This window comes from Sorex fumeus, unplaced genomic scaffold, assembly GCF_029834395.1.
Source record: "Sorex fumeus unplaced genomic scaffold, SorFum_2.1 ptg000122l, whole genome shotgun sequence".
Lineage (NCBI taxonomy): Eukaryota > Metazoa > Chordata > Mammalia > Eulipotyphla > Soricidae > Sorex > Sorex fumeus.
Window position 1 is genome coordinate 7389967 of NW_026606179.1, and position 130650 is coordinate 7520616.

General features: G+C 44.4%; 4 protein-coding genes and 2 pseudogenes across 4 annotated transcripts; 4 read left to right on the forward strand and 2 right to left on the reverse strand.

Moving 5' to 3' along the window:
• Window positions 1–1250: 1250 nt before the first annotated feature.
• LOC130043896 (zinc finger protein 418-like) lies at window positions 1251–36519 on the reverse strand. The gene is made up of 3 exons (XM_056136396.1): window positions 36414–36519; window positions 4851–4980; window positions 1251–3636 (listed from the first exon to the last, which is right to left on the reverse strand). Exons 1-3 carry the CDS (start codon window positions 36444–36446, stop codon window positions 1592–1594), a joined length of 2208 nt encoding a protein of 735 aa, XP_055992371.1. The 5' UTR covers window positions 36447–36519; the 3' UTR covers window positions 1251–1591.
• Window positions 36520–43292: 6773 nt separating this feature from the next.
• LOC130043871 (zinc finger protein 420-like) lies at window positions 43293–55445 on the forward strand. Its single transcript, XM_056136358.1, has 3 exons — window positions 43293–43536; window positions 47459–47585; window positions 52602–55445. Exons 1-3 carry the CDS (start codon window positions 43408–43410, stop codon window positions 55415–55417), a joined length of 3072 nt encoding a protein of 1023 aa, XP_055992333.1. The 5' UTR covers window positions 43293–43407; the 3' UTR covers window positions 55418–55445.
• Window positions 55446–55783: 338 nt separating this feature from the next.
• LOC130043883 (zinc finger protein 154-like) lies at window positions 55784–69883 on the forward strand. The gene is made up of 3 exons (XM_056136378.1): window positions 55784–55964; window positions 65454–65575; window positions 68407–69883. The coding sequence occupies exons 1-3, from the start codon at window positions 55909–55911 to the stop codon at window positions 69795–69797; spliced, it is 1569 nt and encodes a 522-aa protein (XP_055992353.1). The 5' UTR covers window positions 55784–55908; the 3' UTR covers window positions 69798–69883.
• Window positions 69884–80676: 10793 nt separating this feature from the next.
• Window positions 80677–81725, forward strand: LOC130043894 (zinc finger protein 211-like; annotated as a pseudogene).
• A 5385-nt stretch (window positions 81726–87110) lies between these two features.
• Window positions 87111–87270, reverse strand: LOC130044614 (uncharacterized; annotated as a pseudogene).
• A 1766-nt stretch (window positions 87271–89036) lies between these two features.
• LOC130043879 (zinc finger protein OZF-like) lies at window positions 89037–98353 on the forward strand. The gene is made up of 3 exons (XM_056136371.1): window positions 89037–89711; window positions 93986–94112; window positions 95280–98353. Exons 1-3 carry the CDS (start codon window positions 89451–89453, stop codon window positions 96545–96547), a joined length of 1656 nt encoding a protein of 551 aa, XP_055992346.1. The 5' UTR covers window positions 89037–89450; the 3' UTR covers window positions 96548–98353.
• The last annotated feature ends 32297 nt before the right edge of the window (window positions 98354–130650 follow it).

Genomic DNA, 130650 nt, shown 5'->3' on the forward strand with positions numbered 1-130650 from the left:
TTTTATTTACAACTCACAATTATGCATAAACAGAAATGAATAAACAATATTGTTACAACCACAGAACATCTCAGCTATATAAAAAAGAATAAACTACTCATACAACTACCATTATTGGATCTCAAAATGAATGAGGCAACTCTGGACAAAAGTGTAAACTCTTTAATATATTAGAAAAGCAAATCAATGCTTACCTGAAGGCAGAAAGTACAGAGGAGGTATTCCTCCAACAGCAAAAGAGAAACCATATGTATTTTCATTATGTGACGATGGTTTTAGAGATTATACGAATGTCAAAACTTACCAAATGAAACTGTTTAAGTACAATTAGCTGACTGCATGTCACTTCATATTAAAGCTTTAAGAATGTGGTTCAGGACTGGCGAGATGGCTCAACAGGCTCAGCACCTGCTCTGTATGAGGGGAGCCTCGGTGCTATTCCCAGTACTGCACAGTTAGTCTCCCAGCACCATGGCTGTGGCCCCCAAACAAAAAATAAATCTAAGAGGTACAAAACAATTCTTATTTCGTATTCTATGGAAATCAGCTCTATGGACCTGACCCTACCATCTTTTCCCGATAACAGCAAATATTCACAAGCAATTAACCCTTTTTCATCTGATTTAACAAAACACTGACAGCCCACTCTGGTCACTTCCTCCCTGCTGCATTCCTAAGGAAAAAACTTTTCCTTCCACTTCTCTTCATGTAAGCAGAACCCAACAGTTCACAGAGTGAAAAGAATCCAAGTTTAAAGGTGACTTACAAGGTAAGGATTTCAGGAGCCAGAGCAACTGTACAACTGTACAACTGTACTTGCCTTGCACGTGACTAACCTGTATTTGATCCCTGGCACCCCATATGATCCCTCAAGCCTGCCAGGAGTGTACCCTGAGTGCAGAGCCTGGAGTAAACCCTGAGCATTGCTGGGTGTAGCCGCAAAAGAAAACAAAAAAGGACTTCAGTTTCTCAAAAACTATAGGCAAGTGCCAAGGCCAGAGAACTTAACAACAGAAAGTTCTCTAAGGAGACCTCTGGGATATAAACAGGAGCTCTTAAAAAGCTAGTCCATATTTTCTTCGTATAAGATAAGCATAGTTCTTTGGGCCATAAATAAGTCTAGACACCTAACTTAAAAAAAAGAAAAGAAAAAGGAATGAATACTCAGGGTTGTTCCTGTAAGTAATAGCACACCGCGATATGCTTCCCTCAACACTCTGGGTCCAATGTTGTATGTCATCATGGACACTTTCCAAGTGGCAGAGGTGAAATGGCTTTTGCTACAGATCAGACAATTATTCAACCTGGTAAGGGCCCTGCTACACGGCAGTACAATAGAGCAATCTCAAACACATGGGATTTAATGTTAATGGGGGCATGAAGTTCAATACTGAAGGATGGCATCAACACAAGTACTGTTGTATTAAACACACAGTTACCATTCACTGCAGTTTTTCTGAAGTGAACTTTAGGATATCCAGTAAGAGTGAAGCCTTTCTCAAATTTACTGCAATTCTAAGGCCTTTCCTGATGATGAATTATCAAGTGTGTAATGAGGAAAGAGTTTTGACTAAATGATTTTCCATATTTATCACAATGATTTCTCTGTGAACACTATAGGGGCTGGGGTTGTAGGTAGAAGTTTTCCCACACTTGAGACACCATAGGCGCTTTCTACTGTGTGGACACTCCTGTGTTTAATGAGACTGGAGTTCTTAGCAAAGGATTTCCCACACTTACTACACTTGTAAGGCCTTTCTCCACTGTGAACTCTCTGATGTTGAAGTAGGGCTGAACTTTGGCTAAATGCTTTCCCACATTCCTTGCATTCGTAAGGCCTCTCTCCAGTATGGACACGCCGATGGAGAATAAAGTTAGAGTTGTCAGCAAAGGACTTCCCACATTCACTGCACTCATAAGGCTTTTCTCCCGTGTGGACACGCCTATGTTTGATAAGTCTGGAGTTTTCAGCAAATGATTTCCCACACTCAGTACATTTGTAAGGTCTGGATCCAGTGTGAAGTCTCTGGTGCTGACGGAGAGCAGAACTTTGGTTAAAAGTCTTCCCACATTCACTGCATTCATATGGCCTTTCCCCAGTATGAATTCTCCGATGTTTGACAAGTGTAGAGTTCTGGCTGAATGACTTACCACATTCGTTGCATTCATATGGTCTTTCCCTAGTGTGAACTATCTGGTGTATATTGAGATTGGACTTCTGGCTAAATGATTTTCCACATTCTCTGCATGAATATGGTTTCTCTCCAGTGTGCACTTTCCTGTGTTCAATAAGTTCAGATTTCCGCCTGAAAGATTTCCCACACTCCTCACACTTGAAAGGTCTTTCTGTACTGTGAACACTCCAATGCTGAATGAGATTGGGCTTCTGCCCGAAGGCTTTCCCACATACTTCACACTTAAAAGGTCTTTCTCCAGTGTGAACCGTCTGATGGCGAAGAAGAGAAGACCTCTGACAGAAACTTCTGCTACATTCACTGCACTTATAAGGTCTTTCTCCAGTGTGAATTCGCCTGTGCTTAATGAGTCTAGAGTTTTCAGCGAACGATTTCTCACATTCAGTACACTTGTAAGGTCTGGATCCAGTGTGAATTCTCTGATGCTGACGGAGTGCAGAGAATCGTGTAAAGGACTTGCCACATTCTCTGCACTCATAAGGCCTTTCTCCAGTATGGATTCTGCGATGCTGAAGGAGAGTTGAGCTCTGGCAAAATGCTTTTCCACATTCATTGCATTCATATGGTCTTTCTTTGGTATGAACTCTATGATGGACAATGAGGTTGGACTTTCGACTAAAAGATTTTCCACACTCCACACAATCATAAGGCCGTTCACCAGTGTGCACCCTCTGATGAGTGATCAGGTTGGAGCTTCGTGTAAACGATTTCCCACATTCCTCACACTCATAGGGTCTGTCTCTAGTGTGATCTCTCTGGGGGGCCTTTGTAAGTAACAGTTCGCATTGCTCCGATGAGAAAGTTCTTTCTTTCGTACGGACCCTCTGATGCGGGTTGAGGCTAGCACTTCTGCTAAAGGAGCTTCCACATTCATTGCACATAAAACAACTTTCTTTCAGGAATCTCTGAAAGTAACCAAATGCTTTTTTGCAACTGAAGGCTTTTGTGTACTCTTCCCATTTGTGAAAAGACTTTTTCTTCTGAAAGGACACCCTACACTCATTTCTACCATTTGACTCTCCCCTTATATTAGTGGTCTGTTCCTGGAGAAATTCAGAATTGGCCAAGAAGGCCTGTGCAACCAGTCTACAGTAAAACGGCTTCTCTGATAAATGGCACCTGCAGTTCCTCATGAACACAGCCCCGTCCACATCGCTTCTAACAGGCCTTTCAGCACCACACTGCCTCCAATGCTGGTGAAGACTAGAGCACAAGAACAACTGTTCCCCACATGTCCCACAGCTGTGTAGCTGCTGCTTGTGATATGTACCCTGGGGCTCCTCCAAGTGCAAAATATCTCTCAGTATCAGGCCACACATTTCACAGGGATGGGTTTTCCTAGGAGACAAAGGTACCTTAAGAGTCCTGATAGGTGAGACTCCTCGATCAGAAACACTTTGGTCAAAATCAACCTCCTCACTCTCCACTTTCTGGCAACAACCTGAAAGCAAGAAGGAAAAACTGGGTAAGAGCATACTGCGGCTGGTGGGAGGAGACTGTCTATATACACACGCATGCCTGAGGAACCTAAGAATGAGACCACATGATAACCTGCAGGAACAGGGAGCTAGGTTCAGATTGGTAATGGGAATGTGTAGCAGGCCTCAACTCTTATAATGATGGCGGAGGCCACATGAGGTGAAAAGTCTCATGTGGTGTCACACAGAAGCAGGGTGTGGTGACAGGACAGGTTCACACAGTATAGATAGGAAACTCCATCCCAGAGAAACAGCGGCATTGATCAGGACACTGTCAGACTGAACATTCTTACCACAAAACACAGTGGTCAGTATTGGAGCCCACTTCACTGAGCATGGATTTCTGCCCATCTGGGGAGGACTGAGGAATGTCAAACCCACTTCCTCACTGAGTGTAGGTGCTAGGTGACACAGGGACTGAGAGAGGCACAACATATGCACAGCCAATGTTTGTTCACCCTATTTTAATCAGAGAAAATGTATTGTAGAGGAAATGTTACGGGCACTCTCTGAGGTGGCCTTGCGAGAACACACAGGGAACACTTCAGAGACTAATTCCTGGTGTGGAAATGAAACCTAAAGCAGCGTTTCTCAACCGGTGACCACATGGCCCCCTGAAGCCCTCTGCACTACTCCAAGGCGGAAACTGCACAAATTAGATCCAGAGTACAAAACTAGAGGCCAATCGGTATGGAAACACAGGAAGAAAATGATGGCTGAAAAACAGTGATGATGAGGGAGGGAGGAAGCTGACCCAGAGTGCAGAAGACTCAGGTCTGGACACTGTCGACCAGCCGGAAGAGGACAAGTGAGGGGACTGAGGGCAAGACCCCACAACCAAGAGTCTTCCATAGGACCCCAGGAAAGCAGCTCTGGGTATGTTCAAGACAAGAATGGATACCCCTGGCCATTGAAATGGTCCTAATAGGAGAATAGAGAAGAGCTTCTGGAGAGAAGCAAAGGGTGTAGAAGAATTCAGGAAACCAGGAAGTGGGGGCTAGAGAGAGACTGGGTAGAGTGCCTGCCTTGCAGTATTATTCCCTTTATTCTCTATGATCCTCTAAACATTGCCAGTAATAATTCCGGAGTGCAGAGCCAGGAGTAACCCCTGAGCATGCCCCCCACCCCCCTAAAAAAAACCAAAAGCAGCAAACAGGAAGATCTGGGAGGCACTTACCCAGAGATGTTACAATAGCCAAGTTCTCCAGCATGACGTCACAATACAGGCGCCTCTGAGACTCATCAAGCAGGTCCCACTCGTCCCAGGAAAAGTATATGGCCACATCATCAAAGGTCATAGTGCCCAGCTAGGATGGTGACAGAGAAACCAGGAATAATTCAGTGCCAAGAGTCACAATGCATTTACTCACACATCAATGTTATGGCACTCAGATCCAAAGATTCTCCAACCAGTGAGCAAACAACCCTGCTGGCAGAGAGGTGCCACATTCTTACAGTTCTGACCACCAGCTACACAAAGCTGAGCCACAGACTCCCAGACCAACAGCCGGTGCCAGCTCTAACCAGTGCTCCATCCTCTTCCTGAAAGATCTCCTTGGCACAGCCATTCAATTTCCTCATAGCAATGCTGGGCCAGAGAGCACCTGCGTGGACCACAGAATCTGCTGGCTGCAGCCTCGATCTAGTGCCCTTCGGCTAAGATGGTGTCTAGGCCACACCTCATGGTCTTCAATAGACCAGGCAATGCGCAAGGCTGCACCTGGGTTCCCACAGGCTGCGCAGACACTCCTGGCCCAACTACATGGCCATGCTCACCCCCGCTGTCCCCAAGGGCCCATGGACTGAAGTTTCTTTCTCCTAATCTTGCTCCTGTAACACCTGAGGTCCCATAGCTGAGCAAATGAACATGCTGACACCAGCAGTGCTGCTGTGGTTCATTAAACATTCAGTGCAAAAAAACTCCATGTGCTAAAAATCATGTCAATCCCTGCTCTGAGGCGCACACAAGACAGGAGAGAGGAATGCCCTGCCACAGAGGCAGGGTGGGATGGGGCGGATGGGGGGTGGGATGGATACTGGGACCCATGGTGGTGGAAAATGGGCACTGGTGGAGGGATGGGTACTTGATCACTGTATAACTGAAACCCAAGCACAAAAATTTGTAAGTCTACAACTGTACCTCATGGTTTCACTAATAAAAATTAAAAAAAAAAAAGACAGGAGAGAAAAACTCTGTGAGAACAAGAGAGAGGGGACCCTCAAATTCCAGAGGAGGGAGTGGTGGGCTATCCGAATTAAATGAGCTGAAATGGGTGTCCCCACGCCATCCTGTGGAGACTGTGTCGGGAGGGCATGGGGTCCACAAAGGGTCACTAAGGCCTCTGCATCCACCACGTACAGAAGTAGCTCGCTCGGCCAACACATGCCAAACCTAGTATACAATAGTAGATTTAGCATCAAAAGAGAGCTAGCAAGGAGCCTAGCAATAAAGCAAACACAACCCCCAATGATCTGTCATCGCCTGACCAGTTCCTACCCAAATGTATACAGCCCCCCTCCCAGTCCCATACTACTTCTACAATGTACTTGCTGTCACCTCAGAAAATAGATGCCCCCAGAATTCTCAAAGCTCAGCCCATGAGTCAACCAACCCAGACCCGGGAGCAATCACCATAACTATCCTTGACCCACTCAGCTGAATGAAATTCCTCCACTGGTCATCTAAAATCATGGGGAGTCTATAATGTGAACAGTAACTGCCTCCAGTCAGGTGTGGGGTGCATGCCTGATGGGGCTCAGGACCATGTGGAACCCCAGCTGCAGCAACTCTCCAGTCCCTCAAATTGACATTTGTATCCAGGAGACTTCTGCTTTTCTGCATTTCACTCATATCTGTTCCTCCCTCTCAGGACTGGTGGCCCTGAGATCCTCAGTCCACATACCTGCCTCTGACCCCCCCATTTATGAAGCCATGTAATGTGTTCTCACTGTGTTTAATCAGCCAAGCAGACCCAAATAAGAGATCAGCAGATGGTCCACTTCCCTCCAGGCCTCAGGACACTTTGCTGTCTGAGGTAAGCAACATTAAGTTCTCTATAATCTGAAATAGACTCTGGGCAGGTCTCTGGGTATGGGTTTCTCCAGGGAACTGGAAGAACACCACGGAGAGTCCCAGAAGGTGCTAGGACACCCACAGCTGTGTGAGTTCCAGGAATGCTCCTGGGCAGGGAAGCTGAGAGGCCTGAGAGATGGAGGGACAGGTGTGGGTAGAGCTCCCTGGTTCTGGATGAGATGAACAGGTGTTGGTGGGGCTCCCAGGTCCTGGGTCAGATAGAGGAAAAGATGTGGGTAGGGTTCCCTGGTCCCCTGGTTCCCTGGTCCCGAGTGATGGAGAACAAGTGTGTTATCAGGTGCCACTGGGCTAGATGACGTCTAACCTCAGTCCTAGAACCATGTGATCTTGACACTCCTCAATGGCCTCATCACTCCTCTCCAGTCTATTCTTTGAAGAGATTTTCAGAGGCTGGGGGTGGGGGCTGAGATAGTACAATGGGCAGCACACTTGCCCTGTATGTGGCTGACCTGGATTTGATCCCCAACAGTCTGTATGACCCCTAACCCTGCCAGGAGTGATCTGTGAGCGTAGAGCCAGTAGTAGGCCCTAAACCCCACCAGGAGTGGCCTAAAAGAAAAAATAAAGCAATAAAAATAGAAAACAAGCATGTCAGAGACTGGAGGGATAGTGCAGGGTTATTGCTGACCCCAAGTTATTCCCGAACACCACTCAGCACCCCAAACATTGCTGGTGTAGTCCTCAGGCCTGAGCACCACCTCTGGGCTCTACATGCTCTGCCCTGTGCTGAACCATCAGCCTGGCTAGCTGAAAAAGGCCCCAGGGCACTAAGGGAGACTCCCAAGGTGAAAAGTGTGCTGTCAGAAATGTGAAAAACAACCACTGTGGATGCGATCTAGTTCAGCCTCTATGGAGTCTTCTGAAAAATAATGGAGGGCTGGAGAGACAGGCTGCCAAAGCCTCCTCAGGGTTCCCTTTACTGCGTGGAACTGGCTGCCAAAGAAGGGTCCACGATGTAGAAATCAATTAAGGCCTTAGGTCAACCCCCCCCCCCACACACACACACCCAGTCAGTGACTTCCTGGGTGCTAGGCAGCCCTGTTGATAAACCAGGACCATCTCACCTGACCCTCTGATCAAAGCCCTTGGAGTCTGCGGAACTAGCGAGAAGAGATAGGAGAAAAGGGTTCAAATATCTGTAGAAATTTGATTTACAAAAACTAGAAAAAAACTACAACATTTATAGAGACATGAGCAAATCAACAGTGATACATCAACCATTTACTTCTCACAATATAAACAAGATGAACTGTTCATATTAGCACCATTAATTAATCTCAAAAAAGTCAAACATTACTGAGGAAGATGTGTAACACTTTATAAAAAGGGGACAGAATGACAAGACAGTGGGGAGGGTGTTTGCCTTGCACATGGATGACCCAGGTTCAATCCCAGCATCCCTTATGTTCCCCCAAACAAACAGGAGTAATTCATAAATGCAGAAACAGGAGTAACCCCTGCACATCGCTGGTATGACTCAAAATGCCAGGAGAAACAAAAAACACCTCACTTTAATGAAAAGCAAATAAATGGTGACTTGGCATGCTCATTACGGTGACTGCTTACAACCAAATGGTATACACAAAACAAAAATGTAGCAAGCAGATCATCACTTTATGACAAATTTTGAAACATAGTTCAAAACAAAATCTGCATTTCCTACACTTTATGGAAAACAAGCTTGGCAAATCTGTACAAATTCCATCTCTTACCTTGTGGTGCAGAAGGCTGCCTGGCCTCAATGGCAGGCATGAAGGTCGCACTAGAGATGAAGACTTATGGCGAGGACTCTCCTCCATCTGCGTGTTCCACCCACACAGTAACAGCTTTAACACAAACAGCTGTGCGGCTAAATAATACCTACCAAATACTATTTCATCCACCTCAGCTACACAAGACCACGATGTGGAGGTGCTGAGAATTTGTGATTTTGTGTATCCCTTAATGTCTGAGTGACATGGCTGGCCCTTTAAGAGACCATTCCATAGCAGTCTCCTCTAACAAACTCAGTGTTCCTGCAAAATTAGACCCTGCACCCATAAAAACAAAAGAATTGCTGATGCCACTCTCGTTCCGTGAGAACAGATGTGTCTCCACTAGAAAACCTGGGGAATAATCGCACTCATGGGCCTAAGCACGGGACAGTATACCCTGTGAATGAAGGTGAATGTCTAGTTGTTCCCAGAAACAAAGCTGGTGATGTGTCATGGTTCTTCACATGGCCAGCCATGAATTTCTATATGTAACCATGGGGGGATATGAGCTACATTCACTGGAAAATAATTTCACAATCTACATGTGTACTGAGTTATACTGTATACTAGAACTGAGTATGTTGTTATTCAATAGAAAAAAAAAAAACCATCATCCCCAAGCCCCAACTGGTTCTCACACTGCTCCCTCCAGATTTACATTTGAATGCTGAGAATGCCACAGCATCTGGGATAGAAATAAGGAACACAAATCCCTGCAAACTTCCTTGAGGCCATGCACATTCTAAGATTTTAGGAGATATTGGAGATATAGGTCTGTTATGCCACTTAACCATTCCTCAGGCACACAAAGCCTGAGCAAAATTTGTCACTGTTTTCAAATCATCCCACCCAGTGACAGAAACTGAAAAACTTTAAAAGTGCCTTACTGGAGAATGGGCACTGGTGGAGGGATGGGTACTCAATCCTTGTATAATTGAAACCCAAGCATGAAAGTCTGTAAGTCTACAACTGTACCTCACGGTGTTTCACTAATAAAAAAAATAAGTAATAAATAAAAAATAAAAGTGCCTTACTGAGACAGGCCTTCACTTGCTCACAAAAATGAGAAGCAGTAGATGGGTAGAAGAGAGTCAGTCTCTGAGCTGAGACTTAAAGGATGGGAAATGCCACTATAAGACTTATGTGAGAATTGCTCTGAAGAAAGCCATCTATGCTTGTAAATCACAAGGAGAGTCCTTTGGACCCCAGATTTTCTCCCCTCTTTTTTTGGGGTCACACTGGGCAATGCTCAAGGATTACTCCTAGCTCTGCACTCAGGAATTACTCCTGGTGGTTTTCAGGGGACCATATGGGATGCCCCCCTTTTTTTTTTTGCTTTTTGGGTCCCAGATTCTTAAACCAATCACAATCCATATGGAGTCACAGAAGTGAATGTGGGATTCATGAACATTCTGGTGACAAAACATTTCTGCATGTGGACAATGACTGAAAATAAAGGGCCAAAGCAACAGTACAGCAGGTAGGGCACTTGCCTTGCATGCAGCTGACCTGGGTTTGATCCCCAGCACCACATATAGCCCCCCTGAGCAACACTGGGTGTAGTCCCCCAAAAAAGCAAATAAATGGGGGTTGGAGCAATAGTACAGCAGGTAGGATGCTTGTCTTGTATGTGACTGATCTGGGTTTAATTTGTGGTCCTCAAGCCCCAACAGAAATGATCACTGAGTGCAGAGCCAGGAGTAAGCCTTGAGCACAGCCAGGTGTGGCCCAAATCATGTTCCCACTCCCCCCAAAAAAGGAGGGGGGAGTAATTCAAAAACTAAACGTGTCAAGAAATCTGACATATTTCTGGCAGCACTCAACCATGTTATATTTTCAGGCAAAAAAGGGTCATGAGTAGGAAAAATTATAAGACCCGCTAAACTGATTGGTCAGTTAGTTGTTTTGTATTGCTGCAACCCATGTAAAAATCTAAAAGTACTGCAGAGGGGCCAGAATGACAGTACAGAGATGTAGGGTGCTTGGCTTACATGTGGCAAAATCAGATTTGATCCCCAGAACCACATAAGGTCCCACTAGCTAGCACAGAGTGATCCCTAAGCACTGCTGGGTGTGACCCAAAAAGTTAATTAATGGGGGTTGGAGATAGTACAGCAGGTAGGGTACTTGTACTTGTCTTGCACAAAACTAACTTAGATTTGTTCCCCAGCAACCCATATGATCCCAAGCACTGCCAAGAGTAACCTCTGAGCACTGCAGGGTGTCGCCCAGACTCTCCTAAAAAAAACAGTAGAAACAAACTGAACAAGAACTAACACATTCTGGGTCCATAAACTAACTGCTTCTCTGTTATGATATAGTATTCAAAGATAAGACCAAAAGTTTTGTTACTTTTACTGCATTAATAAGGCCTTTTCTATGAATTATCAGGTAATGAGCTAGAATTTTGATGAAAAAATTACCAACCATTAATTACTCTTAGGTCCATCAGCCACCGTGAACATTATTGTGTATGATTAGCTCAAGAGCTGCCATAGGAGCGATAGCACAGCGGTAGGGCATTTGCCTTGCACGCGGCCAGCCCGGTCAACCGAAGTTCGATTCCTCCTCCCCTCTAGGAGAGCCTGGCAAGCTACCTAGAGTATCTCGCCTGCACGGCAAAGCCTGGCAAGCTACCCGTGACATATTTGATATGCCAAATACAGTAACAACAAAGTCTCACAAAGGAGGCGTTACTGGGCCCGCTCGAGCAAATCAAGGAATAACGGGAAGACAGTGCAGCGCAGTCCTATACACTTTCTGCAACGCAAACACTTCTGTGCTTAGTCAGACCAGAGTCTGTAACAAAGGGTTCCCATACTCACTACATTAAGGCCATTCTGCAGTGGGAGGTCTCTGAGGCTGTGAGCAGACCTGTAGCAGTCACTTCTCACAGTCACTACAGTCCTACAGCCTTTCACTAGTGCATTTTTCTTGGTGTTTGTGCTTATGTGATTTCCCACATTCCCCACACTCTTAAGGTCTTTCTCCAGTGTGAATGCTGCAATGTCAAAGGAGTGAGGAAACTTGGCAAAATGCTTTCCCACGCTGGCTGCACTCATAAGGTCTTCTCCAGTGTGAACTCTCCTGTCCTAAATGAAGGAGGTTTTATCAATGAAGGATTTCCCACATTCAACAGCACTCATAAGGCCGTAATCCAGTGTGAAGTCTTCGATCTGACAGAGTCCAAAAATTTTACAGCAGAAGATTTCTCACACTCACTGCACTCATAAGGCCTTTGTCTAGTGTGAATTCTGCAATGCTGGAGCGAAGAACACTGACTAAACACTATCCATAATCACTGCATTTATATAGCCTTTCTCCAGTGTGAACACTCTGCTATTGTAGGAAAACAGAAACGTTGTTAGATGTCTTCCCATGTCTGTTGCATTCAAATGGCCTTCTCCAGCATGAATGCTCTGGGGTTCAACGAGCTGGGTCTCTTTGTTAAATAATTTCCCACACTCCCCCTCCCCCCCCATTATAAGAGCTTTCTCTAGAGTGAATTTTCAAGTGTTCAATAAGGTGAGACTTCTGCCTGAACATTTTTCCACATTTCCCACATCTATCAGGGCCTTTCCCCAGTGTGCACTCTCTGACGCTAAAGAACTGGAGTTTTGGCTAAATGCTCTCCAGCACTCAATGCATTTTTAAGACCTTTCTCCAATGTGAACTGTTATGCCTGAAGAGTGAAGATTTCTGGCTAAACGCTTTCCCACATTGACTGCACCTATAAGCCTTTCACCAGTTTGAAACCTCTGGTGCCCAACAAGAAGGAAGTGACTGCCAAGTAATCGCCTGTAAACATCACAATTCAAAGGACTTAATACAATGCAAACTTTCCGATATTGACTGAGGTTGGGTTTTTTCCCCTAAATGATACTCCCTAAGGCCTTTTATTGTGAAAAGTCTTGTGTCCAAGGAGTAAATAATTCATGCAAAATATTTTTTTCACATTTGCTGCACTAATAAGGCCTTTCCCATGTGAACTGTTTACTGAGTCTTGACTTTCCAGTGAATGATTTCCCAGGGCCACTCCATCACATGGCCTTTGTTTAGTGCAAACTTTCACATGTATAATGTGGCTGGAGCTTATGGTAAGTGATTTCGTATATAGCACGTGTCCATAAGTCCTTTCTCTGGCATTACCTGCCTGTGTTCAATGGTGTCATGTTCAATACTACTCCACAACCTCCAGATTCAAAAGTTGTTGTTTTACCAGGATGAACTTTCTGACTCTGATTAAGGTTGCAGCTTCTACTAAATAAAGGATTTCTCATATTCGCTGCACATGAAACATTTTTTTCCAGTAAGGATTTTCTGGTGCTTAACAAGTGTAGGATTCTAGCTGCAAACTTTCATCCATTTTCCTATGGCTTTCATGAGTTTCTTCTCTCAGAAATTTTGACCTATACTCAGTTCCATGATTTAACCCTTTCTCTGGGCTAAGTGGCCTGTTGTTGAAAAATTCAGCGCTGGCCTAGAAGTCCTGTACAATAAGGCTGTTGTGAAGTGGCTTCCTGTACACATGGCATTTACAATTAACCATAAAAAAGGCTCCACTCACATGGCTTTCAAGGATTCTTTTCTTCCCTTACCGTACTACTTCTAATGCTGGAGAAAGTGTCCATTTACGTGACTGTTTCCCACATACCCCACAGCTAAGTAGTTTCTGCTTTGACTGCGTTCCCTGGTTCTCAAGCAAACATAACATAACTTATAGGGCCACACATTTCACTGGAGTGGGGCTTCCTGGATGACAAATATGCCTCGGGAGTCCTGACCCTGAACAGAAATACTCTGCTCAAAAGGAGCCTCCTCATTCTCCACTTCTTGGCAAAAGTGTAAAAGCAAGAAATGTTGGAGAAATATATGTTGACTCTGGGGGAGGGAGCAGTCCATATGCAGGTGTGTGCCTGAACCATTAGGAGATAGTCCACTGATGACTCCTAAGAAAAGGGGTTGAGGACTAGAACAATCATAAAGTGGGTAAGGATTTGCCTTACACAGCTGACCCAGGTCTGATCCCCAGTACACCATATGGTCCTCTGAACACTGTCAGGAATGATCCCTAAGTGCAGACCCAGGACTAAGGCCTGAGCAACACTAAGTATAATCCCAAAATAAAACAAAAGAACAAAAAAAAATAGATGTTTGGGGGCCAGAATGACTGTAGAGCAGGTAAGGTTTTTGCCTTGCACAAGGTCGACTATGTTTCAGTCCCCAGCACCCCATTTGGTGCCGTGAGCCCTTTTAGGATTAATCCCTGAGCACTGTTGGGTGTGGCCCAAAAACAAAGAACAGGAGACTGGGTTCAGGGTGACAATGGGATTGTTTAGTAGGACTGCTCCATGACAGGGAACACTGCAAATGGTCCCAAGTGGTATACTTCTTTCCCTGAAAATAACTTTGCCAGTGACAGATGACTGCAAGTTAGATGAGTAACTCCAACATGAGGACAGAGAAGCTGCTGATCCAAGATACTTAAAGGGCCAGGGGCTGGAGCAATAGTACAGTGAGTAGGGTGTTTGCCTTGAACGCAGCTGACCCGGGTTCGATCCCCAGCATCCCATAAGTTCCCCCGAGCACCGCCAGGAGTAATCCCTGAGTGCAGATCCAGGAGTAACCACTGTGCATTGCCGGGTGTGACTCAAAAAGCAAAATAAAATTAAAAAATAACTCGATCATTGTATAACTGAAACCCAAGCACAAAACTTTGTAAGTCTACAACTGTATCTCATGGTGTATCACTAATAAAAAATTTTTTTAAAAAATTAAAAAATTAAATTTAAAAAAAAGTTCCTTAAAAAAAAAAAAAGAAAGGGCCAATGTTTTGAGACCACAGCATAAGGAGCAAAAAGAAAAACTGATTTAAAGTAGAAGGGGACGTAAGGAAAAGCCACAGTCTAAATTTGGAGATGTCACAGTGGAGGATTCCAACATATTTTAACACATTGAGAATGTGTTAAAAATGGGGCAGACGGGTGACTCCCAAGAACAGAGCTAAAAATACCTGAGCACTGCTAGGTGTGGTCCTAAAATAAAACAAACAACAAAAAGGGCTGAAGAAGAAAAACAGAAATGGGATTTGGTCACTAACATTAAGGATTAGGTTTCTAGTATCATTAAGAACAGTACTTATGCAGGTCCCACACAAGCTCATTTTGCTGAGTCTAGATTAGCATCATCCGTGGACAACTCAGGATGGTTCACACCACTCCAAGATGAACAAGTGCAGGGATGATGCAAAGACTAGAGGACAGACTATCACAGGAGCTGCCAGTACTAATTCATCACACCAAAGAGGAAAGAAAAGAAGCAATATAGAGAATCATGGAGGGGCCAGAGAGAAAGTATAATGGCTAGGGCATTTGCTTTGATTGCAGCAAAACTTAGTTCGATCCTCAGTATCCCCTATGGTCCCCTGTCACTTAGGAGCAATTCCTAAGTGCAGAGCAAGGAGAAATCCCTGAGCACCGCCAGGAATGGCCCCCAAATAAAAAATAATAATAATAAAAAAAAAATAAGGGGCCAGAGCAATAGCACAGCAGGCAGGATGAGGACCAGATAGTACGATACATAAGGTTGAATTGAATGCATGACTCTGACCATAGATTCTTCTACAGGATGGTGCATGCAAACAGGTTTGCAGCTTGCTGAAGCTAAAGAGCCAGGAGAAGTCCATGGTCCCAATGTGCCAACATACTTGCTTCTGGGGATGATGAAAGGACAGGGATTGGTTCAGAAAACTGGAAGATTCTGAGGTCTTACCCAGGGAAGTAATAAGTGCCAACTTCACCGCATGACGTCACAGTACAAGCGTCTCTGAGCCTCACCAAGCAGATCCCATTCCTCCCAGGAGAAGTCTATGGTCACATCTTCAAAGGTCACACTGCTCTGCTATGATGGTGACAGATGAAACCAAAATTCAAATCTGAAATTTCAAATTCAGTCTACCATAACCATCCACCTTCTAATGTCCCCCATTCAGTGGACAAGTAAGTGCCTATACAACCAAGGTCCTTCACACCTGTATCAACTGTTCAAAGGACCCACCCCCCAAAACACAATTCAGTTGGACAATCAGGTATTTGACCTGTTGGCCTGGTACACAGGCCCATCCTGAAGGCCATTTGTCCAGTGCGGCTCCTGTGTCTAGTGATCAGTGCAGTACTCTGGACCAGGAGATGCCCCTTTGAATCTACATCCTCCTCAGGAGAGCATCATTCTCAACTATACATAGGCCAGCATCACAGCCACCAACACTTCACTGTAGGCATCTCCCCTCCTTACATGCTTCGTGCATCTAAATCACTTTCTCTTAATCCCATTCTTACTCAGGTGGCACCCAAATGCAGGACACCTAAGAGTAGACAGGTGACACTGAAAGAAATTTAGTACCAAGTAAATTCGAAGTCCCTACAGTAAGACTGCAGATGATATAGCACACTCATCTCTTCAGTTTCAAGAAACCCACAGGTCTATACAACTGTGTTCTCTGTCTGAAGATTAGCAGGCAAGAGAAGTAGTTTCAAAGGGTGGGGGTGGAGGGTGAGATGCCAGAGAGGGTAATATCAACAGTAACATCATTTTGTCAGCTATTCCAACAGAGCACCAAGGTGTGGCCTGGACGTGCACAGGCTCAGGTCCTTGCAGGAGATACTGATACTGGTGAGGGTGTCAGGAAGCCAAGTTGACACAGCACAGAAAACAGAAGCTTCCATGCACAGAGCAGAAAATGCAGCCACCTTCATGCACAGAGCAGAAAATACAGCCACTATCATGAGCAGAGCAGAAAATACAGAAGCTTTCAGGAAAAAAGCAGGAAACACAGAAGCTTTCACGAACAGAAGAAAATGCAGAGGCTTTCACACAGCGCAGAAAACACTGAGGCTCTCATGACCAGAGCAATGGAACAATACAATCAGGAAGCAAACCAAGAGCCTGGACTGAAAGCTGGGATAAACCCACAGACGTTTTGCCATTCAGGCACCGGAAGTCAGTGGTCATGAAATGTACCACTGGTTCAGAGTCCTGACTGACAAATGGTTCCGTGAACCTGACATAAACAGCTAGAACTTAAACCTTGGATCTTGTGGCCCAAGGAGCCTAATGAGAGCCAATGTCTGCCTCATAGAGGAAGTCCTCTCTGCAAAAGGACTTTCAGATGCATGTAGTACTTAATGTCTAGACATGGGGTCATTACCAGGCAGCATTTCCCTGTGCTTGGTCCATGCTTGAAACCTAGAAACCCTGGCCACAAAAGTTCCACCCTAAGTCACTGGAAACAGATCTATGTTACACCTCCTCATTATCAACAACTCTCTCCTGGAAGCACAAACCCAGACAGAGGTTTGAGAGTGATGTGAGAAAGGCAGTCCCAGGCCAGGGATGGTTCAAAGGAACAGTGATGCTCTGAATATGGGAACCCTGGGGTCTGGCCCCCACACCACATGCCCCCCGAGCACTGTGCTGGTCCCCAAACACCACTAGTGTTCCCCCCAGAAAATAAAAAGAGAGGAAAAATCTTATACAAAGAGCAAGCAAGCATTAAACTAAAAACTAAAGATAGAAGTATTGAGCCAGAGCAAAGTAGAGGGTAAGGAATTGCCTTGCACACAACCACCCTGGGGGTCAATCCCTGGCATCCCACAGGATCCCCCGAGCGCACCAGGAGTAATTCCTGAGTGCAGAGTCAGGAGTTATCCCTGTATATCACTGGGCGTGATCCAAAAATAAAAATAAAATAAAATAAAGACAGACTCTTGGGCCAGAGAGACAGATCCGCAGACTGAGCATGCACAAGGTCTAGATTCCGTCCCTGGCAACACACAGTCCCCAAGAACCACCAGGAGCAATCCTTAGCAATGAAACAGGAGTAGATATCCGGTAGGGTACAAACCAACCAAGCAGGACACCCTAGAGCCCAGCATATCTCGGGAGAACCCAAGCTCAACGGGGTGTGATCCAAAACGAAAGAGAGAGAATGTACAGAGTAGAGCAGGAACATACGAGCATGCTCACAAAGAAACAGGAAAAGGAAGCCGAAGTCAAGCACAGCTGCAGAGCATAAACATCCAGGCACCACATGGTCCCAAAACCCACCACGAAAACCTGCGGGCACTGAGTCAAACAAGAAAAGAGCCAGGCATGTGGCTCAGAGGTACACCACATGCCTTGTGAGACCTGGGTCCCATCACAGGCACAACATGCGCCCTCTCTGGCACTATTGGGAGGGGCCCAGGTCCCAAGGACGGCCAGGGGAGACTTTGTTCAAAAACAGAAAGGAAACAAAACAGAAACCCAAGAAAAATAAAAATACAAATATTTTAATCTAAAGGAACTGCAAAAAGAAAACAAATACAAAACTTAATAGAAAAAAATAGGGGTTAGAGATAATGAATACAAAGGGTAGGACAAGCACTTGCCTTGCATGAAGCTGACTAGGATTCAATCCTCAGCATATTATGTCCAGAATCACTCTGGCAGTGTTGGGAAACATCTGAGTGCAGAGCATTGCCAGGTGTGGCCCAAAATTGAAAAACAAAGTGAAAAAAAGGAGAGAGAGAGAGAGAGAGAGAGAAGTGACAAGGATGTTGCAAAAAAAAGTTTGAAGAAAAGACTTGTGGGGGGCAGAGTGCCCAGCTATCAGAACCTGGGACCCTGAAAAGCCCTCATCTCGGCCGAGCTGCCCTTGGAGCACCTGGCCAAAGGGGAACCTGAAGCCTTAGGAGGGCATCTGAAGTGAACTCCAAGCCTCAAGCAGGCACCAAAGCAACCCCTCCCTGAACAGTACAGCAGTGTGGGGTGGGGTGGGGGGCAGCCTTTGGGGAGGTGGCTGCTCACAGCCAAAATTATTATTCCCGTTTCCTAGCACTTTGGACTCATAGCCCAGCTTCCATTACCTAATTCTGAAGAGGACAACCTGGCTATCCAAAACACATTAGGCCAATAGTCCACTAGCCTATTCCAATCTAAATACTCCCAAAACTCACCAAAATAACAGTGAACACAAGAACCCGACTAACCCTAATGTAAAAGAACACATCCCCTGAAGTTGCACTAGTGGCCCCACATAAGGCAGAGAAGAAACAAAGAGGTAGTATTCTTAAAGGGGAAAAAGAATACCACCATCGACCAAGCCATCTAGAATCCTCCCTTGCAGCGAGAGGGGGATCACTGATACTGAACTAGAGGGGCCCACCTCCATACTACCACAACAACATGAAGAAACAGCACAGATCTCCACCACAAGGAGTGGATGAAGAGCCCTGAAGCCTCAAATACAATCTCCCTGATAAAGAATTCAGAGATGAAATGTTAAGGATGTTCAATGAGTTCAATGATAGAATAGACATCCAGTAAATTAAAGGAAGACATGAAAGAAACAATGGAACAGATAGCCAACAAAATACAGAAGGAAATGAGAGCAGAAATAAGAAAGCTACAAACAGAAGTGTCACAAATAAAGGATTCAGTAGATGAACTTAAAAAAATTAAAAGCCAGTGGGTGCCCTCAACAGTAGAATGACAACAGCCGAAGACAGAATCAGTGAGCTTGAAGATGAACTGCAGAAAGCATACAGGAAACAAGATATAATGGAAAAAGACCTCAAAATAGTGCTTGGGCGAATAAGAGACTTAGGGGATGAACTCAAGACGAACAACATAAGAATCATCAGAGTACCAGAAGGACAGGAAGGCAACCCCAATGAAGTAGCAATAGTTAAAGATATCATTGCTGAGAAATTCCCAGAGCTGAAGAATGCAGGCATCCAGATCCAAGGAGCCTAAAGGGTACCAGCTGAAAGAGACCCTAACAAAAAGACTCCAAGACATATCATAATCAGACTGATGGATACCACAGATAGAGACACAATACTGCAAGCAGCAAGGTCAAAGAAGAAAATCACAAAGAAGCACCTCTTAGATTTACAGCAGACTTCTCAGAGGAAACTGTCAGAGCCTGAAGACAATGGTGGAATATAATTTAAAAAAAAAAAAACTCAATGAAATAAATGCCTCACCAATAATACTTTATCTGGCTAAACTCTCACTCAAACTCAAAGGAACAATACACCATTTCATGGATAAGCAACAGCTCTGGAACTTCATAGACTCAAAACCAACCTGAAAAGAAGGACTGAAGGAGCTACTGTAAGATAAGAAAAACCCTACAAGAGGGCTGGAGCAACAGCACAGGGGGTAGGGCGTTTGCCTTGCACGTGGCTGACCCAGGTTCGATTCCCAGCATCCCATATGGTCCCCTGAGCGCCGCCAGGAGTGATTCCTGACTGCATGAACCAGGAGTAACTCCTGTGCATTGCTGGGTCTAACCCAAAAAAGCAAAAAAATAAAAATAAAATAAAAATAAAAACCCTACAAGCAGAGCAAACCTCTACAGAAAGATGGCACAAAACCCCATGACAATAATCTCTCTCAATGTCAATGGTCTAAATGCACCAATTAAGAGACACAGAATAGCAAACTGAATTAAAAACCTAAACCCAACATTCTGCTCCCTACAAGAAACACATTGAAACAGTCAGAGCAAACACAGACTCAAAGTCAAAGGATAGAAAACAATCCTTCAAGCAAACAGCTCCCTCAAAAAAGCTAGGATGGCCATACTATTATCTGACAACATAGATTTCAGACTGAAAAAGATCAGAAGGCTATTTTTTAATAATCAAGGAATCTGTACATCAGAAGAAGTCACACTTCTAAACATATATACACCCAATGAGGGGCCAGCAAAAACAACTGCTAACAGACTTTAAGAGGACGACATTAGTAGCAACACAATAGTAGTCCGAGACTTCAACACCACCCTATCAGTTCTTGATAGATCAACAAGACTAAAACTCAGCAAGGAAGTAATGGCTTTGAGGGAAGTCATGGGAGAAAAAGGACTAATAAATGTATACAGGACTTTTCACCCCCAGAAAACCGAATTTCCCAATGTACATGGAACATTTTCCAAGACAGACCATGTGCTGGGCCACGAAACATACCTAGATAGAATCAGGAAGATAGAAATTGTATCAACTCTCTTTTCAGACCATGATGCACTGAAGATAGAAGTTAATCACACACAGAAACTAAAAATCAAATCAAACACCTGGAAATTAAACAATTCAGTGTTGAACAACAAATGGCTCAGGAAGAAAATCAAGGAAGAAATCAAAAGATACCTGGAAGCAAATGAGAATAAAAGAACTTGTGGGACACAGTTAAAGCATTGTTAAGGGGAAAATTTATAGTTGTGCAAGCATTTCTCAGAAAGAAAGAAAGGGCCCACATAAATAACCTGACTTCACTGCTCAAAATCTTAGAAAAGAACCAACAAAAGGGGCCCAAACGAGGCAGGAGGAAGGAAATAATAAAACTTAGAGCAGAAATTATGACATGGAAACCAAGAAAACAATCCAAAAGATCAATGAAACTAAGAGCTGGTTCTTTAAGAAAATAAACAAGACCGATAAACCGCTAGCAAGACTCACAAGAAAAGAGAGATAATAAACTAACTGAATCAGAAGTGCAAAGGGGGAAATATAACGAAACCAAAGAAATTAAAAAGATTGTCAGATATTACTTTGAAAGTGTGTATGCCACAAAACAAGAAGACCTTGAGGAAATGGATAAATTCCTGGGTTCCTATAACCTCCCAAGGCTGAGCCAAGAGTTGGAACACCTGAATAAATCTATCAACCATTAAGGAAATTGAAACAGTAATAAAACTCTTCCCAAAAACAAAAGCCCAGGTCCAGATGGACTCACTAGCGAATTCTTCCAAACATTTAAAGAGGATCTACTACCAGTCCTTTTCAAGCTTTTCCAGGAAATTGAAGAAACAGAAACTCTCCCCAAAGAGTTTCTATGAGCCACATATCACCCTAATACCAAAGGCAAACAAAGACACCACAAAAAAAAAGAAAGACACCACAAAAAAAAGTCCTATATCCCTGATGAACAAGGATGCGAAGATTCTCAATAAAATATTAGCAAATAGAATCAATCCAACAACTCATCAAAAAGATCATACACCACGACCAAGTGGGAGTCATCCCAGGGATGCAAGGATGGTTTAATATTTGCAAGTCAATGAATATAATCCACCATATCAATAAAAGAAAAGATAAAACCATATCAATATCAATAGATGCAGAGATAGCATTTGACAAGATCCAGCACCAATTTATGATGAAAACTCGAAGCAAAATGGGAATTAAAGGAACTTTCCTCAATATATTGAAAGCCATCTACCACAAGCTTAGGGCAAGCATTAATCCTCAATGGGGAAAAAATAAGGGCCTTCCCTCTAAGATCAGGGACAAGACAAGGATGCCCACTCTCAATACTTCTACTCAATAGAGTACTGGAAGTACTTCCCATAGCAGTTAAGCAAGAAAAGGACACTAAGGACATCCAAGTAGGAAAGGAAGAAATCAAACTCTCACTATTTGAAGTTGACATACTATATTTAGAGAACCCTAAAGCCTCTACCAAGAAGCTCCTATAAACAATAGACTTGTATAGTAAAGTTGCAGGCTATAAAACCAATACCCAAAAGTCCATGGCTTTCCTAACGCAAATAACGAGAGAAGAAGTGATGTGAAAAAGGCAATCCCTCTCACAATTACCCCTCAGAAAATCAAGTATCTCAGAATCAGCTTTATTAAGGAGGTCAAGGACCTGTTCAAAGAAAACTACAAAACGCTACTTCAAGAAATAAAAGAGGACACGAGGAAATGGAAACACATCCCCTGCTCATGGATTGGGAGAATTAACATTATCAAAATGGCAATACTCCCCAAAGCATTATACAGATTCAAAGCAATCCCTAAGGGTACCCATGACATTCTTCAAAGAAATTGATCAAACACTCCTGAAATTCATATGGAACAACAAGCCCCCACAAATAGCTAAAGCAATTCTTGGAGGGAAAAATATGAGAGGCATCACCTTGCCCAACCTCCAATTGTACTACAAAGCAGTAGTGATTAAAACAGCACAGTATTGGAACCAAAGCAGACCCACAGACCAGTGGAATAGGGTTGAACGTCCTTACACACACCCACAAATATATTATCATATAGTCTTTGATAAGGGAGCAAGAAATGTGAAGTGGAGCGAGGAAAGCCTCTTTAACAAATGGTGCTAGCAAAACTGGACAGCTACATGCAAAAAAAAAAAAAAAGGGGCTCACACCTCTACCTAACACCATGCACAAAATGGATTAAAGACCTCAACATCAGACCAGAATCCATAAGGTACACTGAAGAAAAGGTCGGCAAAAGCCTCTATGACATTGAAGTTAAAGTTATCTTCAAAGATGAAACGCCACTGACCAAACAAGTGGAAACAGAGAAAAACAAATGGGACTGTCTTACCAGGAGGTTCACTCCGTGGCTTGGAAGCCAGCCGCACATGCTATGGGAAAAGGTACCTCAGATAGAGAAGGGAGCACCAAATAAAGGGTGTTAAAAGGATCCTCCCAGGATAGGAGATGCATGCTGAAAGTAGACTACAGGCTGAACATGATTGCCACTCGATTCCTCTTTTGCAAACCACAGCACCCCAAAGGAGAGAGAGAACAAAAGGGAATACCCTGCCACAGAGGCGGGGTAGAATGGGGGGTTAGGGGAGTGGGAGGGATACTGGGACCCGTCGTGGTGGAGAATGGGCACTGGGGGAGGGATGGGTACTCAATCATTGTATAACTGAAACCTAAGCACAAAATTTATAAGTCTACAACTGTACCTCATGGTCACTGTCACTGTCCTCCCGTTGTTCATCAATTTGCTCGAGCAGGCCCAGTAACGTCTCTACTGTGAGACTTTGTTGTTACTGTGTTTGGCATATCGAATACATCACAGGTAGTCTGCCAGGCTTTGCCGTGCGGGCGAGATACTCTCGGTAGCTTGCTGGGCTCTCCAAGAGGGGCGAAAGAATCGAACTCGGGTCGGTCATGTTGGCTGCGTGCAAGGCAAACGCCCTACCCGCTGTGCTATTGCTCCAGCCCACAAATAAAGGTAGTATTTTTAAAAATTTATCTTACTGGATAGTCATCACCAGAATAAAATTGTTATACCCTGATTAAATAATATGGCAAGCTTTTAAAAAGCTTCACATAATGGTCAAACCCACTGTACAGTCAACCAACCTTCCAAAAAAACTGACATAAAATTGATGACTGTGCAATATATTGTCACCATGGAATATTTTTAGTATCCAGTTATTACACATTATGGTCATATTACCAGATAAGTGCATTACTAAAACTTAGGTTAAAAATAGTCAACTTATGCAAATTATGAGTGTATCAGGGTAATTTGCATTAGGTTTCTAGCAAAACTGAAAAAGAGTTCAAAAGAGCGGATCTAGATCTATTCACAAAGTCTAGAAAGTCAGTTACAGATGGTCCTGCACTAGAGCACTGTTCTCCCATTGTTCATCAATTTGCTCGAGCAGGCACCAGTAACGTCTCATTGTGAGACTTGTTACTGTTTTTGGCATATCGAATATGCCACAGGGAGCTTGCCAGACTCTACCGTGCGGGCAACACTCTCGGTAGCTTGCTGGGTTCTCCGAGAGGGACGGAGGAATCAAACCTGGGTCAGCCGCGTGCAAGGCAAACGCCCGCGTGCAAGGCAAACCTGCTATTACCCCAGCCAGATGGTCCTGAATTTACTGTAAATCCAACCCTTTCTATTCCCACTGGGTGTCTTCAAACAACCTCCTGCTTGTCATTGACTTCAATGATACTGACAGTTTTCCTTGTCTCCATGAAATACTGTCAAAGGATTTTCAAGAGTGTTTCACTAATAAAAATTAAAATAAAATAAAATAAAATAAAATGTAACTTACCAAGGGGAAAAAAATTCACAAAAATATCTCAGGTTTTTAAAATAAACTAAATTTGCATATTAACAAAAAAAAGGGGACTGTCTTAAACTAAGAAGCTTCTGCCCCTCAAAAGAAAGTGACCAGAGGGGCTAGAGTGATAGCACAGGGGGTAGGGTCTTGCACACAACCGACTCAGGTTTGATTCCCAGCATCCCATATGGTCCTCCAAGCACTACCAAGAGTAATTCCTGAGTGCATGAGCCAAGATTAACCCCTGTGCTGTGCATCGCTGGGTGTGATACCAACTCCCCTCAAAAAAGAAACAGTAACCAGAATACAAAGACAGTCTGTAGAAAGGGAAAGGATATTCACCCAATGCCCCTCCAACAAGGGGTTAATATCAAGGATATACAAGGCACTGGTTGAACTCTACAAGAAAACTACATCCATTCCTTTTAGAAAATGGGGCGACAAAATGAACAAAATCTTTCTCAAAGAAGAAATTCGAATAGCCAAAGGCACATGAAAAATGCTCTCATCACTAATCATCAGGGAGATACAGATCAAAACAACTATGAGATGCCATCTCACACCACAGAGACTGGCCCACATCCAAAGAAACAAAATAAACCGGTGTTGGCATGGATGTGGGGAGAAGGGGACTCTCTCTCACTGCTGGTGGGAATGCCAACTGGTTCAGCCTTTTTGGAAAACAATATGGAAGTTTCTCAAAAACTAGAAATTGTGCTCCCATATAACCCAGCAATACTACTTCTGGGAATATATCCCGGAGATGCAAAAAAGTACAGTAGAAATGACATCTGCACTTGTATGTTTATTGCAGCACTGTTTACAATAGCCAGAATCTGGAAAAAACCCGAGTGCCCGAGAACAGATGACTGGTTAAAGAAACTTTGGTATATCTACACAATGGACTACTATGCAGCTGTCAGAAAAGATGAAATAATGAAATCTGCATACAAGTGAATAGACATGAAGAGTATCATGCTAAGAGAAATGAGTCAGAAAGAGAGGGACAGACAGAGAATGACTGCATTCATTTGTGGAATATAAGGTAATATAATAGGAGACTAACACCTAAGGTAGTAGAGACAAGGGCCAGGAGAATCACTCCACGGCTTGGAAGCCCATCTCATATGCTGGGGGAAAAGGCAGCTGGGATAGAGTCGGGACCACTAAGTAAATGATGGTTGGAAGTCTTGCTCGGGATGGGAGATGTGTGCTGAAAGTAGACTATGGACCAAACATGATGGCCGCTTAGTACTGCAAACCCTAATACCCAGAAGGAAAGAGAGAGTAAGAGAGAATGTACCTGCCACAAAGGCAGGGGGTGGGGGTGGCAGGAAGGATAATGGAAACATTGGTGATGGTGAATGGGCACAGATGGAGGGATGGGTACTTGAACATTGTATGACCAAAACATAATCATGCAAGTTTGTAAGTCTGTAACTGTTATCTCACAGTGATTCATTAAAATCGAAAGAAATAAAGAAAGAAAAAGAAAGAAAGAAGAAAAAAGAAAAAAGAAAAGAAAAGAAAAGAAAAGACTTGTAAAAGATCCGTAAAACTGTGGCCAGAGGAACAGTGCAGCAGGTTGGGCGCTTTCAGCTGTACATGACCAACCTGCACACAAGGCAAGCACCCTATCCTCTGTACTACCTCTCCAGTTCTAAGAATAATTTAGAATAAAATTTAGGTAAGTATACCTTCTGGTCTTGCACACAACCAACCAGGGTTCGGTCACAGCATCCCAGATGGTCCCCTGAGCACCTCCAGGAGTGATCCCTGAACATAGAGCTGAAGTAAACCCTGCACCACTAGGTGTGACACTCAAAACACAGAAGAAAACAACAAAAAGAACTGCACCTGGCTCCCTCTGTAAAAAGGCTACAGGGCCGGGAATACAGTACAGAAATAAGACACTTATTTTGCACTTGACAGACCCCAGTTCAGTGCGAATCCCCAACTCCACATAGTCCCTGAGCACTGCTGGGGTAGCACAGGTAGCCCCTAGCTCTGAACTGACAGCTCAGTGTGGTTCACAGAAGCATAGGGCGGGGCTTCAGCCTCCTGAGCATCACTCAGGATGCTGCCAAAAAAAAAAAAAAAAAAAAGAAGGGTGGATAGCAACAGTCTGCACTCAGTGTGGAAGGGTCAAATCCACTGGCCTTCAGCCTTAGCTAAACTGCCAGCTTGTGGGACAGGGTGGCGGTTGGCAGGTAGAGAGGCTGAAGGCTGCTGACCAGGGTCCCTGATCCACCTGGAAGTGTGCACACCCTGCATAAGGCAGCTGGGGGGAAGCGGGTATTAAAGCACACAGTGCTGGGCTAGCCTCCCCACAGCTTAGTAGACAGCCCCCAAAGTATGCTTGGTGATCACAGCCATCCCCAATCTCAATAGTAATGTCAACCTCAGTCACTGTGTCAGGCCTAACTACCTGACTCTGTCCATCCCTCAAGTGTGGACACAGAACCAGAGAGCTCCAACATACCCTCGGCTCCATACTGTCTACAACTAATCACCATCACCTCAGCAGACACTAAACTTGCCTCCCAACTTTCAAAGCATAACCCCAGGAATCACCCTGCACCAGTGTGTTTCTCCCAGAAAACGTGATCATCCCTGGCCATCCACCAACAGGCTGTACCCAACACCCCAATCCCCACTGCAAGTTCACAGGACAGACAACTTGGTCCACTGAGTTCTTCTACACAGCACTTCTGTGCTCATCTTGAATAGCTTATGCAGTTTCAGCTTTTAATTTGCAGCCCTTCTGGAATCCATTAGGGTCCACCTGGTCACATTAGATTTCTCACACATCAAATCTTCCCCTCAAGTAATAATTAAAACAGCTTGGTACTGGAACAAAGACAGACCCGCACACTAATGGAATAGGGTTGAATATCCTTACTCACACCCTCAAATAAATGATCACCTAATTTTTGGTAAGGAAGCAAGAAATATAAACTGGAGGAAGGAAATCCTCTTTAACAAATGGTGCTAGCAAAACTGGATAGCTACATGCAAAATAATGGGCTCAGACCTCTACCTAACACCATGCACAAAAGTCAGATCAAAATGGATTAAAGACCGCAACATCAGACCAGAATTCATAAGGTACACTGAAGAAAAGGTCGGCAAAACCCTCCACGATATTGAAGCTAAAGATATCTTTAAAGATGAAACACCACTGACCAAGCAAGTAAAAGCAAAGATAAACAAATGGAACTATCTTAAACTAAGAAGCTTCTGCACCTCAAAAGAAACAGTGACGATGATACAAAAACAGCCTATGGAATGAGAAAGAATATTCACCAAATACACTTCTGATAATGGGTTAATATCAAAGATATACAAGGCACTGGTTGAATTCTACAAGAAAAACCATGCAATCCCTTACGAAAATGGGGTTATGAAATGAACAGAAACTTTCTCAAAGAAGAAATTCAAATGACCAAAAGGCACATGAAAAAAATGCTCTTCACCAGCGAGATACAAATCAAAACAATTAGATATCATCTCACACCACAGAGACTGGCACACATCCAAAATGATAAAAGCAACCAGTGTTATAGATTTGGGGAGAAAGGAACTCTCCTTCACTGTTGGTGGGAATGCCGACTGGTCAAGTCCAACAATATGGACTTTTCTAAAAACAATCTAGAAATTGAGCTCCCATTTGACCCAGAAATACCATCTTCTGGGAATATACCCTGGGGGTCCAAAAACACACAGCAGAAACACTATCTGCACCCCTATGTTCATTGCACACTATCCACCATAGCCAGAAACTGGAAACAACTTGAGTGCCCAAGAACAGACAAATGAATAAAGAAGCTATGGCATATCTACACAATGGAATACTATGCAGCTGTCAGGAAAAAATGAAGTCATGAAATTTGCCTATAAAGGGATGAATTTGAAGAGTATCATGTTAAGTCAGAAGGAAAGGGAGAGATAATAGAATGGCTGCATGTGTTATATTACATATATATACAGTAGATAGGATATATTCCCATCACAAAATGGAGAGATGAACAGACTTCCTCAAAAAAAGAAATATAAATGGTCAAAAGGCATATGAAAAAATGCTCTACAACACTAATTATCAGTGAGATGCAAATCAAAACAATGATTTATCATCTCATGCAACAGAGACTGGCACACATCAAAAAGATCAAGAACATCCAGTGCTATGGCAGATGCAGGGAGAAAGGGACTCTCATTCATTGTTGGTGGGAATGCTTACTGGTACAGCCTTTTTGAAAAAGAATATGGGCATTCTTCAAAAAATTAGAAATTGAATTTCGATATGATCCAGCAATCTTGCTCCTAAAAATATACCCTTCTGGACCCAAAACAATGCAGAAAAGCCACCTGCATTTCTATGTTCATTGCAGCAATATTCACAATAGCTAGAACACAGAAATAATTCAAAGGGTCCAGAATAGATGCCAGAATAAAGAAACTAAAGTACAGCTACACGATGTAATACTATGCAGATGCCAGGAAAAATGAAATCATGAAATTTGCTTATAAATGGATGGACATGGAGAGTATCATGCTCCGTGAAATGATTCAGAAGGAAAGGGACAAACAGAATGATTGCACTCATTTGTAGAATATAAAACAAACAACAGTATGTGAATAATATCCAAAGATAGTTGAAAGAAGCACCAGGAGAACTGGTTTATGGTAGAAAGCTTGTCAGAAATGGAAAATTAGAACAGAGAAGGGACCATCATGACAATGACATTTAGAAATAACTCAGGACAAAAAGAGTTCTGTGAAAAGGAAGTAAGGTGATTTGCATGATACCCAGTCAGTAACAATATTGCACACCAGAGAGAGAGAGAGAGAGACAGACAGAGAGAGAGACAGAGACAGAGACAGAGACAGAGACAGAGAGAGAGAAGAAAAGTATCTGCCATAGAGCATGGAGGCAGGCTGTAGAGGCAGAGTGGGGTAGTGGCGAGCGGGAGTGAATCTGGGGTCATTGGTGACAGAAAATGTGCACTAGTGAAAGGATCATTGGAACATTGTATGACCAATACTCAACCATGAACAACTGTGTATCTCACAGTGATTCAATTTTAAAAAATTAAAAAGAAAATAGATTTTAGTCTTACAGTGTTCAATATGATACAGATGAAGGTTCAAAAAGAGAGATGGGTGGAAAATAGATTTGGGACTAGCACTGTAGCACTGTCCTCCCGTTGTTCACCAATTTGCTCGAGCAGGCACCAGTAATGTCTCACAACAAATTGTGAGACTTGTTGTTAAGGTTTTTGGCATATCAAATACGTCACAGGAAGCTTGCCGGGCTTTACCGTGTGGGCAAGATACTCCCGGTAGTTTGCCGGGCTCTCCGAGAGGGGCGGAGGACTCGAACCCGGGTCATCCACGTGCCAGGTAAATGTCTTACCCGCTGTGCTATCACTCCAGCCTTACACTAACCAATCAATAAGTGATAAAGTCAGAAAGAAGCTAAGATGACTAAAAGAGCAGATAGCAAGAAAGGAACTTAGAATGGAACACTAAGTCACTGTCACTGTCACTGACCTCCCGTTGTTCATCGGTTTGCTCGAGTGGGCCCAGTAACATTGTGAGACTTATTACTGTGTTTGGCATATCGAATACGTCAAGGGGAGCTTGCCAGGCTTTGGCACGAGGGCAAGATACTCTCAGTAGCTGGGCTCTCTGAGAGGGGCAGAAGAATCGAATTCGGGTCGGCCATGTCAGCCGCGTGCAAAGCAAAAGCCCTACCTGCTCTGCTATTGGAATACTAAGTAACACAAATTAAAGGATATTAAAGTCTACAGAGGTAGCTGAAGGAGAGTCAATAGTAGCAGAACCAAAACCATGAAAAAATACGTGAGAGGAGCTGGAGCAATAGCACAGCAGGTAGGGCGTTTGCCTTGCAAGCAGCTGACCCGAGTTCGATTCCCAGCATCCCATATGGTCCCCTGAGCACCGCCAGGAGTAACTCCTGAGTGCAAAACCAGGAGTAACCCCTGTGCATCGCTGGTGTGACTGAAAAAGGAAAAAAAAAAAAAAAAAGTAAGAGAAACCCAAGAAAGAAAATGTTCCTAGGAGAGGTCTGCAGTATTAAATACAGTTAATTGGCCATGAGGAAATCACAATAGCATAAGGATATGGAATTGGGAATTGGAAAGATCCAATTTTAAGAAGTCTCGCTGCAAAGAAAGAGTAGAGCATGAGCGGTTTTGAAAAATACATGTATCTGCATATGAAGATGAAATCTGGGCAGTCTTTTTCTAGCTTAGTTTAGATCACCTAGTTTCAATAATGGTAAAATGTTTATGGTTTTGATGTACACAGCTACTATACCTCACCACCACTTGAGTGATGGTCTGGGTACTGCTGTAAGAAAGGCACCAACAAAGAACTGAAAGTGAATACAAAGACCAAACAAAATAATATACTGTACCTTATGGTGGTGGCTGGAGCGATAGCACAGCGGGTAAGGCGTTTGCCTTGCACGCAGCCAACATGGCCAACCCAAGTTCGATTCCTCCGCCCCTCTCGGAGAGCCCGGCAAGCTACCGAGAGTATTCGATATGCCAGACACAGTAACAACAAAGTCTCCAATGGAGACGTTACTGGGCCCGCTCGAGCAAATCGATGATCAACGGGAGGGCCTTTACCTTTCTTACCTTATGGTGGTTAAAAGTAATAAATAAGTGATGGTTGACGTACGTTATCCAAACATACAACAGTGTGCTGGTATGGGTCAAAAGTCTTATGATTTTAAAAATGAAAGAGAAACAAGAGTGAAAGGGCTGGCAAAAGGGTTGTGGGCAGAAAACTGGATGGATTGTACTGAAATCTCAGAAGCTGTTAAGGACAATTAGGTATAGACAATACTTGAAAAGCTAAGTTAAAAAGACACCACCGACAAAGAAAACTATAGGCCAATATCCCTGATGTACATGGATGCAAAGATCCTCAACAAAATATTAGCAAATAGAATCCAACAACTCATCAAAAAGATCATACAATTTGATCATTGTATAATTGAAACCCAAGCACAAAAATGTATAAGTCTGCAACTGTACCTCATGATGTCTCACTATTAAAAAATTTTTTATTAAAAAAAAATCATACACCACGACCAAGTGGGATTCATCCCAGGGATGCAAGGATGGTTTAACATTCAGAAATCAATCAACATAATCCATCATATCAGCAAAAGTAAAGATAAAAACCATATAATCATATCAACAGATGCAGAGAAAGCATTTGACAAGATCCAACACCTGTTTATGATGAAAACTCCCATCAAAATGGGTTGAGAAGGAACCTTCCCCAAGATAGTCAAAACCATTTACAACAAACCTACGGCAAGCATTAACCTCAATGGGGAAAAACTAAGGGCCTTCCCTCTAAGATCAGGGACAAGAAAAGGATGCCCACTCTCACCACTTCTGTTCAATATAGTACTAGATGTACTTGCAATAGCAGTTAGGCAAAAAAAGATATTAAGGGCATCCAGATGGGAAAGGAAGAAATCAAGTTCTCACTATTCGCAGATGATATGATACTATATCTAGAGAATCGTAAAGCCACCACCAAGAAATTCCTAGAAACAATATACTTGTAAAGTCGCAGGCTATAAAAATTAATACACAAAAATCCATGGCCTTCCTATACGCAAATAATGACAGAGGAAAGTGACATGAAAAAACAATCCCATTCACAATCACGCCCCAGAAAATCAAGTACCTCGGAATCATTCTAACTAAAAAGGTAAAGGACCTCTACAACAAAAACTATAAAACACTACTCCATGAAATAAAAGGACACGAAGAAATGGAAACATATCCTCTGCTCATGGATAGGAAGAATTAACACTGTCAAAATGGCAATTTCCCAAAGCATTATACAGATTCAATGCAATCCCCATAAGGATACCCATGAAATTCTTCAAAGAAATGGATCAAGCACTCCTAAAATTCATATGGAACAACAATCGCTCACGAATAGCTAAAGCAACTCTTCGGAAAAAGATGTTGGGAGGCATTACCCTACCCAACCTCATACTCTACTACAAAGCGGTAATAATTAAAACAGCATGGTATTGGAACAAAGGCAGAGCCACAGACCAATGAAACAGGGTGGAATATCCTTACACACAACCCCAAATGTATGAACATCTAATCTTTGATAAGGGAGCAAGAAATGTGAAGTGGAGCAAGAAAAGCCTCTTTAACAAATGATGCTGGCATAACTGGATAACCACATGCAAAAAAATGGGCTTAGACCTCAACCTAACACCATGCACAAAAGTCAGATCAAAATGGATTAAAGATCTTAACTTCAGGCCAGAATCCATAAGGTACTTTGAAGACAAGGTCGGCAAAACCCTCCACCATATTGAGGCTAACAGTGAGGCTAACAGTATCTTTAAAGACAACACTCCACTGACCAACCAAGTGGAAATAGAGATAAACAAATGGGACTATCTTTTTTTTTTTTTATTAGTGAAACACCATGAGGTACAGTTGTAGAATTACAAATTTTTGTGCTTGGGTTTCAGTTATACAATGATCAAGTATTCATCCCTCCACCAGTACCCATTTTCCACTACCACTAATCCCAGTATCCCTCCCATCCTGCCTCTGTGGCAGGGCATTCTCTCTCTCCTTTGGGGTGCTGTGGTTTGCAAAAGAGGAATTGAGTGGCAATCATGTTCAGTCTATAATCTACTTTCAGTAAGCATCTCCCATCCTGGGCAGATCCTCCCAAAACCCTTTATTTGGTGCTCCCTTCTCTATCTGAGCTGCCTTTTCCCCTAGTGTGTGCAGCTGGCCTCCAAGCCATGGAGTAAACCTCCTGGTACTTATCTTGACTATTCTTGGGTGTTAGTCTCCTATTTTGTTACTTTATGTTCCCCAGATGAATGCAGTCTTTGTATGTCTGTCCCTCTCTTTCTGACTCATTTCGCTTAGCATGATACATTCAAATGGAACTATCTTAAACGAAGAAGCTTCTGCACCGCAAAAGATACAGTGACGAAAATACAAAGACAATCTACAGAATGGGAAAGGATATTCACCCAATACCCATCGGACAAGGGGTGGATATCAAGATATAAAAGGCACTGGTTGAACTCTGCAAGAAGAAAACATCCAACCCCATCAGAAAATGGGGTGATGAAATGAATAGAAACTTTTCTCAAGGAAGAAATACGAATGGCAAAAAGGCACATGAAAAAATGCTCTTCACCACCAATCATCAGGGAAATGCAGATCAAAACAACTATGAGATACCACCTCACACCACAGATACTAGCACACATCCAAAAGAACAAAAGCAACGGTGTTGGCGTGGATGTGGGGATAAAGGGACCCTCCTACACTGCTAGTGGAAATGCAAACTGGTTCAGCCCTTCTGAAAAACAGTATGGACGCTTCTCAAAAAATTAGAAATTAAGGGCTAGAGTGATAGCACAGCGGGTAGGGCGTTTGCCTTGCACGCAGCCGACCTGGATTCAATCCCCGGCATCCCATATGGTCCCCCAAGCACCGCCAAGAATAATTCCTGAGTGCAGAGCCAGGAATAACCCCTGAGCATCGCTGGGTGTGACCCAAAAAGCAAAAAAAAAAAAAGTATAGTCGAAGTGGCATCTGCACTTGTTTGTTCATTACAGCACTGTTTACAATAGTCAGAATCTGGAAAAAAACCCAAGTTCCCAAGAACAGAAGACTGGTTAGAGAAATTTTGGGAGGGCTGGAGTGATAGCACAGTGGGTAGAGCATTTGCCTTGCACGCAGCAAGTTCGATTCCCAGCATCCCATATTGTCCCCCGAGCACCGCCAGGAGTAATTCCTGAGTGCAGAGCCAGGAGTAACCCCTGTGCATCACCGGTGTGACTCAAAAAGAGAAAAAAAAAAAGAAATTTTGGTACATTTACATAATGGAATGCTATGCAGCTGTTAGAAAAGATGAAGTCATGAAATTTACATACAAGTGGCTCTACATGGAAAGTATCATGCTAAGTGAAATGAGTCAGAAAGAGAGGGACAGACATAGAAAGATTGCATTCATCTGTGGAATATAAAGGAACAGAATAGGTGACTAACGCCCAAGAATAGTTGAGATATGTATCAGGAGGTTTGTTCCATGGCTTGGAGGCCAGTCACACATGAAAAGGCAGCTCAGATAGAGAAGGAAACACCAAGTAAAGGGCATTGGGAGGATCCGCCCAGGATGGGAGAGGCATGCTGAAAGTAGACTATAGACTGACCATGATTGCCACTCAATACCTCTATTGCAAACCACAATACCCAAAAGGAGAGAGAGAACAAAAGAGAATGCCCTGCCACAGAGGCAGGGTGGTATAGGGGGAATGGGAGGGTGGGAGGGATACTGGGATCACTGGTGGTGGAGAATGGGCATTGGTGGAAGGATGGGTACTCGATCATTGTATAACTGAAACCCAAGCACAAAAATTTATAAGTCTACAACTGTGCCTTATGGTGTTTCACTAATAAAAATTTTTAAAAAAAGCTAAGTTAATATTTAGACTGATTAGTCACATCTATCAAGAGTATCCTGCCCACATGGCAAAGCCTGACAAGCTCCTCATGGCATATTCTATATGCCAAAAACAGTAACAAGTCTCACAATGGAGACATTACTAGTGCCCACTCAAGCAAATCGATGAACAACGGGAGGACAGTGCTACAGTGCTATATATAGTAGAAGAATAATAACCATGGCCAGGGAAAACAGTTAGGAAGACTGGTCAACAGCTGAAACTAACCACAAGTGTGTGTGGAGCTGAGGGTAGGTAAGACTGAGAAGAGATCAGTATGACAATAATAGCTTGGAATGATCAAGCTGGACAAGATTTGAGGATTAAAAGTAGGTAAGGGATTCTTGATAACCTTTCAGTATTAAAATTGCAATTCATAATACCCAAAAAGGGAGAGAGAGAGAATGTGTGAGAGTGAGAGAGAGTGAGAGAGTGAGTGTGTGTGTGTGTGTGTGTGTGTGAAAGACAGAGAGAGAGAGAGAGAGAGAGAGAGACAGAAGCACCTGCCATAGAGGGAAGCAGGGGTTGGGGGATGGGGGATGATGGGAAGGACCCTGGGGACGCTAGTGCTGGGAAATGTACACTGGTGGAGGAATGGGTGTTGGAACACTGTATGACTGAAATCTAATCATGAACAGCTTTGTAATAGTCTATCTCACAGAGGTTCAATAAAAAAATTAAAAAAATAAAAATTTTCAATTACAAAAATAAATAATAATAAAAATATCTTCCCCGCATTCGCCCTGTCCACAAAGCCCAATATACTAGTGCCACACCCAGACAAGAGATGAATGCCTTTTCAGGGGCCCTAGAAATAGTACAGCAGGTAAGACGCTTGCTATGCATGCAGATGACCCAGGTTCCATTGAGGCATGGCTTGGGGTCCCCCGCCACCCGCAGGAGTGAGCCCTGAGCACCGCCGAGTGCGGCCCAAACACCAAAAGAAAATCAAGAAGAGCAGGAGCGGCGGTCCGTGGTGGAAGGACAGCCGCCGAGAGAGGCCCACCGAGCTGCAGGGTTCCGAAGTCGCCTCTGCAAGTATAGCCGGCGCATGCGGGATCCGTGCAGCTCACGCGCCCTGGCCCTGCCCAAGTCCTGCAGCGCGGCTATCCGCGTGGGTCTCGCCGCTGCCTCGGCTCACGCTGCGCAGCGGCCCAGGGGGCGAACGGACGCCTTCCGGTGCCCGAGCTGACACCCCGCTGAACCGGCTCTCAGGGCTGTCTCTGGGGCTTCACGCCCCGCGCGCTGCGGGTTCCCGTCCCACCTCCACCGCCCCCTCCCCGCCCCCCCTGCCTCGCTCAGCAACCGGGGACACTCGACTCGCGAACGTCCCCGTCCCGCAGCGGGTGGGCCCTTCCCGGCGGCGATCCCCGGTCACCACCCGGGCCCGCCCCCGGCCCGCACCCCGCCTTCAGTCTCCGTGGCCAAAAGTACGCAGGGCCTGGAAGAGGCGCCGTTTACCTGAGCCGGGGCCCTCAGCTGGGCCGCCGCCATGAGAGTAAGGAACAGAGGGGCTGGGATCCGAACGAGCAAGGGATCCAAGAAAAGCGTGCTCCACCACGGCCTGAGACCGTCTCTCCGCCACGTAAATAACTTATCTCGCGCTGGCTCGGCCCCGCCCCAGGTTTTCGGAGGTTCTGAGAAGGTAAAGAAGCCGGGAAACGGCAATAAAACTGACCACGAGGAGACACCGGAAACCCGCCTAGATTCTAGGGCCTCACGGAACCGACTTTGTTCTGTGACCTTATTGGCTCAACGAGTGAGTCCTCCGCACAATGACTACTGGGAAGTGTAGTTCTTATAGGTCCTAGGCCTAAGTGAGGGGGAAAGGTTCTAGGAAAGAAGCTAACTGTCCACAACCAGGGAAGCTGGAAAAGGACAGGGCAGAGCCCTTAGGCCGTTACCTGACATCTGTGTTATGCATCTACTTACCTGATCTCCAGACCAATTGAGACAACAGATCTACCAACAGACCCAAGCCAGGAGGGCAAATTTGCCCTAAGTGTGTAGGATAACATTGGTTTATCCTTTCTCCCTTGCCCCAGGGAGCTTAAGTTTATTGAGTTATACCAATCACAGTGCTCCTGAGGCACTCTCATTCCTCTGTGTTTATCTTTAACCTCTTCTCTGTACTCTGTTTCCCCAACCAGTTTATCGATTACCCATATGTCCAAATCAGACTTGTGATTTGTAAGGTCAGATCTTTCTAAGGACTCTAGATTTTGTATTTGTAAGTGAAATATTACTTTCCTCCCTCCCTTATGTCCTTTGCACAGTTTACTTTTGAGCAACTTTTTTATACACACAGGAAGACAGATAATACTGTGCTTTGTAACTTGGGAGTTGACACCAAATAATATTTACTCCTGAGCATCTCTCATATTTACTCCACTTAAGCCTCAGTTGCCCTTAGTTCCTAGCACCCCAGAAGCAGGGTCCCGATGAAGGGATTGGATGGACCCAGTACAAGCTACCCTGGCATCAAATGGGACAGGTTACGTGGCATAAGACTTATAATAAGCTAGGAGAAGGGTCATAGACAAATTCTGTCATGACCCAAAGAAAAGTGATTGGACTAGGACCCTGCTAGGGATTAGGAAGGACTAATCTGGTCTAAAAACTATGGTCTGGAATCTATAGCGAGATGTCCCCAGGAGAGCCACCCTATAAAATTAATATATCTCTTACTGTGTCCATAAAAAATGACTAGAAAGATTATTAAAATAAAGTAAATCTGGGGCTGGAGAGGTAGCACAGAGGGTAGGGTGTTTGCCTTGCACGCGGCTGACCCAGGTTCGATTCCCAGCATCCCATATGGTCCCCTGAGCACCGCCAGGAGTAACTCCTGAGTGCAGAGCCAGGAGTAACCCCTATGCATCGCCGGGTGTGACCCAAAAAAGCAAAAAAAAAAAATTAAATAAAAAGTAAGTAAATTGGGGGTATGGTGCCGCCAGCAGGTCAATCTGTACCTGTGAGGCAAGTGCATCAGCAGCCTCATGGCGCCATCAGACTTCCAGATACCCCAAAATTGCTGCTGTGCCTTTGGCCAGACCCCAAAAACTTGGGGCAAAGTTTACCAAGAAAGTAAACGGCCAAAAGTTTGATATGTGGGAAACACACCCACAAACCACCTCCGGCTCAGCTATATAATTGGAGGCAAGGCCTCTTTGGTTCCTGATTGAACTGCTTAATGGACATGATCCCAGAGACTCAGAAACGAATCTTGGAAACCAACGGCCTTAGGTAGAAATGCGTCTGGTCCCTGCAGTAGGTTACCGGTGCTGGGCCAACCCAGGTGGGAATAGGTTTCGTGCCTTGGCCTGTTCCCCCTGGCGGCCCAGTGGCCGCCATCCTTCAGAGGCCACTGGACAGTCAGGTTTGGGCCCCCAGTGACGAGACACACAGGGCCTTACGGGTTGGGGTGGAGCCGGGCTTGTCCTCCCCACCCTAACGAGACCCCAAGTCATCGCACACAAATGGCCTCTCTGGCTCCTGATCCAGCTGCTTAACGGCCATGATCCCAGAGACTCAGAAACAAATCTCAAAACCCAGTGGCTTTTGGCAGAAATGCATCCGGACTCCACAGTACGTTACTATCGCCGGGCCACCCCAGGGAGGAAAGGGTGTTGTCCCTCCGCCTGCTCCCTCTTGGCGACTTGGTGGCTGTCATCCTCCAGAGGCCATTGGACAGTCAGGCTTGGGCCTGCAGTGATGATACTTGTTGGGCCTCACGGGATTGGGGGGGGGGGGAAGCCGTGCCTGTGCTCCCCACCCAACGAGACCCCAAGTCATGGCCCACGAACGGCCTCTCTGGCTCCTCATCAAGCTGCTCAACGGCCATGATCCCAGAGACTCAGGAGCAGATCTCTAAACCCTGTGGCTTTTGGCAGAAATCCCTCCAGATTTAAGTGTTAAAATTTCGGAATTTCAAAACCACACAGCCCTACTGAAGCCACACGACATCATATGTTATTCATAACCAGCAATAGAACACAAATTGTCTATTGTTGCCTTTTCAGCAGATCTGAGTGTTGGGGTAAAAATCTCAAATATGGTGGGTCTGGTGTCGAAATAGTGAATGTGATCAAAGTAGAGAGAGAGTAATGTAGAAATCATCTGCCCCACAGGCAGGGGGAGGGTGTGGGATGGGGTATACTGGGAGTTTTGGTGGTGGAGAATGGGCACTGGTGAAGGTACGGGTGTTTCATTGTATGACTGAGACTTAGACCCAAAAGCTTTGTAACTGCTCTCACGGTGATTCAATAAATAAAATTATAAAAAATGGAAAAAAAAAGTAAGGTGGAGTTCATGCACAATTCAATCAGCTAATCAATGGCTGAATAAATAGCAGTACTCCTAGCTCCTACAAAAAAATAAAAAAATAAAAAGTAAGTAAATCTAAGATGATTGTTTATGGACTAAGGAAAGGAGAAGTATGTCCTTAGATGAAATTCCACCCTTCTGCAAATTTCCGAGATTTTTGTCTTAGAAGAGCTTCCCCTGAAGGTCTTTACATACATCAATTGTGCTATCTGACCTAGGTGGGGTAGTTGCTACCCTGAATGCTGGGAGGTTGTATTCTAGACTAAGGCTGCAAGACGGAGCATGAAGAGACTAGCATGGTGGACAGTAGGAATACACAAGTGGATGAGACTGGAAGGAGGCAAAGGAAGACAAGATTGGAATAAACTACAACTGATCACCAACCAATATGGTGACCCTGTTCCTTCCTTCATGTGCTGTGTATTTAAAAAATAAATACGAAAGTCCACAGCGCTCTCTCTCTCTCTCTCTCTGTCTCTCTCTCTCTCTCTCTCCCTGTGTTTGATGGTCTCAGGCCACTTCACCCACATGGGGATGGCCGATGGTAATGGGCAGACAAAGGAGGGAATGAAGACTAGGCTGGTTGATATCAATTGCAGTTTATTCCAATCTCGTCTCTACTCTTCTTCCTTTATCCCTTCCCTGACCCCCTTCATTTTTTTCTCCGGATTTTTCTCATTCATTCTTCTCCATCCTCCTTCTGGATCCCCCAACCCAGTCTTACAGCCTTAGTTGTATCCTAAAGCATGAGGGGTTGGGGATTACACATAGGTGTGGTCATACAATCAACAGAGGTAAAGTTCTTCCCTCAGGGGAAGATTCTTCTAGGACAAACTCTCTTTCAGCAGGATGACCCACCCAAGGGCAAGATACCATCTATGGGGGGCTGGAGCAATAGCACAGCAGGTATGGCATTTGCCTTGCATACGGCCAACCCAGGTTTGATTCCCCAGAATTCCATATGGTCCCCTGAGCACTGCCAGGAGTAATTCCTGAGTGCAGAGCCAGGAGTAACCCCTTTGCATTGCCAGGTGTTACCCCAAAAGCAAAAGAGATACTATCTTGGGTGAATTTCTCCTTTCCTTAGTCCAACAAACATAAACATTCATAATATTAGTCATTTCGTATGGACACAATAAGAGATACATTAAGCTTATAGGATTGCTCTTCCTGGGGGCATCTCGCTATAGATCTCAGACTACATGTTCAGGCCAGATTAGTCTTTTCTAACCCTAGCAGGGTTCTAATATAGTTGTTACAATTTGGATCATGACAGAATCTGCCTATGATCATGCTCTTAACTATAGTTAAATATTATGGCGCTTTGGCCAGGCCCATTTCAATGCCAGGTAGCTCACAGATTGCCCTGGGTCTATCCAGTCCTTTTTTTGAACCCTGATTTTGGGATGCTAGGAAATAAGGGTAGCTGAGGTATAAGTCAAGAAAACAGATGCCCAGGAGTGAAGATTATTCAGAGTCAACTAACTCCCAAGTTACAAAAGCATAGTATTAACTGCTCTGAAGTAAAAGGGCATAAGGAGAAGGAAAGGCAATATTTCACTTATGAATACAAGTCCAGTATCCTTAGAAAGATCTGACCTTACAAGTTAACAAAGTCTAATTAGGAGAAAAAGGTGATTGACAGGTTGGGGAAGCAGAGCACAAAGAAAGAGGTTACAGATAAACAAAGAAATGAGAATGTCTCAGATAACTGTGATGGGATCTAACTCAATAAACCTAAGCTCCTTGTGGCAATACTCTATATGTTGGTTATTCTCTATATATTATGTAGAGAAAGGACAAACCAATGTTATTCTACACATGCTACCTCAGATTTTGAAATGAACAGGATTTATTCCAAGTTATCTGTTATTGAAATAAGCATATTTCAGGCTACCTGATTCTGAAATGGGCCTGATAGTTCAAGCAGCAATGAGCATTATGTATTGTTCTTCCTTTGAGTATAAAATGAGTACACCTCATTCATGATATTTTATGCTGATTTTAGTGTTTCTATGTCTGATACTGTGAGTCAACTAATTTAGTTTTGTTTTAGTCACAATAATCTCTGTTCAGGAAACTAATGTAATGTAATATAGGCCTCCCATTTGCAAAGCATGCCAACTTTTATTTTATTTTATTTTAAATTTTTTTATTGAATATTCATGACATAAACCATTACAAAGGTGTTCATGATTGGGTTTCAGTCATACATTGATCCAACACCCATCCCTCGACCAGTGTACATTTCCCACCACCAATATCCTCCATTTTCCTTCCACCATCCCCCAACAACTCCCTCCCCTCAGTCTGCCTCTATGGCAGGCACTTTTCTTCTTTCTCTCGCTCCTTTTGTGGCATGCCTAACTTTTAAACTACCTCTCAGAAGTATTGTGATTTACAGTAAGAATATTTATTTGGGGAATCTGAAGCAGTGGTAGAGAGGATAGGGATCTTGTCTTGCATGCAGTTGATTCAGGTTCCATCCCTAGTACCACGGATCCCCATCCTTCCAGGAGTGATCTCTGAGTTCAAATTCAGCCCTGAGCAGTATGTACATGTCCCCCCTCTCATAATAATAAAATAAGAATTTTTTTAGACTTAGAGGTAGGAGAGTAGTGGAATTTGTTTGATACCCCTTAGCCTGGAGCAGCCCCAAAGCCAGGGGTAGCTCCCAAGCAGCACCTGATGTGACCCCAAAGCAAAACAAAAAGTAATTTTTATTTGATCTTTGTTTCTGATAGATTTGATAACCCTGTCCAGTGCAGACAGAGGGACAGAGATGAATACAGTGAAGGAAATAGGAGAAGAGGAATGCTCTCCTGTACGGAACTTTACAAACCTCTGATGAGGCTCGAGTAGAGGCTTCTGATGACCTTGGGGGAGACTAAGCGAGCTTTTAAATTGTCTTGGCTATAGACCAAACATGATTGCAACTCAATGCGTCTTTTGCAAACCACAACACCCAAAAGGAGAGAAAGAACATAAGGGAATGCCCTGCCACAGAGGCAGGGTATGATGGGGGGTGGGGGATGGGAGGGATACTGGGATCCGTGGTGGTGGGAAATGGGCACTGGTGGAGGGATGGGTATTTGATCATTGTATAATTGAAACCTGAACACAAAATTTGTAAGTCCACAACTGTACCTCATGGTGTCTCACTAATAAAAAAATAAAATAAAAAATAAAAGCTTACTGAATCAAATAAATAAATACATAAATAAAGAAAAAAATTGTCTTGGGCAGGAAAAGTGGAGAAGGGAACAAAGACCAGTGGAACCAACTGGTGTGGTTGGCCGGCCTGTTATCTGTAGGGGATGGATGTGAGAAAGCATGGAATGCAACCTGGTTGCCAGGTGGGCCATGAGTCCTTTCTTCCATGTTGGGATCAGGGTGACCTTTGATTCTGGAAACGTCACTATTTCATCTGCCAGTTGCCATTCGGTTTTATTATAGACCACCCACTCGGCATAGAGTTCCGAAAAGCTTTATAAATTCGTAAGTAATAAAATAAACTAATGTGGGGCTGGAGCACAGTAGGTTGGGCTTTGCCTTGTATGCGGCCAATCAGGGTTCAGTTTTCAGCATCCCATATGGGTCCCTCAAGCACATCCGCGAGTCATTCCTGAGTGAATGAGGCAGGAGTAACCACTTTGCATCACCAGGTGTGACCCAAAAAGTAAACAAGTAAGAATAAAAATAAACTAATATGTTCCGAAAAGTAAACGAGTAAGAATAAAAATAAACTAATGTGTTCCGACTATACTAATTCATGACAAAGCCCTATTTCATCCACCGAAGACTGCTTTCAGGAGATGAACTCTGGCCTGTTCTAGCACTTGCTAGGGTCCTCGGACTACATTACCCAGACAGCGGGGCGAGATCAAGTCTTTGGGACTACATTGCCCAGAAGGCGGCGCGCGAGGACCTCGCTGCACCAATGAGGCTCCGGATGGGGCATTTCAGTTCCTGCGCTGGAGGCGGGCTAGGACTTCCGGCCGTCTCTTGGCAGCCATTTTTGCCTCCTCCTTTCCGGCTCTAGATCTTTCAGTAGGGTCGGTGGTGATCAGGCCTGCGGTGGGCCTTAGTGGAGACTCGATCTCCCCCGCACGAACCGGACTGAGGCCCAGCAATGTCGCCCGGAGCCTCGAGCCAACTCCGGGATAGGGACCGTCATGCCTGGAGTCCGTCGACTTCATCAGCCCCAGGCCTCGCTCCTCGTCAGACTCGGATGGCCGTGGCACCGCGGGCCCCGGCTCAGGTAAAGGCTGTCCCGTCGTCTCCGCGCCTCCACCCCGCCAGATCCCGCTCCCCGCGGGCACCGAGGCTCCTGTGCGGCCGGGTCTGGGGCTCAGGAGCGAGTCCCGGCTGGCGGGGACCCTGGACCGTACTCGCGGTGAGCCGGCTAGTCCGAACGACTGACCGAGGCGGGCCGCAGGGTGGTAGCGCCCCGTTAGGAGCGAGGAGCACGTGGGCTAGAGCAAGGCTCAAGCGTCGGTGGCGGAAGGCAGCGGCTGTTGGGGCAGACGCGTTCCTGGTCGCTTAGGTTCGCGCCGGTCAGCCCGGACAGGAGCCTCCGCTGGACTGACGGATCCGTCCCAGGCACTGCACAGAATCACTTGAGCCTCACCAGATGGAGTCCCGGGCACAGAGTCAGGGATGAGCCGGGAGCACAGAGGTAGCAGGCGCGGGTTGAAAATGGAGAGAGGCTGCATTGAGTCCAATTTTTCGTGTCCTTAACAGCCGGTGGGATCTGTTCTGGGGGCGGGGGGGGTGGGGGGAGGGTCGTTGGGGAGCTCATGGGGGATTCCGTTTTCCTTATGAATTACACACATTTGTCATTGGCCCTGTTAAAGTATTTTGTAGAACTGTGGGTGTAGACAGGGTGGATAGCTTGGGCAGTGTAGGTCTGGAAATTGGGACAAGGAGTGTGAGGACGGAGACAACCCAGGCTGGGGTGCACAGTGGAACACACTGAGATGGGATCCTGCTGTGCAATTTTCCTTTCTCCTTTTTTTTCCATTTTCCTTTCTCCTTCTCACAGTTTTACTAGCAGGAGGGGAAAAAAAGCAAAAGTTCAGTAATACCATGTGTGTCTCCTGAGACTAAGGGAAACACCAGTGAATGTGTAATTTTTCCCTTCTCCCTGGTGATTGGGGCCTGCTCTTGTTTATACTCTATATATTATGTGGTATCAAAAAGTAACCTTAGGCCTCCCATCTACCCATAAAGCCTGTGCCCTAACCTTGGGGGGGGGGGGGTGGAAACTTGATTAGGGACCTGAGCAATAGTATAGCAGGTAGGGCATTTGACTTGCTTGCAGCCGACCCCAGTTGGATCTCTGTCATCCCATATTTTCCCCAACCACCACCAGGATACAGAGACCCCAAATATACTCCTACAGAGCCAGGAATAACCAACCCCTGAGCATTGCAAGTTATAACCCAGAAAGCCAAAAAAACAAACAAACAAAAATAAAACCCACATCAAACCAAATCACACACAAAAAACAAGACCACCTTGGCTAGTTACTCTAACCTTTTTGTGCCTCCAGCCTGTAAGTTACTACCCCCCGCCCCCCCTTACTGTGTTTGGATCCCACCTTGCCTTGCTCCAGGGCTATTATTCCTGCATCTGCTCAGGAGTGACCTTTGCTGGTGCTCTGAGGGACCGGATGTGTTGCCTAGGAGTCAGACTGAAGTAGGTCACGTACAAGGCAATTCCTTACCTCTTGTACTATGTGTCTTATCTCTTAAATGACTTTATTGTTTTGGGGTTACACGTGGAATTACTTGGGATTTACTCCTGCCTCAGTTCTCAGGTATGACTCCTAGCTCTGCTGGAGACTGATCATATGGGATGGTAAGGAACTGAACCGTGGTTGACTGTTTAATCTCTGGGCAGCTGGGGAAAGCCCCGGCGGCTCTCGCTCTTGCCGCCTGCCTTCAGTGGGCCCGGGCTGCTCACCCAGCCTGGATGGCCTTTGCCATGGGGCAGACGGAGGAGGAAAGGAGGGCCAAGGTGGTTGGTGGTCAGTTGCCGTTTATTTCATTCTCCCCACGCACCTGTTCCAGTCTCTCTGAGCCCCCCATTCTAGTCTCACACTGCCCCTCATTCCCGTCTCCACCTATCTCTCCCGATCATCTTTCTGCACTCTATCTTGCCACCCTGCTCTCTCTCTCTTTTCCAACTCTCTCCTCTCTCTACCCCCAGCACTCTGAACTACACCCAGTCTGGTATCAAAATTAACATAAGGAAGCCTTGCTGACTGCCCATCAGGCTCAAGGGTAGAAACACCACCTAGGGATGTTCCTCTTCTCCTTAGTCCAATAACTTAATTGACATCTTAATTCTGCTTCTTAGTATTAGTTATTTTTGTATGACACTGTAAGAGACAGATTGAGGCTTGTAGGGAGGCTCTCCTGGGAACATCATGCCACAGACTCAGACTACAGTTCTCAGACCAGATTAATCATTCCTAACCCTAGCAGGGTCCGAATCTAGTTACTACTTTTTGGACGTGACAGAATTTGTCCGTGACCATGCTCTTAACTTATAGTTAAGCATTATGGCACTTTGGCCAGACCCATTTCAATGCCAGGGTAGCATCATAGCTCACCGGCTCCCTGGATCCATCCAGTCCCTCATCGGGACTCTACTTTTGGGGTGCTAGGAAGTGAGGGCAACTGAGGCTTAAGTTGAGAGGACAGATGTCCTGGAGGAAAATATCATTCAGAGTCAATTGACTCCCGTTACAAAAGCATAGCATTAACTGTCTTGTATCCATACAAAGAGGACATTGCCCTGAATTAACTATGCAAAGGACTTAAGAAGAAGGGAAAAACAATATTTACAAGTCAACAGAGCACAAAGAAAGAAGTTACAAATAAAATTGGAGGAATGGGAGCAAGGTGATGGGAGTAACCCAGTAAACCTAAGCTCCCTGTGGCTAGGCAGAAAGGATGAACCAGTGTTGTCCTACAATTGACTAAGCACAAGGCCTGCTATCTCTCTTGCCTAGCCGTATGATTCAGTGTAGATTTAACTCATTGCCTATTCCATTGATCAGAGACAGATCTCGGGGCTGGAGTGATAGCACTGTGGGTAGGGCGTTTGCCTTGCATGTGACCAACTGGATTTCCAGCATCCCATGTGGTCCTTTAAGCACCACCAGGAGTAATTCTTTTTTTTTTTTTTTTTTTTTTTTTTTTTGCTTTTTGGGTCACACCCGGCGATGCACAGGGATTACTCCTGGCTCTGCACTCAGGAGTTACTCCTGGCAGTGCTCAGGGGACCATATGGGATGCTGGGAATCAAACTCGGGTCAACTGCTTGCAAGGCAAATGCCCTACCTGCTGTGCTCCAGCCCCTCTAAGATACTTTTTCATGGTTTTGTTTCTGCTACTATTGGACCATATGGGATGCTGGGATTCGAACCCAGGTTGGCCACATGCAAGGCAAACGCCCTACCTGCTGTGCTATTGCTCCAGCCCCACCAGGAGTAATTCTTGAGTGCATGAACCAGGAGTAACCCGTGTGCACCGCCGGGTGTGATCCAAAAAGCAAAAATAAAGAGACAGATCTGGGGCAGATGTCATATGTGAGTTCCTGTGCCTGTCAGGAGACCATCAAGGCTCAGGGAGTGAAAGAGGGGTGTTATGGCTGCTGATGGGTAAGTACAGCACAGAAACGGAAAAGCGTTGGTTATCTGCAGTTCAGTGTGCTTCAGGGTCACTAATACTGAAGTAGAAATGGATACCTTCTAGGTCCTCAAAGCAGCATTTGAGCATTTTCCCCAAATCATAACTGTGGGAGTATAACTGGTGGCCTCAGGATGTGAGAGAGGCACATCCTACAAATTTAGTGCACATTAAGAGCAAGTATGACCACACAGTTGCCAATGCATTGGGATTACCATCAAGGAGACCCCAGCAAAACTGAGTGGCAGGATGGGTGATACCCATTAGGGCAGTGCCAGAATTTGGATTATATCTGTGTGTGCCCCTGTCCTTGCCTGCTGTTTCTAAGAGCTGAAAGAGACCCTGAGAATTTCATAGCATCATTGGCACTAGGACTTGTACTTCCTTTGAGGTCTGGAGGAGGATAAGCCTGCAGTAAATATTGGCAAGATAAATTGTGTTTGCTAAGAGTGTTGATAATGTCATCTGTTTCCATCTGAACAGGACAGCGTGACCTTTGAGGACATTGCTGTATACTTCTCTCGGGAGGAATGGAGACTCCTTGATGAGAATCAAAGACACTTATACATCGATGTGATGCTGGAAAATTTTGCTCTCGTATCTTCACTGGGTAAGATTTTGACAGCCTCCCCAGAGACCTGGATGAGGCTCAGCTCATTGCTTTAGCAATTCTTTCTTGTATGTGATTCTTTGAAAGTGCTTACTTCCCCGGTTTTTAGGGGTACTTGTTTGTGTTGTTAGAACTAGTTTCTTTGCTTAGCTCCTACAAACCTGCATTTTGTAAGCATTCAGACAAGGATTGACTGTGTTTGCAGTGATCCATCAGTGTTTACTCTGAGTCACTGTGTTCTGATCCAGATTACTTTTATAGAACAGGCTTTAAATTAAAAAACTTTAAACTAAAAAAATTTTTTAGTTAATACTTTTTTTCTGATCTATATTTTTATGTTACAGGAATATAGATTATGTAATAGTCACTGCTTTCCTGAACCATGAACTACTTTATTACCCTTCTGCACAATTTAAAGTGCTTAGATTTCTTTTATTTCAGGCTTCTGTATTGCTAAGCTTTAAGATTGTATATATTTGGGGGGCCGGAACAATAGTACAGTGGGTAGGGTGTTTGCCTGGCATGCTACCGACCCAAGTTTAATTCCCAGCATTCCATATGGTCCCAAGCACTGCTAGAGGTGTCTTCTGAGTATAGGGCCAGGAGTAACCACTGAACTCTGTTGGGTGTGGTTCAAAAACACAAAATGTTGTATGAATTTGTTACGAAGAGATGGTACAGGGGTAAGGTGCTAGCCTTGCATGGGACTGATCCAAATTTGATCCCCAGCACTCCATATGGTCCTACAAGCCCTGCCAGGAGTTACCCCAGAGTTTAGAGCAAGTTGTAAGCTTTGAGCACTACCTTGTGTGACCCAAAAGCAATGTGGATATTTAAGGTGTATATTAGGTCAGAGTGATAGTACAGTGAGGAGGATACCTGCCTTGCATGAGGCTGACCAGCACCTCATATGCTTTATGGTGAACCTCCGTGCTCCACTAGGAGTGATCCCTGGGTACCATTTTATGTGGTACAAAAGAAAAACCAAAAAATAAAAAGTAGTGTATAGTGTGATGATTTGATATTTGTGTGCATTGTGAATCAATTACTACAGTGAAATTAATTGAATATTTGTCACCTTTTTTTTTGGGGGGGTCACACCCAGCGATGCACAGGGGTTACTCCTGACTCTGCACTCAGGAATTACTCCTGGCAGTACTCGGGGAATTGAACCCAGGTTGGCCGTGTGCAACGCAAACGCCCTACGCACTGTGTTATTGCTCCAGCCCCTTGTCACCTCTTAAAGGTCTCTTATACCTGGCTCTTCACTTGTGGGCCACTTCTGGCAGTGCTTAGGGACTCTGTGGGGTGCCTGGGATTCAACCCATGTCAGCTGTATGCAAGGCAAGTGTCCTACCTGCAGTATTATCATTCCAGCCCCATCCTAGTTACTCTTTTAACAATTTTGTTTAGAGGGGCCTTGAAAGATAATATAGTAGGTGAGGTATATACAACCTAGGTTTCATCTCCAACATCCCATATGGTTCACTGAACACCTCCAGGAATAATTCCTGAATACAGATCCAGGAGCAACCCCTGAGCATCACTGGGGTTGTGGGCCCATCCCCCCACAAAAGAAAAATTGATAAATATGCTTAAGAGCAGTATGGAGAAGGACTCAGTGGGCTGCGTACATGCTTTCCATATGGGAGTTCTGGATTCAATACCTGCTATAACGTGGTTCTCTAATCACCTCCAGAATCCTCTAACCCTCCAAAAAAAAAAAAAAAACATTTTCAGTAAATTTCAGTGTAAGATGCATCATTAATTAGGGACACCATGTTATACTTTACATCTTTGAGACTTATTCATCTTAATGTATAGATAACATTTTTGTGGGGTTTTTTTTGTGTGTGTGTGTGTGGTTTTTTTTTTCTTGCTTTTTAGGTCACACCTGGCAATACACAGGGGTTACTCCTGGCTCTGCACGCAGGAATTACTCCTGGCGGTGCTCAGGGGACCATATGAGATTCTGGGAATCGAACCTGGATCGGCCGCGTGCAAGGCAAACGCCCTACCCGCTGTGCTGTCACTCCAGCCCCAAGGGCTAGCACTTTTAAAAAGCTTTTTTATTTTTTAGTTTTTGGTCCACAGTTGACAGTGCTCGGGGCTTACTCTTGGCTCTGCGCTCAGGGGTCAAGGGGTCACTCCTGTGGCATTGAACCAGGGTCAGCCATATGCAAAGCAAGTGCTATACCCCCTGTATTATTTCTGGCCTGGGAAGGGGTGCCTTAACATGCTCTCTGGTAAGTCCACGTACTGATGATTGTTGATGACTTTATTCATTTACACATTCCCGGTGGTGCTCAGGGCTTACTCTTGACTATACACTCAGGGATCAGTCCTGGTCCTGTCGGGATTTGGGGGATTTGATAGGATCCGGGGATTGAACCTGGATATGCCACATGCAAGGCAAGTATCATATGTGCTGTATTATGGCTCTAACCCAATTGTTGATGAGTTAGTGTAGTGGGAAGGTTTTCTTTCTTGTGAAAACATCCAGGTGTGCATACGCTGTAAACATTACATCCTCTGCTATACACACTGCAGGTATCTGCTGTAGCAGGTTCTCCTGAGGGCCTCATGAGGTCATGTCTGCTAGGATCCTTTGGAGAGTGCACAGAGTATTTGCCAATGCCGCGGTATGTGCCCTTGGAATATTTTGTAGAGCCATTGGCTTTATTTCATAGCTATTACCAAGAATCTTTTATTGTTTGGGGCAACACCCAGCGGTACTCAGGCAGTTCCTGGTTCTCTGCTAGGGTGATCCTGGTTGGTGTTGGATCCGGGGTCTCTATCCCAGTATCCATAATGCGAAGCGAGAGCTTCACTTTACACACTTTCTCTGGTTCATCCATGTTTTTATTTATTTATTTTAATTTTTGGCTTATGCTTAACTGTGCCCGGGGTTCGCTCCTGACAGGGCATGACCCAGTAAAGCTGGGGGTCTCTAGTACTGCATCCTGTAGCCATTTGGTTTGAAGATTATACTGAGTCCTTCTACTATTTCCTATCCCCTATACTGAGTATGATCTTGTCTGTTTGTGATTTTGCTTTTGTATTTTTGGGTCACAATTTGACTGTGCTCCAGGCTTACTCCTGACACTGAGCTCAGTATCACTCCTTTTGGGCTTGGGGGACCATATGAGCTTCTAAGGACCAAACCCAAGTGCCCTTACCCACTGAACTGTCTCTGATCCCCTTGTGCTTTTTTAAAAAAAAATTATTTTCACGTTCCACTGTGTTGTGACAACAGGGTTCAATTGGGGTGGTTATTGAGAAACTACCACCTAAAATATTCATGGGACCTTGAGGTGCCATGGTTTTAACCCAGGACATGTGCTCCACCACTTTGAGCCATCTCTCTGCTCCTTCCCTGGTTTCTTAAGCCTTCTAGGAACCACTTTTCTTTGTTACAAATTGGTTTCTGTTGCTAGTAAAGGTTGCTTTGATCTATGTTACCTAAATCTCTTCTCTGTATCTGTTTTGTGGGACTTGCTCTGGACATTGGTTCTTCACTTAATCCTGTTTTTCCTTATACTTCTGTAACTATGTCTCAGATTTAGGCTTAGGTGAAGACTTGGATCAGAGGATGGCTGTTATGCAGCCATCACAAGGTGGGCACAGGCAGGATGCACTCCTGTGAATAACTGATAACATCAATGTCAAGGCTATGTTTTTAGCAGGAACTTTTTTTTGACCAGTTTAAGGGGGCTGGAGTGTGTATGGCGCCTGCTTTGCATGCTTCCTGCCTGATTTGATCCCAGACATCTATTTGGTCTCTGATACTGAAGTAAGCTCTGAGCAAAGCCAGGTGTGACCCAAACACTGCACTGTACTGCACTGTCCTCCCGTTGTTCATCGATTAGCTCGTGCAGGCAAGATACTCTCGGTAGCTTTCCAGGCTCTCCGAGAGAGGCGGAGGACTCGAACTCGGATTGGCCAGGTTGGCTAGGTCAGCCACATGCAAGGCAAACACCCTACCCGCTGTGCTATCCCTCCAGCCCAGGCCCAAACACAAAGAAACAAAAATATTACACCTCAACCAGTTTATGTTGCTATTTCCCACATTTAATTTCTACAATTCCTTTCTGTGATTGCGATATTTTTTCCCTTTTGTTAATAACTGTGTTAACACTCATCATTTTATCCTTTCCATGTATGTGGGGGGGGAGGTGCAGGAGCATGGTGATAGGTGGCAGTGCTCAGGGTTTACTCCTGTTTCTGTGCTCAGGGATCACTTCTGGTGGTCCATGTGCCAAGGTTCATACTTTGGTTGAATGCAAGGAAGTCACTTTATCTCCTGTACCATCTGGCCCTATGCTTGTCACTTCTTGGGGGGATAGGGTGGGAGGTGGGCACACCAAGAGTTACTCAGTGGTTACTGCTGACTGCACTCAGGAATGACTCCTGACAGTGCATGGGGAACCAGGTGGGGTGCCAGGGATTGAAACCAGGTCACCTGAGTGCAAGGCAAGTGCCCTACCCCTGTACTACCTCTCCAGCCCCACATACACTTCACCTTTACCACTGACTTCCCGCCCTGGATGTCTGTCCTTTGGGGCTGCACATTTCACCTCCCCCATCTCTGTCACTGCTCTTGCTATAGCACTTGTCATTCGTTGATCACATATTGAGATGATCACAAACCCAAAATGTGAGCCTGAATAGCAGCTAACCCATTGCAATGGGATTTTCATAGGCTCGGATCTATTCAATTACCCCAGCTACAATACACAATATAGTTCAGGAAGGCAGAGACACTGGACGCTTGGCAGAGACTTTGGTTGAGTCAACCTGCCTTCTTGCATCATGTTTCACTTGTGTCTCTCTTCTCTTTCTACTCTCTACCATTTTGTAACCTTGGCGGCCAGTCATGGATGACACTTAGCCACTCCTTCATCTGATTCTAGCTCATTTATGGAAAACCTACTGTAAGCTTCTTCCTACATGTGACAGATGTAGGAACAATCAGCATTCATTTGACCAGTTTTTGTTCTTTTTCCCGGACTACAGGCTGCTGCTGTGGAGAAGAAGATGCAGAGTCCCCTTTACAACAGAGTGTTTTTGAAAGCCTGTCACAGACCAGGACTTCCTGGCCAGCTTCATCTTCCCCAAAGACCCGCTGCAAGATTTATAGCCCCATACTGAAACACATTTCTCTCATGGCTGAGCATCAGGGAACTCAACCCAGTCAAAAGTTGTTCAGGTATGGAGCATGTGCAGAAAGACTTTATTTCAGTGCAAAGCAGCAGCATCAGGAGCAGCACATGGGAGAAAAATGCTTCAGAAGCAGTTTAGATGTAGCCTCGTTTGGTCAGAATGGTTGTTTCCAAGAGTTACGAGAACCTTTTGAGTTTGAGGAAAGTGGGAGTGACTCTCTGGCCATCTTAGGACGGCTCCAAGAACAGAACACTCTAACTAGGGATAAGTCAAAGGAAAACATCCAGCATAGAACATTACAAGGCAAAAGTCCCCGCACTTTGGAAGAATGCAAGAAAACCTTTGATCCCAAACATACACTGGTTCCAGATCAGAATGTTCAGAATGGACAAGAGGTTTTTATGTGCAGTATATGTGGGAAAACCTTCAGATACAAATTATCATTTATTATGCACCAGAGACTGCATAATGGAAAAAAGCTTTATAATTGTAGTGAATGTGGTAAATCTTTTAAGTTAAGTTCAACCCTTAATCAACATCAAAGAATTCATTCTGGGGAAAGGCAGTACAAGTGCAGCAAATGTGGGAAGTCGTTAAGCCAAAAATCTGCACTCATTTATGCCCAGAGATGTTACAACCAAGAAAACTGCTATGTGTGCAGTGACTGTGCAAAATATAAAAGCTATAGTTCAGTGTTCATTCGCCATAGGAAAGTTAAGACTGGAGAAAAGCCTTACAAGTGTAGTGACTGTGGGAAATCTTTTACCTCTCTTTCTGCCCTTAGTTATCATCAGAGATCTCACACAGGAGAAAGGCCTTATGAGTGTGCAGAATGTGGGAAATCCTTTATTTCTAAGCCTGACCTTCGTTATCATCAGAGAGTTCATTCTGGAGAAAGACCTTTTGAGTGCAATGAATGTGGGAAATCTTTTATCACTCGTACTGCTCTTCGTTACCATCACAGAGTTCACACTGGAGAAAGGCCTTATGAGTGTACTGAATGTGGGAAGTCCTTTACCAGAAGAAATAACTTAATTATACATCTAAGAGTTCACTCAGGAGAAAGGCCTTTTGAATGTAATGAATGTGGAAAATCTTTTACATTCAGCTCCAGCCTTCGCTATCATCACAGAGTCCACACTGGAGAAAAGCCTTATGAGTGTACTGATTGTGGAAAATCTTTTAACAATAGGTGGACACTCATTCGACACCGAAGAATTCACACTGGGGAAAAACCGTATATGTGCAATAAGTGTGGGAAGTCTTTTACCTGTAGCTCCACCCTCCAGTATCATCAAAGAGGTCACCTTGGAGAACGACCTTATGAGTGCAGTGAGTGTAGTAGGTCTTTTACCACCAGCTCTGCCCTCCGTTATCATCAGAGTGTTCACTCAGGAGAAAGACCTTATAAGTGCACTGAATGTGGAAAATCTTTTATCTCTCGCTCTGACCTTCGTTATCACCAGAAAGTTCATTCTGGAGAAAGGCCTTATGAGTGTAATGAGTGTGGAAAATCCTTTATTCGAAGAAATAACCTCACTTTACATCAGAGAGTTCACACAGGAGAAAGGCCATACCAGTGCAATGAATGTGGGAAATCTTTCAATAATAAGTGGACACTTATTCAGCACCAGAGAGTTCACACAGGAGAAAAGCCTTATGTATGCAATGAGTGTGGGAAATCTTTTACCTGTAGTTCCACCCTCTGTTATCATCAGAGAGTTCATGCAGGAAAACGACCTTATGAATGCAGCGAATGTGGGAAATCATTTACTTCTAGTTCCACTCTTCGTTATCATCAGAGAGCTCACACAGGAGAAAGGCCTTATGAATGTGGTGAATGTGGGAAAACTTTTACTTTCAGTGCTAGCCTCCGTTACCATCACAGAGTTCACACTGGAGAAAGGCCTTATGAGTGCAATGAATGTGGGAAATCCTTTAAAGATAAATCCCAATTCAATAAACACCAGAGAGGTCACACTGGTGAAAGACCTTATGAGTGCAGTGAATGTGGGAAAGCCTTTATCCACAAATCTTCCCTCTCAATACACCAGAAAATTCATGATAGAGACAGGTCTTATGCGTGTAGGGCATGTGGGAAATCTTTTACCTCTCTCTCTGGCCTCAGTTATCATCAGAGAGTTCACAAAGGAGAAAAACCTTATGTGTGTGGTGAATGTGGGAAATCTTTTACTAACAGCTCAATTCTGATTCGACACCAGAGAGTGCACACTGGAGAAAGGCCATATGTGTGCAATCAATGTGGGAAATCATTTACCAGTAGTGCCACCCTCTCTTACCATCAGAGAGTTCATGCAGGAAAACGACCTTATGAGTGCAGTCAATGTGGGAAATCTTTTACGTCTAGTTCTACCCTCCGTTACCATCAGAGAGTTCACTCTGGAGATCGTCCTTATGAGTGCAATGAATGTGGAAAATCATTTATCACTAGCTCCAAACTACGTTACCATCAAAGAGTTCACACTGGAGAAAGGCCATATGAGTGCAGTGAATGTGGCAAGTCATTTAGAGATAGTTCCCAATTCAGTCAGCATCGAAGAGGTCACACTGGAGTAAAGCCTTATGAATGCACTGAATGTGGAAAGTTTTTTATGCGAAAATCTACCCTCTCTCAACATCAGAAAGTTCACACTAGAGAAAGAACTTAGACGTGATATGAATGTGCAGTTCATTATAATAATACCAGAGAACTCTTGAAAGTATCTGTCTGAGTTGGATTTCATGCACCTGAACATGATTAGTGGGCATTCTCCACAATTTCAGTTATTTGGGAAGGCTCTTAAGTCATACTTCGTACACTTCCTAAGGTTCTTTACGAACTTTTGTCACCACTGATTTGTGTGGCAAAAGCTATTTCACAACTCTGCTCTCTGGCAGAGAGTACATCAGTCAACTTCCAGTGTTCTCAAGAAAGCTAATTGTTCCTCCATATATTGAAGCAGATTAACCTGAACCCTTAGGATATCGGCTTTACCACCCCATGTTGAAGCAGGCATGAGCCTGAATCAGTGTTAACTCCAGACAGTACCATGTCTCAAGCTGACAGCTTACAGAGAATAACTAACTTCTCCAGGGATATATTCTGAAATTTTTTACCTTTCACTTTGGACCTGCCTAACACATAGCGTTTATTTGTACAATGATCACAGCCTCACCATTTACATTCTCTTTAATCTTGGATGTTCTGTTTACCTTGTGAGTAATTTATTTTATTTTATTTTTTGGCTTTTTGGGTCACACCCGGCGATGCACAGGGGTTACTCCTGGCATTACACTCAGGAATTGCTCCTGGTGGTGCTCAGGGGACCATATGGGATGCTGGGAATTGAACCTGGGTCGGCTGCATGCAAGGCAAATGCCTTACCCGCTGTACTATCGCTCCAGCCCCACTTGTGAGTAATTTATAGATTTAGCCTCTTAAAAGTATGAAGGGGGATGAACAACTCTTTCAAACTTCCTCCTCTGTCTGAAGAGTGATAGTGTGATGGCAGAAAATGACTTGCTAACTGAACAGTTTTACTTTCTTGCCCATAATCTCCTACGTGGCTCTGCGCTCTGCTCCACAGAAGGCATGGATGCTGCAAGTTTTAGGCAGCTCAGTGATCATAGGGAAAGGTATGAGAAATTTTAAATGTTTTTGAAACTATGATTTCCCCCCATTTCTCAAGGCATGATCACCATTGCAGTACTGTGTCCTGAGTCCCCGGTACACTTCTGCAGGATCACTGATAAGTGGTCAGCACCAAATATCACAAGTACAGAATTCATGAGAGTGGGGAAGAGGAAGTTAATGTCAACCTGATGGGATGTGTCTGTGACAGTGACTATAGGATCAGAATGTACTCAACACTCTGGATCAACATGTACTCAAAATTGTGGACCTCCTGGCTTGTTCCACCGAAGTCATTGTCAAAAAATAGTATCCACGATTAGGGTTTTTTTGGTTTCTTTTTAAAATTTTTTTTATTTATTTATTTTATTATTTTTTTTTGCTTTTGCGGTCATACCCAGTGATCCTCAGGGGTTACTCCTGGCTCTGCATCAGCAACTACTCCCGGTGGTACTCAGGGGACCATATGGGATGCCAGGGATTGAATTTGTGTTGGCTGCGTGCAAGGCAAGCGCCCTACAAGCTTTGCTATTGCACAGCCCCTCAACCATTACTTTTTGTAGATACATGTAACTGTTCAGTGTTACCAGAAGGCATTAATACCCAGGAATGGAGGAGGGAAGAAGGGATTTGTAGTCCCTACATGGGTATGAGAAAATACATGGGAAAGACAATATTGGGCTATCAGGTTTGTTATCATATTTTAAAATACGACTTACATGTAATAGCCTGCATATAGTTAATGTGTAATACTTTATGGGTTTTTTTTTTGGGGGGGGGTGTGATACTGGATATCAAATCCAGGACCTCCTATGTGCAAGACAAGTACTCTTCCAAAATGGATCTACCACTAGATCCATCACCAGGCAGCATTTGATGAGTTTTGACATGCATATAAACTGGAATTCAAGGCCAGGATAGATGATAGGAGGTAAGGTACTTGCTCTGCATGTGTCTGACCCCGGTTTGAATTCCAGGCACACTACATGGTCCTGTGAGTTCTTAGGAATTACTCCTAAACACAGGTCAAGAAATATATCCTGATTACCACCAGGTGTGGCTCCAAAATTGGAATAAATAAAATTTGAATCTTGATTAAGTCCATATAATGACAATATTTGTCAAGGTCTTTTTATATTATGTCGCTCATCCCACTAATTCATAAAATCATTGTTTTACTTTTGCACTTTCAAGTCAAAGCGTTATTCATTCTAATGAGCTCTTTTTGTTTTGAAGCCTCTTATCAGTGCCTCACGTGGGTGCTGGTGTATTCCTGGCTCAATACTCATCACTCTTAGCAGGGGTCATTGGTTGTTCCAGGGGTTGCTCTGGGATGCCCTGCTGGGGATCAAATCCAAGCCTTCCAGACACGAAGCATGGGCACAAATACTGTATTGCTTCCCTAGCCCTCTTTTCATTGGTTTTGAATAATAGTCCTAATTTTAGTGTATTCCATACTTAATTTATTGGTTTACACTTTTTTTGGTGTTTGGTTTATTTTAAATTTTGAGTATTTTAAAGCTGGTGCAAACATTTTGCTATTTATGTTAAGTTTTTTCTTTCATTTTTTTAATTTTGTCTCTTTACAGGACTCTTGTCAATAATGTAGATTGTAGTATATGAGTCACAAGGTAGATGAATATTTAATTTTTGCAGAACATACAAATAAGATCCAAAGTTGTTATACTATTTCCATTTACCAATGGTATTTCATTTCTTTGGTATTTCACTGAATACTTGGTTTGGCGAATTATTTTCATTTTGACCCTTTTAAATTTTTGTTTCAATGAGACTAATTTTTCTTTTAACTGCATTTCCATAGAGTTTCAAGGATAGTTTTTCAGATGTTCATCTTGGAGATGTGTCTTGTTAAATTGCAATAGAGGGGTGTTGGTAAAGTTCCACTAGGAAATATCTGGGCTCCTTTCTACTTTTGGTTGACATAGGGCTGGTAATGGTATTTACGTTGGTTCCAGGAGGCTCAGTTATAGTGACAAAACAAAATACTTTAATACTAATTTATAGTTTTCTGTACTTTATAATTTGTTTTAAAAATTGTTATTAATATCCTAGTTCTGATTTCCTCCCTACTGAAATACCCACCTCAACCAAATCAAGTTTCTTTTATGGCTCTGTTTTATAGCAAGGCATGAAGTTAATCTTGTTGATATTTCTAGGGGGTATTTATAATTGTACTGGGGTTTCTTGTTGTAGCTTCTGCTACCGTCGTAGTATATAGGGATTTCTATTGGTATTTAGTGCCAGAGTGCTAAGTAATTCTAAACCTCCTTCCAATAAAACATTATTATAAAAAGTGCTCAAAATCTTGGAAATATCAACAGCATGACTTCTCATTCACACACTGGGAGGTCTAGTCTGCCTTTTATTAGTGATAAAAATTAACTGAATGGTTATTATTCAGACTTATGAAAGAATTTGTTCTATTAGTTTAAAGCTAGATTGGTTTTTTAATTTTATTTTTTCCTTTTTGGGTCACACCCAGGGGTGCACAGGTGTTACTCCTGGCTTATGTACTCAAAATCACTCCTGGCGGTGCTCTGGGAACCATATGGGATGCTGGGAATCGAACACCTGCATTCGATTCTTCTGCCCCTCTCAGAGAGCTCAGCAAGCTACCGAGAGTATCTAGCCCGCACAGCAGTGCCTGGCAAGCTAGTCGTGGTGTATTTGATATGCCAAAAACAGTAATAACAAGTCACAATTTGTTGTGAGACGTTACTGGTGCCCGCTTGAACAAATTAATGAACAATGGGAGGACAGTGCTACAGTTCTGATTTTATAGAATGCCATGTAAATCAGTGTATTTATTGTGAAATTTTACCAAATCCATGAATGTATAATGCTACACCTTAGTTTTTATTTTTCATTTTTAATTGTGGTTTCTATTATTATGAATACAATAATGTTTCATGGTTTTGATTAACAGAATTATTGCACCTTCACCAACATCTGGATTTTCTCCTTACGCATCTCTTGTTCACCTCTTTTTTCCTCACTTCCTGACCTTGTTTTTCCTCTGAATCACTTACCACTGTAATCAACACTAAGAGCAAAAGCATCAGTTGGTAAATGATCTCAGAAAATAGTTTTTTGGGGTTTGATTTTGGTTTGGGGGCCACACATTGCTCAAGGGCTACCTCTAGATCATTGCTTGAGTGTCACTTCAGGACTCTCGAGATCATGCAGTGTTGGGGATCAAACTTAGGACTCCTATATGCAAATCAGGTTTATTGGTCTCCACAGCCCTTTTAAGAAATATTTTAATTCTATTTGGTTTTGGAGCATGTACTTGGAACATGGTTTTGGAACCTGGTGTTCAGGATTCCTCTTGGCTGTACATGGGATAACAGGTGGTGCTGCCATGCTCTGAAGTCTGTTGAGCCATCTCTCTGCTCCTCAGAAATATTTTTACTTATTTAGTACTAAAAAATCTTTTTCCTGTTGTCTGCTTGCCATAACTGTTGAATTATCTTCATAAGTTTTGCAAAAAAAATTCTGTTTGTGTTAGAGAAATGTAAAGTCGGAACCAGAGCAATAGTGCACATGGGGTGTCTTACATGTGGCTGATGCAAGTTCTATCCTTGGCATCCCGTTATAATCCCTTGAGTACCCATTACCACGAGTGATTCCTGAACATTGCCAAGTGGGGCCCTAAAACAAAAAGAAAAGCAAAATTATTAATCCAGTTACTTTGTTAATTCAGGTATTTAGGTATTTTTTACTTATTAAAAGTAATCCTTAGCGTGGCTGGAGCGATAGCACAGCAGGTAGGGCATTTGCCTTGCACAGGGCCAACCCTGGTTCAATTCCCACATCCCATATGGTCCCCTGAGCACCGCCAGGAGTAATTCCTGAGTAGAGCCAGGAATAATCCCTGTGCATCGCCGGGTGTGACCCAAAAAGAAGGGGAAAAAAGGGTCAGAGAGATAGTATAGCAAATGACATTTGCCTTACACATTGTTACCCAGGGTTGATCCTGAGTATCACATATGGTTCTCCAAGCACTGCCAGAGCCTGAGGGCAGAGCTAGGGATAATTCCTGAGTATTAATGGGTGTGGCTTCAAAACCAAAGAAAGAAATGTACCCTGTTCCTCTCTTGCCTCTGAAGCACCTCCAGGAGTAATTCCTGAGAATCACCAGATGTGGCCAAAAATTTCCCCTTTCTCCCCCCCAAAAAAGTCATCCTTAGGCCTTAGAGGTAGTATAGTGGGTAGGGTATTTGCCTTGTATGTGGCCAACTCGAGTTTGATCCCCAAAATAACAAGTCATTTTTCCCTCTTAGATCCTCAAAAAAAAAAATGCAGAGGAAGTTTTGAGATTCTGCGGTCACACTTAGAGATGCTCAGGAGCTATTCCTGGAGCAATGCCTTGGATTAAATTGAGCTCCTGCAGGCAAAACAGTACAAGTTTTATATATATATAGAGAGAGAGAGAAAGAGAGAATGGTTTGGAGATGTATTTTGGGTTCGATTCTCAAGCAGTGCTCAAGAGTTATTCCTGGTTGTGCAGACAGGATCACTCCTGAAGGGCCCAGGGGACCATAGGGGTTGCTGGGAGTCAAACGAGGTTATCTGCAATGCAAGTACTCTACCCCTTGTACTATTCCTCCAGCCTAGTTTCTGAAAATGTTAATAAAATGCCTACAGCATTGCTATTTACTTGGATTGTGTGTTTATAATTATTCTTAAAGAAAATAACTTTCAGTATTAAAATAACTATTGCAAGTGATTTAAAAAGAATTCTTAAATCTAGAGAAACCTGAAAGAAAAACTTGAAAGTACACTTACTGGGATCAGAGGTCTGGATAAGTTGTTTGCCTTGCATGCCCATTCTGCTACTTGGTTCGATCTTTGGTGCCATGTGAGTGATCCTTGACCATAGAGCCCGGGCAAATTCTGAGAAACCTCCATGTATGGTGCCAAAATTTAAATTAAAAAAAAAATAGTACACTAGGAAAACTCACTAGCAAGCCACAGAGGGTACATCTGGTAAAGCATTTTCCTTGCAAGCAACTGACCAGGTTTGGTCCCCAAAACCTACAGTTATTCCAGAGCACAGAGCTAGGCGTAACACAGCTGGTTTGTCCAAAAGCAAACAGCTTTCTGCAAGAACCTGAATTAGACATTTTGTTAGAACTCTGTGGGTAATCTGTAAGAGGAAGAATTGAGGTGGCGGGTATGTACTTGAGAGATAGTATGAATAAGGTGCTTTCCTTCCATGTGGCTAACCCAGGTATGATTCCTGGCGTCCCGTATGGTCCCCTGAGCAAGGCCAGTACAAAAGTAATTCCCGAGTGCAGAGCCAGGAGAGGTGTGGTTGTGGGGCCTTCAATGGATCAGCCTAGCTCATTTAGATATTTCAGAAGGCGGTCACTTGACTTGGGTTCCTGTTTTATTCCCTAATGCCACATGGATTTACCTCTGCGGAATGCACGTCTCCCGAGGGGTCTTTGGTCAAGCTCACGCTGGACTACATTTCCCAGGATCCTCTGAGTCGGGCGGCAGCGTTACTATCCAATGAACGCTCTAAGGAGAGGAGGTTTCTCTGCGTCTCATACGTGAGCGCAGGACTTTCGTCAGCCTCTTGGCGTCTAGGTTAGGAATTAGGCCTTTTGTTTTATCAGTGTTCGGAACAACTGGGGAGACTCGATCTGGGAGTTCGGCAGAGCAGGTGTGAGGCTGGGCGACGCCTTTCGGACCCGCGCTAAGATGGGTTGGAACCTCAGCTCCCTTTAGCCCGTGCCCCGCCTCTCCCATGGCAGCCGCAACGCGGAGGGTCTCTAGGACCCCAGTTCAGGTAAAGGCTCGACTCTGGGTAGTCAGCTCTCCCCCTCCAGTCCTCAGGACCCTAGGCCAGGCAGGGCAGCACAGAGGCCTGTTTTCTCATGTGCTGTAGCTCTAATGGGCCGTCTCCCCATTTGGGAAGATGCTCCTGTTCCGGAAGGGAGGTTCGCCTTGGACCGTAAGGGCGGTGTCTGCGCTGTTCCCGCACTGCAGGTGCAGCTGAGTCAGAGTGGAGTCGATGGTCTGTTTGGGCGCAGAGGAGGCAGCTAGTCCACCAAGGCTCCAGTGCTCTCCAGCCGACGGAGACAGCATTTTTCAGGTTATGATGGTGGAGACCTGGGAAAGGCAGAGAGCAGATACAGCCCCCATGTGACAGTTAGTGTACCGGGAGAGAGAGGCATCTTCTGCTCCTGGACGTCTGTTCAAAAGACCGCAGATTATTGGTGGGGGGGGGGGGGGGGGGAGGGGGTGGAGGCGGGCGTACACCCAGCAATACTTAGGGATTACTCCAGACTCTGCACTTAGGAATCACTCCTGGTGATTCTTGGGGGACCATATGGGATGCTGAGATCAAAACCCGGTCAGCTGCGTTCAAGTCAAGCGCCCTACCCACTGTACTGCCTCTATGGTCTCAAAGTACATTTTCTTTTAAACTATCTTCAACAATTATTTTTTCTCTTTTGGGGGTAAGAGTATTTGGACCACATCAGGTTCTTTTTATCCAAGTTTTGATGTTGCATATGTCATCCTTAGTGGGACTCAGGTGACATACAGTGATTGGGGGTTGAACCTGGTCCTATTATATGCAAAGTATGTGTTCAAGTCCTCTGATCCAGCTCCCCAGTTGCTCAGGGATCACTCCTGATGGTGTTCATGCACTATATAAAGTGCTAAGGATTGAATCCTGGTTGATTGCCTGCAAAGCATGCACCTGCCTTTGCTGTACTATTTCCCTGGCACTCTGACAAACACTTTACCCCTGTACTCCCTAAAGCACCCTCAAAGGTATGTTTTTCTAATATGAACCATGATTGAATGAAAATGAGAACTTGAATATTCTAGGGTTTTATTTTTCTTAGTCACCATGAAAAAGGAATCTCCATAGATTGAAATGAAGTTGGTAGTAGGAATATTATTCACAGGAAATAGCAGGAGCTTCTTAGATGTTTGAAAAACAGAAAGGTGAGCAAGTGAGCTGGGATGTTGAAGAATGATGACCTTGCATATGAGGCCCTGGGGTCAAACCTCGGTTACCCCTCGGCCCCCCTGTAGAGTAGTGAGGAGCTCTACTCAGGCTTTGAGATCCTGTAAAGGATTCAGGGTGGCAGCAGCATGACTGTTTGGACCAAGGTAAATGAGCTATTTGTTACATATAGGAAAAGTTATTTTCTGGTTAATCTGGTAAAACTGTTAGGGTGCCAGAAAATGGGGAAAGTTAGGGGATCAGCACTAGGTGTCTTGCTTAGTTACATGGGTAACGGTGAAGGATATAAGTAATCATGAAGTGAGTTGGAGAAATGGTACAGCAGATATGGAGTTCTCCTTTCATGCAGTGACCTGGTTTGATCCCTGGCACCACAAACAGTCTCCTGAACTATTCCAAGACTGATCTCTCAGAACAGAACCAAGAACAGCGTTGGTGGCAAAAAAAACAGAATCTCCAAAAATCATGACGCAAACCATGAAGGAAGAGTTGTTCTGGGACAGGTAGCAGGCAGTAAAGGTATTGATAGTGAAGTGGATTGTATGCAGAGGGTCTCAAGCAATAGCACAGCAGCTAGAGCAGCTAGGGCATGTGACAACCCAGGTTCCATCCCTCATTAGGTCCCCGCGCACCTCCAGGGGTGATTCCTGAGTGAGAGCCAGGAGTAACCCCTGAGTATCACTGAGTGTGGCCCAAAACAACAGAAATGAATGCAGAAACTTAATAGCAGTGAAGATTGGGTAGTGCTCAGGGTTGAGGTGGTACTTAGCTACTGCAATAGGACCAAGATTTTGTGATGATTTTGGTGAGGACCCCACTGAGTTAATATAAACCAATGGCAGGAACCAGGAGATCCCCATTCTTCATTATATTATGTATCTATATATCTATATATCTATATCTATATCTATATCTATATATCACTGTCCTCCCGTTGTTCATTGATTTTCTCGAGCAGGCCCAGTAATGTCTCCATCATGAGACTTTGTTGTTACTGTGTTTGGCATATTGAATACATCACGGGTAGCTTGCCAGGCTTTGCCATGAGGGCGAGATACTCTCGGTAGCTTGCGGTAGCTTGCCAGACTCTCCGAGAGGGGTGGAGGAATCAAACTTGGGTCAGCCATGTGGGCTGGCGTGCAAGGCAAATGCCCTACCCGCTGTGCTATCGCTCCAGCCATATATATATATATGTATATATATATATACACACACACATATATATGTATGTATATATCACCATGAGAAACATTTATACACTTACAGACTTTCATGATTATGTTTCAGTCATACAATACCATTCCTTCACCTGTGCTCATTCTTCACCACCAATGTTCCCAGTATCCCTCCTACCACCCCCACCCCATTCCCCCATTTTTTCTTTTATCTTATTTTTGGTGGTGCTGGGGACTGAACCCAGACCTCATGAATGTATGGCATGTGCTCTACTGATGCACTACATCCCCAGCCCAAACCTTACCCTCATGATTCTGTATTCTTTGCATCCTGCAGGCTGTCTGTCCATTCCTTTGGAAGCAGTCTCTCTCAGTGGGTAGGGTGCCCTCCTCCGTTATGTGATCAATAAACTACTATCCATCTCCTTTTGACAGGGTCAGTGTTGTGTGATTGGCTAGCCCTGTAACCCCAAGATGGGAATTGTGCCCTCACCCATGCAGAGAAGAGTAGGTGATAAAAATACAAGCAACATGGTGGGCAGGAATCGTCTTGTGGGTGGGACTGTGTTATCATAGGTATGTGGCTATGGGATTCACTCACAAAAGTCATGCTTGCTTTGAGAGGCAGTAGGACTGATCCTAGGTCCCTTACATGGTAATGTCACTTACATGACATTAGCCACTCCAACAAAATTGTCTGGTGTGATTCAGTGCTTGACTGAGAGCTTTGCTATCTGCTTGTTCACGAACTACTATTTAATGATGGCTGGTCCATGTGATCAGTGGGCTTAAGATCTCAGGGTACTAGGGGGATGGGCATAGTGAGGAAGGGATTGAGAGTTCTCCAAGAGGCTTGCAGTGGTTCGTCTGTTCCCATCTTGTCAGGGTAGAGTGACCTTTGAAGATGTGGCTGTGTACTTCTCCTGGGAGGAATGGGATCTGCTTGATGAGACTGAGAAATGCCTGTACCACGATGTGATGCTGGAGAACTTGGAACTTATAACCTCCCTGGGTAAGGTCTTGAGCTAGTCTGCCTTTCCTTTCCATCCCTAAGAGCACATCTAGCATCGGTTCAAGATCTGGGCTTTGCTTCCTTCCCAGGGCCCCTGGGTAGGTGTTGTGCTTGCTTGGGTTGAGTTCTGTGCACTGCTTCTCTCCCGCTTGGAGCAAGGTCCTAGCTTCTGTGCACAATCAGAGTTAGGAGTCTTATATTGAACCTGATGGAAATTAACTATCTTACTTGCCTCTGCCTTTGTCCAGATGCTAGTGTGCTGCAGTTCTATATCCTTCTATTTTGGGGTCACACCCGGCAGTGCTCAGGCTACTCCTGTCTGTGTTCAGTTAGAAGCCACGTGGTATCAGAAATCGAACCCAGGGCTCACACACATAGCATGTACTCCAACACATTTTGTTATCTCTCTGGCCTCCTACTTTCTGTTAAGTGACTTTTTTTGTTTTATTTAGGTTTTTTGTTTGTTTTGCTTTTGGGTCACACTCAGTGATGTTCATAGATTTCTCCTGGCTCAGAACTCAGGAATTACTCCTGGTGCTGTTTGGGGAACTGTATGGGGTGCTGGGGATTGAAACCAGGTTGGGCACATGCAAGGCTAGTGCTTAACTTGCTGTACTACAGCTTCAGCTCTTAGGTGACATTTTCTTATGTTTTCTGGTCAGAACTTACCCTGACATAGTGAACATTCCAGGCCCTCCCCTTTTTTTGTGGGGGAGGGGGCAGGTGGAGGGATGGTGATGGGCAATACTTCCAAGCAGTGCCAGGGGGACTGGGCAATTCTTGACCAGCCAGGCCAGTGAATTAATACGAGGACCTGAGTAAGTACTATTCCTGGGTCTTGTATTACTAGGACTTACCTTAGTAGTGTTTGGGCCTTCAGGGCTACACCCTGCAGTGCTTGAAGCCTTATGGTATCAGTGATGAAGGTCAACTGCATGCAAGATATGTCTTAATTCTTGTGCTGTAATTCTAGCCCCAGGAGCCTCTTGTGAAGTGTTCTGTAATATTTCATTTCCTATCACAATCATTATTCTGGGTTATAGGCTGGTTTTGACTGTTCACTGGTCCTGTCTTCCCTTCAGTACTTGTACTATCAAGGGTCATGTATTTGCTTATTGAGGAAGTGGAGTTGGGTTGAAGAACCCACTTTGAGTCAAATGATGTACGTGAATCTACTCACAGCAAGGAGCTCAAAAGGAGATGATGTCAGAGCCGTGTCAGAGTCACAGCAGAAATCAGCACTCTGTCCGATATTACCAGTGCCATTGACTAATCTCACTTCCTTTGTTGGTACTCAGCAACAGTACTCATAACTTCTTCTATTGGGGAAGGGTGGGAAGGTCTCGCCAGGTGCTCAGGAGTCCCAGGAATCTTTCCCTACAGTTCTCCTGTTCACTGCACAGGCTCAGAAATGTGGTGCTGGTAATTCCCTGGGCCATCTCTGCAGTGCTCAGGAGCCTCCAGGGCCACACCCAGCAACGCTTTCCTGGGAACTTGTGGTGCCAGGATTGAACAGGGATGGCCAGATGCACGAAATGAGCCGTAGCGCCCTTGTCTCTCTGGCCTCCCTTGTAGTGTATCCTTGACTTCTATTCTGAGGCTACTGTTCCATTTAGAGTCCATGTCTTCTTGTTGTTTTGTTTTGATGTCTCAATTTCTTTGTTTGTTTGTTTTTGTTTTTGGGCCACACTTGGGAATTACTCATGGCTCTGCACTCAGGAATTGTTCCTGGCAGGCACAGGGACCATATGGGGTGCAGGGGATTGAACCCAGTTGGGCTGCGTGGAAAGCAACCACCCTACCCACTGTACTATCTCTGTCCCCTCACTTGTTTTTCTTAACCACTCAATCTGCTTTACTTTCTTCTTTGGTCCCTATGTGTTACATTATGAAGAGTATCAGTATTCTTAATTCTTCTTCTCTTATTAAGTTTTTAAAATTGAAATTCCATAGGGCCAGAGCAATAGTACAGCAGCTAAAGCTCAGATTCCTGAGACAGAGCCAGGAGTATTACCCCTGAGCATTGCTGGGTATGATCCAAAAAAAAAAAAAAAAAAAAAATTCCATGAATTAAAAAGTTACAAGGATATTTGTGATGAGTTTCAGGTGTATGAAGTTTCAACACCAATTTGTTCACTAGTATTTAAATAATTCTTAAGTACTAGCTTTAGAATTTAACAATATGACTAGCTGCATTGTCATATTTTCTCAAATCTTAACATTTTTCTGCACATTATTATAGCAGAAAAGTTTTTTTGAAATTTGTTTGTAGAGAGCAAATTGTATTTTGTATCATAGCACATGGTTGTGTTCTTTGCCTTGTGGGGCCTTTTCTGTTCTGTACAGTTGATTTAATTTTTTAATTTTTGGTTTTGGGCCATACCCAGAGGTGCCCAGGGGTTACTTCTATCTCTGCACTCAGGAATCACTTCTGGCAGTGCTTGGGGAACCATATGGGATGTATGAGATGCCGGAGATCAAACGTGGGTCAGCTACATATAAGACAAAAGCCCTAACTGTCTGTACTATTGGTTGTTGTTGTTATTGTTGTTGTTTTGTCTTTTTGGGTCACACCCAGCAATGCTCAGGGGTTACTCCTGGCTCTCTACTCAGGCTGAGGCGATCATATGGGATGCCAGGCATCAAACCCCGGTTGGCCATGTGTAAGGAAATGCCCTACCTCTGTACTAGCACTCTGGCCCCAAAACAACCCCAAGCTTTATCTGAACAACTTTCATACCTTGTGAACAATATTGTGGGCTTGTTCCTGGATTTGTTAGATGTACATTTATGTAGTCAACATATACTTTACCAACATTTCTTCTTTTCAGGTTGTTGGTGTGAAGCAGAAAATGAGAAGGCACCTTCTAAGAAAAGAATTTCTATACAGGGATTGTCACAGGTTGTAGCACCCATAGCAAATGTGTCTCCACAGAAGACTCATCCCTGTGAGGTGTGTGGCCCAGACTTAAGAAATATTTTGCATTTGAATGAGCACCAGTGGATACTTTGTGGGCAGAAATGCTACAAGATTCAGGCATGTGAGAAACAATTGTGTTTCTGTGCCAGACTTCACCAGAAGCAGCACAATGAAGAGAAATGTTGCAGAAGTAATGTGGTTGAAGTTTCATTTCAAAAGGACTACCAGTCCAGTTTGTCAGAGGACCCTGTTTCCTATAAGGAGCTTGGGAGGGACTTCCTTGATAGTTCAGCTTTTCAGCAGCAGATTACACAGGCCAGGGATAAGTCAGACAGGAACAATGAAGGTCGAGCAGCCACACACAAGGAAAGTACCCTTAACTCTGGAGAATGCAGAAAAGATTTCAGTTACAAATACACACATGTACGTTTCCAGAGAGTCCTCCCTAGAGAAAGATGTTATGTGTGCAGTGAATGTGGGAGATCTTTTAACAAGAGCTACAGCCTCAATGACCATTGGAGAGTTCACACTGGAGAAAAGCCATATGCATGTGGGGAGTGTGGGAAATCCTTTAGGCAGAGCTCTAGCCTCATTCAGCACCGGAGAGTTCACACTGGAGCAAGGCCACATGAGTGTGATCAGTGTGGGAAATTATTTAGCAATAAGTCCAACCTCATTAAGCATCGGCGAATTCACACTGGTGAAAGGCCATATGAGTGCAGTGAGTGTGGGAAATCCTTTAGTGAAAGCTCTGCACTCCTTCAGCACCACAGTGTTCATACTGGAGAAAGGCCATATGAGTGCAGTGAATGTGGGAAGTTCTTTACTTACCACTCTAGTCTCATAAAGCACCAGAGAGTTCACTCTGGATCAAGACCCTATGAGTGCAATGAATGTGGAAAATGCTTTACTCAAAACTCTAGCCTCATTGAACACCATCGAGTTCATAGTGGGGAAAGACCTTATAAATGTAATGAATGTGGGAAATCTTTCAGCCAAAGCTCTGCACTCCTTCAGCATCGGAGAGTCCACACTGGAGAAAGGCCCTACAAGTGCAGTGAATGTGGAAAATTTTTTACTTACAGCTCCAGTCTCTTAAAACACCAGAGAGTTCATGCTGGATCAAGGCCCTATGAGTGCAGTGAATGTAGGAAGTCCTTTACTCAAAACTCTAGCCTTATTAAGCACAGGAGAATTCACACTGGAGAAAGACCTTATGAGTGCAATGAATGTGGGGAATCTTTTGGCAATAGCTCTAGCCTCATTAAGCACCAGAGAATTCACATTGGAGAAAGGTCTTAGTAGTGCAGGGAGCTTGCAAAATTGTTTAGCCATAGCTCCAAATCAGTGACTGCCATAATGTTCACCCTGAATAAAGACTTTCTGAGTATTCGAACATGGACAGTTATTTCCTTCCAAGTCCTTATGTTGAATGAAGAGCTGTGAGTGTGTTGGGTGTGGGAGACATCTAACCAAAATCTAGTTTTTTAGCAGTGAATAGAATTCACACCATAGAAAGACCCAGTAAACGCAATGAATGAAGAAAGCCTTCAGTTGAGGGCTTGCCTCTTAAATGTGTAGATGCTAGTTCGTTATTTGATTTACCAACTTTGGAAATATCTTAGGAAGTTGCCACATGCTTGTGTTGAACCTCATACATCTGAGTAGCACTGTAGCACTGTTCTCCCGTTCATCGATTTGCTTGAGCGGGCCCAATAACATTTCCGTTGTGAGACTTGTAACTGTGTTTGGCATATCGAATATGTCACGGGTAGCTTGCCAGGCTTTGCTGTGCAGGCGAGATACTCTCGGTAGCTTGCTGGGCTCTACTTATATAAATTCAGGTATGTGAAAGCCTTATTGTAATTTTTAATCTACTCAGAGCTCTTGCCAGGTATGTTTCACATTTCTGTAGTAGAACTCATTTTACCTTTTTTACCTAGCAAGTCTGCATAGTGTGTTGGATTCTGCCTTCCCAATGTGTTCCTTAGAAGTACAAGCCAGTGTTCTCCCAAGTGTGAAAACTTTACAAGTTCAAGTTATCAGAGCACTTTGTCATTCTTATGACTGTTTTCTTCCCCTCACTAAATTTTTGTTACGAGGGCCAGAGAGATATACACTGGGTAGGGCATTTGCCTTGATTGTGGCCAACCTGGTTTTTCTCCTAAGGATCCCACTGGGTTCCCTAAACATTTCTAGGAGAGATTCCTGAGTGCAGAGCCAGGCATAACCCCTGAGCATCACCAGGTGTGGCCAAACAATAACAACAAAGTGGTTATGACCCTTAACTGGTTTTGTCATCGAGGTCTGTGTTGGTAAATTAAAAGAATGAACTACATTTATTCAGGTTCTTATCATACTCTGATAGAATTTTCCAACCTCCAAGTCACCAGGTTGGGAAGTCAGCCATTCTCTAGTTTATATGATAATAAAAATCGTATTTCAACTGAGGTTAATTCTAGAGTTCTTCTCGTTGTATGGGTGATTTAAGATGAGTTGGATTTGCTAGCATGATAGGGTGAAGAGTTTTGTTTGCAAACTGTGTGCTTTTGAGGTGACAGTTTAATGGCTTAACAGACTGCTACTTCAAGGGAAGGCTGCAGGTCTTTGTGGTTCTAAATTGTAGCTTAGATGGATGCCATGATTAGATTAATGGTTTAACTTCAGGAAAGGGTAGTTGTGACCATATCTGTCTCTATCCATTGCTTTGCAATCAAATACATTTTCTTTCTCTTATTCACAGGATACAGCATTAGGTTTAGTACCGGGAGGAAAATGTTCTCATGTCCTAAATTGTAGTCATGGGTTCCTGTATGCTGAATTCTGTAGGTAACATCATTGGTTTTAGGGTTCTAGGCTATAGATCATTTCATTTATTTTCATTTCATCATCCTGTTATTCGTCGATTGCCTCGAGCAGGCCCCAGTAACGTCTCTTTCATCCTAACCCTGAGATTATATTCAAGGCTCTTTAGGAGAATGAGACCCATCATTGTTACTGGTATTTGGCATATTTGTTATGCCACGGGGGAGTTTGCCAGACTCTGCCCTGTGGGCAGGCTACATTCGATAGCCTGCAAGTTTGTCCAAAGTAGGAATGAGATAGTAAGATGTCATAAAAGATGTCCTGAGAAGATGTCCTGAGAAGATGTTCTAGGCTATAGATGATTGTTACAGAAATATTGGATTAGGTAGGTAGAGTGGAGGAGATTCCCAACAACTGGGTACAAATATGCCTATTTGAAGAGTGTTCTCAGTGTACAGTTATTGTTGCTGTGAACAGTGGGCAGGTTCAGAATTCACAGTACCAGACTGGAGTGATAGTAAAGCAGGTAGCGAGCATACCTTGTATGTGGCCAACCCGAGTTCGATTCCCAGCACCACATATGGTTCTCTGAGCCCACCAGGAGTAATTACTGAGCACAGACAGGAGTAAGCCTTGAGCACCACTGGGTGTGACCTAAAACCCCCAGAAATTCCCTGAAACACTTTTTTGTGTGTGTGTAACTGAAGGCACTGTAATTAAAAAAAAAAACTAAGATAAAGTTTTGTGAAGTTTTGTAACTTTTCAAGAAAATAAGGTAGAAGGATAATTTACTCATTCATTGACACCTGATCTAGCCAGTATTGCCGTGGAATGTAAACAGCTTCATTGCTCTTCTACTTGTGCTGTCAAAAGGGCAAGATGCTTCCCCCACCACACACACACACACATACACACACACACACACATACACATACACACATACACACACATATACACAGAGGACAGAAGGGAATATCTATTTTTCCTTCTTTCTTTGCTTTTCTTTTTTCATTTTATTTTGGTCAAATACTAAATACGTTGCATGGGTATTTTATATAGCATAACTTTTTAGCAGGAATAAATAGGTTTCATCAACCAAAAAATGCTTCCATAATCATTTTTATTCAAACCCTCAGAACACATGGTAACAACTCCAGAATTGTGCCTTTTTCCCCCATTAAATTCCACTGATAACTGGCAACCCTCTCTTCTGCCACTGAGCATCAGGATGAAGACTGCCTATCTTGAGCATAAGCAAGCACACTCCCACCATTGTTAAACGATCACATTGCATCACTGTTGCCTAGGACAATTTCTTGCAGACCTCTTTTTTTTTTTCTTTTTGGGTCACACCTGGCGATGCACAGGGGTTAGTCCTGGCTCTGAACTCAGGAATTATCCCTGGCGGTGCTCAGGGGACCATATGGGATGCTGGGAATTGAACCTGGGTCAGCCGCTTGCGAGGCAAACGCCCTACCCGCTGTGCTATCGCTCCAGCCACTCTTTTTTTTTTAATTATTATTATTAGTGAAACACCATGAGGTACAGTTGTAGATTTACAAATTTTTGTGCTTGGATCTCGGTCATACCACGATCAAATACCCATCCCTCCACCAGTGCCCATTTTCCACCACCAGGATAATATCCCTCCCTCCCATCCCCCCATCCCCCCATCCCCCCCTGCCACTGTGGCAGGGCATTCCCTTTTGTTCTCTCTCTCCTTTTGGGTATTGTGATCAGCAAAAGAGGCATTGAGTGGCGAACATGTTCAGTCCAGTGTACTTTCAACCTGCATCTCCCCTCCTGGGAGGATCCTCCAAACACCCTCCACTTGGTGTTCCCCTTTCTATCTGAATTGTCCTTTCCCCTAGAATACCCGGCTGGCCTCTAAGTTATGTAGTAATTCTCCTGGTGTTGCTCTCAGCTATTCTTGGGTATTAATCTCATATTTTGTTACTTTATATCCCCCAGATGAATGCAATCTTTCTATGTCTATCCCTCTCTTTCTGACTCATTTCGCTTAGCATGATACTTTCCATATTGTACCACTTGTATGTAAAGTTCATGACTTCATCTTTTCTAAGAGCTACATAGTACTCCATTGTGTAGATGTACCAAAGTTTCTTTAACCAGTCATCTGTTCTTGGGCACTCAGGTCTCTTCCAGTTTCTGACTCCAGCCACTCTTGCAGACCTCTTAAAGGTGAACTGGCTCCAAAATTTATTTTCTAGAGTAGGAAATCTTGACTTTTAATGTGGAATATTTCAAACTTTAATAATTTTTAAATCATCTGTATTAAACTTCATATATAAGTGTACAATCTGATACATTTTGACTTTCATATAAATCCAGGAAATCAGGCTAAGGGGGCTGGTGTGCATATTTTACATGTCAAAGGTCTGGGTTCAATCCCAGGTACATTGTTCCCATTGCTAGCACCACTGTGCGAGCCTTCAAAACAAGCATGTGAGTGGCTGGAGAGACAGTGCAACAGGGACCCCTGTTCAAGCCCTACCACCTTATAGGATCCCAAGCTCACCTGGAATGATCCCTGAGCACAGAGCCAGGAATAAGTCCTGAGCACTGCCAAATGTGGTTCAAAAACAAACAAGCTTTTAGCATTGTAATCAAGAGTAAATGTTGCAGCTCCTGGAAGCGCATCAGATGTGGGTAAAGGAATAAAGATTCAATTGCTCCCCTACAGTTATTATCTTATCTGTAGGAATTACTTAGATTTTGCTAATAGGCCTCCAGTGTCTTTTATGGTTAGAGAAGAGATAGTCTGGGATCATACATGTGTCCTGCAGATGTCTGGTAAATTCCTCTCATCTCCAATTCACCAAATCGCTACACAGTGAGTGGTTTTACAAGCAGTTACATATGTTTCTGAAAAAGTCCAATTTGCCCCCCAACAGAACTTGGATACAAGACTCTGGCTGGTCCACAGTGAAGTTATGATCCTTTCCAGCAAGGAGAGTGAATGAGGAAATCAAAAGGTTCAGGTGCTTCTGATTCCCTCAGATGAAATAGAATAAATTCAGACAGTCTGAATAAATTCAGTCCTCCCAAGGACATAGCATATTTCTTGTATATCCAAGGGCTTTTTTTGGTGTGTGGTTCTGTGGTTCAAATACAGGACCTCACACACACAAGACAACTGCTCTGCTGACCTATATCCCCAGGCCTTGAAGGCCTTTCTGAGGTTGAGCTCAGTGTGATAAGCAAGGTTTAACTTCCATATAAAGTATTTCACATATTGTATGCACAAGTGAAGCCTTTACCCAGTGTGCATTCTCTTCTTCAGGAAGCTGGAGTGGAAGTCTAACATTACTCCGGTCACTGTCACTGTCGCTGTCTTCCCATTGTACACTGATTTGCTTGAGTGGACACCAGTAATGTCTACATTGTGAGACTGGTTGCTACTGTTTTTGGCATATTGAATACGCCACGGGGAGCTTGCCAGGCTCTGCTGTGAGGGCGGGATAGTCTTGGTAGCTTGCCGGGTTCTCTGAGAGGGACTGGGAAATCGAACGTGGGTGGGCCGCATGCAAGGCAAACGCCCAATCCACTGTACTATCACTTAAAAACTGTCAACTGTGAAATGCCTGGTGTTTAGCAGACTATTATTGGGCCTTCCACAGGTCCCATGTTGCTACAATACTTTTGTGGACCACTTCCAACTGTGCTCAGGAACTACTTGCTGAGGGATCACTCCTGGTGCTGCTCAGGGAACCATATGCTGATTCAGGTATGAAGCCTGGGTCAGCCATGTGCAAGGCAAGCACCTTACCTAAGTTCTATACTCACTCTCTGGCCCTCCCATGACATTTCTTAGTGTAAACTCACTGATGCTAAGATTCACATTGCATGCATAGCATTTCCCACTCAATTCATAAGTTCACTGAATTCACATGTTCTTTCTCCAGTGTGAACTCTCTGGAGTTGTGTGAATTTATGCAAAACGATTCTGTCCCTGTAATTCTGATGGTGTAGCTCAGAGATAGAACTCTTTCGGCAGATGTGAAGCCCTGGCATCAATTCCCTGCATCATACACAAAGTCTACAGAAATAAAAATGATAATGTACTATATTAAATATGTAAGGTCTTATATACATGATTATGATTCTAGAAACTAATCTCTAAATAATGAAAAAAATGATGTCACATGTTAAAGCAAAACAGTAACAATAGAAGGCAAGTAATAGAGGAGAAAAATAAAATGGATGTATTACTGGCAAAGTGGAGCTGGAGCGATAGCATAGCGGTAGGGCATTTGCCTTGCACGCAGGCAATATGGCCGACCCGAGTTCGATTTCTCCGCCCGTCTCGGAGAGCCCAGCAAGCTGCCGAGAGTATCTCGCCCACACAGCAGAACCCGGCAAGCTCCCCGGGACGTATTCAATATGCCTAACACAGTAACAACAAAGTCTCCAATGGAGATGTTACTGGGCCCACTTGAGCAAATCGATGAACAACGGGAGGACCATGACTGGCAAAGCACGACTGCTAGTTTTGACTTGGATGTGGTGTTGCGTATGAAGCATGCACTCAGTAGTGAGATACACCTGTTGAATTATAGTTCTAAGCATTTTAAGAAGTGACATTGGTTTGTCCTTTCTCCTCCCAGGGAGTTTAGGTTTATTGAGTTACACCCACCACAGTGCTCCTGAGGCACACACAATTCCATCAGGACATTCCCAGTCCTCTGTGTTTATCTTTAACCTCTCCTTTGTGCTCTTCTTCCCCTATCTGTTAATCACATATATCCCCAAATCAGACCTGTAACTTGTAAAGACAAATTCTTCTGAGGGTTCTGGATTTTGTATATGTAAGTGAAATACTGCATTTCTCTTTCCCTATGTCTTTGCATAGTTTATTTTAGTGCAATGTCCTTTTTGTATAGGCAGAGAAAGACAGTTAATACTGTGCTTTTGTAACATGGGAGTTAATTGACTCCAAATAATTTTGACTCCTGGGCATCTGGCATATTTACTTGACTTAAGCCTCAGGAGCTCTTAGTTCCTAACCCTCCAAAAGGGGATTCTGGCAAGGGATAAGGACAGATCCAGAGCAAGCCGTAAACTACCCTGGCATCAAAAAGGGACAGGCCTTAAGAAGTATAATAATTTAAGAGCATGGTTATGGAACAAACTGGCATAAATTCAAAAAGAAGTTACTGAATAAGGAACCTGCTGGGGTTAGGAAAGACTTGCATGGCCTGAGGTCTGTGGTCTGGGATATACAGCAAGATGTCATCAGGAGAGCCATCCTTTAAGCTTAATATATATCTTAAGGGCTGGAGCGATAGTACAGTGGGTAGGTGTTTGCCTTGCATACAGCTGACCTGGGTTTGATGCCTGGTCCCCTTAGCACTGCCAGGAGTAAGCCCTGAGCATCGCCAGATGTAACCCAAAAAGCAAAAAAACAAAAACCAAACAAATATGACTCTTACTGTCTTCACACAAGGCCCTCCCGTTGATCATCGATTTGCTCGAGCGGGCCCAGTAACGTCTCCATTGGAGACTTTGTTGTTACTGTGTTTGGCATATCGAATACGTCACGGGGAGCTTGCCAGGCTCTGCCGTGTGGGCGAGATACCCTCGGTAGCTTGCCGGGCTCTCCGAGAGGGGCAGAGGAATCGAACTCGGGTCGGCCATGTTGGCTGCGTGCAAGGCAAACGCCCTACCACTGTGCTATCATTCCAGCCCCTTGTGCTTCACACAAAATGACTAGAATTGTCTTCACACAAAATGACTAGAATTATTAAGAAGTCAATTTAAGAGTCTGGAGCAATATCACAAAGGATAGGACATTTGCCTTGCACATGGCCTACCCGGGTTCGATTCCCAGCATCCCATATGGTCCCCCGAGCAGTGCAAGGAGTGATTGATTCCTGAGTGCAAAGCCAGGAGTAACCCCTGTGCATCGCCGAGTGTGACCCAAAAAAAAAGTCAATTTAAGATGATTATTTAAATGTTTATTATTTAAATGATTATTTTAATTATTTAAATGATTACTAGCAAAGAAAAGGAGAAAGCAATATGCCCTTAGATGGAATTCTGCCCTTGGGTGGATCTTTTTTTTTTTTTTTTTGCTTTTTGGGTCACACCCGGCGATGCACAGGGGTTACTCCGGCTCTGCATTCAGGAATAACTCCTGGCCATGCTCAGGGGACCATATGGGATGCTGGGAATCAAACCCGGGTCGGCCGTGTGCAAGGCAGATACCCTACCCGCTGTGCTATTGCTCCAGCCCCCTTGGGCGGATCTCTTAGTAGGAATCTAGAGTGCTGGGGTCCCTAGATGAGAGTATGACTTGGGTAAATCTCCTAGAACTTCCCCCTGAAGGAAGGGATTTACAGTGTTGTTTATGATGTTCAGCCACACCCATGTGTAATTGTTACCCCCCAACCCTCATGATTTCTCTACATCTAATGCCATGAGACTTGAATAAATGGCCACTGATTACCAAACAGCCTGTGATCCCCGTTCCTTCATTCATCCGCCAGGCAGGGAGACAGTGATCAGCACCAAACCACCAGGGGACCCCCAGCTCACCGCGGGACAGTGATTTCAGAACACTGACATACACTCTCTGTCTTGCACTGTGCTTTTCAGTAATCATGCAGAGAACTATTACAAAGAATGAAACTGAGACAACCCAATCACAAGAAATGACACCTTAATGGCAAACACATGGTTTGTAGAGTACACACACTTTATGGAAGACTCTAATTTAGACATCTTGGTTTTGGTGCCACACTTGGTGGTGGTCCGGGCTTTGTGGAGCATGGCAACAGGTGCCAAAGCAGATAAGACCTGTCCCTGCATAGTGACCCAGTAGAGAGTGTCTGGGCGCATTTGACAGGCACCAGGTGTCTGGTGTTGAGTCCCATCCCTCAAGAATTATCACCTAACTGTATTCCTAATTGCAGCATCTAGCCTTATCTGTGATTGGGTTGGGGCAAAGCAGAGTTGAAAAGGTGATAGGTCAGTAATACTAAACTTTATGTGATTGGACTTTCCTCTTTAGCCGAGGCCCTCTATAATATGTGTGTAGTTGGCAGTAAAGTGAGCGGCCATCAGCTGTCTCCCAGAGTGGTTTCTCCGTGCACCCATCATCCTTCGCTCCACGTCTGCCTGGACCTGGTGCGCAACGTTTATGGGCACATTGGGGAAAACTGTTCCCCAACAGGACACCCCTACTGTCAAGCCACACCTGACATCTCTTTGGTCTTCTAGGCACAGGAGTTGATCCCCACCACCCAATTTCTTGGGTAGCCATGGACTCAGGTTGGAACAAGGATTTGCTGTTTGCAGGGAAGGATAGTCAGTTCTAGGCCTCACCCAAGGTTTGGGAGTTCTTGTTTTGCCTCGAAGAAAGGAATTTCAGGAGTAGACAAACAGTAAAGTAGCACTGTAGCACTGTCCTCCCATTGTTCATCGATTTGCTCAAGCGGGCCCAGTAACAGTGAAATAAAAACATTTTATTTGGAGACTTTTTAGAAAGGGAATGAGGGAGAGAAATTGAGAGTAATTCACTCAAGAGAGAATGTGGGCTTCTCCAAAGGTGGAGAGAGCCCCTACACACATCCAAGATATGTTAGCATGAAAGTACACATCTCAAGAGGGGAGAGACATGCACCACGTGCTCGGCACGTGGGCACAAGCAGCACATGGGCTAGGGCAGCATATGTACACATTTCCTTTGTTCAAGGTGCCTTTTATAGGGTTTCCCCAACCTGCCCCCATGTGGAGCTTGTATCACTGTATCACTGTCATCCTGTTGTTCATCGATTTACTCAAGCGGGTGCCAGTAATGTCTCCATTTGTCCCAGCCCTGAGATTTTAGCAGCCTCTTCTTACTTGTCCTTCCCAATGGTGTCGTACTGGAGGCTCTTTCAGGGTCAGGGGAATGAGACCCATTATTATTTTTTTTGAACCCATTATTGTTACTGTTTTGGCATATCGAATATGCCATGGGGAGCTTGCCAGGCTCTGCTGTGCGGGCGGGATTCTCTCAGTAGCTTGCCGGGCTCTCTGAGAGGGACGAGAATGTATATAAGAGAATACAAGCAAGCATGTTAAAACCAAACATATGTGCTCCTTTAGGTACATCAGTGAGCTAGACTATAAGAGGGAGCTTTGATTTATAGTCTCTGGATCTTGGCCGTTGGGGGGGGCAGTTTGTGCTGTAAAATGGGAGATCTGGGTGATCTGGGTGGAGGAAGCCCAGTCCCAATCCCAGCAGGCTTGGAGATCTCAGCCCTGGGTCCCGCATACCTGGGTTCCTCTGCGTGAGGCTCGTCAGAGTGTGTGGAGAGTGGCCTTGAGCATGGCTATGGCTGGGTTCCGGAGGTTTTCAGCTGCTGGGCCTGTACTTGGGGCAGGGAGGGAAACTCAACCCGCCCCCTCCGAGGGACCCAGGTGAAGACAGCCTGATGTGGTTGCAGGAGATTCTGCATCTTTGCTCTCTTCCGGGAGCTTTGTTTTAGTCTCTGGATCTTGGCCGTTGATGCGATGACATGGCATGGGAGCAGGGGGAAGGGGGACAGTTTGTGGGTGTGACTGCCTTGTGGGGCTTGTAGCACTTGTTCCTGTTGTTCATCAATTTGCTCAAGCGAGCACCAGTAACGTCTCCATTATGAGACTTGTTACTGTTTTTGGCTTATTGAATATGCCACGGGGAGCTTGCCAGGCTCTGCTGTGAGGACGGGATACTCTCGGTAGCTTACCGGGCTCTCGGAGAGGGATGGGAATTGAACCCGGGTGGGCTGCATGCAAGGCAAACGCCCTACCGGCTGTGCTACTGCTCCAGTCCCATGGGGCTTGTACCTAGGTAAAAGTCCATTGCTAGGGCAGTTGCCTAGGGGTAGAGTTGGGAGTGGTCTTTGAAATGCCTTTCCTGGCCTTTCTTTTCTGCTGGAGCTTCTCTGGGAGGGTGGTCAAACATTCTCTGGATCTGTTACTGGTACCAGGTGAAAGGCTTCTCAGGCCTGAGCTCACAAGATGGCTCTTTGCAGCACTGAGTTATTGCTTTTATTACATCCTAGGAATTCCATTGCCTGAAGGGCCCTTCCCTGTCTAACTGCCTAAATCGATGGGGCTGGAGTGGGTAGGGTGCTTGCCTTGCTTGAGGCCAATACTGGTTCTATCCCTGGCATTCCTTATGGTACCCATATGGTTTCCAAGCACCTCCAGGAGGTGGACAGAAACCTTACACTTGTGAAAAGCTCTTCTGTTTGCCTGCCATTGTCAGCAGTCCCACAGGCAACCTATTAAAGAGATACCCATCCCAGGTTTTGTGGTTCGAGACTTATTCATTAAGATCTGCAGAGGCCACATATTAGGAAAGCCCTTTCCCTCTGAAGAGATTGGAGAAAAATTCTTGGCTAGCATGAGATTTTTCCATCAACAAGTCACTCACACAAGGGAGAAGCCAAAGGATAGTGAGCGTGGGAATATCTTTTATAGTGGAAAAAATTACCCCAACTAGAAAGAGTGTGAAAAACCCTTCAACTGCATAGACATACTTATTCAGGACAAGAGAGTTCTCACTAGAAAAGGGTTTTATAAGTGTAGCAAATGTGGAAAAACCTACACCAAAAGATGTAACTTCATTCAGCACCAGAAAGTCCACACTGGAGAAAGGCCCTTATGAGTGCAGTGAATGCAGGAAATTCTTTACCTATTACTCCAGCTTCATTATGCATCAAAGAGTTCACACTGGAGAGAGGACTTATAAATGCACACTGGTGAAAGACCTTATGAATGTAGTGAGCGTGGGAAGGCTTTCAGTCAAAGGCTCGACCTCCATCAGCATCAGAGAGTTCACACTGAAGAAAGACCTTATGAGTGTAGGGAATGTGGGAAGTCTTTTAGCAAAACTTCAGCCTCATTTACCACCAGAGTTCACACAGGAGAAAGGCCTCATAAGGGTGGAAATGTGGAAAAGCCTTTAGTTAAAGCTCCAGTCTTATTCACTACAGAAAACTTCATACTAGAGAAAGGCCTTATGAATACAGTCAATGTGGTAAATCATTTAAGCAGAGCTCTAGCTTCAGTTCTCATAGGAAAATCCACATAGAAGAAAGACCTTATGAGTGTAAGGAATGTTGCAAATCCTTTAGCCATAGCTCCAACCTCAAGAACCACTGGAGAGTTCATACTGGTGAAAGGCCTACTGAGTGCAGTGAGTGTGGAAAGTCCTCTAACTGCAACTTTAATCTCATTGAACACTTGAGAGTTCACGCTGGAGAAAGGTCTTATAAGTGTGGGGAGTGTGTAAAATCCGTTAGACAGAACTCCAGCCTTATTCAGCACCAGGGAGTTCACACCAGGAAAAGACCTTTGGAGTGCACTGAATGTGGGAAATCCTTTCCCTGCAGTCAACACCAGAGACTTCATGTTTGCAAAAGGCCTTGAATGGGGGATCTGACACTTCTTCTAGTACTGGAGGAGAGAAAGTTTGATTTAATTTAATTACCTAAATGAAGTTAAGCTTACACACCAAAATTTTCCACAACGTGGAGAATATCCTGAAGTTCCAGGTATGTAAGAATGTTTAAGAAGCTCTTCTTTTCTTTTTGTTTTTTTTTTTTTGGCCACATCCTATGGTGCTCAGGGCTTATTCCTGGCAGGCCTCAGAGAATTATATAGCATCCAGGGGATTGAACCTGGGTCAGCCATGTGCAAGGCAAGTGCCCTACTGGTTGTACTATCACTCCAGTCCTACCATATACTTTTTATTTTTATTGTGAATTATTGGGCTGGAGCCATAGTACAGCGGGTAAGGCATTTTCCTTGAATGTGGCCGACCTGGCCGACCAGAGTTCGATTCCTCCGCCCCTCTTGGAGAGCCCGGCAAGCTACTGAGAGTATCTCGCCTGCACAACAAAACCTGGCAAGCTACCCATGACGTATTCAATATGCCAAACACAGTAACTTCTTAATAATCTTTCTAGTCATTTTGTAAGAAGGCAGTAAGAGATATATTAAGCTTAAAGGGTGGCCCTCCTAGGAACATCACACGATAGATCCCAGACTACATCCTTAGGCCAGATTAGTTCTTCCTAACCCCAGCAGGGTCCTTGTCCAGTTGCTTCTTTTTGGGTCATGACAGAGTTTGTTCACGACCGTGCTCTTAACTTATTCTAAGTTTTATGGAGCTTGGCTTGTCCCGTTTCGATGCCAGGATAGCTTACAGCTTGCCCTATGTCCATCCAAGTCCCTTTGTCAGGACCCTCTTTTTGGGGTGCTAGGAACTAGAGGCAACTGAGGCTTAAGTGAAGTAAAGATGACAGACCCCCAGGAGTAAATATTATTCAGTCAATTAACCCCCACGTTACAAAAGCATAGCGTTAACTGTGTTCCTGTGTCTATACAAAAAGGACATTGCCCTAAAGTAAACTATGCAAAGGACATATGAGAAAGAGAAAAGCAATATTTCACTTATAAATACAAAATCCAAAGTCCTTAGGAGGGTTTGACCTTATAAGTCACAGGGTCTGATTTGGGGGTATAGGTGATTAACAGATAAGGGAAGCAGAGCACAGAGAAGTTAAAGATAAACACAGAGGAATGGGAGTGCCTTGGGTGCACTGTGATGGGTGTAACCCAATCAATCTAAACTCCTTGCAGCAAGGGAGAAAGGGTGGAGGAGAAAGGACAAACCAATGTTATCCTAAAACTTCCAAAAAAAAAAAAATTGAGGATCCAGTTCCATCCAGGAAACATTAGCTCCTCTTCCTTCACCCACTATATGACTATTCACAGAGGTCAGGGAGCCTGGAGACTGCTTCTGGTAAAACTTGGTGAACCAGAAGCTTCAATTCTAGGATCCAGATCACTGCTGAGGCCCTTCGGTACTGGGGACATGTTTGGGGACCCTGAGGTCTACACCCTGTGGCATCAGGGACCATGTGGTGTCAGGGATTGATACAAGGTCTGGTCGTGTATAAAGTATGTGCTCTGACCCTATGCTATCTCCCCAGCCTCCAGAAAATGATTTGAACCTGGTGCAGTTTTGAATCACAGGATTCTCTCTCATGAGCATAAAATTAGCACAAGTTTGCGAAGGACAAAGGTAAGCTCTGGAGGTTTGGAGAAATAAAGAACTGGGACATACAGTGCTTTAAGCTCTGCATTTGATCATTTGAGCACCTTGAAGTTTAGCTCTGGGGTCCCCAAACATTTCTGGGAGTGGTCCTAAAGCCTGATAATTGAGTCATCAATACATAGAGCTGGGCTGAGCATCACTGGGAATGTTTCCTAGAGTTCTCTTTAGTATTGATTGGGAGGCCCCTCATCTCTGAAAGTAACCACCAGGGCTGGAGTGATATAGCACAACAAGTAGGGCATTTGCCTTGCACACTGCCAACCTGGGTTCGATCCCTAGCATCCCATATGATCCCCTGAGTACTGCCAGTAGTGATCCCTAAGTACAGAGCTAAAAGTAACCCCTGAGTATTGCTGGGTTTGTCCCCTAACAACCATTGAGCATGACCCTAACCCCCAAGTCTCCCCAGGAAACAAAAACAGCCCATGTTCTTGATATTTCCTTTTTGCCTTTGTAGAAGGCCAAAATGTCATGACATTACACTGACATTAACTGAAACTCAGAATATCACCAATAGCATGGCCTTTGTGACCTAATCCAGCAACCAAACTTCATTGTTTTCTCTTAATAAAATCAAGTGGTCATTAGGTACAAATGGTATGATGGGTGTGTATGTGTATACATACATAGGTGTGTGTATGTGTGTGTTTCTGTATGTGTATGTATTGTTACCATTCCTGAATCTGAATGTGAACACACTTCCTCACAACACTTCTGGCTCTTTGGTTTCAACCCCTGCCTTTCATTCTCCTGCCGTGGGAATCATCTCCTAAAGGGCTGGTTTTCAGGCTATGCCCAAATGGGCGTTCTTGAACCTCTGTCATGCTGTATCTCATCAGTGACAGTAGAGCTGTTTGGATAGTGGCAGCATGGACCTGAGTAAAAGTTCACGGTTAATCACCCACAGGCAATTATTTCTTCCAATACATTTCTGATAATCTTTGAATCAGTCATAATTTTGTGTAAATTATATTTCACAATTTTTTCTCACATAGTATTAATACCTCTTGCATAAAAGTCTTTATAATCACAGGAGAAATGATAACCACTTCCTAGTGAGTTGAAATAATGGATTTGTTATCCTCTACATTTTTGGGGTGCAGAGCACTTGCCAGTCATGCACCACTGAACACTGGCGTTATGGCTTGTATCAAAATAGCAAGTCTTGATTCTGGAGAGATATATCTTGCCTTGCACACATCCCACGGGCTTCAATCCCTCGCATCCCATGTGGTTCCCCGAGCATCACCAGAAATGATTCCTGAATGCAGAGCCAGGGGTAATCTCAGAGCATTGTTGGGTGTGACCCGAACACAAAAAGCAAAAACAAAAGATTAAGTCTTTTATTCTAGTTTTGAAACGACGTCAAATTACTAAAAGAAAGTGACCCAGAATATACTAGCTATCGAATGGATCAAAAGTTTGCTCAATAAATTGGACATAGTGGTCAACTACCCTCTGTGAGATTTTTTTCTGCAGTAATTGTGGAGGTTCATTTTTCTTTTCCTCCTGTTGCACCTGGGGTTCCACCACTAGCGCCACTGTCCCGGTCCTTTATCTGGAACTCTCTTTTTGTTTGCACCTAGCATGCAGAAACGGGTTGAAATAGTGAATGGATTCACGCTGCATCGTTTATTACCTTCAGCTCCCAGTGGACACAGTAGATGTCCTCAGTGATTCTGTGGAATGGTATTTGCATGCTATCCCTTAGGAAGCACGTAACACTGTGTGTGAAAGGCAGGCTGAGCGTCACGATACATATGCAAATACCCACGTACCCGCCTCGGGCCTGACCTCTGACTCTCACGGAGGTTAGAAGAAGGGCCTCCCGGGCCGCGGCTTCTAGGCGGGGATCACCGATTCGGAGCTGGAGGAGGGTCGGCGGAGAGCTCAGCGGCGGAGGTTCAGTTGGTGGGGGTGGGGCGGCCGTCCGCGGGGACTAAAGAGTCCAGCATGCTCCGCGCCCGAGACAGCCAATGAGGGCTCGGTACACGGACAGTTCCGTGTCCGCCTCCGAGCTTGGGGCGGGACTTCCGGCGTCCACCGCCGGGCGGTCATTTTGGCTGGGTGTGATCGTCAGTCACCAAGTTGCATGACTCTGGGTCGGGGCCTAGCTCTCCGGGCCGGAAGCCGGTGGAACAGGGGCAGCCCCCGCCACAGAGAGCGAACCGGAAGCTCGGCCAAGCCTCCCGAGATGGTCCGCGCCCGGACCGGTGAAAGAAGCGCCTCCCCCGCCGCGACCGCCAGTCGTGCTCTGCCCGACTCTGCCCACAGAATCGGATGGCGGCAGCCGCTCTGAGGCCCGGCGCAGGTAAAGTCCGCACTGGCCCCTGAAGCCAAGGTCCGGTTCGCGGCTGAGCCTCGAGCAGGCCTGGGCTGCGGGAGTCCGGAGCAGCCCGCGGCGGTGACCAAAGCCTCTGGCGACCCCTCCCTGGCCCTGCCCTGGCCTTCCCGGCTCCGCGAGGGAGGAGGGCGCGGAGCGGGTGGCGGCGGCGTGTCGCGCTCCGGGCTCAGATAGATTCCCGCGTGTGGAAGGAACCTCGGTGCGAGCGAGTTCGGGGCCCCACCGACCGTGGGTCCCCGAGATTCCCACCCACGGGAGACCTGCGTCCCGGTGCGTGGACACGGAGACGGCTGTTTCCTTTCGGGTGGAGCGGAAGAGCCACCGCTCCCGAAATGGTTCATTCCGACCCGGAGGCTCCTTGTTCGTGGACTCGTTTGGTCCTATTAGCTCCCGCTGTTCCCGCACCTGACCGTGGGGGAGAGAATTTTAACTGGGACTTGGAGGAATGCACGTATTTAGTCTTGTTTTGGGGGCCACTCAACGGCGGTGCTTCGGACTTACCCCATTTGCTCAGGGTTCACTCCTGGTGGGACTTGGGAACCAGATGCGATTTGGGGGAGTGAACCCTAGTCGCCAGTTGCAAGGCAAGTGCCCTGTCCTCTGTATTATCTCTCTGGTCATAAACATCCAGTCATTAGTGAAGCAAAGCATTTAAACTGGCCTAAAGAAAATTTTGACACAGAAAGTTTTGAGAAATTGATAGTATGAGTAATTTTACTGCGAATATCAGGAACATGGTTTTGGTCATTTTAAGAGTATAAAATGTGGGGAACCACCAGGGACTGGAGATAACGGCGTAAGGCATTTACCCGAAAGAACAAAACAAAACTTTACTGAACATTTAGTTTCTATTTTAACAGATTTATTTAAAGAAAATGGATTTTGTGACTGTGACTCCCATCAGGAGTCCCTGGTGGCTTTTGTGAAGTAGGTAGAGAGTGCTGCAGCCCTGGAAAGGAATGTGCTGCTTCCCTCTCTCCCTCCCAGTTTGCAGGAAGTTGAGCACATGAGTGGAATATGTAGACCTCATGTCTCACCAGCCCACCAGCTGGTTGTCAAACGGCACCTGGATTCCATCAATTTTGCACAGTATGGCAACTGTCCCCACCATCCAATTTTTTTGGGAACCTGAACCCAGGTGGGAGTGAGGAATTTCTCATTGGAGGAAAGGAAGCATTGTAGCACTGTCCTCCCACTATTCATGGATTTGCTCGAGCAGGCACCAGTAACGTCTCACAACAAACTGTGAGACTTGTTACGGTTTTTGGCATATCGAATACGTCACGGGGAGCTTGCCAGGCTTTGCTGTGCAGGCGAGATTCTCTCGGTAGCTTGCTGGGCTCTCTGAGAGGAGTGGAGGAATCGAACCTGGGTCCTCCGTGTGCAAGGCAAATGCCCTTATGCGCTGTGCTATGGCTCCAGCCCATATAGTATAGAGGACGTATCGGATATTAAACTGATAAGAACAGATACTACACTTGACCTTAGCCAAAAGGCCCAGAAGGGGGAAAGAAAAGCTAGTCCTAAATCTTACTGAGACTTTTTAGGTTCATCACCTTTCCTCATTCGATATGCCAGACACAGTAACAACAAAGTCTCCAATGGAGATGTTACTGGGCCCGCTCGAGCAAATCGATGATCAACGGGAGGGCCTTTACTTTACACCTTTCCTCATAGGAAAGAATTTCAGGAGGAGATAAATAATGAAATAGGACAAGTTTGTTTGGGAATAAAAAGGAAAGGAGAGAGGTAGATAGAGCTACATGCTCGAGAGAACATGGGGTTCTCCAATAAAAAAGCCAAGTACATATCCTAAACAGTGATGTGCGGGCCATCTCTCCAGGATGGGGCAAGGTTCCCTAATGTAAGAAGGGCTGTGCTCAGGCAGAGGTGGGCCAGAGAGACAAGCGAAGGCTAAGAAAGCGTGCCTCTCAAGAGGAGTTTTGGGCAATGCTCTCCTCTTTTCCAAGTTTATATACAATTTTCTCAAACTGATTCCTCAGTCCATTTCTAGGATGGGTACCAAGGGGAAGAGCTTGGAGGAGTTGGTGGACTAAGTATTTTTTGCATGGCCTTTCTTCTAGTGGTAGAGTTCTTCTAAGGGGCCCGGCTGTCTTTCCTCTCAAGAAGCCTCCTTGACATGGCCTGAAATTCTCTATCACAATGGTTTTCTGGGCTCTTGACAAGGTCTTTCGAGTCAAATATTTAGTTACCAGGCAGTGTTTTCATCAACTTACATTACCAGAGCCACCAAGCTTTGATTACCTGAGTACCCTGGATTTACCTATTTTTGGATTCTGAAACTCTTGATCTAGATTAGCTTTCCTGTCAGTGTTAGTTTCATTGAGAAATGGTGACATGTCTGGGAAAATGTATACATATTTTCCTGGGATATTTCAACACAGGTTGAGAACTTTAGGAAATACAGTCAGCATCAATGATATTGGGTAATGAGTTTGAGTATTAACCTTATGGGCTGTTATGTTTATTCTTTACAGATACAAGCAGCAAGTCTTGTCCATTCCCAGCGCACTGTTCTGATCTTGGTGAGCATAAGGGGCTGCTTTTTTTTAACTCATTTGTATTTGGTCCATTCGAACGGCCCTGACTGTGAACTAAAGCCATTAACTGATGAGCCCTTTTATTCTCTAGTTTCTCTGTTACTTGCAGCTTTTCTTTTAAATTTCTTCTCAGTTGGTCAGTTTTTAAATACTTTTTTTTTTATTCTTTTGCTCACACACGGTGATGCACAGGAGTTACTCCTGGCACTACACTCAGGAATTAACTCTTGGCGGTGTTCGGGAAACCGTGTGGGATGCTGGGAATCGAACCCGGGTTGACTGCGTGCAAGGCAAACACCTTCCCTACTGTGGTATTGCTTCCCTTTTTTTTAATATAGTTAATAGTCTTAAAAACTATGCTCGTTAATAATCTGTTTAGATTTTGACGTTCAGTATTGAGTAGCAATTTAAAAACCTTTCACTTAATGTAGGGTTATCCAAAGATTATGTTCTTATTTCAGGGAATTTCTTTCTTTTTTTTTTTTAGGGAATTTCTTGAGAGTATAATGGGCCAGAGATAATAATAGGGGTAGGGTGCTTGCCTTGCATGCAGGTTACCCAGCTTCGATTTCTGTTACCTCCTGTGTTCTTTGAGCACTGCACGAGGAGTAAGCCCAAAGTACAGCCAGGTGATATCAGAATCTAACAACTTCCCACCCTTCCCCCCCAAAAAAAAGGTAAGGTATAGTAATGAATTCCCTTTAAAGTTGTCCCCAAGCAGTATACTTAATTACACTTATAGGTGCAGGATGAAATGATGTGTCTACGAAGAGCAATAAGCTCAATAAAATTCATTAGCTTTCACCTACAAGGGGACACACTCTGGGACTGCATGGAATATTATATCCATTTGGATTTGTAACCTTGCGGGGCAATTGTGTGATACTTGTAATCTGTGGGAGCTTGGGAGCATGCGGTACACGATGGAGTGTGAAATTTGTCTCTAAACACCTAAGATATCAGTTGCAGGCAACTTCTTCCGGAATCTGGGCATGGCTCCTTTAAGAAGAAAGTTAACCCATCTACTCTTGGAACCAGGACATCATTTCCCAATGCCCTTTGTTTTGGGAAGTTCCAGTGCAGAACTTTGAGAACCACATCACCCCAGCAACTGCAGCCTTGAACTAATGAAGGTCCAAGAGAGTGGTGTTTCCACCTTTGCTGTCACACGGGGCAGGGCTTCAGGTGTTCTCTACATGGTGATCACTGTGACTCCTTCAATCTATTCCTTGGATCAGAATCTTGACCACAGAATCTGGACTGAGGTGACAGAGCCTGGAAAGTACAGGAGTGTTTGTCCCCGCTTGCACTGGCCTGCTCCCAGTCTTATTTCTACACAGACTCTGATGGCGACGGCTGCTCTGAGGGATCCGAGGGACCCAGCTCAGGTAAGTGCTCATCCTCATTCCCATTTCCAGTTGGCCAGATGAGACCACTCATGTCCCTGCATCCAGGATGGCGAGGTAGGGGTAGAGGGGATACTTAGACTGACCTCCTGTGTGGGGACTGGGGAAAGAGCCACAGGCAGAGGTTCTGGTGGGTATAAGGTGGGAGTATGGCAGATGCTGGGGGTGTAACTGCCTGTTCTCGTGTTTCTCTCCTGAAATCTGCTGCTCAATCTCAGAACTGTCTTAGTACTTTGAAATCTGCCATTCTCAGAACATTCATCTGGGACGCTGGAGAAATTTCAAGTCAAGATGGGGTTATGTGGCAGTGTACTTACTTGGGGCAGTCAAATGAGGTTGCCTTATGCACAGGTAGCAGAGTGTAAGATTTTGGAGGGTGTTTTTGGGGGGGGGGGAGGAAAGGGGATTGGGCCACACCCAGTAATGCTCAGGGTTTATTCCTGGTTCAGTACTCAGGAACTACTGGTGACTACTGGAAGACCATATGGGATGCCAGGGATTGAACTGGGTCTGCTGCATGTAAGGCAAAGGCCCTGCCTGCTGTAGTATCACTCTGGACCCAGACTATACAATTTTATTTTTTTAACTTTTGTTTTGGCAGGGTTGGAGCAGTCAATAGTACAGTGGGTAAGGCCTTTGATCTCTGGTACCCCATATATCCCCAGAGCTTCTCCAGGAATGATCACTGAATACTGCTGGGTGTGGCCCCAAAACAAAAAATTATTTTGCAGGGGAATGGCACCAGTCAGGAGGCCAGTGGTGATTAGCCGCCTGAATTGTACAGCTTTGTGCTCCAGTGCAATGACACAGTGCTGCTCAGACCCCTAGGTGTGTTCTAGAGCCATGCCTGGCAGGGCTTAAATCTTCCATGGCTATACCCTGTGATTCTTGGGGGTATCCAGGGTTATTTTCTGTGGGCTCAGAGAGCAGTGTGTGAACGTGGGTCCTTGTGTGTGCTGTCTTCCCAGCTCTGATTTCTTCCCTGATTAGCTTCTCTTAGCTATCTTCCCAGCCCTGATTTCTTTTTCAGTGACTTCATCTATAGTATTGTGTGTGTGGGGGTGGGGGTGTGGTATGCTGCTCCCAGAGATATTCAAGTGACCCTGCAGTGCTGTGGATTGAACAAAGGTCTTATGTGGTAGGCTTGTGCTCCAAATTTTGACCTATTTTATTTGGGCAGGGAGGCGGCGTAGGGGGTGAGCCACATTTGACAGTGCTCAAGGTCTATACCTGACTCTGCTCAGTTGTGACCCCTGGCATTGCTGAGGTACCATATGTGGTAGCCAAGGAAATTCATACCAAAGTCTTGAACGGTGTCAGCAAATGTAATATAAATGCCTTAACCCTTCTGTTACTGTCTCTCTTGTCCTGGATTCTTTTTTTGGGGGGAGGGGGGCACACCTAGAAGTGCTTAGAGGCTGTTCTAGGCTTAGTGCTGGAGAGTCACTCCTGGTGGTCTTCAGAACCATGCTTCCTCCTTGCAGAGCAAGTGTTCCAGCCTTTGGAGTTACAGCTTCGGCCCTGGATTTTTGTTAGGAGCCAATCCAAGTTTCTAATGTGGCGATGGGAGAGGTAACTCAGTGGGCTGGGCACTTGCTTTACATGCAGCAAGTTTGGGTTTGAGTTGAGTCCTGCTACCTTTGAGTACCTCAAGGTATGGCCTCAAAACCAGGAAAAGTAAAGAAAAAATTCTGAGCTGAAAAAAATAGTACAGTAGGTAAGGTGCTGGCTTTGCATTTAGCGGACCTGGGTTCAATCACCGACATCTTGTCTGATGGTCCCCTGATCACTGATAGGAGTAATTCCTGAGGGCAGAGCCATGAGTAAAACAATCAAAAGCAATTTCTATTGTGGAGAATGAGAAAAAGTGGCAAGAGGTAGGAATGATCATAAAGGTTTTATGCTGAGGAATTGGAGAAGGCAGAAGTAGGAGTAATTTTCACTGGTATCAGTAATTTGGGAGTTGTGTTAAGAGTCTGACATGTTTTCAGAAACACTAATCCAAGTTAATGGGCAGCTAGATATATACTAGAAGTTTCTGGTGGTTTCCCTGCAGTGGGCACAAAGAGACCATGGCTATTGTGTAGTAGGGTGAAACTTTGTCATATTTAGTGAGGGGAAATGGGTGGTAACATTCACAGACCAGGAAGACTGGATGCAGAGTTTGTCTCTTTCTTGGTTGGAAGCAAGTAACCTCTGAGACACAGATCACAGAGAGAAGTTGCTGTGACATGAGACAGAAAAACCCAGGCTTTCAAGGGCAGAGAGGCCAGGTGCTGGAGGAGGGACAGGAGACAGGACCCTGAGTCCCTCTGTGCTCCTGTGTAGTGCTCCTCTGTAACCAACGCCTGCTGCTGGAGTCAGTGTTCCCAGGAGTATTCTGTGTGATGCTGGGAGTATTTCAGTGAGGTCAGTGCATGAGCTAAGAGATAGAGAAGGTCATCTCTGAGCCACTAGACTTGCATTTCTCTTGCTTGGCTGTTGGGCCACTGGGTGCTTCGGTTGCTCCTGGCGCTCCTTGCTGTGCTTGGCAGACCAGGTACTGAGGATCCTGCACAAAAACATGAGCTTAGCCCCTTGGACTCGCTCTCCTAGTATCTCAGGCTGGATTTTTATCTGAAGTTTCATTCTTTCTTTTTTTCCATCTCATCCACCCCCAACTCCCTTGGTGGTATTCAGGGGGACTGTGTGATACTGAGGTTTGAATCCAGGCTTCCTGCATGCAAAGCATTTGCTCTAGCCATTTGAACCATATCCCTGGCTCTCCCTGCCCACCTCCAGTACCCTGAAGTTACGTTGAAGTGATAGTCCTCAGTTTCTCAGAATATGATTTCCTTTGGAGATGATGTCAAAAGGAGGAAATAAGGTTAAAATGAGTATGCACCTTTGTCCTGAGCTGTAATAGCTGTAAGGTACCTGGTGCATATATATATTCCTGGAGCCCTTTCAGAGCTGATCCCTGAGCAGAGCCCTGAGCATTTTGGGTGTAACTCCAAAACAAAAAAAGCGTGAAGCTTGATTGACTAGTGTTCTTTAAAGAATAGAGAATTAATGGACTGGAGAGATAGTACAGCTGTAATAAAGATATCTCTGTACTCCATCCTCCCCATGATATGAATTTGCCATCAGTAATGCACAGAACTTAAATAGGACCTATGCACTACCAAAGCCTCCCACAGATCCCACGTCAGAAGTCTCACTGCCAGCCTCGATCCCTGTTTCCATCTCAGCCTCCCAGAGCCATGTGTAAAATTCACACACCCAGGATCATCTTCCTATTGATTTTGTTGTTGTTTTTGTCACACCTGGGGTAGCCCTGGCTCTGCACTCAGGAATTACTCCTGGCAGTACTTGGACCATATGGGATGCCAGGGATTGAACCCAGGTCAGCAATGTGCAAAGCAAATGCCTGGTCGACTGTAGTATGACTCTGACTCCCAAGGCCATCGTCCTGTTGTGTGACTTTTCACATTCACCTCACGACCATCCCTTCCCATCCACTCAACCCTAATGCAAAGCCAAGTCCCAGTGGCCGCCTTCTGAGATAGGAATTTGGCAGGCCAACTATAGTAAATCATCACACACAGCATAGTTTGACAATAAAATTTTCTTTTTTGACAGTTCTGAAGACATCACAATCAAACTAAGTGTTGGTTTCTCCGGTGACTTTCTCCTTGACCTATAAGTGGCTTTCATTTCCCTGTGCCTTCACTTTTTTCTTTGACCTGTATCTCAATTTTCTGTTCTCTTTTGGTTTTGGTTTTGATTTTTGGGTTCTGAGTTGCATCTGGCTCTGAGCTTAGGGATCACTACTGGCAGGATCAGGTGGCCATATATGGTGCCAGTGACTGAGCCCGTGTCAGCCTTGTACAAGCAAGTACCCTACTAGCTGTACTATGGCTCCTGCTCCTCAATTTTCTATTCTTTTTGTTTTGGGTATATACCTGGTGATGTTCAGGTGTTACTCCTGGCTCTGCACTCAAGAATTACTCCTGGTGGTGCTCAGGGGACTATATAGGATGCTGAGAATTGAAAATGGGGTGGCTCTGGGCAAAGCAATCACTCTACCTGCCTTGCTATTGCTCCGGCCACTCAGGTTGTTCTTCCTGCCTGCCTTCCTGCTGGCTGTTGATGGGACCTAGAGGAGAGAGTGGCATCCATGGCACCAGGACTTGTAGGAAGAGAAACAAGCATGGGTAGAAGAGTGGTCCTTGATAGTGGGGCTGTTTGTGGTTTCATCTCTCCCATCACGGCAGGATAGTGTGACCTTTGAGGACGTGGCTGTGTACTTCTCCTGGGAGGAGTGGGGGCTCCTGGATGAGACTCAGAGATACCTGTACCATGACGTGATGCTGGAAAACTTTGCGCTTGTGACCTCCCTGGGTAAGACTCTCACACCCTCCCTGTTCCTTGAACTAGACTTTGCTCCTTTGTTCTTCCTTGTTCTTCTCACATCTGGAATTTTATTTTGTTGCCTAGGTAGGTGCTTTGATCGATGGGGCTGGCCTGAGCATCTATTGCTCCTTATGCATATTGGCCAGGAAGAGGCTCTCCTAAAGCTTCACAGGGTCAGAAATAAAACCTGATGAGTCATACTATTGTCCCTCTTTCATACTGGATAAAGGATTTCAGATCCATTCACCGCTGAGTTTTTTTTTTTTTTTTTTTTTTTTTGTCCACCTTCTAGCTGATGTTTCCTCTCAGTACCAGGAATTGCCGTCACTGATAATGTTCACTATTTTGGGCAACATTGGCTGTTCTTACAAGATACTCCTTTAAGATTCTTTTTGTAAAGCATTGTTTACTGTGTTCTGTTATATGCGGAATTGTCTTGGGCCAGTGTTAGTCCCTCTCCTATTTTGCCATTGACTCAGAATTTGTAAAGTTCCCAAGCATTTGTTCAAGTGGGGTTTAGGATTAGTCCTGCTTGTTTCCCTGATAAACCTCTGAGGTCTAACCTTCATGGGTGGCACATATGAGTGGATCAGTGCTAGTTTCTTTTCATGACATGCACCAGTCCTGTATTCTCACCAGTACCAGTAATTACAATTCATTTCTACCTTTCTTTTCCTATTTTTGTGTGTTTTGATTTTTGATCCCAACTGCCCCAGCCTCTCTAACATCGTGCCTAATTTTCCCCAGCTGTCCTCTTGAAATAATCCCTCCTTACAGAGTGTTGTAAGGAATGTACATATAGAGCATCTTTGGTCCCTGTTCAGTGGGATGTAGATGGAATTTCCTGGCACATGAGCACCAGGTTTCACACATTACTGCTGTAGAAAGACACTGGCAGAGGAATAAGTTAGAGACACTGCTTTTTTCCTATGTCATACCCTGTAATTACATCCTTCATCTTGTGAAGTGAGGCCTCCCTAATTCGTATGACTCTAGAATCCCAGAACTGCAAAGTAGTCCCTTTAATCTGATCTCAACCCCTTACCTAGAAAATATCCCAGTACTTTATTCTATTGTTTTTAACACCCACTAATCATAGGGTTACTCTTCTTTTTAAAGACAGTTTGCCCTTCACCAACATTTCTGTGCTTCCAGGTTATTGGTTTGGTATGGAAGATGAAGAGGGACTTTCTCTGCAGAGCATTTCTGTCGAGCCAGTATCACTGAGCAAGACTCCCTCCTGTGAAAAGTGTATCCTGGTTGAAAGAGAAACTTTGTACATGGCTGATTATCAAGGATCATCTCCTATACAGAAATCCTACCACTGTGAGGCATGTGGAAAACAATTTTGGTTAAGTCCAAACCTGCACCAGCACCAGAAGCATGGTGAAGAGAAGCTGTTTCGAAGGGATACAGAAAGCTACAAATTACATGGGTCAGAGAAGCCCTTTACCTGTTGGGAAGTTGGGAAGGATGTTCTGGCTATGTTAAGTCTGCTCCAGCATCAGGCCACACTCAGAGAGGCAAAGCCCCACAGCAGCTGCAAATATGGGGAGGCCTATCATAGTGGTAAAAATCATTACAAGTGCAGTGACTATGGGAAACCATTCAACTGTGAATACAAGCCTTTTCAGCATCAGCAGATTCACACTAGAGAAAGTTGTTACAAAAGTTATGGCTGTGATGACTGTGAGAAACCCTTTAGCCAAAGTTCCTTTCTTAGCAATTGCCAGAATGTTAACACAGGAGCAACATCTTATGAATGCAGTGATTGTGGGAAATCCTTTAGCCAAAGCTACAGTCTCATTCAGCATCAGAAAATTCACAATGGAGCAAGGCCTTATATATGCAGTGAATGTGGGAAAGCCTTCAGCTACAAATTCAGACTTGTTCAGCACCTGCAGATTCACACTAGAGTCAAGCCTTATGAGTGTAGTGAATGTGGAAAAGCGTTTAGCTACAGCTCTACTCTCATTAAACATCAGAGAGTGCACACTGGAGCCAGGCCTTATAAGTGTGGGGAGTGTGGGAATACCTTTAGCCAGAGCTCCAACCTCATTCAGCATCAAAAAATTCACAGTGGTGCGAGACCTTATAAATGCAGTGAATGTGGAAAGACCTTTAGCTACAAATGTAAACTTGTTCAGCATCTGCGAATTCACACTGGAGAAAGGCCTTATGAGTGTGGGGAATGTGGAAAATCCTTTAGCCACAGCTCTACACTCAATCAGCACCAGAGAATTCACACTGGAGCCAGACCTTTTAAGTGTGATGAATGTGAGAAATCCTTTAGTCAAAAGTCCAACCTCATTCAGCACCGAAGAGTTCACACAGGAGAAAGGCCTTATGAGTGTGGGGAATGTGGCAAGTCCTTTAGCCAAAGCTCTCACATCATTCAACACAGGAAGCTTCACACCAGATAACATCATCATGAACATAACAACTGATAACTGGGAAAAACTTCAGTCAGTGTCTGCCGTAAATCAGCATGAAAGCAGTCTAGATTGGCTTTAATTGGAAACTAAAGCAAATTTGGAAGCCTTCATCTAAAGATCTTACCTCATTCAGCCCCATAAAGTCCCCACAGAAGGACCTTAGTTCTGCAGTGAACACTACTTCTTCCTTCAGTGTGCTAGAATTAGCCTTCTGTGGGGAACAGTCTGCCTGCAGGTGAAACTTAGGCCTCTGAAGACCCTGAATCATCCCTGATATCTAGGTTCACGGGGAAGCATTTAGGATCTGTGCTGCATCCTACCCTGGTAATTTTCTTGCCTGAATTATGTTCTTGCCAATGTGGCAGAAATCATCTCTATCACTTTGGAGGTTTCATTAATGTGTACCTGTCATCTGGATGTGATCAGGAAGGCAGATATCCCTCCTTTGCTGTTCTTGGAGAATACTATAAAAAGTTTTGAGTGTTCAGGGGAACCTGGCCTGTTTTTGACCAAGGTCAGGCTGGGTGCTGGTAGCAACTTGAAACTGCTTACTTTCTTCCAATTCTTGGACACTTGCTTTATTACAGAAAGGCTTCCTAGGAAAGACAATGGGCCTTTTGCTTCTAAATTGTAGCCTGGATGCCAGGGATATTTTGGGGAGTCCTGAGGTCATCCTGAGGGAGAGTGTAGTTGTTATATGACAACCTCTAGTGCTTCCTTGAGAAGTGTACATTTGTTCCCTTTTCCCAGGGATATTATATAATGCTGAGCACCGTTGCAGAGAGGCTGTTCCCCCCACGTACTGCAAAGGAATCATGTGCCTTCCTGTCTAGTTTGGTCTCTGGGGTCACTGTTAAGATTACAAGGGCCAGGCTGAATTTGTAACGTCTGCAGAAACACTGGATGTGACTGATGTGCACTGGAGGAGACTGCAGTGGGGGGTAGGACCTCTTCTGAAGGTGCATGTGCAGTGGGGCCAGTGACTGGCTGTGGAATGAGTGCACACTCAGCTTGTCCCTTCCTGTTGAGACCATTGTCAGAGCAAATAAAGCTCCGCTGATGTTTTTCTTCTGCCCTCTGTAAAAAAAGAGACTAGACTAAAGAGAGATTCTGTAGTACAGGGGTTTAGATTTTTCACTTAGTGACTGTAAACTGACTCACTAGAAATGATCTTATTTGTTCATACTTCCTGCCACTGCTGTAGGGCCGTGATTCCTGGGGTGTGAGAAACAAGGTGTGGAGTCAGAACAGGGCTTCTCAACTTTTGGTTAGACTTCTGTTTGAACCATATTTTACTAATGGTTTTTACATATTGAGGTATAATTAACATGCTATAGACTGCACCTGTTTAAATTGTACAATTATAACTAGTTTTGCCATAGAAATGCACCCATAAAACTATCAAAATCATAATGAACCTGTGCCCTTTCTAAATCTCTTGCCCTTACCCGACCACTATTGATTTACTTTCACAGTAAATAGTATTTTATAGAATTTGATATGATTGGAATTATAAAATGTTTACTTTTGAAAACTGGCTCCCTCCACACTGCATTGCTTTGATTGCTGAGTCCCACTCTGATGTGCTATAATGTGTTAATCCACTTCTCTGTCAGTGAACACTTGGCTTGTGTCCAGTTTGTTTATTATAAATAAAATGTGGTATGTATGCACGAATGGAAAGGAATGCAGGATGAAGTATTAAGAATGCCCCCCGCCACCCAGTATTCCATCATTGTTTATCATGTTAGGAATGCTCCGATTTCCTCTAGCATATTTCCTCTATTACTGCATTATTTTATTTAAAATCTCAGACATTAATAAGCTTTATTTAGAATCTTATTACTGAAATACAAGGATTATTTGATAACTCCAAAAGCTACTGTAACCAGTTTTTTTTTTTTTTTTTTGCTTTTTGGGTCACACCCGGCGATGCTCAGGGATTACTCCTGACTCATGCACTCAGGAATTGCTCCTGGCGGTGCTCAGGGGACCATATGGGATGCCGGGAATCGAACCTGTGTTGGCCATGTTGGCTGCATGCAAAGCAAACACCCTACCCACTGTGCTATCGCTCCAGCCCCTTCTGTAACCAGTTTTAAACATAGTATCCATTGTTTTCTGAATTATCTCACAAAAATGCCTCTTGGGAGCATGCTGAAACAGTACAGCAGGTAGGGCATTTGCCTTGTATGCAGCTGACCTGGTTCTAATCCCCGGCATCCCATATGGTCCCCTGAACATTGCCAGGAGTAACCCCTGAGTATCGCCAGTTGTCCCAAAATAAGAAAAAACATTTCTCTTGGGGCTGAAGTGATCATACAGTCAGACAGTAGGTAGGGCATTTGCATTTTGTGCGCCTTGCCACGTAATCTTTCCTTGAGCCTGGGAGGAGTGATCTTGAATGCAGAGCCCAGAGAACTGCTAGTTGTAGCCCCCAAACAACAAAAATAGATCTCTAAGGTAGGCTTTTGGGGATATAGCTCAGTGTTACAGTATATGCATGTGAGTACCTGGGATTGTTACTATTTTAGAATTGCAGTTAGCATCCAGTCTTTTTGTGAGATTTTTGGGGGCCCGCTCGAGCAAATCGACGATCAACGGGAGGGCCTTTACCTTTAGTTTTTTAGTGAAGTAAAGTGGTTATAATTAAATTTACTTAAAAAAATGTGAGGGTCCATAAGAATCTGAACCGAGTGGCTTGCTGTAGAGATGGCTCTAGACCCCATTTATTTAAATTTTTATGATCCCAGGATTACGTGATATACTTTTTTGTTGTTGTTGAATCACTGAGACTGATCCTTACAGAAATCTTATACTATTCATAACAAGCGGTTCAGAATTATCTAGCATCTGCCTGTGGGGCAGACTGGAGCGGTGGTGGGAAACTTCGAAATACTGGTTGTGGGAAGGTGTAATGGTAGTGGGATTGGTGTTGAAAAACTGAATGTAATCAATTATTGTGAGCAACTTTTTGATAATAAAATTTATTTGAAAAAAGGGTAGAGAATAATACGTGTTAGAAAACATGTACTTCTCCAGATGGCAAATACAGAGACTCCACATCTCAGGCCAAGATGCAAGCCAGTCTCCAGGGTGGGAATGAGCCAACATTTTTTTTTTCCAATTTTAATTTTTTTTGCCAACGTATCTATTGTTTGATGTTGGTATTTGTAAAGGCAGGTGAAATACTTGAAGGTAAATGTAACCCCAAGAAAGTGTTGGAAGAAGTGACAGGACTTAGAGCACTGATCCAAGTGTTCAAAATGAGTAAAAGTAGCTGCTTGCTTTACTGTGTCAATATAAAATGTTGGCATGTTTTCTTTGTAAATATTGTGTAAATTGTGAAACTTAAGATAGTGTCCTCACAGAGAGCGCTGTACAACAAACTCAAAACGCAAAACCCATAAACCCAAAAGGAACCAAAGGAAATGTTTGAATTTTGACATTGGCAAGATTTTCGATTTTGTAAGCTTAGCTTTGTATTGAAACAACATTCTACTTGGAATAACACTCATGGCAGTCACTATTTCATTATAATGACATGTAGATAAATTCTTGGGCTTAAGAAAATAGAACTTTGAGTTGAAACCTTTAAAATAATGTGCATATGATATTGAGATTATGTTTAAAAACAGTTCATACTTTTATAAACTAAATTTTTGTTCATTTTTGGGCTATACCTCACAATGTTCAAGGTTTACTCCTGACTGCCGATTCAGTGATCACTCCACGGGGCTTAAGGAACCATTTGGGATTCTGGAAATTGAACCTGGTGGGTTGGCTATATGCAAGATAAGCTCCATATCCACCATGCTATCACTACAGTCCTTTAACAATTTATTTTGTAACATTTTCTTGGCAAAGCCTGGCAAACTCTCTGTGGCATATTCTATATACCAATAACAATAACAGGTCACATTCCCCTGACTCTGAAAGAGCCTCCAATATAGCACCATTGTAAGGGACGAGTAAGGAGAGGCTACTAAAATCTCAGGGCTGGGACAAATTGGAGACGTTACTGGCACCTGCTCGAGCAAATCGAACAGCGGGATGACATTGGTCAGTGAACATTTTCATATTTTTTTCTTCTCTGCCACTTCTGTTCATTGTTCTGGTGATCTGGAACTGTACTGGCTGTACAGCTCCAGGTATCTGGCTGTATTGCAGTTTGGAGGTCACAGGTCACAGTGTGATGCTTGCACTTGTGCTCACGAATGGGTGCACTCTTAGCTGAAGCTCACAAGTTATGGCTTTGGTGTTCACCGTAGGCCACTGTGGCTTTCACACCTGTCTGGCTCTTTAACAGCTGGAAGTTGCTAGCAGGGCTGGGGATCACAGACAACAAGTCCACTGGGGCAAAATTCTGAGCCAGCTGTATCTAGTTTGGGGCCTGTGGGACACCAGGGATTTGCATGTATTGCTGTATGTTTGCAAGGTTTTTAAGCTCCCAGGGGTTCACTCCTGGCAGTGGATTTCGTGTGGATTGCCAGGGATTTACCTGGGTCAGTTATATGCAGGGCCAACTGCCTTACCTGCTGTGCTCCAGACCCATGGGTCATATTTAACCCTAAGCTTATTTTCCCATTGGGCCCAGGAAGGCCTTTATTTTTTTTTTCCTTTTTGTGATGGCGAGGGTGCCTCTTGCAAACAGCTCAGGGAGTCCAGGGTTTCCTCCCTAGAATCTCTCCCTAGGCAGAGGTCCAATATAGGGACCCGAGGATGCTGTTTCTCTTAGGCCCTGACGTTCAGGATTATCTCGGCCATTGCAGCAGTGCTCTGAAGCTTCCAATGCCATACCCTGTGGTGCTCAAGGGACAGTGTGATGGTGGGAATTAATGCATTGGTCACATGCAAGGTAAGCTTAAGCTTAAACACTCTTCAGCCCACACCACCAACTTTTCTTTAATCACTCTAAGGTTTCTCTTCATCCTGTACAGATTTCTTTGGTGCTGGTGGGGAAATACAGGGGACCAGGCTTTTGCCTTGCCCACTGCAGTAGATCATGGTATCCCATCACTGGCATCGCATATGGTAGCCCAGACCCTGTCAGGAGTGATCTCTGGCACAGTTTCAGGAACAAGTGAGCACTGTCAGGTATGGTCTTTGTCCAGAGCTAGCCATGAGCACTATCAAGCATTGAAAGGCTTAAATCTTTACATAATTGACTGTAAACATTAATAGGAAAAATTAAAGGGAACTTGAATTGTACTGTGCATCAGCCAACAAGTAATGCAGTGTTGTTCTGAGTCACCATCCTGTGGTGATCTCAAGATTCCCTGATGTGTTCAAGGCTGATCACTGTCCCCCAGCTGACCAACTGGATGAAGGAACAGGCCCACAAGCTGGTTGGTAACCACTGGCAATTATTGAAGTCTCCTGATGTTAATTATCAAGAAATCCTGAAGGTTTGGGGAGTAGCAATTACATATAGGTGTGGTTGAACATTATAAACAGTCAGATGTAAAGTCCTTTAGGGGGAAGTTCTAGGAGATCTATCCAAAGGACAGAATCTCATTTAGGGGCTCAAGCACTCTAGATTCCTACTAGGAGAGCCACCCACGGGCAGAATTCTATCTAAGGGCTTATTGCTTTCTCCTTTCTTTGGCTAGTAATCCATTTACACAATCATACTAAAATGACTTCTAGTCATTTTGTATGAACACAGAGATATTAAGCTTTAAGGGTGGTTCTTCCTGGAAACATCTAGCTATATATCCCAGACTGCAGTTCCTAGGCCAAGTCAGTTTTCCCTAACCCCAATGGTCCTTATTTAGTTCTTTTTGCGTCATGTCGATTTGTTCCATGACCATACTCTTACTATGTTTCTTACAGCATTTAGTCTGTCCCTTCTTGAAGCTGGGGTAGCTAATGACTTGCCCTGGATCCATCCAAGTGCCTCAGCAGGACCACACTTTTGGGATGTTACATACTAAGGGCAACTGAGGCTTAAGTAAATATGACAAATGCCCAGGAGTAACTATTATTCAGAGTTAGTTAACTTTCATGTTACAAAAGCGTAACATTAACTGTCTTCCTCTGTGTATACAAAAAGAACATTGCTCTAAAGTAAACTATGCAAAGTGCATAAAGGAAAGAGAAAAGCTATATTTCACTTACATATACAAAATCCAGAGCCATCAGAATATTTGACTACAAGCTATAGGGTCTGATTTAAAGATATTTGTGATTAGCAGGGGAAACAGCACAAAGGAGAGGTTAAAGATAAACAGAGGATTGGGCATTCACTGATGAAATTGGGTGTGCCTTGGAATCATTGTTGGGGGTGTAACTCAGTAAACCTGTGGGAGGAGAAAGGACAAACCAATGTTAAACCTAAAATACTTAGAACAATGCATCCAACAATGCAATTGCACATTTAATATGATTTTGCAGATGCCAGCCTTCACAGTCCTGATGCTATGGGCTGATGTGCTTTCTTAGAAGCTCTGCTCTCCTGATGTGTACCCATGCACTGGACATTGCTCAGATCACACTTCAGATTCAGCCAACAAGGAAAGAGGTCATAGCTTGAGATCTTAACCACAAAGTACTGCCTCCAGCTGGGGCAGTGGAAGCAGTAACGTCACCACGTGGGAACCCAGAAAGCACTCCTGCTTCCAGTAGGGGTGGGACTTCCAGGACACTCAGGTTGACCCTTCTCAGTACTGTCCAGCATCCTGTTCTGGGAGTCTGGGAGTCCTTGGCTTCTGGGAGTCCCTGGCTTTTGGGAGGCGGCTCTGAGGTCCGGTGAAGCCACCCGTAGCCTTGCTCAGGGACGCGGATGGCTGCGGCCTCCGAGGCTCCCAACACAGCACAGGCTCATTCTCAGGATCCCCAGAGGCCTGGAGGGCTGTGACTGAGGTCCCAGAGCAGGCAGAGGCGCCCGGAGCCCGAGAGAGCCCTGCCTAGGGCTGGCACACTTGTGCCTTTCCGGAGTTACGGAGGTCTGACTACATTCCTGCAGAGCAAGGGTGCAGGCTGCAGCGCTGGAAGCTGGCACAGAGCGCTGCTTGGCCAGCTGCGAAACCCTCCAGGCCTTGGCACTGCAAAGTGTGCGGTGTGCAGTACAACTCTGTGTGGACTGAGGAGGGTTGTGGGGTTGACAGCTCCAGGTCGCACCTGCCTGCCGCAGGAGTCCAGTGCAGCTGAGGGAATGGGGCTGGTGGTGCAGTTGCAGGCATGAGCAGGTTGTGCTCTGAAGTGACGTCGAGGAGGACCACAGCGGACATCTCATTCTCCACCCAGAACATCTTGTGGGGTGAGGGAGACAAGACTGAGCTTTGTGTCCTGGTGCTTTGACATAGTGACTGGATCCGTATTTGGGAGAAGTGGGTGATTCTGGGCAGGCCCCAGGCATGAGGCTGGGCTCTTGCTTTTATAGTTGGGAGAATGGCCGGGCCCTCTCTCCGCCAATGTGTGAAAGTTGGTATGAGAAATTATTTTCATTGGCCATCAGGAATTTTTTTTAAATAAATTTATTTATTGAATCACCATGAGAACAGTTACAAAGTTTTCGGGTTTAAGTCTCAGTCATACAATAATTAAACACCCATCCCTTCACCAGTGCACATTTTCCACCACCAAAAACCCCAGTATACCTCCCATCCCAAACCCTCCCCCTACATGTGTGGCAGATGATTTCCACATTACTCTCTACTTTGGGGCTGGAGCGATAGCACAGCAGTAGGGCGTTTGCCTTGCACGCAGCCAACATGGCCGACCTGAGTTCGATTCCTCCGCCCCTCTCAGAGAGCCCAGCAAGCTACCAAGAGTATCTCGCCCGCACGGCAGAGCCTGGCAAGCTCCCCGTGACGTATTCGATATGCCAGACACAGTAACAACAAAGTCTGCAATGGAGACGTTACTGGGCCCGCTTGAGCAAATCGAAGATCAACGGGAGGGCCTTTACTTACTTTACTTACTCTACTTTGATTACGTTCGCTATTTCAACGTAGACCCACCATTATTACTTGGGATTTTCTCCCAACACTCAGACCTGCCGAAAAGGCAACATTAGACAGTTTGTTTTCTGTTTCTGATTATGAATAGCATATGATGTCGTGCGGGCGCGATAGCACCTGAGCGATTTTGGAATTCTGAAATTATAATAATTAAATCTGGAGGGATTTCTGCCAAAAGTTGCTGGGTTCTGAGATGTGTTTGTGTGTCTTTGGGATCATGGCCATTAAGCAGCTTAATCAGTAGCTGGAGGAGCTGTTTGTGGGTAGCGACTTGGGGTCTTGTTGAGGCGGGGGAGGACAAGGGCCAGCTCCACCCCCATCCCATGAGGCCCCACATGTCTCATCACTGCTGGCCCATACCTGGCTGTCAGGAATTTTGATGTCTCAAACAGAGGTACTTGAGAGAACATTAAGGACAGAGTTGGCTGCACATCTTTGGTGCCCTGGCTCAGGCTTCACAGTAGATACATGGTGGGCACAGTGTGTGCAGCCAGGTGAGGTGGTGTTTCCATCATTAGGGCGAAACTTCTTTGTCATCGAACCTTCAAGAAGGGGAGTTTGGGGACCCAGGACTGGGTATCTTGTTTAGGACAAGGTTAGGGCATGTTAGATATCACAAACAGCATGTTAGGTATCACAAACAGAATATTTAGAAAGTGTATATGTATAAGAGCAATTCAGAAAGAGGAGACACAAAGCCAAGGCCAATCCAGGTGTAGCCCCCGCCATCCAGAATGGCCTGTGCATCACTGGGGGTGATCTGTGAGTGCGCAGCCAGGAGTAAGCCCTGAATACTGCCAGGTGTGCTTCTCCCTCCACCCCCACCCCCACCCCCCAAAAATAGAAGAGAAGATGTTAAGGCAAAAAGGCACGCTATTCAAAACTGTAGCTTCACCAGGGGGTTGTTGTGACCATGAACACGACTTGAATCAGACCAGTTGATTAGTTTACCACACAATTTCTCTGAGAAATTCATATGGGCTAAAGAGGCACTCTGGGGAGCGGAGTAATAGTCCAGTAGGTAGGGCGTTTGCCTTGCATGCAGCCGACCTGGGTTCAATCCTTGGCATCCCATATGCAGAGCCAGAAATAACTCCTGAACATTGCCAGGTGTGACCCCCGAAAGCGAAAAAAAGGGGGGGGAGAACACTGTTAAATGTTTTGCAAGGATTACTAGGAGCAAAATGTTCTGACTGAAGAGGATGTCAGGTGCAGCATAATTGGCACGGGTGCATGAGATCCACTTGGCTCCATGCGGCTGAAAGTGAAGCAGGACAGAGGTAGTCATCCTAGGAGTATTATGCCTGCCTTCAACCATTAGGCTTCTGGGACTACAGGTCATGTTTGAATTTGTTTGAATTTGCTAGACTTGCTTCATGCCTTGTGCTGTGTAATATGTGGAAAGGCTTGGGAGATGTCTGATGTATGTAAGTGACTGTGGTATGAAAAGAAGTCAAAGATAGAAAGTGGACAGATAGGAAGTGAGAACTGATGGATCTAAAAGTCTTGTATTAGGGGCTGGAGTGATAGCACAGCAGGTAGGGCATTTGCCTTGCACGCGGCCATCCTGGGTTCGATTCCCAGCATCCCATATGATCCACTGAGCACCGCCAGGAGTAATTCCTGGATGCGGAGCCAGGAGTAACACCTGCGCATCACTGGGTGTGAACCAAAAAGCAAAATAAATAAATAAAAATAAAAATAATAAAAATAATAAAAAATGATGGGGCTGGAGCAATAGCATAGCGGGTAGGGCGTTTGCCTGGCACGCGGCCGACCTGAGTTCGATTCCCAGCATCCCATATGGTCCCCTGAGCCCCACCAGGAGTAATTCCTTAGTGCAGAGCCAGGAATAACCCCTGTGCATTGCCGGGTGTGACCCAAAAATAAAATAAAAAATGAAAGTGTGATATCAGGAACATAAGAATAAGGGGTAAATTCTTGCTGTCTTTTTTGTTTTGTTTTTTGTCTGTCTTGTTTTTGGGCCATACCTGGCGGTGCTCCAGGGTTACTTCTGGCTCTGGACTCAGGAATTACTTCTGGTGGTGCTGAAAGGACCGTATGGGATGCTGGGAATCTAACCCAGGTCAGCTGCATGCAGGGCAAGTGCCCTCCCCACTCTACTATTGTTCTAGCCCCTCATATTGCTTTTTTTTAATTTGTTTTATGTAGGAGTACTGCTATGTATTCAGCCACTGATTAGGCTGTTGAATTGGCATGAACTCCATCTTACTTTTTCCCCCCCATTTTTTATAATTTTATTTATTGAATCACCGTGAGAGCAGTTACAAAGCTTTTGGGTTTAAGTCTTGGTCATACAATGAAACACCTATAACCTTCACCAGTGCCCATTATCCACCACCAAAATCCCCAGTATATCCCCTATCCCACACCCTCCCCCTACCTGTAGAACAGATGACTTACCAATTACTCTCTTTATACTTTGATTACATTCAACATTTCAACACCACACCCACCATTATTATTTGGGATTTTACCCCAACACTCAGTTCTGCCGCAAAGGCAACATTAGACAATTTGTTTTTTATTGCTGGTTATGAATAACATAACAAATGACCTGGCACCTGAGCTGCGAAAGGAGAAAGAGAACGGCTTGGAACACCTTCAAGAACGTCGAAGAAATAACTAAGAAGACGAAGAACCTCCGGCTCCGGGCACATCTCTTTGATTCCACTGTTCTTCCTGCATTAACATATGCCTCAGAGACCTGGGCCCTACGCAAACAGGATGAGAACGCTATTCAGGTCTCCCAAAGAAGAATAGAAAGAGCTATGCTTGGAATATCACATTTCACTCAAATGAGAGAAAAAAATCAGGAGTTCCGACATCCGTCGATGATCAAGAATCAGGGATGCTGTCTCATTTGCCAAGGTGTCAAAAATCAAATGGGCTGGTCACGTAATGAGATTTAAAGATGACCGCTGGACTAGAGCTGTTACTGACTGGATTCCATGGGATGTCAAAAGACCGCGTGGCTGCCCACCTACCAGGTGGTCAGACTTCTTCGTAAAGATCATGAACGATTGGTTTGAGGCTCTTCATGTTCCCAGAGCGAACAGATGCCATTGGGCTACACTAGCACGTGACAGGGATAAATGGAGACATTACTGGCACCTGCTCGAGCAAATCGACGACTAAGGGGAAGTTAAGTGATTAAGTGATGAATAACATATGATGTTATGTGGCTGCAGTAGTGGCCGCGTGATTTTGAAATTCCGAAATTTTAACAGTTAAATCCAGAGGGATTTCTTGCCAAAATCTGCTGGGTTTTGAGGTTTGTTTCTGAGTCTCTGGGATCATGGCCGTTAAGTAGCTTGATCAGAAGCCAGAGAGGCCATTTGTGGGCGGCGACTCGGGGTCTCATTGGGATGGGGAGGAAAGGGTTGGCTCCACCCCCATCCCATGAGGCCCCGTGTGTCTCATCACTGTGGGCCCAAACCTGACTGTCCAGTGGCCTCTGGAGGATGACGGCCACCAGGTCACCAGGGGGAACAGGCCAAGGCATGAAACCTATTCCCACCTGTGGTGGCCCAGTGCCAGTAGCCTACTGCAGGGACCAGACGCATTTCTGCCAAAAGCCGTTGAGTTTCGAGATTTGTTTCTGAGTCTCTGGGATCATGGCCATTAAGCAGTTTGATCAGGAAGCAGAGAGGCCATGCCTCCAAGTATATAGCTGAGCCGGAGGTGGTTTGTGTGTTTGGCTCCCACATACCTAACTTTTGGTCGTTTACTTTCTTGATAAACTTTACCCCAAGTTTTTGGGGTCTGGCCAAAGGCACAGCAGCAATTTTGGGGTATCTGGAAGTCTGAAGGTGCCATCAGGCTGTTGATGCACTTGCCTCACAGGTACAGATTGACTTGCTGATGGCACCATACCCCCTTCATATTGCTTTTTATTGGGAACTCAGATCCTGGAAATTCCCAGGAAATTTTCAAACCTGGAAACAAAAGCTGTGTGTCAGCTGTGAACTCACTGAGTGATCATCTGATATATTCTTAATGATAAGTGGGGAGGATGGTGAGAAAGATGAAGAGAGGAATTTGGAACCCTGGTGAGAAACTAATTATAGAATCTAATGTTTCCTTCATGGCAGTGTCGAATGACCTTTATTCTCCCAGGAGGAGTGGGAGTTCCTGGATGAAACTCAGAGGCATCTGTACTCTAGTGTGATACTGGAAAATTTTCTCTAATAGTATCTGTAAGATCTTCAATCACCTCTAGTAGCAGAACTGTCACTTTTCTACATGCAGCTCTCTTCCCTACCATCTTGCCCACTTGTTGGCATATGTGCAGTAGATGAATGCGATGGGCTTAGTGAATGCAATGCTTTGAGCAGTACATTCCATTCCAGCCTGGACTTTGGCTGCTTTGAAAAGGTGTAGGAGGCCTACATTCAACCTAATGGAGCCCACCTGTGAGCCCTTTCCCTGGCAGAATAATGGTTTACAGATCCTTGCTTGCACTAGGCTCCAGATTTGGCCTCCTTGACACTTTCTCATGAGAATTATGTGCCAGGAATTGCAGTTGTGCTCAAGGTCACTATTTATGTGATCTGAACAATTTTCTACATAGTTGACTCCTTTTCTGTTTCCTTTTTTATTTTGGAGCCACTTTTGGTGATCCTCAGGGAACCATGTGCTATTGGAAATTGATCCCTGGTCTTCTTTAAGCCATCTCCCCAGTATTTTTTTCCACTATTGTGGGTTTTTTTTGGTTTTTTTGGTTTTGGTTTTTGGGCCATACATAGTGTTACTCAGGGCTTATTCCTGGTTCTATGATGGCAGGGCTTGGGAAACCATCTAAGGTGCCAGGGATTGAACCCGGGTCAGTCATATGCAAGACAAATGCCCTACCTACTATACTATCTCCACTCTAGTGTATTCTGTGCTCAGTTGATTTATGCTGGTGCTGGCTACTTGTTTTGGTCATTAAGAGACATGTGATCTCACAACTGGGAATTCAGGGAGATCCCTGATTTCTTCACAAGGTGAAAATTAATGTGTTCTAATCATGCCAGGAACTAATCTTTTGTTTTCAATGCTTTGATGCAGATACCACTGTATCATGCCTCGTTTATCTCTTTTTTCCTCATACAGACATACTATCATTTCATCTGTGACTATCACCTCTATACCTTTCTTGCCTCCAATAGTTACTCTTTGCTGTGTCCTCTGAAGTTGGAAGACTTCCTGTTCTGACTCTCTCAGTGTGTTTTGAAGTGTGCACATATTCTTGAAAAACCTAGAGCAGCAGCTACTCTGGGCATGTTGGGGCTTTGTGAGCCTTGGCACAGTTAGCATTTACATTTATTGCCACTTTAGGTGCCCTCTAGAAGCTGAGGTGGGTTACAGGTACTTGGGTGTTACTCTGGAGAACTGCATGACCACCACAAGTTGATAGTTGGACATAGAGAGCTCCATTTGGGTGGTGCTATGCCAGATGTGATGAAACTTCCCTAGACTATGCGATATACCTGGAACAATGGGATTGTGTGGTGTTAGTGGGACAGGGGTCTAGTAGGGAACTTGCTTTGTACACCACTGACCCAAGTTTGATTCTTTTTTTTTTTTCATTTTTTTTTGCTTTTTGGGTCACACCCGGAGATGCACAGGGGTTACTCCTGTATCCGCACTCAGGAATTACTCCTGGTGGTGCTCAGGGGATCATATGGGATGCTGGGAATCGAACCCGGGTCAGCGCGTGCAACACCCTACCCGCTGTGTAATCTCCCCAGCTCCCCAAGTTTGATTCTTAATCAAATATGGTCCCTTGAGCCTGTCAGGCATGCTTCCTGAGTACAGAGCCATGAGTACTCCCTCAGGACCGAGAGTGTGGCCCAAAAATAGACAAACCAAAAAAAAATGGAGTACCTTGGCCAGAAATCCTGGCCTATTTTAGTCTAATTGGGTATAACTTTATAGTGTAACAAAGCAGTGAGTCAAAATTATTAAAAGTATGCTTGTCAGTATTTCAAGCAATTATGTTTGGTTTTTTTTTTTTTTGTCAGTTTTTGTTTTGTGACTTTGTTTGGGGTTTGTTTTAGTTTTATTACTCTGGTCCCTTCTTGTGAGACATGCTTTCTCTTCCTGAGCTATATACCTAGCCCTTTGTGGTAAATGTTTTGAGTTTGGTATTTTCTGAGCATTGGACATGATTGGTTGTAAAGTAAAAGGAAGGGCTAATATTACACATGATACATTTTTATTCTATTTGTGTAGAAATTCTTTGTGGAAGAGTGATTTGAAGTCCCTGTATCTCCCTTTGCTGCAACCCCATATCATGTTCTTCCTAAGATGACACTTTAGCCACTGTGTAAATATAGAGACCCAGTTATGTAACAGTTTATCTTCTAGCTACCTTACCCTCAAAACTATGCCACGGACTTACTGTTTGATCCATCTCACAAACCTGTGATGGGACTCTCTTTCCCACCAATATTTTCATGCTCTTCAGATCTTTCTGCTTTCAAATTGTTATCAAGGAAAGGAGGATGATAATAAACCATGTGAACAGTTCATTATTCGACATAGAATGTCACAAGACAGGTTGCCTGGTGCAGTTCCAATCAATCCTAAGATACAGCCCTGTGAGATTGTGTCTTCGTCTTGAATATTTTATACTTGACTGAGGTACAAGTGGCGTACCTTGAAGAAAAACCATTCTTTAGTGATGAATCTTTGAAAGGCTTTCTGTTTTTGTGTAAAATTTGACCAGTACCAGAAGGATTACAGTGGAATGAAACCCTCAAAAAAGGATGTAGACTTGGTCTCATTTGTGAAGTATTGGAGATCCCATTTCTCCCTGAAACATATGAAGCCAGGGAATGTTGGGGCAGAGTTCTCAACCACTTCTGGCCTTCTCCAGCAGCTGGCAACTCCTGACTGTAGTAATCATAATATCATTAACAAAAGGGGAACTCTTTTCACTGAAAACTACCATTACAAGTGGTGTCGTTTTAACAAACCTAGCTACAACATATTTGCTCAGTGCCAGAGTGCCTGCAGTAGGGAACAGTTTTATGAGTATAGACAATGTGAGGAATCCTTCAGCTACAAATACAGACTTCCTCAGCACCAGGAATCTCACAGTAGAGAAAAGCTGTATGAGTGTGGTAAATGTGGAAAATCCTTTACCTGTATATCAGGGCTCAGCAAAAATCAGAGTTCACACAGGAGAAAAATCTTACAAGTGTAGCGACTGTGAAATGTCAGGACTATATCAGTGTTATTTCAACACTCAAGAGTTCACCTTATGAGTGGAGGATATGTGGGAAGTCTGTTAGGCAGAGATACACACTTACTGAACATCAGAGAGTTCACACTGGTGAAAGGCCTTATGGATGTAATGAATGTTGCAGAACTTTTAGGCAGATTTCTATACTTACTCAGCACCTGAGAGTTCATGCTGGAGAAAGGCCTTATGAGTGCAGAGAATGTGGAAAATCTTTTATGCATGTATCCACACGTACTAAGCACTAGGGAGTTCACAGTGGAAATGAACCTTATGAGTGTAGTGAATGTGGGAAATCCTTCATGCATGGACTCACTTATCCGACATCAGAGAAGTCATTTTATACCGGTGAAATGCCTTATGAATGTAGAGAGTGTAGGAAATCCTTTTGGACAAGGTCTGCGCTTTACTGACACTTGAGAACTCATACTGAAGAAAGGCCTTATGACTGTGCAGAATGTGGGAAATCTTTTAGACAGAGATCTACATTTACTCGGCACCAGAGAGTTCACAGTAGAGAAAGGCCTTATGAGTGCAGTGCATGTGGAAAATCCTTTCGGCAGAGATCCACGCTTAGTCAACACCAGAGAGTTCACACTGAAGAGTAAAGATCTTTCTGTGTGTATAGTGAGTGAAGAAAATCTCTTTGGCAGAAACATACTTATTCATTGTCACAGGATTGACACCAGAGAAAGGAATTTTGGGTACACTGAAGGAAAGTCCTAAAAACTGAAATTCAAAGTTAATTAACATCAGAGAGTTCACATTGTAGAATGACTATATACTTGCAATAAATATGGGAAATATGATTTTGAAGTAAACTTTACTAAATAGTGTTTCTGCCTAGAATGATTTATTGTGGGAACTTCTCCAACACAAGCTAACTTAGCCACTATCAGAAGTTTCACAGTGAAGAAAAGCTGAGAGTGTGGTGAATGTGGGTAAATCAGCATAGTTCAAATATCCTAGAATATGAGAATTCACATTTTTCTGTCACAGCTGGTGAAGCTCAAGGGTAGGTCCTGGCTTTGCACTCAGGAATTACTCTGGTGGTGCTCAAGGGACCATATTGTATGCTGGGGATTGAACCTGGTTGACTGGGTTGGCTGCATGCAAGGCAAATGCCCTACTTTCTATACTATCCAGCCCTGATAATTCACACTTTAGAAAGCCTTAGTTTAAGTGTGAGGAATGAAAGAAATACTTGTATGAATTAAATACCATCTAACCTTGATAATTTCTCTCTGAAGAAAACCAGAATTTCTAGATTGGAGGCTAGTTTTTTTTTTTTTTTGCTTTCTTTTGAGGGGGGGTCACACCTGGCGATGCACAGGGGTTACTCCTGGCTCTACACTCAGGAATTACTCCTGGTGGTGCTCAGGGTACCATATGGGATGCTGGAAATCGAACCTGGGTCGGCTGCATGCAAGGCAATCGCTCTACCCACTGTGCTATCACTCCAACCCCCTGGAGAGTAGCTTTAAGTAGCTACTCTATCCTGCTTGCTTTTGTTAAGAGATTAATGTCCCTACTAGTTTATGACCTTGGCAGTTTCACTATGACCACATCATCGGCCCCATCATGTGCATCACTCACCACTCCAGTTATCTTTGATTTTGTTTCATTCATTCACTGGGTAAAGAGAACCTGATTTTTTTGATGTCCTCATTAACTCTAAGTAGATGGATTTGACCTTGTATTGCTTCAGCTGATTCTGAGTTCTGCTTTTGGGTTGAAATGCATTTGCTTTTTTCAGAAATATAGTTTAACTCATGCCTTTTATGAATTTCTCAGATTTTCATGTGTGTGCGGGGAGGGGGCAGTACCATCAGTGCTCCAGTCTTAGACCTGGCTTTGTGCTTAGGGATCTCCTCTGGCAGTACAGGAGAAACCCTATATGGTGCAACATTCAAAATAAGTGCCATGTCTGCTATATTATCTCCCTGACCACTTGACCAAATTTCCTTCTGTGTGTGTATTGTTTTTTTCCATTCTTTGTCACTTTTATTCAGTAGTAGTTTTTTCCCCCTTATTTTCAGTGCCAGACATGGCAAGGAGTGATTACAGCCAACTGTTATTAAAACATTTGTTCGCAACCTATACCCCCTTTACCACTGACCCCAAACTGACTCATTTGTGTGCACAGGTTTTTATACAAGCATATTAGACCCTTTTATAAAAATCCTAGATGGTCTCCATTATGTGGATTGGTTTGAAACTAGAATGAATTCTGCCGCTGTAAAAGGGCAACAATATTTTGCGAGGAATGCTTAATGTGTTAATTTGTGAGACCAGAAAAAATGGCACTGAACAGATTTATACAGGTTTATGTTGCTACTCATGGCTTAGAAAACACAAGGTCTTGGTAGTCCTCATTTGTGAAACTATTGCTAGGTTCTTTTTGTTGTTGTTGGCTTAGATTCAGGAGGTTTTGACAATACAATGTCCAGTTCTTTTGGGTACATTTTCCCCCCATACATGTGCTATCAGAAATTGTTAGGCACTGCTGAGGGGAATTGTTGTTCCAGTTTCTGTAAAGGAGTCTTGTGCCCTGTTAGTGAGAATTGAAAGACTCTTGATACTAATTGTGATACAATCAGGAACTGCAATTGGTATGGAAACATTGGTACAATTAGGAATAGTGGAAACTACTGCAAAACAAGTAAAATGTGGGACTGGGGATATAGTACAGTGGGTGTGTCATTGCATACGGACAACCCAGATATCCTCAATCCTCAGCATTCCATATGGTCCTCCGAGCAGTGCCTAGAGGCAGATCCAGGAGTAATCCCTGAACACTATCGGGTGTGACACAAATAGTCGCCACCAGAAAAAAAAAAAGATATACCCCTCCCAACAGTCCACCTATAAACATTTCTACATCTATAAATATTTCCCTATCTATAACTATGCAGGTCAGTGTTTATTGCTTTCCATATTCATTACTTCCCTTCATGTCTTTTCTCAGTACTAAGCATAGTGGATTTCTTCAGGTCACTGAAAAAAATCATTCCAGTGATCTTTTAATATTTTTTTTTTTGCTTTTTGGGTCACACCCGGCGATGCTCAGGGGTTACTCCTGGCTCAAGCACTCAGGAATTACTCCTGGCAGTGCTCGGGGGACCATATGGGATGCTGGGAATCGAACCTGGGTCAGCCATGTTGACTGCGTGCAAGGCAAACGCCCTACTCGCTGTGCTATCGCTCCAGCCCCCCTCCAGTGATCTTTTAAAGTGTGTTTTTTTCTATTAGCAATGATTATTAGATGAAAACATGCCTTTAAAATGTCATAGTATCATCGATGGAGCAGTGAACAGGGTGTTGTACATGGTGAACCCAGATTTCACCAACACCAATATGGTCCTCTGTGTGATCCCTGAGGGCAGCCAGGAATAAGCCCTGGACATAGCTGGTGTGGCCCCAAAAATGCCCCCCTTTGAATTCATACTATCTTCTAGGTAACTATAGAAGAAATGATACATTATAACACAACTCAATCCCCACATTTGACATTTTTTTTTGCATTTGACATTTATTTTCACTACTTTTAATCTTTCTGAGAAATGCCCACTAGATAAGAAAATATACTTGGATTTGGTTTTGTTTTGGTTTTGAATTACTTGTGCTGAGTGCTCCTTGGTTACTGCTGTTATTGCTTGGGAGACTGTGGTGCTGGGGATTGAATCTGGGCCTGCTACATACAAACCATGTGCTCAGACCATTGAGTTACCTCTATGGCCATAAACAAATAGGTTTAGTGTTTTTTTCTTAGGTCAGTGATTAAACCATTCAGAAACTTAACACAAAATATCAAGCTTAGTACTCATCTTCATCCCCAGCCCTCTTGGTATTCTATATGCTCTAGCAAGACAGGATTATATTTTCTATTATATTCCAGATTCCTAGCAGGAAACTTTGTACCTGATTATTTAATTTTTTAAAAAATGAGTATCACTGATATAACTTCAGAAATAAACATATACCTTTTAACAGTACAAATTGTTTATGCAGGGGCTGGAGTGATAGCACAGCGGGTAGGGTTTTTGCCTTGCACGTGGCCAACCCGGGTTCGATTCCCAGCATCCCATATGGTCCCCCGAGCACCACCAGAAGTAATTTCTGAGTGAATGAGCCAAGAGTAACCTCTGTGCATCGCTGGGTGTGACCCAAAAAGAAACAAATAAAAATACCCAAAAAACAAATTGTTTATGCAGAAATCAAAGAACAAGAACATGGATGATGATCAGAATGGTCAAATGCCTTTCCAGTCGGGTGCTGAGCGGCTCTTCGGATCATGTCTGGTGGTTCTGCGGATTATAACAGAGAACATGGCGGCCCAGAGAGAATGGACCCCGATAGTGTCATCAAGAGCAACTGGAATGAGATTGTTGATAACTTTGATGATATGAATTTAAAGGAGTTTCTCCTCCGGGGCATCTATGCTTATGGTTTTGAGAAGCCTTCAGCTATTCAGCAGAGAGCTTTTATAATCCTTGTATTAAAGATCCTAAAGGTCATTCTGGCACTTGGAGATTATATGGGAGCAACTTGTCATGCATGCATTGGTGGAACCAATGTTCAAAATGAAATGCAAAAACTCCAGGCTGAAGCATCACATATTGTTGTTGGTACACGTGGGAGAGTTTTTAATATGTTAAACAGAAGATACTTTTCTCCAAAATTGATCAAAATGTTTGTTTTGGATGAAACAGATGAAATGTTGAGGATCAAATCTACGAGATTTTTCAAAAATTAAATACAAGTATTCAGGTTGTGTTGCTTTCTGCCACAAAAAAAATTTTGTTAGTGAAGAAGACAAGAGGATTCTTTGTGACATTGAGACTTTTTACAGTACTACAGTGGAGGAGATGAATGAATGTGGCTGACCTTATTTAATTCCTGGGATGAGATATAATTTTTGAACGCAGTGCTCGCTGTTGCTGAATAGGCGATCACAACGTGCATTGTGCTTCTTTCTTTGGGAATATTTGAATCTTGTCTCAATGTTCATAATGGATCAGAAATACAGATTTTGATAGCAAATCGACTTTAGTCGTGAGCTCTTGTGAGGAAAGCCATTGGTTTATCCTTTAGAGTTAGACTGTTGAGGTTGGGTATAAAAGATGGGGTCTGTAAAATCTTCCTTTCTTATTTCCTAGTTATGTAGAAATGATTGTATTAGATGTTCTCTATCATTTAATAATATACTTGTGGACTAAAAGATATAAGTGCTGTATAAAATCAGCCAATTATGTTAAACTAGCATACCTGCCTTTATTGTACTTGTCATTAGCCTCAGTAGACAGGCCCTTAAGATTGACTTTTTTCTAGGAAGCATTCGAATGCATTTTATTTTGGTATTGAATTTATTCAATAAAGTATTTAATTAGTAAAAAAAAAAAAGAATAGTCAAATGCTGGAAAATAGCCTGTTAGCACAGATATGCTCAGTTACCACTGGCCCAAATCTATAGTTGCAACAAAGGCAGTAAAAAAGTAAAACATGAGAAACATCAGAAGTAGACAAAGGAGATCACCAGGCACAGGATGTAACTGTTTGCTCTGGTTGTCTGAGAAGATCTGGGGGAAATGTGACTGAATATTCTGTGTTCTTGCTTTCTCCTGTGTTGGTCAAAGCCCATCACATACATCCATAAAAGATAACCACTTGATAAACTGATATATCTTTCTGATATGTATAGTTTAATGGTATCATTTGTTTTTACACATACACTGTTACTTTGCAGTGCCAGGGATCAAACATAAGACAAGGCATTCAGTCTATCTCAGAAACTCATCCCAGGTCCATATATTTATATTTATCCTGTTTTCTGGGCCAAGCACTTTAATCAGAATATAGAGACTTATTTTTTTTCCTAATTTTATTTTATTTTTTTATATTAAAAAATTTTAATAGTGAGACATGATGAGGAATAGAGACTTATTAAGAGTTGAAGTATCAAGAAATTTAAAAAGCCAAAGCTGTTAGTGGATTTTCTTTTTTTGTTTTTGCTCCATACCCAGCAATGCTCAGGGGTTACTCCTAGCTCTGTTTGTAATGCTCAGGAATTACTCTTGTTTGTGCTTGGGAGACAGTATGGGATGCTGGAGATGGCCCTAGTTGGCTGTGTGGAAGGCAAGTGCCTTACCCACTGTCTTATCACTTTGGCCCACAAATGGATTTTTCTGTGGGAGAATTTGGTTATTCTTGAGGTAGAACTGATCTGTTTATAAAAAAGTGTGAATTAACACTGTACAGTTTATATATCATCTATCTATCTATCTGCTTATCTGCTTTTTGGGTAACACCTGGCAATGCTCAGGGGTTCCTCCTGGTTCTGCACCAGGAATTACTCCTGATGGTGTACTTGGGGGACCATATGGATACCGGGGATTGAACCTGGGTCAGCTCTGTACAAGGCAAACATCCTACCCACTATGCTATTGTGCTGGATCCACCATTTTAATATTTAGTAATGATACTCTCAAATGTTTGAGGTTTCCTTCACTTTATTATTAAGTGAAAAAGTATTTGGGTATGGAAATATACAGGAAATTATATTTACTGTGACTGAAAATATAGTACAAAACTACATACATACACAAATGTATGTTGGTATGTATCTTTACCTGTACTTAAATAATATGTATATATTATCTCTACATTTAACAGATGTATAGGTTATGACCTAATTACATGCCCTGTTTTCCAAAATGTACTTTACTGGAAGAAAATTGTTTCAGCAGGGATGTGACACAGTAGTAGATATCTTTGAAATGTGTAGGAACCTGTTTTCTCAATTATCTGCTGAGTAGTTAAGGGTACTTGGTGCTCAGGAGTACTCTGGAGCCCCTTCCAATGATTCTCTGCTGTCTGGGCTGGCACTTCAGTGAAAGGAACCCAGGATATGGTACTGTTTAGGTCCTGCCAGGCTGGGGATTACTTGGGTCACTCCAGTGGTACCCAGGAATCAGGAGGACTGCACTGTAACATGCTCAATGGTCCATGTACTGAGGATCAGACAGGTTAGCCCTATGCAAGGCCCCTGCCTTAACTAACCTCTGTACTATCTGTGATCCCAGGAGAACCTCCAGGTGGCCCTCTCACCCAGAAATCAAGTTACTTTGGGCTACCGCACAGTATGTTCCATAGACTGAAGTGGACTTGGCAGGGATCTAGAGAACAGGCTTTCTCTGGGCCCACCCAGGACTGTCTGCTCACGGACAGCCTTCGCAGATGGCACACAGAAGAGGACGTAGCCCAGATCTTGGAGTACCTACCTCCTCTCACACTGTGGTATTTCATTGCTGAAAACCTGGAAACATAGGTATCTAGCACTGTTTGGGGACATAAATGCTGGTGTTTGGGTTTTGTTTTGAGTCATACCCAGTGATGTGTTACTCAGGATTACTCCTGGCTCTGCACTTAGGAATTATTCTTGGTGGTGCCCTCGGGACTATATGGGATGCCAGATATCGAGTCCTGGTCAGCCAAGTGCAAGGCCAACACCTTACCCACCGTACTATCGCTCTGGACCCTGATATGTGTTTCATGACCGCTACGGGATGGGGCACAGTAACCGATGGTTCTCTTGACAGGAGAGTTTTGTGTGGGGTCAGGGTCACAGCTCGCCCCTAGTCAGGCTCTTCAGCACAGCCCCGTCTTGTTGCTCCCTAAAGATCATGGCCTGTCTGGCTGTTGTGTTCCTGCACCGGCGGCTTTCAGGTTCAGCTGATGGTGAATGTTCTCTCCGGAGAGCCGCAGGGTCGGCTGCACCTTCTAGTCTGCACCCGGTTCGGCTCGTCGAGAGATACAGAGCGTGCAAGAAAACCTTCTTGCAGGTGAACCTCGAACCACCCCTCCGGCCTCGGTCCTGGGTGGTGCGCCCAGAGTTACCCAGAACGCAGGGTGGCTCAGGCGCCACTCAGTGAGCTTCCGGGAAAGGGCTGTGCGTCATACGGCTCCACGGTCCTTTCGGCTTCCTCGGGAAGGCGCTCAGCTGACGTCACTGTCCCGGGTTACTGAGGGTGGGGGTGAGTGGGGCTGCCCATTGGCGGTCAGCTCAGGTAAAGTCTGGTCCTCCCAAGTCTATCATTCTCAGTGCCCTGAGACCGGATGAGGCACACTCGTGCGCCCCTCCAGGGAGTGTGCCAGAAAAGGCTGGGAGATGGGATGTAGCTGGACCTGGAGCCTTCGAGGACTGCGGAGTTTGTTTTTCTGCAAAGAGCCAGGAAGAAGGCCAGATTAATCATAGTACAGCAGGACGACGCTGGTGCCTTCTTTCTTGGTCATTTGTATAAACATTCAAGTCCTTTTTTTTGGTTTTGGCCACCCCGGCGTTACTCAAGGCTTAGTCCTATCTCTGCACTCAGATGGCAGTGCTCAGGGGAATGCCAGGGATCCAGCCAGGGTCAGCTGCATGCAAGGCACCGCCCTGCCCACTGGACTCTCTCTGGTCCCTCAAGCCCTTTTTGTCTTTTGTTTAATCTGGTTGGTTCAAATGGTATTGCTGATTAGTTCTCCATATATTTTAACTATAAAATTCTTGTCATGTGTAATTTGCACTTGATTAAATTTTTCTCCCTTGGGTCTGGAGTGATAGTACAGGGGGTAGGGCATGTGCCTTGTATGAGGCCTATTTGGTACCCCATATGGCTTCCTGAGTCCCTTTGGAGTGATCCCTGAGCGCAGAGCCAGGAGCAACCCTGAGCAGCTCCTGGGGAGCAGTTGCCGTCCCCCCATATCAGTTTCTCCCATTCTGTGGTTGCTTTGGTTTGTTGTTCTACTTTAGGTCCACACCCAGTGGTGCTGGGAGCACATTTGGTCCCGAAGATTATACCTCAAGTTTTTGCATGATCTTCTTTTTTTTTTTCACTATTTATAAAGAAATTTTATTAAGTTTTTTCAAGTGTTTTATTTATCATTTTATTTTTAATTTTTTAATTTTTGTGAATCACCTTGAGATAGTTGCAGAATTACAAATTTTTGTGATTATGTTTCAATCAGTGTTCAAGTACCCATCCCTCCACCAGTGCCCTTTTTCCACCACCACTGTTCCCAGTGTCCCTCCCACCATCTCTATCCCTTCCCTCCCCCTGCCTCTGTGACAGACACATTCCCTCTTACTCTCTCTCCTTTTGGGTGTTTTGGTTTGCAATAATATAGGCACTAAGCAGCCGTTATGTTTGGTCCATAGTCTACTTTCAGCATGCATCTACCATCCTGAGCGGTCCCTTCAACCATCATTTACTTAGTAGTCTCTTCTCCCTCCCACCTGCCTTTTCCTCCAGCACATGAGATCGGCTTCCAAGCTGTGGGGCAATCTTCCTGACCCTTATCTCTACTATCCTTGGGTGTCATTCTCCTATTAAGTTACTTTATTTCCACAAATGGGTTCAGTCATTCTGTGTCTGTCCTGCTCTTTCTGACTCATTTCGCTTAGCATGATACTCTCCATGTTGATACGCTTATATGCAAATGTCATGGTTTCATCTTTTCTAACAGCTCTATAGTATTCCATTGTGTAGATATACCAAAGTTTCTTTAACCAGTCATCTGTTCTCAGGCACTCAGGTTTTTTTCCAGATTCAGGCTATTGTAAATAGGGCTGCAATAAGCATACAAATGCAGATGTAACTCCTACTGTACTTTTTTGCATCTCCAGAATATATTCCCAGAAGTGTATTGCTGGATCAAATGGGAGCTCAATTTCTAGTTTTTTGAGAAATGTCCATACTGTTTTCCAAAAAGGCTGAACCAGTTAGCACTCCCACCAGCAGTGTAGGAGAGTTCCTTTCTCCCTACATCCACACCAACAGTGGTTGCTTTTGTTGTTTTGGATGTGGGCCAGTCTCTGGTATGAGATAATACCTCGTTGTTTTGATCTGCATCTCTCTGATGATTAATGATGAAGAACATTTTTTCATGTGCCTTTGGCCATTCAGATTTCTTCTTTGGGGAAGTTTCTGTTCATTTCTTCACCCCGTTTTTTTTTCCTTTTTAGGTCACACCTGGCGGTGCACAGGGGTTACTCCTGGCTCTGCACTCAGGAATTACTCCTGGTCATCCACATCACTTAATCGCTTAATCACTTAATCCCCGTTATTCATCGATTTATTCGAGCGGGTGCCAGTAACGTCTCCATTCATCCCGGTTGCGTGCTAGCGTAGCCCAATGGTATCTGTTCGTTTTAGGAACATGCAGAGCCTCAAACCGATCATTTAGGGTCTTGACGAAGAAGTCTGACCATCTTATAGGTGGGCGTCCACGTGATCTTTTGATGTCTCGTGGAATCCAATCAATAATGGCTCTAGTCCAGCGGTTGTCTGTAAACCTCATTACATGTCCAGCCCATCTGATTTTTGATGTCTTGGCAAATGAGACAGCGTCCCTGATTCTTGAGCGTTGACGAAGATCAGAACTCCGGATTCTATCTCTCATTTGAGTGAATCGTGATATTCCAAGCATAGTTCTTTCGATTCCTCTTTGAGAGACCCGAATAGTGTTCTCATCCTGTTTTCGTAGGGTCCAGGTCTCTGAGGCATATGTTAATGCAGGAAGAATAGTGGAATCAAAGAGATGTGCTCGTAGCTGGAGGTTCTTTGTCCTTTTAGTTATTTCTTCAATGCTCTTGAAGGCATTCCAAGCCGCTCTCTTCCTCCTGCGTAACTCAGGTGCCAGGTCATCATGTTGACTTCTCGACCTAAGCATATATAACTGTTGCATTCGGAGATGGTGGTTCCGTTGAGAGCGAATGGAGCGTCAGGAACAAGGCTGTTTCTCATAAACATTGTCTTCGTAAGATTCAGCTGTAGTCCGACCTTTCCACACTCACGGTCAAAGTCCGCAAGCATTTGTGCCGCTTGGCTGATGTTTGGTGTTATTAGAACGATGTCATCAGCAAAGCGGAGGTGGTGTAGTTGCCGACCATCTATCTTCACTCTCATGTTTTCCCATTCTAGTCGTCGCATGATGTTCTCGAGGGTGGCACTGAAGAGTTTTGGTGAAATGGTATCACCCTGCTGAACCCCTCTCTTGATATGGATGATTACTTCTTTGTAGAATGGTGAGATCTTGGTAGTGAATCCGCAATAGAGCTCACGAAGGATCCTGATGTATTGAGTTTGTACGCCCTGATTGGCTAGGGCTTCCATGACCGCTTCCGTCTCAACAGAATCAAAGGCCTTCTTTAAATCAATGAACGTTAGACAGAGCGGCATCTTGAACTCCCGAGATACCTCAATGAGCTTGGTTATTGTGTGGATATGGTCAATGGTACTGAATCCTTTTCGGAATCCAGCTTGTTCACATGGTTGTCCTTCATCTAGTGTTCTGCTAATCTGGTCATCCACATGCAAGGCAAAAATGCCCTACCCGCTGTACTATGGCTGCAGCCCCATCATCGCCCCATTTTCTGATGGGGTTGGATGTTTTTCTTGTAGAGTTCAACCAGTGCCTTGTATATCCTTGATATTAACTCCTTGTTGGAGGGGCATTGGGTGAATATCCTTTCCCATTTTGTAGACTGTCTTTGTATTTGGTCACTGTTTCTTTGGAGATGCAGGAGCTTCTTAGTTTAATACAGTCCCATTTGTTTATCTTGGTTTCCACTTGCTTGGTCAATGGCGTTTTGTCCTTGAAGATACCTTTAGCTTCAGTGTTGTAGAGGGTTTTGCCGACCTTGTCTTCATGTATGTTATGGATTCTGGTCTGATGTTGAGGTCTTTAATCCATTTTGATCTGACTTTAGTGCATGGTGTTAGGTAGAGGTCTGAGCCCACTTTTTTGCATGTAGCTGTCCAGTTTTGCCAGTACCATTTGTTAAAGAGGCTTTCCTTTGCACACTCTTCTACATGTCACTTTATACTGTTTATATTGTTCTTTGATGTTCAAAATTTGTTTTCACCCAGCTTTACTTGTCTGCTATTGACATGAAACATTAAGTGAAAGGTGCTCAGGTCAGAGGGGACTGTAATTGGCAGAGAAACTCTCAGGCAGGAGTCCAGTGCCTGAGGGACCCACCCCACACCCCCTAACAGCAGAGTTCCCAGGAGCCCAGTGCCCCTCTGACCCCCCACAAGAGAGTCACAGAACCCAGTGCCTGGTCTTGAGTCACTGTACCAAAGTGGTCTTGTACCATTTCCTGTGGTGTCACTAGTGGTTATTGTGGCTTCTCACAGTTGGGGAGTGGGAATCCCTTCATCCAGAGGGGCTTTAGGGCCAGTCAGCCTTACCATGATAACAAGAGACCTGACAATGCTTACCCACTGGCTGCTCCTGATGCAGTGTGGCCCTCCCAAATCCCCAGCAAAGAGTGGACAGACCAGATCTTACAAAGTAGCTGTGGTTTTTTTCTGATCCACTTTTTAATGGATTTAATTCATTCAATACAAGCACCAGTGTGTACAATTTAGATGTATGTAGAAGTCCATAAAATCCTAATGTGCTAATGGACAAATCTACCAGCCCTGACTCACCTCAGGTTCTTTCAGGACTGCTCTTCAACCTTCCCTCTAGGCAGCTACTGATTTCCATTTTTTTTTTTTTGCTTTTTGGGTCACACCCGGCGATGCTCCGGGGTTACTCCTGGCTCATGCACTCAGGAATTGTTCCTGGCGGTGCTCAGGGGACCATATGGGGTGCTGGGAATCGAACCTGTGTCGGCCATGTTGGCTGCGTGCAAGGCAAACGTCCTACCCGCTGTGCTATCACTCCAGCCCCTGATTTGCATTTTTGTGTTTGTGTTTCTAAGTTTTGTATGATTTTATGAATCCAGGCATTTCTGGGGATTTGACCAAGTCATGCTCCAGGGGGGCCTGGTATGGCTCCAGAGGGGCCTGCGAACATGTTTTCTGTTAGTCCAGTCTAAAGGAATCTAATCTGTGCTCCCCATCTGTGCTCAGAAGGCCAAGGACTCACTCCAGATGATGCTGGATTGTGAGTGGCCCTTTGGGGCATGAGCTCCCTCCCCTGGGGCTTCTGGTCCTACCTCTCCCACTTCGGTAGACAGTCTTTTTCAGCAGCCTTTGCCATCGTGATTTGCAGGGCTCGTTTGCATGAAGCAACAGGAAAAGGCAGGAGTTTGTCATTCTCTGTATCAGAGTGAGTGTATTTTTGTGCATTTGTGTGCATTGTGTGTATTTTGTGTATGAGTGCATGGAGCGGGCCTTTACCCATCCATTCTGGTGGGACTGGTGGGGAGAAGCAGGGAGGAACTTTACTTGATTTACTCTGTTGCTGCTCCCTTTCCCATTGACAGGAGTCAGGCCGACTGCAGACATGCATCAATCAACAGAAAAAGGCTCAGCCACAGTGCAGTTCTACCAGTCTCCAAAGCTATCACCAAGTCACTGAAAGTCCCTTGTGGTTCAAGTGCTATTTTTTGTATGTGGGTTGACTTGGGGGCTATCTATTTTTGTTGCTCTGGGGACAGTGCAGTGCACTGGTTTCTCCCCAGAAAGCCCCTGCCAGTTCTCCCACCCAGTACACTGTTTTTAAGGGTTACTTGGATGATGCTCACTAGGTGCTTTCCTAACTGTGACTGATCCAGGTTTGATCCCCTGCACACCAGTGTCCCAAGCACTGCCAGGAGTGCTAGGATGCCTAGGCCCGTCCCACCTCCAATTTCCACCAATACTGCTTGGATAATTGAGAGATTACTAAGAGCTAGCTGGGCCTAGCTTTTCCACCTACAAAAGGCCAGTTCCTACTTCTGGAGTGGGGCAGCACTCAGGGCTATTCCTAGTGTAGGACATCATTCAGTAGCAGGAACTGAACCAGGCTACCTGTCAGACATGAGCTCTTGCTCCTATAAGGCCAGTTTTTCAGGGACGCTGAAGTCCAACCCCACCTAGTGTCAGCAGTGCAGCAATCAAAACACAAAGTCTTAAATTGTGCAAAGGCTCATGCAGGACAGAGGTGCTGTCTTGCCTGTGTTGTGTTAGCTCCTGGTTCTGTCCCTAGCGCACAGCTCCTGAGCACAGCCACTAGAAATGATGAAAAAGAAATAAGATAGAGGCTAGAGAGGTAGTACAGTGGGTAGGGAATTTGCCTTGCATGCTACAGACCTTGGTTCAGTCCCTGGCACTCCAAATGGTCCCCTGAGCACCATTAGGTGTGGCCCAAAATCCAAAAAAAGGAAACAGTATGGGAGATAGCTCCTGAGCTGAGCACAATATCCAGGCCAACAGCCAGCACTCACCCTAGCACCACATATCTGTCCTGAACACTGCCAGGTATGGCCCAAACCAAAAATAGATGAAACCAGCACCTGTAAGACTGGAAGAGGTAGAATAAAGACACAGTTCTCCTGAGGACATTTGGTAAGTGATTTCAGTCAGAGAAACTTATGTAATAAACTGCTCAGAGCTCAGCAAAAGGCCTGTGCTCAATTACTGGCACAGAATGCCTCCTCCACCCAGAGTAGAAAGTATAAGAGCCTAAAGTAATCATTTTGCCACATATTCTGTTCTGTGTTGGCTACATTTCAAAAAAAAGTCAAAGGAAAAGTTACATTATAGGCTCTAACTTGACCACATTCATATTAAACTTCAGCATCAGCTACATTTTTTTGTAGGAGTACTGCTATTTATTCAGCCACTGATTAGCTGATTGAATTGGGCATGAACTCCACCTTAATTTTTATTTATTTATTTATTTTTCTTTTTATATTTATTTATTGAATCACTGTGGGAAAAGTTACTAAGCTTTCAGATTTAAGTCTCGGTCATACAATGATCAAACACCTTTCCCTTCACCAGTACTCATTTTTCACCACCAAGAACCCCAGTAAACCCCCCTCCCCCCTCCAAATGCATGTGAGGCAGATGATTTATACTTAACTCTTCTCTACATTGATTACATTCATTATTTCGATAAAAGATGCACCATTATTGTTTAGAATTTCCCCCCAAACAATCAGAATTGCTGAAAAGGCACTGGGAAATACTTTGTTTCCTATAGCTGGTTATGAGAATCATATAATGTCACGCGGCCACGATTTTGGATTTCTGCAAAGAGCCAGATAATTACGAGATTTGTTTCTATGTGTCTTGTGTTATGGCTGTGCTGGAGAGCCACTCGTGGGGGGTAACTCGTGACCTTGGTAGGTCGTGAAGGACGTGCTGGTACCGCCCCCCTTCCCATGAGACTGCAGTTGCCCCTTCACCGCCGGTTCATACCTGGCTTTCCAATAAGCTCTGAGGTGGCAGCTACCTTGCTGCCGGGGGGGAAAAAGGCAGAAGGGAGCAACACCCTTTCCCTCCCAGGGAGGCATGGCGCCGTAGTTTAACGCATGGTCCATTCACTTTTCTGCCGCAAGCTGCCGGGTTCTGGATTAAGTCCTTTTGCTTCTGGAGCCATGGCCATGCCAGAGAGCCACTTGTGGGGGGCAACTCGTGACCTCGGTAGGGCGTGAAGGATAAGCCGGTACCACCCCCCTTCCCATGAGACTGCAGTTGCCCCGCCACCACCGGCTCATACCTGGCTTTCCAATAAGCTCTAAGGTGGCGGCCACCTTGTATGCAGTCCAGATGCATTTCTGCCAAAAGCCGCTGGGTTTCAAGATTTGTTTCTGAGTCTCCGGTTTCATGGCCATTAATCAGCTTGATCAGGAGCCAGAGAGGCCTTTTGAAGGCGGTGACTCGGGGTCTCATTGGGATGGGGAGAAAGAGTCTGCTCCACCCCCATGTGGTGAGGCCCTGTATGTCTCGTCACTGCAGGCCCAAACCTGACTGTCCAGTGGCCTCTGGAAGATGGTGGTCACCGGGCCGCCAGGGGAACAGGCCAAGGCATGAAACCTATTCCTCCTGGAGTGGCCCAGTGCCAGTAACCTACTGCAGGAACAGGACGCATTTCTGCCAAAAGCCTTTGGGTTCTGAGATTCATTTCTATAACTCTGGGATCATGGCCGTTAAGCAGTTCGATCAGGAACCAGAGAGGCCATTGCCTCCGATTGTATAGCTGAGCCGGAGGTGGTTTGTGAGTGTGTCTCCCACATACCTAACTTTTGGCCGTTTACTTTCTTGGTAAACTTTGCCCCAAGTTTTTTGGGTCTGGCCAAAGGCACAGCAGCAATTTTGGGGTATCTGAAAGTCTGACGTTGCCATCAGGCTGCTGATGCACTCACCTCACAGGTACAGATTGACCTGCTGGTGGCACCATACCCCCCAGCATCAGCTACATTTAATTGGGTTTATCTTCTGTCCACAGGTCTCCAATTCCACCTGTACCCCATTTCCTGCACAAAAGCTTAGACTGAGAATCAGCTTTGTGTACTTCTTCCTACTGAATTGAAAACCCAAAGAAAAACCTTTTTCTCAAGCTATGTAGACCTGAACATTATCTCTCCCTGAGCACCCTCTGATAGACTCCTGAGGGACAGGAGAGCATGCAGCAAATTCACCTGCTAGTTTGGGGGCATCCAAGCCCACCTTGATTGGATGTCGCAGGAGTCTCAATTCTTTTACTTACCTTCTCTGTCCCCTGGCCCCTTAAAAAAAATCGAATCACCCTGAGATACACAGAAGTTGTTCATACAATGTTCATATCCATCCCTTCACCAGTGCACATTTTTGCCACCGATGTCCCGTTTCCCCTTCTGCCTGCCTGCTCCTTTTCTTTCCTTTCTTCATTTATGTGTGAATTTGCCTCTGGGAGAGTGTGTACTCTCAGTAACAGCTGCAGCACAAGAAAACATCAGTTCCTGAAATGACTCACCCAGTGACCCTGAGAAATCATTGTGGTAAACCTCCAAAGCACCACAATGAAGAATCACTTTTTCAAACCCTGTCTGCATCTATGCCACTTCAAGGCAGTAATAAACTCCTTTTCTAGCTCTTGTGATCTTTTATTGAAACTGAAAATACTGTTGTTGGCAGGTAAAACTGTCCTAAACATTTGATTGAAATCACATGTCAGTTTTCCAGGATTTCTATAGGAACTTAATCATCTCTAATGTCATTCACGTATTCATTCGGCATTAGGAAAGCACTGTAAGGATAATTATAGATATCCTTGGTCAAGAACGCAGAGCAAGATTTAAAGAATAGAGAACTTGGGGGCTAGAGGGATGGTACGGTGAGTAAAGGGACTTGCCTTGCCCGCGGCTAACCCATGTTCGATTGCCAACATCCCATATGATCCTCAGCCTGTGAGGAGTGATTCCTGATTACAGAGCCTGGAGTGACCCCTTAGCACTGCTGGGTGTGCCATCCTGTCCCCTGCCAAAAAAAAAAAAAAGAGATTTTTCTATCCAAAGCCAGGCACAGAACACACAAATTATATAATAGGCAAATTATTCAAACTCCATGACAAAGGTTGCTATGCAAACAATGTAAAAAATCATTACCAAAAAAAAAAAGCTGGGCTGGAGTGATAGCACAGTGGGTAGGGTGTTTGCCTTGCACATGGCCGATCCGGGTTCAATTCCCAACATCCTCCGAGCACTGCCAGGAGTAATTCCTGAGTGCAGAGCCAGGAGGAATCACTGTGCATACTGGGTGTGACCAAAAAAGCAAAAATAAGTAAGTAAATAAATAAAAAGCATCACTACCCAACTCTCTAAAACAGGAAAGGTGAATAATAGTCAAAAGAAAAAAATTGCCAACCAAATGTCTGTTCTGTGCCTGGAGACAAACGGTACAGTGGGCAGGTACGTGGTTCAGTTACTGGCACTTATGGTTCCTGGAGCCCCCATCTGGAGTAATCCCTGAGTACCACTAGGTGTGGCCCCTTACTCCCACAAACTAAAACCGGATTCTCTTTACTAGTGAGTAAAGACTTCCCATCTGTCTTCTGAGTTAAGGGACATTTTACTACCCCCTTGTGTGTAATTGATTAGGTTCATACCATCAAGTTCTGCTTTGGGGGGGGATGGGGTGCAGGGAGCAAGGCAGAAAATGCTCCTCTGTCAGATACTGAGAATAAAAATCTTTCCCACACCACCACGAGTGATCCTTAAGCACAGAGTCAATTAAATCCTGAGCACATCTGGGTGTGGCCCATAGACTTAAAAACAATCCCAATTTTTTTTTAAAAAAAAAAGTCATCACTAACCTGCCTTATAAGAAACAATGAACGTAACTTTATTCAGTCAAAAGGACACAAAAAGGGGTTGTAGAGAGTTAAGAGCACAAAGCCAGGAGTAAGCTGTGAGCACCAGCAGGTGTAATTTAAAAAAAAAGGCACAAAAAATGACTAGGTAATAGATGTAACACCCATGTTAGGTAAACAGAAATGAAACATTCTATTCTGTTTCGAGGAGTACTCCCTGCAGGGCTCAAGATACCCTATGTAATACCAGTATCAACCGGGATCACAGGGTTGATGTGTGCAAGGCAAGTACTCTCTCCAGTCCTCTAGCTATCATTTTCTTCCCATGGATTTGTATGGTGATAACAGTTTCCCCTTTATTTATGGTTTCCCTGTTCAGCTTTCCATTCCTGGTTACCACTGTGTTTGTATAAAACATCTAAAGAGATAATACAGGGATGCAGGAGCTTACCTTGCTGCAGGCTATTTCTAGTTCTCCAAGTACCACCAGGGGTCATGCCTAAGTACAAGAACCAGGAATAGCCTTTGAGCACTGCTGTATGTGGCCCCAAAATAGAAACATTCAAAGAAAAGAAAATGAAAGATAGGAAAATATAATGAGGGGCCAGAGATATTGTATAGCAAGCAGGGTGCTGGCCCAGATTCAGTCTCCAGAGCCACATATGATTCCCTAGCCCTACTAGGAGTGATCCCTGAGCACAGAACCAGGAGTAAGTTTTGAGTACTGCCAGGTGTGGAACCTCGCACCCCGACCCCTGGCTTAAAAAAAAATAGACCAAGGAAAAAGCGGTAGTATCAATAATTATTCTAAATATAATAAAGCT

Coding starts and splice junctions, on each gene's coding strand:
- LOC130043896 (XM_056136396.1), bottom strand. CDS start 36,446: ATGGCGGCGGCCCAGCTGAGGGCCCCGGCTCAG. Junction 4,981..36,413: donor AGCTGAGGGCCCCGGCTCAG/GTAAACGGCGCC, acceptor TCACCATCCTAG/CTGGGCACTATGACCTTTGA. Junction 3,637..4,850: donor GGCTATTGTAACATCTCTGG/GTAAGTGCCTCC, acceptor TCTTGCTTTCAG/GTTGTTGCCAGAAAGTGGAG.
- LOC130043871 (XM_056136358.1), top strand. CDS start 43,408: ATGTCGCCCGGAGCCTCGAGCCAACTCCGGGATAGGGACCGTCATGCC. Junction 43,537..47,458: donor CACCGCGGGCCCCGGCTCAG/GTAAAGGCTGTC, acceptor CCATCTGAACAG/GACAGCGTGACCTTTGAGGA. Junction 47,586..52,601: donor TGCTCTCGTATCTTCACTGG/GTAAGATTTTGA, acceptor CCCGGACTACAG/GCTGCTGCTGTGGAGAAGAA.
- LOC130043883 (XM_056136378.1), top strand. CDS start 55,909: ATGATCACAGCCTCACCATTTACATTCTCTTTAATCTTGGATGTTCTG. Junction 55,965..65,453: donor TTGGATGTTCTGTTTACCTT/GTGAGTAATTTA, acceptor TTGTCAGGGTAG/AGTGACCTTTGAAGATGTGG. Junction 65,576..68,406: donor GGAACTTATAACCTCCCTGG/GTAAGGTCTTGA, acceptor TCTTCTTTTCAG/GTTGTTGGTGTGAAGCAGAA.
- LOC130043879 (XM_056136371.1), top strand. CDS start 89,451: ATGAAGGTCCAAGAGAGTGGTGTTTCCACCTTTGCTGTCACACGGGGC. Junction 89,712..93,985: donor ATCCGAGGGACCCAGCTCAG/GTAAGTGCTCAT, acceptor CCATCACGGCAG/GATAGTGTGACCTTTGAGGA. Junction 94,113..95,279: donor TGCGCTTGTGACCTCCCTGG/GTAAGACTCTCA, acceptor CTGTGCTTCCAG/GTTATTGGTTTGGTATGGAA.